At 40.8% G+C, this 142,965-nt stretch overlaps 7 protein-coding genes, 1 long non-coding RNA gene, 1 other non-coding gene and 1 pseudogene across 18 annotated transcripts; 9 read left to right on the forward strand and 1 right to left on the reverse strand.

Annotated features, from left to right (window-relative positions):
• Nucleotides 1–12,239: 12,239 nt before the first annotated feature.
• Nucleotides 12,240–13,181, forward strand: LOC129647466 (putative olfactory receptor 1F12P). Its single transcript, XM_055574553.1, has one exon. It carries the CDS (start codon nucleotides 12,240–12,242, stop codon nucleotides 13,179–13,181), a length of 942 nt encoding a protein of 313 aa, XP_055430528.1.
• A 4,980-nt stretch (nucleotides 13,182–18,161) lies between these two features.
• Nucleotides 18,162–20,186, reverse strand: LOC129645640 (uncharacterized). Its single transcript, XR_008711460.1, has 2 exons — nucleotides 20,049–20,186; nucleotides 18,162–18,612 (listed from the first exon to the last, which is right to left on the reverse strand). It is a non-coding gene; the product is annotated as an uncharacterized LOC129645640 (long non-coding RNA).
• A 3-nt stretch (nucleotides 20,187–20,189) lies between these two features.
• On the forward strand, nucleotides 20,190–30,443 carry ZNF165 (zinc finger protein 165). 2 transcript variants are annotated; one of them, XM_055570931.1, is made up of 4 exons: nucleotides 20,190–20,313; nucleotides 26,379–26,861; nucleotides 27,386–27,524; nucleotides 29,526–30,443. In XM_055570931.1, the coding sequence occupies exons 2-4, from the start codon at nucleotides 26,451–26,453 to the stop codon at nucleotides 30,431–30,433; spliced, it is 1,458 nt and encodes a 485-aa protein (XP_055426906.1). In that variant the 5' UTR covers nucleotides 20,190–20,313; nucleotides 26,379–26,450; the 3' UTR covers nucleotides 30,434–30,443. The 2 variants fall into 2 exon arrangements, with proteins under 2 accessions (XP_055426906.1, XP_055426905.1); XM_055570930.1 differs by lacking the exon at nucleotides 20,190–20,313 and adding an exon at nucleotides 20,845–21,020.
• An 8,252-nt stretch (nucleotides 30,444–38,695) lies between these two features.
• Nucleotides 38,696–48,937, forward strand: LOC129647167 (zinc finger protein 501-like). The gene is made up of 4 exons (XM_055574372.1): nucleotides 38,696–38,765; nucleotides 38,983–39,089; nucleotides 42,853–42,988; nucleotides 44,400–48,937. The coding sequence occupies exons 1-4, from the start codon at nucleotides 38,696–38,698 to the stop codon at nucleotides 45,422–45,424; spliced, it is 1,338 nt and encodes a 445-aa protein (XP_055430347.1). The 3' UTR covers nucleotides 45,425–48,937.
• ZSCAN16 (zinc finger and SCAN domain containing 16) lies at nucleotides 42,887–78,635 on the forward strand. Of its 4 annotated transcripts, none has more exons than XM_055570938.1 (6): nucleotides 49,156–49,810; nucleotides 52,391–52,597; nucleotides 53,366–53,835; nucleotides 55,317–55,455; nucleotides 62,843–62,962; nucleotides 78,621–78,635. In XM_055570938.1, the coding sequence occupies exons 3-5, from the start codon at nucleotides 53,449–53,451 to the stop codon at nucleotides 62,854–62,856; spliced, it is 540 nt and encodes a 179-aa protein (XP_055426913.1). In that variant the 5' UTR covers nucleotides 49,156–49,810; nucleotides 52,391–52,597; nucleotides 53,366–53,448; the 3' UTR covers nucleotides 62,857–62,962; nucleotides 78,621–78,635. The 4 variants fall into 4 exon arrangements, with proteins under 4 accessions (XP_055426911.1, XP_055426910.1, XP_055426913.1 ...); XM_055570937.1 differs by lacking the exon at nucleotides 78,621–78,635 and adding an exon at nucleotides 63,835–66,438; XM_055570936.1 differs by lacking the exons at nucleotides 49,156–49,810; nucleotides 62,843–62,962; nucleotides 78,621–78,635 and adding exons at nucleotides 42,887–42,988; nucleotides 59,237–59,893.
• On the forward strand, nucleotides 62,926–91,810 carry ZKSCAN8 (zinc finger with KRAB and SCAN domains 8). 5 transcript variants are annotated; one of them, XM_055570927.1, is made up of 7 exons: nucleotides 71,800–72,016; nucleotides 78,414–78,536; nucleotides 78,621–79,132; nucleotides 79,775–79,916; nucleotides 83,590–83,681; nucleotides 84,010–84,133; nucleotides 85,852–91,810. In XM_055570927.1, exons 3-7 carry the CDS (start codon nucleotides 78,716–78,718, stop codon nucleotides 86,811–86,813), a joined length of 1,737 nt encoding a protein of 578 aa, XP_055426902.1. In that variant the 5' UTR covers nucleotides 71,800–72,016; nucleotides 78,414–78,536; nucleotides 78,621–78,715; the 3' UTR covers nucleotides 86,814–91,810. The 5 variants fall into 5 exon arrangements, with proteins under 5 accessions (XP_055426903.1, XP_055426902.1, XP_055426900.1 ...); XM_055570925.1 differs by having other exon boundaries at nucleotides 78,433–78,536; XM_055570928.1 differs by lacking the exons at nucleotides 71,800–72,016; nucleotides 78,414–78,536 and adding an exon at nucleotides 62,926–62,962.
• Nucleotides 91,811–91,940: 130 nt separating this feature from the next.
• On the forward strand, nucleotides 91,941–100,622 carry LOC129645638 (zinc finger protein with KRAB and SCAN domains 8-like). 2 transcript variants are annotated; one of them, XM_055570939.1, is made up of 4 exons: nucleotides 91,941–93,841; nucleotides 94,479–94,690; nucleotides 96,428–96,566; nucleotides 99,393–100,622. In XM_055570939.1, exon 4 carries the CDS (start codon nucleotides 99,451–99,453, stop codon nucleotides 100,264–100,266), a length of 816 nt encoding a protein of 271 aa, XP_055426914.1. In that variant the 5' UTR covers nucleotides 91,941–93,841; nucleotides 94,479–94,690; nucleotides 96,428–96,566; nucleotides 99,393–99,450; the 3' UTR covers nucleotides 100,267–100,622. The 2 variants fall into 2 exon arrangements, with proteins under 2 accessions (XP_055426914.1, XP_055426915.1); XM_055570940.1 differs by lacking the exon at nucleotides 91,941–93,841 and having other exon boundaries at nucleotides 94,679–94,811.
• An 8,143-nt stretch (nucleotides 100,623–108,765) lies between these two features.
• LOC129647168 (zinc finger protein 397-like) lies at nucleotides 108,766–113,041 on the forward strand (annotated as a pseudogene).
• An 11,946-nt stretch (nucleotides 113,042–124,987) lies between these two features.
• Nucleotides 124,988–125,824, forward strand: LOC129645639 (gastrula zinc finger protein XlCGF49.1-like). The gene has a single exon (XM_055570941.1). It carries the CDS (start codon nucleotides 125,125–125,127, stop codon nucleotides 125,818–125,820), a length of 696 nt encoding a protein of 231 aa, XP_055426916.1. The 5' UTR covers nucleotides 124,988–125,124; the 3' UTR covers nucleotides 125,821–125,824.
• A 9,358-nt stretch (nucleotides 125,825–135,182) lies between these two features.
• TRNAS-GCU (transfer RNA serine (anticodon GCU)) lies at nucleotides 135,183–135,264 on the forward strand. The gene has a single exon. It is a non-coding gene; the product is annotated as a tRNA-Ser (tRNA).
• Nucleotides 135,265–142,965: the final 7,701 nt, after the last annotated feature.

The raw sequence follows: 142,965 nt of genomic DNA on the forward strand, positions 1-142,965 counted from the left end.
AAGTAATGGGACCAGATGCCATGATCTCAGTTCTTTCCGTTTCACTGTGTCCTTATTTGGAGTCCATGTGACTGGAGGAACCTAGTGCCATGTCCACCTGGAGAAATGTTTAGGAAAGAAGCTTTTCTCCTTCATAGAGATAGGTGATCTCAGACTCTGACCAAAATGTTTACATGTAAAATTCCCTTCAGTTGGGAAGTGGGTATAGATTTGAAGGTAGAGGTGAAGGTTTTCATTGTTTAATCTTCAAGTCAGGTCTGACTCTTTGTGACCCCATGGACTGTAGCCTGCCAGGCTCCTATGTCCATGGGATTTTCCAAGCAAGAATACTGGAGTGGGGACACCATTTCCTCCCCCCAGGGATCTTCCTTAGCCAGGGATTGAACTCAGGTCTCCTGCATTACAGATTATTTACCACTGAGCCACCGGGGAAGTCCCAGAGGAAAGGGTAAGGAATGGGGGAAAAGTGACAAATTTCAGTATTTGAACCAGTGATCTAGACCAGAACTTGATCTAGTACATTCTAGGGACTTGGGCATGGCTGGATGAATGAGTGACTACCATATGACATCTTTCACTTCTCTAATGTTCTGTGATGGGATCCAGCTTCTAGATAAGTGGAGTCCATTTTTGAATGATGAAATGATTACTCAAAATGTCCTTTCCTTGCCTTTGTCTCTTTCTAGGATTAAAAAGCCAACATCTATGGATCTTCATGGGTTATCTGCTAAGTCACTTCAGTCATGTCTGACTCTTGCAACCCTATGGACTGTTGCCTACCAGGCTCCTCTGTCCATGGGGTTCTCCAGGCAAGAATATTGGAATGGGTTGCCATGTCCTCCTCCAGGGGATCTTCTCAACACAGCGACCATACTCGCATCTCTTGCAGCTCCTGCACTGCAGGCAGTTTCTTTACTGCTGAGCCACCGGAAAAGCCTGTGTGCGTGTGTGTGTGCGTGTGTATACCGATATTTTATATTGCTTTATATTCCTTTGTACATGAACATCTTACTGGAGAAAATATCCATAATATTTATCAGTTTATCAGTTTGTGACCCCCATCAAAGTCTTAAAAAATTACTAGTTCAGATACCAAACTACTAATTTCACCAAACTACCACGTTTATATTTTGGCCAAAACAATTATTTCTTTTGTGTTGTACTTATGGAAACTTTGTACACTTTATTACTTTTATTTGTTTCCCTGGAAGAGGAAGCCTTAAAATCAAGCCTACCGTGTTACTGGAAATGGACTCTCCGTGACCTGTTTTTTCACTCCTGCTATTTTTCAGGTGCCTGAATATAAGTCTACCTGAACCATGGGGACTTGGTCCATGGAGAGCTAGTGATTCAACTATCTTAGCAAATCCAATTATATTTTTTCTTTTTTTTTTCATCCAACAAGAAGCCAAAATATTTTTGATAGAAACAGTACAAATTTCAAACCCAGCTGCAGTTACTCTTTTGAAACACCAAAAAAGGTCCTCTTTTCGGATGGTTAATTCCATATTAGCATTTACAATATCATTACTGTTGTTCCTCAGAGCTGGGACAACATTTGCTCTCAACACATTTGCTTGTGACATGACCAGTTCTACACCCTTCACTTCCACATCTGCCACATCTGTTTCAACAACCTCTTTCTGTTCACTCCCTTCTTGGAGTCTGTATGTTTTCTGGAATGGTTGAGACAGCTTCACCTTGAACTTTTCATTCTCAGCAGCTACTAACTGTGCTTGCTGAGATAAAGCCTCAATCTTGGCTTTAAAAAAACTGTGTCAGTATCTGATGCTGACAATTACCAGTGTGGATTGAAATAAGGTAGAAGTTTACTTGCTTACACTCACTTTCAATGCCTGTATGTTTCTTATTGTGACCTGATAGCAAATATCTCAGAAACGAGCACTGGCTCACAGAAGAGATAAAAATATCATTTGTTGAGGTGGACTTGTACGCAGGGACCTACCCTGGCACCAGAAAAATAGCAAGGGTGAAAAAATAGGTCATAGAGATTCCATTTCCAGTAAAATGGTGGGCTTGGTTTTAAGGCTGCCTCTTTCAGGGAAGAGTCTAGTCTAGTCTAGTCTAGTCAAGGCTATGGTTTTTCCAGTGGTCATGTATGGATGTGAGAGTTGGACTGTGAAGAAAGCTGAGCACTGAAGAATTGATGCTTTTGAACTGTGGTGTTGGAGAAGACTCTTGAGAGTCCCTTGGACTGCAAGGAGATCCAACCAGTCCACTCTAAAGGAGATCAGCCCTGGGATTTCTTTGGAAGGAATGATGCTAAAGCTGAAACTCCAGTACTTTGGCCACCTCATGCAAAGAGTTGACTCATTGGAAAAGACTCTGATGCTGCGAGGGATTGGGGGCAGGAGGAGAAGGGGACGACAGAGGATGAGATGGCTGGATGGCATCACTGACTTGATGGACGTGAGTCTGAGTGAACTCCAGGAGTTGGTGATGGACAGGGAGGCCTGGCGTGCTCCGATTCATGGGGTCGCAAAGAGTCGGACACAACTGAGCGACTGAACTGAACTTCCAGGGAAACAAAATAAAAGTAATAAAGTATAAAAAGTTTCCGTAACTACAATATGAAGGAAATAATTTTTTTAGGCCAAAATGTAAATGTGGGCAGTCTCCAGAGAGAAAATATGTTTTTATCCTTAGGGTGTTAGCCAAATCTGGAAAAACCTTACCTCTGATTTTCTCAAGTTTATGAGCTATAACAGGAAATATAAGCCAGAGCTTATTTGTGTGGGGAGCTAAGAGGCATCCCCTCCTTGAAAATCCAGAAACCAGGATTCATATCCTCAGGGAGGATGTAGAGATACATGCATGCATGCATGCTCTGTCACTTAGTAGTGTCCAACTCTTTGCCCCCCCATAAACTATAGCCCACCTGACTCCTCTGTCCATGGGATTATCCCGGCAAGAATATAGGAATGGGTAGACATGAGTTTGGGTGGGCTCTGGGAGTTGGTATTGGACAGGGAGGCCTGGCGTGCTGCAGCTCATGGGGCTGCAGAGTCGGACACGACTGAGCGACTGAACCAGACTGAACTGAACCATTTCCTCCTCCAGGTGTCGTCACAACCCATAGATCGAAACTGCATCTTCTGTTTTGGCAGGGGGATTCTTTACCACTGAGCCACCTGGAAACTGTAGAGATGTTGGAAGCATGAAACATGCTGATGGGAATATAAAATGGTGCTGCCACTTTGGAAAACGCTCTGGAAGTTTCTCAATGCTTGAACACAGATTTACTGTATCAGTTCTGCAGATTATCCTACTCAAGGTGGACCCACAGTGACAAAGATTGTTCAGTGACTGTGCAGCCCATGTGTGACCACGTCCAGGGCGTAGGGCTCACTACCTCGTGCTCCTGCTTCTCTCACCTGGAAAGTCCCTGTGCAGACAGACTCTGAGATGCACACAAGTGTCCCTGCCTCCTGGGTCCACACCTTGTAGACTCTCCTCCCCTGAGTGTGGATGGGAGCTGTGACCTGCTTCTGACCAGTAGAATATGGCAACAGGGACATCACTCCTGAGGTTAGATCACAGAAGAGCAAAACCCCATCTTGCTGGCTGACTTTCTACTTGTCTTCCCTGCTTGCAATCTCTGATGAAGGAAGCAGCTGGGTTGGAAACATCTTTGTTTCACGAAACAGAGGTCAGCCCCCTACCGCAGAATACTAAGGCCTCCAGTCTAACAGCTCACAGGAAGCCACTTAGTGTTCTCCCCTCAGGCAGCCCTTGCCTTTCTTAAAGATACACATTCTGCTTTCTCTTTACAGCACAATGTCAAGTTCTCTGGCTATCCTAGTTGCTTTCCTCTCGCTCCATCCAGGAGGCCCCAGAAGGGAGCAGCAGGCAGGGTGGGAGGAAGTGCTGGTGAGCAAGGGTGTGGCCAGACCCCTCCTTGGAGAGATGTTCCCAGGGAGTCAGTTGGAAGAAGAGCAGTCAGGGCAGTGAGATGGGAAGGAGAAGAGTGAACACCCCTGGGACCTCAGGTCCACAGGAAGCTGTGTTTCAGGCTGTGAAATATCACAGTGATGAGGAAACCCTGCACGGCGCCTGCTGGTCTTCCCCCTTCAGCATCTGGAGAGCCCAGCTCACACCCAGATGCAAACACCGCTGACGGCCCACAGCCCAGATGTGAGCCCCCCTTCCCCCACCTCCAGCGAACACACTCCATCAGCCAACATAGGCCCAACTCTCCTGTCACTTCAGACCCTGGGACCATCTGTAGTGAGTGTGGGAAACACAACAGACTCCCCACCAGCCTCAGAGCCCAGAGGAGGTGACCCTTAGTGAGGCAGGTGGACAGTCTATGGGAGTCAGCACAGCAGAGTAAGTACACACTCGGACTCAGTGGTCAGACTGTTTCATTAGAATCATGGCTCAACCAACTGACAGTAAGTCAAGCTCCCAGAGATCTGTTTCCTTGTCTGCAAAATGGGCTTAAGAGCTGTCCCTATCTCATGGACTCTTATGAGATTTAAATTAACTTATGTAAATACCTTAAAAGAGTACCTGACATGTTTATTAAGGGAGAATCCTGGGAAGGAAGAGAGCTCAGGCATGTGGCTCCTATTTCTTTCTCCCAAGAGGATGAGGATAACTTCTCCCAACACTCATTATCTCAGCCTCTTCTTACTTGTGTGCAGAGGGAGAACAGTCCTGTCTCTTATATCCCCTGAGGAGAAGGCCACCAGGAGAGGCCAGGGTGGGGCCAGGATGAGAAAGCATCAGAGCAATGGACACCCACATACATTACAGCAGTGGGAAAACACAGCTGTATATTGGTCATTTTTCAGTGCGTATACAGCTCTTGGAGTACAGCATCCACACATTTCTGGGTGTTACCTCTAAGCTCACACATTACCTGAGGCTTTAAGAGGTCCTTCCAGGGGCTTCCCTGGTGGTCCAGTACTTAGGAATCCATCTGCCAATGCAGGAGATACCAGTTCAGTCCCTGGTCTGGGAAGATCTCATATGCCACGGGGCAGCTAAGGCTGTGGCCACAACTGCTGAGCCTGCTTATTCTGGAGCCCTGTTCCGTGACAAGAGAAATGACTCCAGTGAGCAGCCCACATACCACTACTAGAGAGTAGCCCCTGCTCTCTGAAACTAGAGAAAGCCCACGTGCAGCAACAAAGACCCAGCACAGCCAAAAATAAACAAAATTAAAAAGAGAGAGAGACCATTCCACTGTTACATTAGCTGAGTTCGCAGGGATGGATATCTGATAAGACAAGTGAGTCCTGACCATGTGATGTCTCACCTCCTTTGCCCCCAAATGGGTCCTTTTTTATCTCAGGCAACATTGATAGATCATGAATTTTAAGTCCAAGGACAGTCAGTATTGCTGACAGAGTGCTGCAGGCAGGGAAGATAAAGCCTATATTTAGTGAATGTCTACTCATGCCAGAAAAGGTTATTTGTTATTCATGTAATAGTTGATATTTGCTGTCTCAGGGCCTCTTGGGGGAATGATGTGTTACAATCTTTCCTGAAAGGCTATTAACAACTTCCACATCTTATAATTCCCTGAATCTCCTGGAGAATTGTCTGTCAGGTACATTATCCCCAGGGTTGCCACTGGGAAACCCACAAGGGGATGAAGTAACTATTACTAGAGTGGAGGAAGCTTGTCAAGATTGGGTTCCCAGAGGCTACAAAGAGCTATAAATTTCAATGTAGGGAAGCCCACATTGTGGTCACTCCAATTCTTACTAAGCCAGACATACGTTCTGCAAGAACCATTCCATCTCTCATCCTTGTACATCTGGGGGGCGGGAAATGCAACATTCTCCTGTTTTTGTTTTTCCTATTAGCCTGGAGGCTGACTTGGAAGAAAAAGTCTCATCCCAGAAGGTTACTAATATGAGCATCTGGTAAGTGCAATAAACTTTAATTGGTCAAAGCCACTAAGAAATGAGTCAGACTTGAAAATGAGCACTATGTGACTCTATCTCTTTCTGCAAATCTACTTTTTCCTTCCCAAGCTGAAGATAGGTTTCCTTTGCTGTTCAGTCCACACAGCTTGAAGTGGAAATAGATTAAATTCTAAATTTTCATATCTTCTCTGCCCAAGAACTAACCCTACTTCACCTGGCCATCCCCCACCACCCCTCAAAGACCCCTGAGTGAAAGGGCAGGGACTTTGATGGAAGGATGGAGAAATCACAGGGCCATATTCTCTTGGAGATTTCTCTTTAAGCTGAAGAGAAGGATCTACACACTAGAAGTAGCTACTGTCAAGGTAGAGGCCTTCTACACTTCATGTGCAAAGTGGTGAAAGTCATTGGTGTTTTGGAACCCAGAGAACTCAGGGCTGCATCAACATTAGTCACATTGGCAGCTCTGAGAGCATTGGTGCCTGACATAGCATCATTTTTGTCAAAGCAGGAACTGGCAGAACAGTAGTGATGAGCGACTTAGATCAGAAGGGAAGGAAAATAGAGGGTTCTATCCACCAGGGTGAGGGAAAAGAGTTCATGTGAGAACTTTCTGGGGACTCTAAATATAAATGGTGGCGAATGATAAAAGCAGAGATTTCTTTTGTGCCAGCCAGATGTAGAGGTGAGGGAAATTACAGAGAGAAGAAACCTCCCAAGAAGGACTTTTAATAATTTTCTTCCTTCTGCTTCTTGCAAAGCTCAGAGCCTGCCTTCCCCTCCATCTTTGCCCACTTGATATTCCATGGTAAAATGCTGTAGTCTCCACAGATAGTAGAGAACACTTTTCCAGTGAACATTTTTGAATGCCCCCTATGTGGCAAGAGCAATGCCAAGTGATATGATACAACTCTATCCTGTGTTTCCTGAAACTGTATCAGCCTGAAGCCCAAGAGTGATAATAAACAACAGGTTGTTTTTTCATCTACTGTTACGATCCCTGCAGTCTAAGGAAAATTGCTTTAATTATTTCTGGCAATTCCCCAGAAGTTCTTGCATGAGCTCTGTGTTCTCTGGAGTCCAAAGCACCAATGCCTCTCTCCATTTTGCCTATCTGTATGTAGAACACCTCTGTCTTTCTATTCAATTTTATTAATCAATCATTAAAAAATTAGTTTAACAGAATCCCTCCATTTTCTTTAGTTTCTGCCACACACTCTCATCCTTTTGGCTAAGACATAAGACAATGGGGCAGGTTAAAAACCAATAGTAGAATCAGAGATGTGTTGTCTTGCATTCTCTGGCATGCAGCTCACTCTACCCCAAAATCAGTCTGTCTTCATAGGCAAGTATAAGTATTGGCTTATAAAACTGAGTTTCTCTATACAAATATAAAATCTGAATAAAATCCTGTCTACATGCTCTCCAAAGTATCTTACAAGTGAAAAAGAATCATGAAAACAAAAGAACAAATACATAATTATTTATATTTATAGATCTTCCCTGGTGGCTCAGACAGTAAAGAATCCACCTGCAATGTGGAAGATCTGGGTTCCATCCTTGGCTTGGGAAGATCCCCTGGAGGAGAGCATGGCAACTCACTCCAGTATTCTTACCTGGAGAATCCCCATGGATAGAGGAGTCTGATGGGCTACAGTCCATGAGGTTGCAAAGAGTCGGACATGACTGAACTAAGTACTACACATATATATTTACATGTGTGTGTCGGTCACTCATGTTCAACTCTTTGGGACCCCATGGACTGCAGCCCATCAGTCTTCTCTGTCCATGAGACTGTGCAGGCAAGGATACTGGAGTGGGTTGCCGTTTTCTCCTCCAGAGGATCTGACCGACCCAGGGATCTGACCCACATCTCCTGCATTGGCAGGCAGATTCTTTACTACTGAATCACCTTGGAAGCCCATATATATTTGAATACTGTATATTTTATATATTTATTATATATATTTTATATATAATCTCAATGGCTACTTAACTTAGAATACAAGTCACTATAAAATATGCATTGAGAACACATACTTCTATCTGATATAAGAAAGAACTTCCTAAGTCTTTAAGAAGTATATTCATTCATTTAACAAATACATGTTGATTGCCTCCAGTATGTCAGGAGGCATAGTGATTAAAAAAAAAAAAGACAAATTTCCTGATCTTATAAATCATCTATTTTATTGATGCAGATTAGAAAATAAATATGAAGTTATTTTTTAAGAAATAAGTAAATTCTTCATAATAACAAATGACATGAAGAAAAATGCAGGGCAATGCAATAGAGAATATCTTGAGGAAAATTTCAGTTGGGGCAGTCAGAGAATTTCAAGACAAGAAAAGCCAGATAGACATAAACTTTCACTGTATGTTAGGAAATTCTAAGGACGAGAAATTGAGCATGGTAAGAGAGAGTACTACAGAGGTAGGAAAAGGATTATGAAGAATCTTTTATGCCATAATGAGGAATTTGGAATTGGAGTTGAAGGCCATGGAAAACAACTAGAAGTTCTTAAGAAGGGAAAGTGAGGAAATTTTTGTTTTAGAAAGATAATTCTTTTGTTATTGTTCACTCAGTAAGTTGTTTCCAGCTCTTTGTGACCGCATGGACTTCTCTGTCCTCTGCTATCTCTGGAGTTTGCTCAAATTCATGTCCATTGAGTCAGTGATGCCATCCAACCATCTCATCCTCTTTCAATCCCTTCTCCTCCTGTCCTCAATCTTTTCCAAAATCATGGTCTTTTCCAGTGAGTTGGCTCTTTAAATCCGGTGGCCAAAAGTTTGGAGCTTCAGCTTCAGCACCAGTCCTTCCAATGAATATTGGGAGTTAATTTCCTTTAGGATTGACTGGTTGATCTCCTTGAAGTCCAAGGGACTCTAAAGAATATTCTCCAGCACCACAATTCAAAAGCATCAATTCTTTGGTGCTCAGCCTTCTTTATGATCCATTTCTCACATCTGTACATGACTACTGGAAAAACCATAGCTTTGACTATTTGGCCTTTGTCAGCAAAGTGAGGTCTCTGCTTTTTAATCCACCATCTAGGTTTGTCATAGCTTTCCTTCAAAGGAGCAACCATCTTTTAATTTCATGGCTGCAGTCACCATCCACAGTGACTTTGGGGCCCAAGAAAAGAAAATCTGTCACTATTTCAACTTTTCCCCTCCTGTTTGCCAAGAAGTGATGGGACTGGATGCCATGATCTTAATTTTTTCACTCTCCTCTTTTACCCTTATCAAGAGGCTCTTTAGTTCCTCTTCACTTTCTGCCATTAGAGTGATATTCATTAGGAAATATGAAAGAAAACTTGAAAGGAGGAAGACTACAGGAAGTAAAATGAATTTTAAGTTTATTACAAGAATTCAGATGAGAGATGATGAAAGTCTGACATAGGCAGTATAATTAGGAATGAAGAAAAGGAATATGAGTGTGCAAAAAGTGAGAATCAATGGAGCTTGGTCATGCGCTGGATGACTCAAGGATAATTCTAAATTTTCTGGCTTTTATTGAAAGCTCCTTAAGGGTAGAGACCATGCCTTTCTTGTCACCACTGTTTTTCAATGCCTAAAACAGTGTGTTAATTTGTGGTAGATGTAAAAATATATTTATTTAATAATAAGGTTCTTCTTCCCCAAAAGCAATAACAACAAGACTTAAGAATTGATTAGATGTACAGGTTAACGAAAGGTAGAAGTCCTGGGATGACTGCCAAGTTTTCTTTTCTTGAATAACTGGATACACTGTGGTGCTATTTATTGATAAAGGATACACAAAGAGAGGAACAGTCTTCAAGCAGGGAGGAGAATTTGATGGATTCAGTTTGGGAAATCTTAGATACAAGTGTCTATGATATCCAAGTTGACATTCAAAGAGCACTGGGAATATGAGCCTGAATATGAAAGAGAATTGCACTAGAGAAACAAATTTGGGAGAGATTGGCATACAGATAGTATGAAACCCATGGGAGTAAATAGACTCATCCACGAATATCTGTAGGATGAAAAGAAAACAAGGCATAAGATGAAAACCAAAGACATGCCAATATTTCAGGGATTGTCAAAAGAAGTAAATTCTGCAAAACAACTGGAAAGAAATAGCCAGAAATATTAGAGGAAATCTGAAAATAAATCCAAAGAGGAATAGAATTTCTCTAGGAGAGAATTCTAAGAGGTCTAAAAACACAAGGACTGAGAAGTGCCCACTGAATTCTTTCAAGAAGACTTGGCAGAGCAATTCATTGGAATTCCTGGGGCAGTAGACAGAATGACATGAGATGTGAAATAAGTAGGATGTGAGGAAGTCAGTTATGTGAGGGGTTGAGTCAGGGAAGAGAGAGTCAGGAAGAAGCCAGAAGTAGTCATGGATCTGGAAAGGGATGTAGAAGATGGAAGAGATTGAAGCTGAAAGTATGAGTCCAACAGAGCAGGAGAACATTCAAGCTATAGAAAAGAGAAGGAAGTTTTAAGAGAAGTGGGAAAGGCAGGGGGGGAGCATATGTGGAGGTGTCAATCTTTTCAGGAAAGAAAGATAATGCTTTTTTGTAAAAGGAGGGAAGGGGGAAAGGAAGGATAAATGAAGATGCAGACAAGTTTTCTGCATCATGTCAAGAAGTCAGGCACATCCATCTAGCAGTGGCTTCTATTTTCTGTGAAACTACCGTAAGTGAAGTAATTGATGTGAAGGGACGTGCTGGAGTAAAAAGTTTGAGAAGAAAGATTCAAAACAGCCATTGTGAAGACAAGAAAGAAACCTGCTTTACCCCTAGTCTGGCTTTGTCAACCATAGTTTGCATTTATTGAGTAATCACCATTTGCTAAAACCTTTGCATACACCAACTCATTTCATTTTCACAACAACCTTTAAGGTAGGTGCCATTATTATATATGAGAAAATTAAGATTTAGAGAAGTTACGTGACCTGGGGTCTCGTTTCACTGTGGCGAACCTCAGAGCCCACACTCTCCAGGATTTTTTCTTTTGGAGAGTAATCCATTCTTCTGAAATTATTCACATGTATATGTGAACATTTGTCCTCTGAATTATTTTCTATGATAATTATTTAATTTTCTTAATTATCTAATGACAGTATTTTCCGTCCACAAACTGATTTCAAGTTTCTTGGGTTAGGAGCTTTGTCTTCTATTATTTCATGTTTTCTGCAACTCCAAGAAATGCAGGAGCACAAGTATTAACAATACTTTATAAACATGAAGCCTTTTTTTTGTAATTATAGTTAAAATATTACAAAACTGTTAAAAGGGAATCTTTTAAATCAGCCACATTTGGGCATAACTTTTTCTGTGTTCCTCTTTAGCCTTACCTACTAAAGAAGAACAATGTATTCTATAACTGCATGTGTTATATAACTTTTAAAATTATTTATAAATATTTTCCTATGTTTCTCACAGTGTTCAGGTAAACTAATTTTTTGAGGTTTAACTTTTTACACTTGTCAAGCACATTACCATATTTTTTATTTTTATCTTAAAAAGATAAAATAGTTTGTTTACATCTTATGAATCTTAAATGGTAGATGTCTGACTTATTTCCAAGAACAATGGTTCATATGGGATTGGACAAAAAACTGTAAAATATTCATCATTTACATCTCCATGTTTGGCATGGAGTCCTTTACTGTGTCAGACTCACAGATGTGTTCTAACACACAGCTGACAGGCAGCCACACAAAATGGAGAATGTGCAACAGTTGGTATCAACATGGGAAGTAGGAAGAGAGTCTTTGCCTACTGTGGGGGATATACAGAGATCCTCAGAAACCTCAGAGGAGGAAACGTTCCAGTAAGTAAATCAACTGAAGAAATGGATGGTCATGCCTAAGGTCCACTGACCTCGGGCTTCCCTCGTGGCTCAGATGGTAAAGAATCTGCCTGCAATTCAAGAGACACGGGTTCAATCCCTGGATTGGGAGGATCCCCTGGAGAAGGGAATGGCAACCCACTCCAGTATTCTTGCCTGTAGAAATCCATGGACAAAGAAGCCTGGCAGGCCACAGTCCATGAGGTCACAAAGAGTCAGACATGACTGTGACTAACACACAAGGTCCACTGAGGCTTGGTAGAGAGCATCAGAGAGGAAATAGGATGGCCTAAAGAGAAAATATTTAGTAAATGAGACAAGACTAGGTGAGTATGTAAAAAATGAGAAGGGAACTTTTTTTTTTTCTGTCAGAAATATTTCATCCTCTAGGACTCCCCTGGTGGTCCAGTTGCAGGGGGCACGGGTTTGATCTCTGTCGGGGAAGTCCACATGCCGCAAGTTGCAGCCCAAAAAAAAGTCATCCTCTGGTCTTCATGCAGATACATTCAAGTAATGGAAAGGGAAAACCAAACCAGCATCTCTGAATTTCTCCTCCTGGGTTTCTCAAGTTGGCCAGAGCAACAAGAGCTGCTTTTTGCACTTTTCCTGTGTCTCTACTTAGCAGGGCTGTTTGGAAACATATTCATCTTGCTGGCCATTTCCTCAGACCATCGCCTCCACACTCCCATGTATTTCTTCCTCGCCAATTTGTCTGTGGTGGACCTCTGCCTTCCTTCATCTACAGTACCCAAGATGCTCCTGGACATCCAAACACAGACTCAGTCCATCTCCTATCCTGGCTGCCTGGTTCAGATGTATTTCTGTATGATGTTTGCCAACATGGACAATTTCCTTCTCACGGTGATGGCCTATGACCGTTATGTGGCCATCTGCCACCCTTTGCGTTACTCCACCATTATGACCCAGCACCTCTGCATCTCCCTCGTGGGTGGACCTTGGGTGATTGCCTTTTTGAACCCCCTCTTGCACACCCTTATGATGACCCATCTGCATTTCTGCTCCAACAATGTCATCCACCATTTCTTCTGTGATATCAATGCTCTCCTCACTCTATCCTGTTCTGACACCAGTCTTAATCAGTTCTTGGTTCTTGCTGTGGTGGGGCTAATCTTTGTGGTACCCTCAGTGTGTATCCTGGCATCCTACAGCCTCATTATCTCTGCTGTGATGAAAATTCCTTCTGTCAAAGGAAAATTCAAGGTGTTCTCCACCTGTGGATCTCACCTTGCCTTGGTCATTCTTTTCTATGGAGCAATCACAGGGGTCTATATGAGTTCCTCATCTAACAATTCAACTGAAAAAGACACAGCAGCATCAATAATCTTCATGGTCATAGTCCCTGTGGTCAATCCCTTCATTTACAGTCTAAGGAACAATGAGCTAAAGGGGGCTTTAAAGAAGATTTTAGGCCAGAGCAAAATCTTCTCCCAGTGATTCATTCTGGCTGAGTTCAACAGGTGGTAAATCCTAATGAGATCATTATTTTCATTCTCATCATAATTGAAAAGCTGTTACAAAATACTACTTTTGCTTTATTGACTACACCAAAGCCTTTGACTGTGTGGATCACAACAAACTGGGAAATTCTTCAAGAGATGAGAATACCAGACCACCTGATCTGCATCCTGAGAAATCTGTGTGCAGGTCAAGAAGCAACAGTTAGAACTGAACATGGAACAATAGACTGGTTCCAAATCAGGAAAGGAGTATGTCAAGGCTGTATATTGTCACCCTGCTTATTTAACTTATATGAAGAGTATATCATGCAAAATGCTGGGCTGGATGAAGCACAAGCTGGCATCAAGATTGCTGGGAGAAATACCAAAAACCTCAGATATGCAGCTGACACCACCCTTATGGCAGAAAGTGAAGAACTAAAGAGCCTCTTGATGAAAGTGGAAGAGAAGAGTGAAAAAGTTGGCTTAAAACCCAACATTTAGAAAACTAAGATCATGGCATCTGGTCCCATCACTTCATGGCAAATAGATGGGGAAAGAGTGGAAACAGTGACAGACTATTTTGGAGGGCTTCAAAATCACTGCAGATGGTGACTGCATCCATGAAATTAAAAGATGCTTGCTCCTTGGAAGAAAAGTTATGACCAACCTAGACGGCATATTAAAAAGCAGAGACATTTCTTTACCAACAAAGGTCCATCTAGTCAAAGCTATAGCTTTTCCAGTAGTCATGTATGGATGTGAGAGTTGGACTATAAAAAAAGCTGAGCACTGAAGAACTGATGCTTTTAAACTGTGGTGTTGGAGCAGACTCTTGAGGGTCACTTGGACTGCAAGGAGATCCAACCTGTAAATCCTAGAGGAAATCGGTCCTGAATATTCATTGGAAGGACTGATGCTGAAGCTGAAACTCCCAATACTTTGGCCACCTGATGCAAAGAACTGACTCATTTAAAAAGGCCCTGATGCTGGGGAAAATTGATGGCAGGAGGAGAAGGGGTCGACAGAGGATTAGATGTTTGGATGGCATCACCGATGCAATGGACATGAGTTTGAGGAGGATCCAGGAGTTGGTGATAGACAGAGAAGCCTGGTGCGCTGAAGTCCATGGGGTTGCAGAAAGTCAGACACAACTGAGCGACTGAACTGAACTGAACTACAGAATACCTAATTAAACTTGACACCTACCTCACTTTGCTACAAACTCTAGGAATGACATGATCATAGGACTTATCCACTTGAGTTCCCTAAGATATTAATAATGTGGGTAAATATTTAAATCTCTGAAAATCACAATACAAATATGCGATCAGCATTAAAATGCATCATTAAGACATCCCATATGTCTAGGATTAATGCAGGAATATACCATGGGGAAAACATAAAAGATAATTTCCCTAGGACTGCCCTAGAGTAGACAGGAATAGGTAATTACATTGTCATTCATGAAAAACAGTAGAGAACAAATGGGCTATGTAATGAAAGTTTCAAACCATGACTACAAGTTGAGGTAAGAAAAACAAAGACATTAATAAAGAGGTCAAGTAAGGCTTCAGTGAAAAGACAGTACTTTAATCTGGGTCTTAACCACAGATGAGTTTTACAAAGGAATAATGAAAATATTCAAAATATATGAGGAAGAACTTTAGGTAAGGAGGACCACGGTGTGTATGAGCAAATGTATTGAATAAATTAACCTTAATGCAGTGTAAGGTCCATATTGGGATTGGTGAGAATGGGGGATGGATTATTTCTCACCCCAATGTTTTATTCATGTTTTACAGCTATATTGCATGCATTTCCTATAATCAGTCCTTATTCCTTTGTGTTAAAAGTAAGATTTATATCTGTTGTCTATGTGTATACCTATATATCTTCATGATGCTCTACAAAAAATTACCTGGGTGGCTATTAATTACCAATTTAAATTTTAAAACTTTATGTGGTTATTAACTCTGAGATATGCATAGAGTTGCCTATATGAGTAGACCCTACCAGCAATAGAAAGCATATGCCCTTGTGAATTTTGATTTAAAAATCATATCTGATTTAACATTTTCTGTGTACATAATGTTCCCCAAAGCCCTGCAAAGAGCATTGTTCCATAGGCCATAAGTCCCATATTTTAAGTCATACCATCCAAAATATTTCCTCAAAGCTGGTTTTTAAAAATGTTCAATCATTTTTATGATGTGATCACTGAGAGACAGAAATAAAGATAAAAAGATAAAGATGAGCTAAAGATACAGGTTTTTTTCTTAAAAGACATCCTACTATAAACATGTATTTACTTATGATAAGAAGACCTTCTACAAATTACCTTTGTCATTTTTACTCCTTTATGATGAGAGATAGATCAGAAAAATTTGTTGGAGCATGTAAAGATCAATGCAAATAGCACTCGTGCAAAGACAGAAGCAACAGCAAAAATCAACCAGTTTACAATTCCCTGTCTCTTGAGAGATCTTTGTGGGTACCAGATATATTGGTTGCAAATAAGAAATTGATTATTCTTAATTAAACAGAAAGCTTAATGAAGAAGTACTGTTCATTATGAACTCAACAGGAATTCATAAAATTGCTGGAAGGGTTGGAGAAGCAGACTATCAATATAGGAAACTGAAAGAAATGGAAACATATGCTCTTGGCTTGGAAGAATTAATATTAAAATGGTCACACTACCCAAAGCAATCTACAGATTTAATGTGATCCCTATCAAATTACCCATGAAATTTTTCATATAAATAGAACAAATAATCCTAAAATGTATGTGGAGCCATAAAAGACCCATAAGTGCCAAAGCAATGCTGAGAAAAAGTACAAAGCTGGAGGCATAACCCTCTCAGACTTCAGAAAAAACTACAAAGCTGCAGAAATCAAAAGAGTGTGGTATTGCACAAAAACCATGAGGATGTGGAGAAAACAAAACCCTTGTACACTGTTGGTGGTGGAAATGTAAACTGGTGCAGGCACTGTGGGAAAGAGTATGGAGGCATCTCAAAAATCTAAAAATTGCCATATGACCCAGTAATTCCACTCCTGGATTTATATACAAACAAATAAAAAAAAAACACTAATTAGAAAAGATACATGCACCTCAATATTCACAGCAGCATTATTTATAATTGCCAAGATGTGGAATCAACCTAAGTGCACATCAATCAGATCAAATCAGTTGCTCAGTCGTGTCCGACTCTTTGCGACCCCATGAATCGCAGCACGCCAGGCCTCCCTGTCCATCACCATCTCCCGGAGTTCACTCAAACTCAAGTTCATCGAGTCGGTGATGCCATCCAGCCATCTCATCCTCTGTGGTCCCCTTCTCCTCCTGCCCCCAATCCCTCCCAGCATCAGAGTCTTTTCCAATGAGTCAACTCTTCGCATGAGGTGGCCAAAGTACTGGAGTTTCAGCTTTAGCATCATTCCTTCCAAAGAAATCCCAGGGCTGATCTCCTTCAGAATGGACTGGTTGGATCGCCTTACAGTCCAAGGGACTCTCAAGAGTCTTCTCCAACACCACAGTTCAAAAGCATCAATTCTTCGGCACTCAGCCTTCTTCACAGTCCAACTCTCACATCCATACATGACCACAGGAAAAACCATAGTCTTGACTAGACAAACCTTTGTTGGCAAAGTAATGTCTCTGCTTTTGAATATGCTATCTAGGTTTGTCATAACTTTCCTTCCAAAGAGTAAGCGTCTTTTAATTTCATGGCTGCAGTCACCATCTGCAGTGATTTTGGAGCCCAGAAAAATAGTCTGACACTGTTTCCACTGTTTCCCCATCTAGTTCCCATGAAGTGGTGGGACCGGATGCCATGATCTTCGTTTTCTGAATGTTGAGCTTTAAGCCAACTTTTTCACTCTCTACTTTCACTTTCATCAAGAGACTTTTGAGTTCCTCTTCACTTTCTGCTATAAGGGTGGTGTCATCTGCATATCTGAGGTTATTGATATTTCTCCCAGCAATCTTGATTCCAGCTTGTGTTTCTTCCAGCCCAGCGTTTCTCATGATGTACTCTGCATAGAAGTTAAATAAACAGGGTGACAATATACAGCCTTGACAAACTCCTTTTCCTATTTGGAACCAGTCTGTTGTTCCATGTCCAGTTCTAACTGTTGCTCCTGATCTGCATACAAATTTCTCAAGAGGCAGATCAGGTGGTCTGGTATTCCCATCTCTTTCAGAATTTTCCACAGTTTATTGTGATCCACACAGTTAAAGGCTTTGGCATAGTCAATAAAGCAGAAATAGATGTTTTTCTGGAACTCTCTTGCTAATTCGATGATCCAGCAGATGTTGGCAATTTGATCTCTGCTTCCTCTGCCTTTTCTAAAACCAGCTTGAACATCAGAAAGTTCACGGTTCACATATTGCTGAAGCCTGGCTTGGAGAATTTTGAGCATTACTTTACTAGTGTGTGAGATGAGTGCAATTGTGCGGTAGTTTGAGCATTCTTTGGCATTGCCTTTCTTTGGGATTAGAATGAAAACTGACCTTTTCCAGTCCTGTGGACACTGCTGAGTTTTCCAAATTTGCTGGCATATTGAGTGCAGCACTTTCACAGCATCATCTTTCAGGATCTGGAATAGTTCAACTGGAATGCCATCACCTCCACTAGCTTTGTTCGTAGTGATGCTTTCTAAGTGCACATCAATAGATAAATATATAAAGACTATATAAATACAATGGAATACTACTCAACCATAGAAAAGAATGAAATTTTTTTATCCTTTGCAGTAAGGTAGATAGACTTGGAGAGAACTATGCTAGCCAAATAAGTCAGACAGAGAAAGATAATATATATCTTTTATCAGAGAAAGATAATATATAATATGTATATGCAAAATATACATCTGTATATATCACATATGTAAAATCTAAAAAATAAAACAAACTTGTTACTATTGTAATAGCCACGCATTCCGGGAAACAAACTCACTCAGAAGGACAATGCAGATAGTAGAGTGCAGTTTATTACACCACCAGGCCCAAGGCAGAGTCTCCTCTTAGCCAAAGACCCTGATCAGCATTTGTGAAAATCTTTTATACCCCATGTGTACGTGTCCAAACCCACCACTCCAATTTCCTTGAGACTTACATAAAACAAAGGAAGGGTAAATACAATCACAATAACCCCGTCATTCATATGTTATGTGTTCAAACAGTTAATAATCAATAAGAATTTATGACCTGTCCAGAGGCAGGGGTGATTAGAGTAAGTTTCCTCTTAGGCGATGAGTAACCTGGATGTGATCTTCAAGATTCACCTGTCCAGAGGGGGTCTTATCCTTCTATTGTAGTTTCCATAGGCACTAAGCACAGAGTTCGGAGTCCTTTGGAGAGGTGGCCGAGCATGATCAGCATGAACAGGCCTAAGATGGAGTCCAGCTCTGTCTGTTTCCTCCTTCAGTATAACAAAAAGAAACAGACTCATAGATATAGAGAACAAACTAGTGATTACCAGTGGGGAGAAGGGAGGGAGAGGAGCAAGTTAGGGGTAGGGAACTAACAGGTAGATACTACTATATATAAAATAAATAAGCTATAAGGATATATTGTATAGAACAGGGAATATACTCATAACAACAGAATATTTTATAATAATTATAAATGGAGTATAACCTTTAAAAATTGTGAAATATGATGTTGTACACCTGAAACAAATTATATTGTAAATCAACCATATCTCAATTTAAAAATGTTTAATAAATAACTAAACAAGAGATGATAGTAGAAGGTCCACATTATGGAGAAATGATATTCTGATTTAAATATATATATATATATATATATATATATATATATATTACCCTGGCTGCTCTATTGAGAATGGACTATGGGTGACATAGGTACAAGCAGAGAGTTCACTTAACATGTTACTGTAGTAATCAGAAGAGATAATGGTGTATCAACCATTTTTAGGAGAAAACATGAACACAATGCTATCCTCACAACTGGAATATTATATAGTAATGAATATGACTTTAACTCAACAATATGGTTATATCTTAATAACATATTGAATGAAAAGAAACAAGTATCAGAATATCTTTGAGACAATGCCTTTTAGATCAAAACCAACTAAAATTAAAAGCATATACTTTTCGTTCATGAGTATGCACCAAACAGAACTATCTTTTCAATAAATCAGATCAGATCAGATCAGTCGCTCAGTCGTGTCCGACTCTTTGCGACCCCATGAATCGCAGCACGCCAGGCCTCCCTGTCCATCACCAACTCCCGGAGTTCACTGAGACTAGACACAAAATTTGTAATAGTGATTAACTCAGATTACAGGAGATACAGAAGGAAACAAGAGAAAGAGTTGTTGTAAAAGTTAAGTTACTGTCATATTCTAGTTCTTAGAGACTTGATGTATCTGCGTTGCACCCGGGGGGATAAAACAAGGATTCGGAAAAAAAGGTTTCCTGTAAATCCAAAGTTTGAACCGTTTGAACCGTTCCCCTGCTGCGTGAGCTTTCATTTCGGGGTCTAGACTGAAATGTCCTAAAGGAGATCAGTCCTGGGTATTCATTGGAAGGATTGATGCTAAAGCTGAAACTCCAATACTTTGGCCACTGATACGAAGAGCTGACTCATTTGAAAAGACCCTGATGCTGGGAAAGATTGAGGGCAGGAGGAGAAGGGGACGACAGAGGATGAGATGGTTGGATGGCATCACCGACTCAATGGACATGGGTTTGGGTATACTCCTTAGTTATGGACAGGGAGGCCTGGCGTGCTGCGGTTCATGGGGTCGCAAAGAGTCGGACACGACTGAGCGACTGATCTGAACTGAGACTGAAATGGGCCCATTAAAAAGTTAAGGATGAGGCTCACATGAGATGTAAAGGCAAGCTTACTGCTACAGAGAGGAGAAAAACCATCCCCTCCAAGCTCCGAGAGCTCCAAGACTGGCGAAGACGCCTGGGAAATGGAGTCCCAGACCCTGAGGATACCCGAAGGCTTCTGGGAAGTACAGTCCAAAGTCAGCCCGTCTCCTTCTGCGCAGCCTCAAAAGTCTCTGTGAAAGGAAGCCTTGAGAAGTCGTGCAGCGCCGTCCTTCCACCGGAAGTGTCCGATCGGAACCAGCCCTGTGGAAGAGGTGAGTCCGGGTCTGGGGACCCAGGTGTCCGGTCCTTTGTCTCCTTTAAACACCCAGTCCCTATCAAGTTCCCTTTGGGATTGCAACAGCCCTGTGACACTCTGGGCCTGGGACCTTAGAGGAATCCCGAGGAAATGTGGAACTAGGTTTGGCGTTGGGAAAGCGTTTGCGCCGGCCTATGTCTGGAATGGATAGGGGTTTCCATAGTTACCCCGCCGCGCGTGACGTCATCGTTGAGCGCTGCGAAGGCGTGGTCTGGCGGGCTGCGGGCCTTCCGGCTAGCTGAGATTTTGGGGTCACTGGGAAAAGAAGTGGCCTGACCCAGTTGGGCGAGGCGGGGAAGGGGTGGCATCTGTCTCGGGTCGACTGCGTTCTGCCAGAAGAAACTGTCCCAGGGTCCGCCCCAGACTCCTGCTCTCCTTCTGGGAGAAGTAACCCGCCTTTTTGTACGAAAAGTGGGACAGCTCCGGCATCCTCATGAAATTTATTCACACAGTAAATATTTAGTATTTCCTGTGTGCTGGGGATGCCTAGAAACTAATATTGAAACGAGTATCGCGTTTTCGAATGAGAGACCAAACAGCAAAGCAGGAAAGTTAGTTGGAAGACCGGAAATTGCCTCAGTGTGAGAAACATAAGGTGCTGTTGAGAGCCTTCGTCATCACGCACTGTGAATCCCCTGTTCCACTCTGTGACCGCTACTGGAGGTATAGCCCCCCACACCTCATACTTCTAACTCATCGTACACACCCGGAAGCTACCCATCCAACAAGAACCTACTACTCATCCAGCAGGAAACCTCCACTTTACCAGTTCTCCAACGTAACTAATTACTCCTTGAAGTAAAGTCTGTCAGTCGTGTCCGACTCTTTGCGACCCCATGGACTGTAGCGTACCAGGCTCCTCAGTTCACGGAATTTTCTAGGCAAGAGTACTGAAGTGGGTTGCCATTTCCTTCTCCAGGGGATCTTCCCAACTCAGGGAACGAACCCGGGTCTCCCGCAGTGCAGGCAGACACTTTACCGTCTGAGCCACCAGGAAAGCCTAAATTACTCCTTACTCTGTTGTAATATTTGTTTATATATTTACTTAGCTCCTCTAGGCTGCCGCCCCTGACCTCGGGCGTGGGGTAGCTCCCATCTATTTCTGCTTTATTGACTATGCCAAAGCCTTGAACTGTATGGATCACAATAAACTGTGGAAAATTCTGAAAGAGATGGAAATACCAGACCACCTGACCTGCCTCTTGAGAAACCTATATGCAGGTCAGGAAGCAACAGTTAGAACTGGACATGGAACAACAGGCTGGTTCCAAATAGAAAAAGGAGTACGTTAAGGCTATATATGGTCACCCTGCTTATTTAACTTCTATGCAGAGTACATCATGAGAAACGCTGGGCTGGAAGAAGCACAAGCTGGCATCAAGATTGCCGGGAGAAATATCAATAAACTCAGATATGCAGATGACACCACCCTTACAGCAGAAAGTGAAGAAGAACTAAAAAGCCTTTTGATGAAAGTGAAAGAGGAGAGTGAAAAAGTTGGCTTAAAGCTCAACATTCAGAAAAGGAAGATCATGGCATCTGGTCCCATCACTTCATGGGAAATAGATAGGGAAACAGTGGAAACAGTATCAGACTTTATTTTGGGGGGCTTCAAAATCACTGCAGATGGTGATTGCAGCCATGAAATTAAAAGATGCTTACTCCTTGGAAGGAACGTTAACAACCTAGATAGCATATTCAAAAGCAGAGACATTACTTTGCCAACAATGGTCCATCTAGTCAAGGCTATGGTTTTTCCAGTGGCCATGTATGGATGTGAGAGTTGGACTGTGAAGAAAGCTGAGGGCCGAAGAATTGATCCTTTTGAACTGTGGTGTTGGAGAAGACTCTTGAGAGTCCCTTGGACTGCAAGGAGATTCACCCAGTCCATCCTAAAGGAGATCAGTCCTGGGTGTTCTTTGGAAGGACTGATGCTAAGGCTGAAACTCCAATACTTTGGCCACCTCATGTGAAGAGTTGACTCATTGGAAAAGACTCTGATGCTGGGAGGGATTGGGGGCATGAGGAGAAGGGGATGACAGAGGATGAGATGGCTGGCTGGCATTACCAACTCGGTGGACATGAGTTTTGGTGAACTCCGGGAGTTCGTTATGGACAGGGAGGCCTGGTGTGCTGTGATTCATGGGGCCGCAAAGAGTCGGACAGGACTGAGCAACTGAACTGAACTGCACTTGCTTAGCTAGTCTTGTAATGCTCCTAGTGATTGTAAAGCACTAGATGCTCAAAAAATGTTTACTAGTTTGAGGTTATTAAGACATTTGAAACCCAGCTTTAGGGAGAATATATCAAATCCTTGCAAATTAGATCATTTTTATCTAGAGTTGTGGGCTGTTTTAAGTGGATAAGAAGTGATTAAACATCTGAAGACAAAACTTTCAGCTATCTGAGGGGGTAACATATGTTGTAGAATGAGATAATGCCCATAAAGTATTAGGCCAGTTCAGTTCAGTTCAGTTGATCCGTTGTGTCCGATTCTTTGCAACCCCATGAATCGCAGCATGCCAGGCCTCCCTGTCCATCACCAACTCCCAGAGTTCACTCAAACTCATGTCCATCAAGTCGGTGATGCCAGCCAGCCATCTCATCTTCTGTCATCCCCTTCTCCTCCTGCCCCTAATCCCTCCCAGCATCAGGGTCTTTTCCAATGAGTCAACTTTTTGCATGAGGTGGCCAAAGTATTGGAGTTTCAGCTTTAGCATCAGTCCTTCCAGTGAACACCCAGGACTGATCTCCTTTAGGATGGACTGGTTGGACCTCCTTGCAGTCCAAGGGACTCTCAAGAGTCTTCTCCAACACCACAGTTCAAAAGCATCAATTCTTTGGCCCTCAGCTTTCTTCACAGTCCAACTCTCACATCCATACATGGCCACTGGAAAAACCATAGCCTTGACTAGATGGACCATTGTTGGCAAAGTAATGTCTCTGCTTTTGAATATGCTATCTAGGTTGGTCATAACTTTCCTTCCAAGGAATAAGCATCTTTTAATTTCATGGCTGCAATCACCATCTGCAGTGATTTTGGAGCCCAAAAAAATAAAGTCTGACACTGTTTCCACTGTTTCCCTATCTGTTTCCCAAGAAGTGATGGGACCAGATGCCATGATCTTCGTTTTCTGAATATTGAGCTTTAAGCCAACTTTTTCACTCTCCTCTTTCACTTTCATCAAGAGGCTTTTTAGTTCTTCTTCACTTTGCCATAAGGGTGGTGTCATCTGCATATCTGAGGTTATTGATATTTCTCCCAGCAATCTTGATTCCAGCTTGTGCTTCTTCCAGCCCAGCGTTTCTCATGATGTACTCTGCATAGAAGTTAAATAAGCAGGGTGACCATATACAGCCTTGATGTACTTCTTTTCCTATTTGGAACCAGCCTGTTGTTCCATGTCCAATTCTAACTGTTGCTTCCTGACCTGCATATAGGTTTCTCAAGAGGCAGGTCAGGTGGCCTAGTATTTCCATCTCTTTCAGAATTTTCCACAGTTTATTGTGATCCATACAGTTAAAGGCTTTGGCATAGTCAATAAAGCAGAAATAGATGTTTTTCTGGAACTCGCTTCCTTTTTTGATGAGCCAGCACTACCTGGTAAACAGTTAACACGTCTAGAAAACATAAGTTAAATTATCTCTCTATATCAAAAGAATGTCCCAATAAATTAGTAAGAAATGAGACATACATCATAGCTCCAAACCCCCCTCCCACTTTCCTCCTCTGTCATTGCTAAATTTTTACCTCGTTTACACCCACTCAGACTCTTGTTTTCCAAGATTCAGTCTGAGCCTGTGAGCTTCATTTCATACTCTCGGAGAATTATCCTCAATATTTATGTTTAACTTCCCTTTCCATGGATCTTATCTAAACTTATATTTCCATTCCTAACTTCTTTCCATTAAAATCTCTTAGTATCTTTTGGAAATGTTTTTCTAAGTGAACGTCTCATTAGCATCTAAAATATGCAATATACAAAGCAATAGGAAACTCAAACTTAATTTCCCCTTTTATCCAATAAATCAACAAAAGTGAGAACTTAAGAATAAATATTAATAATGCATGGTCCTTAACCTCATGGGGCTCCAATCCATAAAAAAAAAACATTGAAAATAATACAAGATGATATGTGTTTTATCCACAGATGTTATGTGTTAGGAACCTAGAACTCAAAGTCAAGTTAAGGAATTCTTTCTCAGAGGTATTAGAATTCTTAGTCACTCCAGTTACACCCTGTAAGCTGGTCTCACCATCAATCTGCTGTTCATTCACATGTTCTCAACTCTTTACTCTCCCTTCCTTTTTGCCTTTCTGGATCTTTCTTATCCTTTATTGTTACAGGTTAAGCCCCACTACCTGTAGGAAATATTTGCACACATACACACACATTCTCCCCCTACCTCAGAACTATTAAGCTATTCAGTATCTCTACCATACAATCTGTTCAGTACTTCAGCTTTCAACATTTATCAAACATTTTCAGTGTGTGTCATGTGAGGCAGGTTTTATTATTTAAATGTTCAGTATCCATGTGTGTTTTATGTCATTTCTTTCCAACTCTTTTGCAAACTCCTTGGAAACTCAACACTATTTTTTAAAATTCTTTATATCTGTACATCAGAATACAGAAAATCCATATCGCATATTAACCAGATCAGCATCACCATAGGCAGAAGGCCAAGGAATCTGTTTCTAACAAAGTTCTCACATGACAGTGAGCCCAGTTCTGAATTCAGACTTTCTTAGAAATCACTGCCATATAACTTCTAGCCCAATGCTTTGCCATGTTAAGGTCTTAATAAAGTATATGTTTGTGCAACAATCAGTAGTCAGCTTGGTGAAACGTTTAGTAGAAGGACCTGAAAGATGGATATTTGCCTTTCGGTAGGGCTTCACTTCTGAATTACTTTATTCAGTTTTTCAGTTCAGATGCCAAACAGACCATTCCCAAGTGCTGCTAGGGCTTGAGGAACTGATATCTAATGATAAGAGTCACAAAAGATTGATAAGCAGGTCTTGGTGCAGTTTATTATGCTTTATTGGTAATCTCATAGGCCTCAATATCTAGGACATGGACTGAGCCATTAAATTCAGAAGGCAGAGAGAATTGTTGAGACAAAAGGAAACAGATTTATCCAAGATTTTGAGAGAAGAAGCTCATTACACTGAAATTGTTAACCTCGGCCTTTAAGGAAAGTTGCCTGATTTTTATTATTTAAGAAATGTCTTAATAATCCTAGTTCAATGTTCTGAATAATTATAACATTCTAAGCCTGTGTTTTCCCCACACTTTGAGGACAGTTGCCTCTTTATACCTCTGTCCTATTATGGTCCATCCTAGAGATGAACAATATATTTATCTCCACAAACAGTATTTATCAGGCCATTCTGCTCAGACGCTTTCACTGGCTCCCCAGTGCCTAAAATATAAACTCTGAATTCATGAGCATGACATTTGAAGCTTCCTTCAACAGAACCTTTGTCTCTATAATTTATTTATGCTAACCTACTGATATTTTGCCTTCCCACTTGTGTTCCTACTATTAACCAGTTGTTCAAGGTGTTCCTTGCTTGTAATTTCCTGTTTCTCTCTCCCAACATCCTAGTCAAATTCTATCCATTCATCAGAAGTTAGTTTTTTAATTAAGCTTTTCCTGACCATTGAAGCCTACTGTGCTCTTTTCCATCTCCAACTTATTGAGCACTTCTGTCATTTTTCTCTTTTTTGATGGTTTTTTTCTTTATGAGTAATATATAATTTAATTGCATGTGAAAAAGTTGCCTTATATTTATACTGTCTTATATTTAATGTCTGTAATTTAAATTATCTTATTTTTAAAATTAAATTTTAAGCTGGTTTTAGGTGGAAATTATCTAACAGTTGTAAGTCCACAAAACAGGTATTTCAGTGCTTTTAAATGCCCAGCCAATTTTTGTATAATGGAGAATGACTGTTTCTATGATGTGATCTTTTGTCTTCCTGAACAGTAATAGTAATCTTTTTAATCCCTCAGGAGAGTTCTTAAAACTAAAAAAGGCTCTTCACAGAGCAGAAGTGGGATTCTGATAATACAGTTTATTTCAAGATGGCAACTGAATCAAAGAAAGCTGCAGCTCAGAACCTTCAGGAGGATGAAGGACTTCTGATAGTGAAGATGGAAGAGGAAGATTTTGTCCGGAAGCAGGGTGCTTGCTTACAGAGGAATGACCCCCTCAGGCAGGAGCTCTGCCGGCGGCTGTTCCGGCAGTTCTGCTACCAGGATTCTCCTGGGCCGCGAGACGCACTGAGCCAGCTCCGGGAGCTCTGCTGTCAGTGGCTGAAGCCAGAAACCCAGACCAAGGAGCAGATCCTGGAGCTGCTAATTCTGGAACAGTTCCTGGCTATCCTGCCAGGGGATCTGCAGGCTTGGGTGCGTGAACATTACCCGGAGAGTGGAGAGGAAGCAGTGACTCTACTGGAAGATTTAGAAAGAAGCACTGATGAAGCTGTACTCCAGGTACAAAGGGGTTGGGAATCTAAGACCTCCAGGATGGATGGAGTCCCACATAGGGAGAAAAGGACCTGAGATTGAATATCTAGTGAGCTTTATGAAAAAGAAGTGAAAGTGAAGTCGCTCAGTTGTGTCCGACTCTTTGCGACCCCACGAACTGTAGCCTATCAGGCTCCTCTGTCCATGGGGTTTTTCAGGCAAGGGTACTGGAGTGGGTTGCCATTTCCTTCTCCAGGGGATCTTTCCAACCCAGGGATTGAACCCGGGTCTCCTGCATTGCAGGCAGACCGTTTACCATCTGAGGCACCAGGCTCCCAAAGTGAGCTTTGCAGGAACTCTTATTTAGTCCAGTGTTTATTTATGGCTCCTTCCCTCTCTGCTAGGTACTATGCTACCTTTTACAATTGAGGCAGACTTAATTCTTCCTTCCCCAGTTCTGTATATCTCTGCAAGATTCTCTTTGGTTTGGGAAGATGTTTAATTCCAACTGGGATTCTCTCATAAGCCCAAATGTACTTTGTTTTTCTCAGATTCCAGTCTGTGGACATGGACAAGAACCATTCAGGAGAAAAGTGGCACCTCTTGGGCCAGCACTTAGTGTCCCGTTCCAGCCAATGGACACCATGGCCCTTCGTGGTTCTTCAGAACCCCAGCTCCTACTGGACTGTGGTAAGGAGCAATGCTCTATGTGGTGCATGTCCCTGAAGTGCTGGGACAGTGAACCTCCCTTCTCAGACTATTCTTAGTAACTGCAGATGGTCCTTTCCTTTATTACTTAATAAGAAATAGAGAGCTCTTTTCCTTTTGTGTCATTGGCCATCCAAAAATAAGAGAGAGAGAACTTTGTTTTTTATCCAGAATGTCTCCTTTTTCATTTGTTCTTTTAGAATATTTCTAAAACATGAGATGTTTTCATGTTATGAGCTAATTAAAGGAAAGAAAATGAATGGGTTGAGAAAATGTCAGAAAATGAAAAAAGAAGCAAAAGTGAAAGAAACACATGCATAGAAATAAGACATGTTAATAGGGAAGCAGATATAATGATAGGAAAAAAGAGACAAATATGTGATGATACACTCAGAAATAGAATATAATTCACAGATACATAGAACAAGATCCATTTTATTGCCTTTTTATTTTACTTTTGGTTTCACAAAGCCCTCATGCTTTTATAGAAAGTTGGCCATACTTGTGCTGACTACCTCCATAGACTCCTCTTTGCTGTTCTAAAACTCATTGTTTAAAAGGTTCAAGGACTCAGTATCACTTTAGGTGTATATGGTCCCAAAAATAAACCCAAGAATAAATTACAGTAATTTTTAAGATTACCCAATTTCTGCTTTCAACTTTGTTCTGGAAACATTTCCATCCATCTCATCTAAAACTGTAAATTTTCCCATCCTAAGACCAGTACTGCCTAACCCCTTCTCCTATCCTAGCTTATTCTAGACAAAGTAAACCCTATGAAAAGAGGGGCAGCTTGAATTCCAGTTTAATATAGTTTAATATAGAGTCATGAGCACAGTATAGATTGATGAGCTAGAAGGTAGGATTTGTGAGGACTAGATCATAAATGAGTCTGAAGAGCTCAGATGTGTTGTAGAAGAGATTAGAATTTCTAAGTAGGGTGTAAGAATGACAAGGTTTAGTGATGATTAGTCTGGTGAGGGTATTTAGGATGACTGGGAAGAATAGCCGGAGAAGGCAATGGCACCCCACTCCAGTACTTTTGCCTGGAAAATCCCATGGATGGAGGAGCCTGGTAGGCTGCGGTCCATGGGGTTGCTAGAGTCGGACACGACTGAGCAACTTCACTTTCACTTTTCACTTTCATGCATTGGAGAAGGAAATGGCAACCCACTTCAGTGTTCTTGCCTGGAGAATCCCAGGGATGGGGGAGCCTGGTGGGCTGCCGTCTATGGGGTCGTACAGAGTCGGACACGATTGAAGCGACTTAGCGATTGTGAGGAAGAATAGCTCTGAGTGAAACAACAGGAGGCTGTTACAGTTACCTGAACAGGAAGTGGTGAGGTTCTAGGGTAACAGAAATGTAAAGAAAGGGAGGTATATAGTGGACATTTAGCAGAAATGAAAGAATTTTATTATCCATGAATGATAAAGAAGAAATGGAAAGATGGATTGGATAATAGATGGATGGAGGTTTTCCCCACCACATACACATACCTCAGAGTCCTTATAATTTTACTTGTCTCTCTGCATCTATGTCCTCATATACTTTCTTTAAAACAGTGCCTCCCTTTCACCCTGTAACAGTAGAAATATAGACCTAAAGTTCCCCAAGATCCTTCTCAATCACATTTCATAGTTCTCTCTTCTTACTTTGTTCCCCCCACCTCCATTCTTGCTGGTGATGATCCTCTTCCTAGTCTTCTCTACTGTTGTCTGCTCATCTCATATGTCTGTTTCCTCTCTCTGCCAACTACTGCATACATATGCTTTTACCAATTATTCTTTCTCTTCTATCCTCATCCATCACTCCTCTCATTTGAAAGGTCACGTTTTTAGAGTAGCCAAATAATGGCTACTGTGTAACTATGATTATTTGGCTCCTATGATTATTGTTACTATCTTGGGTGTATCTCAAAGTTTTACCTTCTTTTAGTTCAGCAAACAGGTATTTTCCTCTTTATTTTTTCATCATTTTTTTAGATAACACGAGTGAAAACAGTGAATCCATGCCAAAGCTGGACATTTATGAGAAAATGGAATCGCAGAGAATTGTATCAGGAAGAATTTCAGAATTTGTGTCAGAAGGATCTGCTGAGCCTCAAGACATCTGTAAGTCTGCAGGCAAGATAAAGAGGCAGCAGGAAAAAGACTCAGGGGAGTCTCGGAAATCATCATCTGCTCAGGATGCAGCTTTCAGTAAAATCCTCACCCACAAAAATACACTTACAGGCGAAATAATAAGCCATGATGGCTGTGAGAGAAACTTAAATCTGAACTCAAATGAATTTACACACCAAAAATCTTGTAAACACAGTACCTGTGACCAAAGTTTCAAATGGAATTCAGATTTTATTAAGCATCAGAGAATTTATGCTGGAGAAAAAATTCACCCATATGGGAAATCTCTCAAGAACCCAAACCTTATTAAACATGCAGCAGTTTTCACTGGCGAGAAGACCCATCAGTGTAATGAGTGTGGAAAAGCTTTCAGACATAGCTCAAAGCTTATTAGGCATCAGAGAATCCACACTGGAGAGAGACCCTATGAATGTAATGAGTGTGGAAAAGGCTTTGGGGGGAGCTCAGATCTTATTAGACACCAGAGGATTCACACTGGGGAGAGACCCTTTGAATGCAAAGAATGTGGGAGAGCATTCAGCCTAAACTCACATCTTATCCTGCATCAGAGAATTCACACCAGGGAGAAACCCTATGAATGTAGTGAATGTGGGAAAACCTTCAGAGTGAGCTCACACCTTATTCGACACTTGAGAATCCACACTGGAGAGAAACCCTATGAGTGCAGTGAGTGTGGAAGAGCCTTCAGTCAGAGCTCACACCTTAGTCAACATCAGAGAATTCACAAGAGGGAAAACCTATTCATGTAAAGAACTTAAATTCATAAGGAAATAGAACAGGAAAAATATTGAGTAAATAATAAATATCGGTTGAGATGAATGACTGAAAGACTAGAATCTCTTTATTTTGTCTCTCATTTTCAGTTTGCTGTTCTGCATATAATCTTTACTGCCATGTGTCTGCTTGCTAAAGTCAAACCAGAAGAGAAAAATTTTGGGGAGACTAATAAATGAGTCAGGCTTCCCTGGTGGCTCAGTGATAAAGAATCTTTCTGCCAGTGCAGGAGACACAGGTTCAATCTCTGGGTCAGGAAGATCCCCTGGAGAAGAAAATGGCAACCCATTCCAGTATTCTTACCTGGGAAATCCCATGGACAGAGGTGTGTGGTGGACTAGTGTACATGGGGTCACAAAAGGGTCAAACACAACTTAGAGACAAAACAATAACAAATAAATAAGTTAGTCTATGGCAATGAAAATAGAAAAAGAGGCCTCTTGGGAAATAACCAGAATTACAGTGTGGGGGAAAGAAGATTCAGGTAGAGAGAGCCAGATCATTATCATTAACTCTAGTTAATGATTCTCCATAAGAAGAGGTAGGCCAAGCCTCAAAATGGAATATGCAGACTCAAAAGGTAATGCAGAACAGTGCTTTTAAAGTATTCCTTTAAAAAATGAAGATACAACAAAACTAAATTAGTCATGTCAAAAACAAGGAGGTATGCAATGGTGGCATTCCAATATGTAAGCCCAACTCTAGCGGTCATGCCAGGAAGTACACAACCAGAAGAGCACTTAAAGCAAGAGGCCATAATCCTGAGACTAAAGGAAGACAGGGAGGGAGTAGAAGCAAATTAGGCAAGAGCTGGGGTTAGAGGTAAGGAAAAGTGTTCAAATTGAACTAAACCTTCGAATTTGGAGGACATACACAGTAGCATAACCAGGACTTTACTGCCATGCTCTGGGGGTTTGGGGCACCTTCCTGGGGTGGGAGGATAGTGTAGTTCTGGGGAGCTGTCTTGGCAGAAATAGGGTTCTCTAGCTACTAAAAACTGTGGAAGAGGGCTGAGGAAGTTAGTACTACAAAACTAGGTCCTGAAACTATTTCATTGCTGCTGGCTGCTCTCTCCAGAAAATCCCGGGAGGAGAGTATAGAAAGGGTTGGTATCTGAGAAAAGAGTGGAGAGGAATCTGCAACAAGTTGGAGCTCTACCAATGATTTCAGGATATAAAGGTGAATGAATCCTGCTTTACTTATTTTACCTGTTTGATGAGGTACCTTTTCACTAATGTGAGAAATAAAAACATTTAAGGTCTAAATATTAAATTTCATATTTTTATATGAAAACTAACTAGAAACAGAACCTTTACATTAGAAGTATGATAATCTAATGAACAAAATTTTCCATGAAGAGGCTTTATAAGAATAGCAATTGTGTTTCAATGACCTTGAACTATAGGATCTAGATAACCCAGTATTTGCTTTAAAGTAATGTTGAATTCATAATTTCTTTTTACAGGCACTAGGCTGATGCATCCTATCACATGACTGTACATGTGCTGTTATCTTTTCCATTTTATTTCCCATTTTATAGTTGAGAAACTGAGCTGTAAAGTAGCAGGCACAGGAATACGTAGTAAACAGTGGAAGCAGGATATAAACATATATATTATTTCAGAGCCAAACATATATATTATTTCAGAGCCCTAGTTCTTAACCTTGACTATGTCAATGACAATATGACTATGGATATAAAACCAGAAAATACTGTACTGGGGGATTGCCTGGCTGTCTAGTGGTTAGGACTGGGTGCTTTCACTTGGGGCAACCACATTCAGTCACTGGTCAGGGAACTATGATCCCACAAGTCTTGCCGCATAGCAACACAACTTCAAAGCTGGGGGAAGGGGGTTTCTATATCATCCTTTTAGAAGACTAATTGGTGATACATTTCAAAATCATGGTGTCAGTGGAGACCTGGTAGGCTGGGCTGACTTTGCCCTGGAGGCCCCAGGAAACAACCACCAAGAGCTTCTTCCTACAGAGGCCAGGCAGTAGCCACTGTGCCCAGGGTTAGCGGGCTTCTGGCGGGCTTGCCAGGCCCAGGCCTGGAAAGGGGTAAGAGCCTGTTTCCCAAGGTTTAACTTCCCTCAGGGCTGCTATAAGATGCTATGAGATGAGGCCAGCAGCTGTAGGCAGGGGCTGAAATTTCAAATACACAGCTGCTTTCCCACCCACCACCCCAAATCATGCACACATACACACACACGCACACACGCACACATGCACACACGGACACGTGCAGAGGCTCCTGGGAGAGGAAGGAAAGAAGACCCTCCTCCTTTGCCTCTGTCCTCCTCTCCTCCAGCAACAGCAATAGGAAGCTCTGTCTTCCAGAGACGTTGGCAGAGGCACCTTGTCAGTGGGGAGTGTGTATTCACACACAAGCATGCAGACCTGTCTGTTTATGTTGCTAGCAAACATCTGGACATAATTTGATCACTTACTGATCATGATCAGAAATCTTATCTGTAGATTTATTTGTAGTGGAGAACATCAACATGCTTGGTTTGGTATTTTTAATCTCATCACTTGTGGCCAAGCTTCACATTGTTTCCATATTACAAGTTGTAGTGTCTGTCTTACCTAGTTTATGCTTTCTGTCACATGTGACAATTCACCAGAATTGTCAGTTTTCCTTTTGAATTTACATTTTAATGGTTCATTGAATTAACATTTTAGTGGTTCATTCAGTGGTTTTCAAGATGACTAATCTTTCACCTCAGCTAAAGATTTCAGTAGGCATTTCTCTAAATTAATAATGATGTATTTCACCTTAGAAATGGCGCCAGGGCTTCCCTGGTGGTCCTGTGGTTAAGAATCCATGTTGCAATGCGAGAGACACCAGTTTAATCCCTGGTCTGGGAAGGTCCCACATGCCACGGAACAGCTAAGCCTGTGCCCCACAACTACCAATCCTACATGCTACAGCTACTGAAGCCTGTGTGCCCTAGAGCCTGTGCAATAAAAGAAGCTGCATTGGCTGCAGTCTTCTCTATTGAATATCAAAGGGAACATAAAAGTCTCCGACAGTGAAAGAAGAGGGCAACACTCGGGGCCATGAATATAGGCAACATGGGAGGAAATGTAACAACCAGGAGGTAGCTGCTAGTCAGAACTTTAGGCATTTCTGTTACCTGGAGGCACCTTGACACTGTGAGGCTCTGAACCAACTCTGGAAACTTTGCCATCAATGAATGATGCCACACCAGGGAACAGATCCTGGAGCTGCTAGTGCTGGAGCAGTTCCTGATCAGCCTGCCCCAGGAGCGCCAGGCCTGGATGTCAGAACACCAGCCAAAGGATGACAAGGAGCCAGTGATCATGTTGGAGGATTTAGAGAAAGAACTTGATGAAACAGGACCGCAAGTGTGATTAAATAGGGGAACATCGGGGAATGAAAGTCCTAGCCAGAGAGACAAGCATCCATACTACCATGGAAGCAGGTTGCAGAATGAAAATCTCTACTCACCCTGACTGGATATGATAGTCACTGTGTTTTTACTTCCTCTTGAGGATGGAATAAGACTGTGTTCACTCTTTCTCTATTCTGTGCCCTGGGAATTGTTCTCTAAGATGTCTTTCAATGGTATTAACTCTAGTTCATTCATTAAGTCTATCACAATCCTACCATATCTTGTTTCCAGGCTGTAAGAACCTGTGAATTCCAGGTGAAATTTTTCCCACATTTGTCACCCATCTCTTTGAAGCCTGCTCCACAATTTTCTCCCTTGTAAGGTTCCCCACTGTGTCTGCTAGATGTGTGGTACTAGCTTCAAAGCTGACTTATGCAGTCACACAGTGCCTTAGAGCTCAGAAATATCCTGCTTTCAGAAAGTCATGAGCTTGGTTTAATGCCCTGTTGTCACAGTCTTGAAATTCTTAACATAAAGTTAAACTTTTAACTTGTAGGACAACAGAGCATGTGCCTGAGCAGAGGATTTGCCCCCATTCATGTGTAGCATTTATAATCCCCCATGAGCACAGAATTCCAGTGGACCCATAATTTGTGGGAATTCAGCAAGACTCAAAAGTGAGTATGAACGAGAGAACAAGACTACTCTGAAATGTGCCACTTTGCTGCTGCTGCTGCTAAGTCGCTTCAGTTGTGTCCAACTCTGTGTGACCCCATAGACGGCAGCCCACCAGGCTCCCCTGTCCCTGGGATTCCCCAGGCAAGAACACTGGAGTGGGTTTCCATTTCCTTCTCCAATGCATGAAAGTGAAAAGTGAAAGTGAAGTCGCTCAGTCGTGTCTGACTCTTAGCGACCCCATGGACTGTAGCCTACCAGGCTCCTCTGTCCATGGGATTCTCTAGGCAAGAGTACTGGAGTGGGTTGCCATTGCCTTCTCCTGTGCCACTTTGGAATGAGAATTATTTTGAGTTGAAATCTATCAACCTGGAAGACTGAGGAAATACTTTTACCTCTCCCTTAACTACTTGAAAGAATTTAGATAGGGAGCTTATGCTAAAAAAAAAAAAAAAAAAAGAGTTATTACCAGAGATGACTTTTTAAATCTGAAAGATCTATATATATACGGCACAGCAAACACCAAGTTACCAAACATCTGCTCTCCTTATCCTGTAAATTACCCTCCTGCCCTTTGAAGCCCAGACCCCTATTCCATTCATTAAGTCAGGATGGCATATAAACCCCTCTTATTTTCAGGGCTCCTATCCATACAAAATTTGATTTTTCTCCTGAGAATGTTTTATGTCAACTATAAGACCAACCAAAGAACTTAGAAATGTACAAAGAAAAAATTTCCCCCCAACACCTATTTCCTACTCCATTTACCAACTGAAAAAGCCTGCAGAGTGGAAGCATTCTGTACAAGTTACAGCCCATCAGCTGTTGGATTTTTCCAGAAGATTATGTTCTCTCCCTGGGATCCTAATTTTCTTAAAGAAACCTTTTGTGGTGTCTACCAAAGAAGTTTTGAGGCACTCATTCTCTGTGCCACTCGCAACAATTAAACTTTATTATGCAACAAATGAATTGCCACTCTGTTTAAGACAAAGGTGCAGGAATAACAAAAATGAAGAGTCTGACTTTTTTCCAGTAGTTTCAAGAAGTTCACTCACTCGCTGCCTAGAATAAAATAATAAGAATTCTTGCCTAAAGGTAAGAAATCGAATTACTAAATGGTTTTTATTGTAATTCTTATGAAAACAGGATGTTACTACGTGTTGCATTGTAACATTGCAGTGTAATATTTCCTAATTCCTGACAGGAGGGTTGCCCTTGCTGAAAAGGATACAAACTAGTATCCTGTTCAGTTCAGTTCAGTATCCTGTAGAGACCTCTAAACCTCTTCCCAGACACACTCGGGAGAGCTCCAGATATGCTACAAAATAACCACAGAGATTTTTCCAATTCCTGAACAGGAGCCTTAGGTATACAGTGGATACAAGCTAACTACAAGGAATTCCTTGAGTAACTTTATGCAGTTAGGAGCCCATTCAGTTCAGTTCAGTTCAGTGGCTCAGTCCTGTCCGACTCTTTCCGACCCCATGAATCGCAGCATGCCAGGCCTCCCTGTCCATCACCAACTCCCAGAGTTCACTCAAACTCATGCCCATCGAGTCGGTGATGCCATCCAGCCATCTCATCCTCTGTCATCCCCTTCTCCTCCCGCCTTCATTCCTTTCCAGCATCAGGGTCTTTTCCAATGAGTCAACCCTTCGCCTGAGGTAGCCAAAGTATTGGAGTTTCAGCTTCAATATCAGTCCTTCCAATGAACACCCAGGACTGATCTCCTTTAGGATGGACTGGTTGGATCTCCTTGCAGTTCAAGGGACTCTCAAGAGTCTTCTCCAACACCACAGTTCAAAAGCATCAATTCTTTGGCCCTCAGCTTTCTTCACAGTCCAACTCTCACATCCATACATGACCACTGGAAAAACCATAGCCTTGACTAGACGGACCTTTGTTAGCAAAGTAATGTCTCTGCTTTTGAATATGCTATCTAGGTTGGTCATAACGTTCCTTCCAAGGAGTAAGCGTCTTTTAATTTCCTGGCTGCAGTCACCATCTGCAGTGATTTTGGAGCCCCAAAAAATAAAGTCTGACACTGTTTCCACTGTTTCCCCATCTATTTGCCATGAAGTGATGGGACCAGATGCCATGATCTTCATTTTCTGAATGTTGAGCTTTAAGCCAATTTTTTCACTCTCCTCTTTCATCAAAAGGCTTTTTAGTTCCTCTTCATTTTCTGCCATAAGGGTGGTGTCATCTGCATATCTGAGGTTATTGATATTTCTCCCAGCAATCTTGATTCCAGCTTGTGTTTCTTCCAGCCCAGCGTTTCTCATGATGTACTCTACATAGAAGTTCAATAAGCAGGGTGACAATATACAGCCCATTAAGGGTTCATAAATATTCTACACATATATACATCTGATTATAATAGACTGAATTATGGGAAGACAGATAAAACAGATGTGCTGTTATATAACTTGCAAATGTCAATTGACCTTGAGCATATGCCTATTTGCATTCCTTTTCATTGATTGGTGGCAGGTACAAGCCCTGCAAGGAGATCCAACCAGTCCATTCTGAAGGAGATCAGCCCTGGGATTTCTTTGGAAGGAATAATGCTAAAGCTGAAACTCCAGTACTTTGGCCACCTCATGCGAAGAGTTGACTCATTGGAAAAGACTCTGATGCTGGGAGGGATTGAGGGCAAGAAGAGAAGGGGACAACAGAGGATGAGATGGCTGGATGGCATCACTGACTTGATGGACGTGAGTCTCAGTGAACTCCAGGAGTTGGTGATGGACAGGGAGGCCTGGCGTGCTGCGATTCATGGGGTCGCAAAGAGTCAGACACGACTGAGCGACTGATCTGATCTGATCTGATCTCTGACAAGCCCTATTTTGCACAGGGCATAACCAAAAGAAGAGACAGGAAGTACAAAAGAGGGGAAGCCAAGGAATATGCACTTCCTTGATGGCACAGATGGTAAAGAATCTACCTGCCGTGCAGATTCCTGAGTTAGATCCTTGGGTCTGGGAGATCTCCTGGAGAAGGGAGTGGCAACTCACTCCATTATTTTTTCCTGGAGAATTCCATAGACAGAGGAGCCTGTCAGGGACAGTCCATGGAGTCGCAAAGAGTCAGACATGACTGAACAGGTAATACATAAGGAGTATGTGGAGGCGACCTGCTCCTGTGTTTTGAGAGTTTGAGTCTAATAAAACATCTATCTGCTTGAGCTGAACTGAGCTGTAACTTGCCTGTTGCTTTGAACTCTTTAGTCCGTCCAGAGAAAGAAATAAACCAACCTGACAACAGTACTCCTGCGAATTACTAGTATCTCTAATTTGTAGAAGAAATGGGTTTATTAAAGTTTAGCTCATACTCCGGAGAACTCAGGATTCCAATACAACTTATGCTATGCTATGCTATGCTAAGTCACTTCAGTCGTGTCCAACTCTGTGTGACCCCATAGACGGTAGCCTACGAGGCTCCCCCGTCCCTGGGATTCTCCAGGCAAGAACACTGGAGTGGGTTGCCATTTCCTTCTCCAATGCATGAAAGTGAAAAGTGAAAGTGAAGTCCCTCAGTCGTGTCCGACTCTTAGCAACCCCATGGACTGCAGCCTACCAGGCTCCTCCGTCCATGGGATTTTACAGGCAAGAATACTGGAGTGGGGTTCCATTGCCTTCTCAGCCAATACAACTTGCCCAACTCCATATCAGAAGTTTCTAAGCACTATCTAGTCCGTGTCCTCAGCTGGACTGTAAGCTTCTTAGGCCAAGAACCATCTCCTTCCTATACTTTCGCTGTACTCCTGGCACGTGTTATAGTACTGAACAGCTCCTAAGCAACATTACATTGCATACAGCTGAAAAAGGTCTGTAACAGTTTCCTGTTTAAATGTCACACATTAAGCCTGAAAACTGTCATTTTAATTTGAGCAGCAGTGGTCTCTGGCTTTGCAGCCGTCACTGTGGCCACGTTGTAGGGATCCCAGGACAGGTCTGGGTCACGCATGCGTGGTGCGCATCCTGTCCCTGGCTGTGCAAACTTGGGCAGATCACTTTGCTCTTTGCTTGTTTCCGGGTTGTAAATTGAACGAACAACACCGTTCTCATCAATGAGCCTTAATCCTTCTCCTTTCCTTTCCTCTCCTTGCGGATCAAGACTCAGCGATTGTGCTGATGGCAATGCTGCGGACACATTCTGGTTGAGTGATGTGTCTGCCTGGTAAATATATTCAAGTTGATGGAGGTCGGGACGGAGTGGCGGATGCTGTCCAGAGAGGTAGGCTGGCAGGGAGGACGCGAGTACTCGGGTCAGTGAATAGGAACGGGGGAGTGGTGGTCGGAGGGGAAGCACGCCTGGGAATGTCCCCGCCCGCCGCCCCGAACAGGACAGGGCCTAGGAACTCAAAGCCGCGGAACTGGCGTTCAGATCCTCTTTTTAAGAGGAGGAGAGTTATGAATCAAAAAGCCACAGACATAGGTGTCCCCATGTGCAGACCTCGCGGGGGTCTCGGCCACACTAAACAGCTCGGACCTTTCCTCCGAAGCCGCCGGAAGCGGGGGCGCACGGCCGGGCAGGGTTCGCGGACGCACTTCCGCTGGCGGCAGGTCTGAGGCTCCGAGGTGCTGGATCGGTAAGTGCGGCCGCCTCCCTTGGGCCGGGATAAGACTGGCGGAAAGACAGCCGGACGTCGCGGCGGGACACCCAGGTCGGTCGGGCGCGGGTCGGGGGAGTCACTGCCTTGCTCTGCCGGCGCTGGAAGCGCCGGCGGAGACTCCACAGGAGCCCGCCCCTATGCCGGCCGGCGCTCCAGAAAGTTTGTAAGACTCGGACTCCTGGCTCACTGATGTTAACACGAGTTCTATGGGGGCCATCCGTTTGTCCTACTCGGCCGCCTACTCCCGGAAGCCTTTTATGATCAGCCAGGTCCTTGTGGCTTAAAGGATACACAGACAGTCAACATTTTCCAAGGCTGGGGCACCGTGATTTGCCGGTGCGGTAAACTGGAAAGGGGTTTGTAGTCTGGCTGGTTAACTTACTATATTGTCTTATTCGCTCGAAGATTTAAACTAGTAGAAGCCAAACGTGTAAGCGGGCTCCATATCCTTTATCTTGAGTTATTCCTGAAACAGTCTTTCTCCTACGGCTGGGAAAGTGGAGGTGTTTACCAAAGCTGCCCAGTGAGTAAAAGATGCTAGGTGCAGAGAAGGCACTAGAGGGCCTCCTTACGTGGTCCTCTGTTCTGTGTCCGGAACCCTAGAAGTGTACCTGAGCTCGAGGCGTCATGCCTGGAGCCAGCGGCTGGGTGACCAAGTCACAGTGGTAACTGCAGCACTCTAAACTGAGGTCTTACTAAGTGCCAGACACTGAATTTAATTTATTCTCAAAAAGACGCTATATAATAAGGTCTGCTGTTCAGTTAATCGCATTGTAACATTTTTCTGGTTTTGGAATTGTGCTGTGGTTATATAAGATGTTAATATTAGGGGAAGCTGAGTGAAGGTTATAGGGACTGTTGTGTACCTTTTTTGAAAAATTTTTAGTAAGTTTAACATTATTTCAAAATAAAACATTGTTTAAAAGCTTCTAAGGTGCCGGGGTCCAGCCCCGGCTGATCCAGGGTATTCGAAGGAGAGACGGCATAGGCGAGGGTCAGGAAACAACTGCTTAATTACACATTAATTAAGGATACAAAGAGTAATAGAATGAGGATAGCTCAGTAGGAAAATTCAGTGGAGAAAAGAGGCTGAGTAGCTTGGTTTACGCGGGAGACCAATAAAACTTCAAGACAAGAAGTTTGCACCACTTAGGTAGGCCACAGGCGTCCTTCCGTTCTCCCGAAGGAGAGGAGACACTGAGGCCTCCCCGGTCGGATCTTAGAAGCCCCCCCGGTCGGATCTTAGAAGCCCAGGCATAATTAGCAAGCATGGTGGGTTCCGCGCTCCAGATGGAGACTCAGCCAGAATTTGGGAGAGAGAGTGACATGGGGAGACCAAGTTTCAGTGAACAAGGCCCGCACTTTATTTTCCAAAGTAGTTTTTATACCTTAAGTTATGCATAGAGGATAATGGGGGAAGGGGTGGAGTCATGCAAGGACAGCAGTTCCTGGTTCTAATCTAAGCCAGGCTTTCAAACTTATCATATGCAAAACTTCAGGTGATTGACATCATCTTCTGGCCCGGAGGCCTGTTAACATTTTAAGAAACTTATTTTTCTCTAAAGGTGATTATTCCAAAGTCAGGCACCAGCCTCCAAAAAAGCATTGGACAAAGCTGCATTTTACATTTCTATACACCCATTATATCAATCAATACACTGCCAAGGACACAGTAGGTAAGGAGTATGGAGACTTAGCAGCAAACATTGGCCCAACAAGTGAAAAACCCTTCACCAATACAATTTCTAATCAGTCTTTTAACTACTCAAAGGAATCTGTGTTTAGGCAGTTTAGAACATCTCCTGCCTCTCACAGTTGGGAGGCTCTGAACAATCACATGTGGCCTGAAAAACCTATTCAGGCAGGCTAGAGGATTTCCAAAGGAGTTTGTAGGTTGAAACACTGTCACACCCAGGAATTATTAACTGGAGCTGTAAGCTAACTCTTTTTTCAGAGATAGGTAGTGGGGGACAGCCCCCCCCCCCCCCCCGTAAAGTCAGAGGTGTAGGTGAAAGCAGAAAGTAGGCAGACTCTGGTTTGGGGGGTAGATGCTCGAGAATTTCCAGGGGGACTCCTGAGGCTCGATCCTGCCTTTGCGTCTGCCGAGCCTCCTTCCTCATGACCTTTGTCATGGGCGGAGTTCCTCACGCTGGCTCCCGGCAGTGATAGAATTCCAGTTGAGCTATTTCAGATCCTGAAAGATGATGCTGTGGAAAGTGCTGCACTCAATATGCAATATGCCGGCTCCTGGCACTAAGGTATTTTTACAGAGGGGAAAAATTTGGAGATGTTAAGCTACCACATATTCATATTAGAAAACATGACAGGATTCAAGCCGAGGTCTTTTGGAATCCAAAGCCTATGCTCTTAATCACTGCCCACCATGCTAATCGATTGTTAGTCCACATTTCCCTAAACCCATAGGCCCTGCTTAAGTCTATTACATGAAAAACTGAAAGCATCTACACCCACACAGCCTGCTACCTACACTAAAATAATTTTAGTATTCAACTGTCTTCCCTAAGTGTGACTTCACTATTCTGTTTCTTTATCAACATAACTTTACTTGCCCGAAAAGAGTTGCTGATAATTATGTGTTTTAACAACTTGCCCCTCAGTCCATTTATGTGAACATCAAACACTTCAACTTTCAATATATAGGATTTAGACTTTTCAAAACCTTCAACTGAAAATCTTCACCTATACTACTGTATTACTATCCTTGCCCAATCCTTATCCTGCCTTGAAAGATCTGCTGTAAGCCCCCCAAACCTCATAAATATTCTGCATTACCTTCTCCCCTAGGAGGTACTAGCAAGACTATCAAAGTGCTCTCCATCTCTCATAAGAATAAACTTAGCTTGGTCATATCAACTAATTGTTTTGCTGTTATTTGGAGGATATAAGGCATCCAACAATATTCCCAGTATTGTCAAAAATGCTGTCTCTTGACAAACATTCCTTTTCCTATTTAGAAAAAGGTATGAATTGCCTTAAACTTTTATTTTTTACATTTTCTTTATTGAATTCTCTTTAATTTGGGGTTGAGCTTCCTTTTTCTTCTAGAACAGAAAGATTAAACTTAGTGTGTGAGCTCAAATGTTGAATCAGCCTTCCTATCTTTTTAATTGTGGTTTCTGTAACCCCAGGAGTGTGCCCTAAAGGATAACACTTGTAGCAACAATCCTCCTCTTGGCCCATTGGAGCAAGAATGGCCACTGTTTTCCTTCTAGAGGTTCCTGAAGAGTCAGTAAGGGCTCTTTGAAGTAACTAATAAAAAAGGGCATGCTGGGAATAAGAGATCTGGCCCAAAAGAGAGCAGCCAAAACAACCAGGAGTTATTCCACCACCGCTTCCCATAGTTCTGCTACCAAGAGACTCCTTGGCCCTTTGCAGTCTTGTGCCAGCTCTGGGTATTCTGCTATGAGCGGTTAAGGCCTGAGATACCCACCAAGGAGCAGACGTTGGACTTGGTGGTGCTGGCACAGCTCAACCATACTGCCTGAGGAACTGCAGGACTGGATACAGAAGCAGTCCAGAGAGTGGGGAGGAGACAGTTGCTATGCTGGAAAATCTGGAAAGGAAGTTAGATTAATCAGGCCAGCAGATAGGAAAGGGCCCTATGCTCAGTGGGGACAGAGTTGGGAAGTGGGCATCCAGGCTGGTCCCTTTTGGGATCTCTGGGGATCATTTACTCTTTGGGCCCTTCAGTTGCCTAAATGAGCTTGTTTATCCTCAGGTTTCAACCCACGCCTGGACACAGGAAGTGCTTTCTGAGACATCGGTACCTCTGGATCCAGCTAAGAAAGCAGCATATCTCCAGCCTCACACCATGGAAATCCAGCTTCAGGACCCTCAACACCAACAGGATTGTGGTTAGTGTTGACACGTAGGTCATATAGCTCCCCTGAAGACCATAGAATTATTCATTATTCAGCAGATGTATATTAAATACCTGTTATATTCCAGGCACTGTGCAAAGCACTGGGTGTAATAAACAAAGTGGGCATGATCTGTTTTCGTGGAGCTTACAACAATCTGATGACAGAGGCATTAAAAAATAACCACACAAATAAATATGCTGTGATAGACTGTATATGGGGAGAGAGGTCAGAGGTCAGAGAGTATGTCAGAGGTCTCTTTAAGAAAATAACACAGTAACTAATCCTAAAAGTAGAATAGGAATCAACCAAGTGAATAGTAGAGGTAAAAAGCATTATAGGCCAGAAGAGCATGTGCAGAATCAAGTGGGAAGGAAATTGGTGAGTTTGAAAGATGGCCAGTGTGACTGTCTCCAAGCTGTCTTTTCCTCCATTTAACACCTTTGTCACACAAAGCAAACCACTTTTCCCTGCATCATTTCTACATGGTTATAAATTCTGCCCTTTACTCTGGGCCCTAAAAATGTGATTACTGCAGGGAGAACATGGCTTGAATGGAATAATCTCTCACCTATTTTTCAGAAACTATTGATCATTGAGGAAGTGGCCACATCTCTCACCCTGAAAGAGTGGGGTTTGTTGGGACTCTACTCAGAGGAACTTCTGTAGTAAAGACAGGCAAAGGAATTATGGGATCATGCTTTCCTTGGATAAGGTCAGATGGGAGGCTAGGGTCTGCTAAAGAACCTTCTCTGTGTTAGTGCTGTTTTCTTGAGAATCTCAGTCTCAAATGACCCACAGAGTGTAGTTTCAGGTTTGACAGATTCCCAGTATTCTTTGTAAGAAGAGTAATAATGTCTCTGGGAGCTAAAGCAATTTCTGTCTCTTTTACCCTGTGTGTCTAAAGTCTAATCTCCTTGTTCTGCATGTCTGGACGTGTGATACTTCTCTTTGGCTGATCTCTCGTGTTTTAATTTTCCTAAAGGTCTTCCCATTATTCCTCAGCACACTCTGCACAAAGTTGTTTCATGGTTTCATCTTGATACCTGCCACTGCTGGCTTCCTGTCTTGTTTTGTTACTGCCACAGTTTCTGCTCTTTCATCCCTCTCTACCCAACTTGTGGCCTCCCTGATGAACCCACTCTTATCTGAGATCTTCTTCTACTGTTTACAGTGATTATTCATTGGATCCCTCTTCATCCTCCCTGATTTTTCTCCACTCTTTTCTTGAATCACTCCCTCCCCATCCAGTGGCTGCTAATCTTCCTTTGCCATCTCCCAATTTCCTCTTCAAATGTTGTGAAATCATTTTGTTAGTATATTGAAGCTGTGTATGTCTAATAAATGTTTCATTTTATTTCCTATATATTTCAGTGACATTTGAATACCGTGTTTTTTACTTCAGGTAATGTGATAAGAATAAAGAAAGAAGAACTGGATATAAAGCAGGAACTTACTGTAGATATGGAATCCCAAGAAAAGTTATCAGACCAAATCAATGGAGAGGCTTTTGAATGTGGAGAAACCCAAGAACATAAAGGATGGATGGAAAGATATCAGAGAAACACTTCAAATGAGAGGAGATACAAGTGTGATGAATGTGGGAAAAGATTCACTCTAAAGTCAAGCCTCATTAGACATAAAAGAATCCACCCTGGAGAGAGATCCTATTCATGTAATGTATGTGGCAAAACTTTCATTCAGAGCTCACAGCTTACTGACCATCAGAGAATACATAGCCAGTTAAAACCACATCAGTGTAATGAGTGTGAGAAAGGCTTTTATTACAGGGCACATCTTGTTCAGCATCAAAGGATCCACTCTGGAGAAAAACCTTTCCAATGTAATGAGTGTGGGAAAGCTTTTCATTACAGCGCAGGCCTTATTCGACACCAGAGGACCCACACAGAAGAGAAACCATACCAGTGTAATGACTGTGGGAAAGCTTTTCATTACAACTCGGGCCTTATTCGACACCAGAGGACCCACACAGGAGAGAAGCCATACCAGTGCAACGACTGTGGGAAAGCTTTCTGTCTGAGCTCACATCTGATACAACATCAGAGAGTTCATACTGGAGAGAAGCCATACCAGTGTAGTGAGTGTGGGAAAAGCTTCAGCCAGAGCTCAGGCCTCTTCCATCACCAGAGAAGCCACAGTGGGGAGAAACCATATGAATGTGATGAGTGTGGAAAGGCTTTCAGTCATAGTTCAGCTCTTGTTGGACACCAGAGAATGCACAGTGGAGAGAGGCCCTATGAGTGTGATGTGTGTGGGAAAGCTTTCGGCTATAGCTCGCATCTTCTGGGACACCGAAGAATCCACACTGGAGAGAAGCCATATGAATGCCATGTGTGTGGAAAAGCTTTCCGGCAGAGCTCACACCTCATTGTACATCAGCAAATCCACACTGAAGAGAAGCCCTGGTAATGTCCAGAGTTATGTAGAATTTTCCATCTACGCTCATTCCTGTGGGACATCAAAAAAGCACAGCTAGATGTAGGGAACTCTGTGATCACTATTGCAATTTCAGCAGTCACTCGGAAATACTTAAAAAAGCTGCAATAGACAAGCACCTGACGGTTTACCAAACAAGACACTGATGTTCTGCCACTAAGCACATCATGTGATGAACTAGGACATTGGAAGGGTTCATTTCATTATTCTGAAACTTTTCTTCTCTGAAGCAAGTGGCTCCAGCAATCTAAATGTTCTGTTAGACATATAACGAGATTTTAGAGATTACTACTGTTTCTTTTCTCCTTCCCTTTCCATTCTTCCCCCCTTTTTTTTTTTGGCTAAAGTATGAATTTAGAATTAATAGCTGATCTACACTTTAAAAAAATGAGTTTTTGGTTAGCTTGATAAAATACATTAGCCTATGAATTATATACACTAAAAATATTGTGTACTACAAAAGCCATTTTGTGATATTGGAATGAACTATGACTTGCATGGGTAGGATAGGTTAGGGGTGGTGGAGCAAGATTTATCTTGCAATTTCCCAATGACCTTTCACAACTTAAACCAGAGAGAGCAAACAGGCCAATGAGTTCTATTTAGCCTGTGCATGGATTTTTCTCACAAAGTATGATTATCTCTTGGTAATATAAAATTATTGCCACTACTTAAAGAGATTTTACATAAAATCTGACTTTCCAGATTCTCTTAGAAAAATGCATGATGTGGCAACACAGGCACCACATTCCCATGTGGGAACAATTGACTAAAGCTGACTATTGTCTAGCGAGACGTGGTCCCCACTGCCGCACAGCTTCCTATTGTCTTACATACCTCCCTTCATTCATTTTGCCTGTGTGACCCCTACCACTGCCTTAAGGGTTTCTCAAGGAGGCTTCAGGGCTCTAGGTCCCTTACCAACAAAACAGCTTCACTTTAATTAGTTTTATATATTGGCCTCCCAAATAAGATTTCTCTGAAGATTTTCTGCTAACAGTTTGAAGATTTAGATTAAATGATAAATTGTAAAATGTAACTTTTGAGCACCTGAAGGTAGAGGAAAGCCACTTTAAATTTTTCTTTAGATAGAATTTATAGGTAATCTCGGAGAAGGCAATGGCAACCCACTCCAGTACTCTTGCCTAGAAAATGGATGGAGGAAATGAAAATGCTTCTGCCATGAACGGAGGAGCCTGGTAGGCTGCAGTCCATGGGGGTCACTAAGAGTCAAACACGACTGAGTGACTTCACTTTCACTTTTCACTTTCATGCATTGGAGGAGGAAATGGCAACCCACTCCAGCATTCTTGCCTGGAGAATCCCAGGGACGGCGAGGCCTGGTGGGCTGCCGTCTATGGGGTCGCACAGAGTTGGACACAACTGAAGCGACTTAGCAGCAGCATAGGTAATCTATTGAAAGTCAATAATAATAGCTTCTAAAGAAAAGCTATGACAAACCTAGACAGCATATAAAAAAGCAGAGACATTACTTTGCTGACAAAGGTCCGTCTAGTCAAAGCTATGGTTTTTCCAGTAGTCATGTATGGATGTGAGAGTTGGACCATAAGGAAAGCTGAGTGCCGAAGAACTGATGATGCTTTTGAACTGTGGTGTTGGAGAAGACTCTTGTAAGAGTCCCTTGGACTGCAAGGAGATCAAACCAGTCAATCCTAAAGGAAATCACCCCTGAATATTCATTGGAAGGACTGATACTGAAGCTCCAATATTTTGGCCACCTGATGCAAAGAGCTGACTCATTAGAAAAGACCCTGATGCTGGGAAAGATTGAAGGCAGGAGGAGAAGGGGATGACAGAGGATGAGATGATTGGATGTCTTCACCAACTCAATGGACATGAGTTTGAGCAAGCTCCAGGAGATGGTGAAAGACAGAGAGGCCTTGTGTGCTGCAGCCCATGGGGTCGCAGAGTCAGGCACAAGTGAGCGACTGAACAACAAAAACAACAAACCAAATTCTTAGAGACCAGTTAATCAGGTGAGATGAAAAACATAAAAACACATGAAGAGAATCAACATTTAAGTGAAAAATTGAAAAAATGCAGGTCCAAAAGTAGAGATCATTTGGAGAAGAGAACTGTTGAAGTGTGAAGCATTCAGTAATAGAAGCAGCTGTGGGAAAGCAGTGGGTTAAGGTCTGAATGGGCAAGTGGGGAGGAGTGAAAAGAAAAAGTTAAGAAAGGAAAAGACGGGGATAAACTGAGAGAAGGAAAGCAGCAGAGAGAAGTTACGGGAAAAGGGGAAAGATCAGAGACTTTACAAAAATTTCAAACAGGAAATGGAAGCAATGAAAACATAAGTGAAAAAGCAATCTGTAAAGAAACATGAAGGGGAGATTGAGGATTTGCAGAGGCTGGTGTACTTGCTTTGATCATGGATCTCCCAGTGACTTTAGAGTAATAATCAGTCCTTTATTTCCATGCCATGTAGGCCAAATCCCTCATATGAAAGAACTGAACCTGCATTCACTAATGTCTTTACAAATCACTCAGGATCCTGGCCCTGTGTGGGTCTCTGAGATATGAGACACGGGACACTTCTCTTTTCTTTACCACACTCTAAGCCCCAACTTGTTGAACTCTGCTCAGCCTGGACTGTACTTTCTTAGCAAAACCAACAAAGCAGAAGGATTCTCTTGAAGACCAATAATATATTCTTGGCCTCTCTGGGATGCATTGTTGTTCAGTCACTAAGTCGTATCCAACTCTTTGGGACCCCATGGACTGTAGCCTGCCAGGCTGCTCTCGTCTGTGGGGTTTTTCCAGGCAGTAATTCTGGAGTGGATTGCCATTTCTCCAGAGGATCTTCGCAGTTCAGGGGTCAAACCTGCATCTCCTGCATTGGCAGGCTGATTCTTTAGCTCTGAGCCACCAGGGGAGCCCCTCTCCCTCACCTAACCAACCACAAATCATTATCTTGACTCTATTTTCAGACAATATCCAGGATCTTGCCACTTAACACTCCTACTGCCTCCAGGCTTGCCTATTCCATTAAGGAGGAAAAAGCATGTTGAGAGACAGTAATACCCATTATGAATTAAATAATATCTGGAAAAGGAAAAGCCCTTCACAAACTATAACGATAGTAGCTACCATTTGTTGAACGCCAGTGTCCCAGACACTGTACCAGGCACCTTATTATATATCTCATGTAAACTTTCCATCTCTTCTATAAGCACTATTATATCTCAAACAATGTCTACATATAATTTTTTAAATGAAAAGTTTTATTATATTACAGTTAAGCAGCCTACTAAAATGTTTATAGAAAAAGATCACACAACTATTTTAAACATTTAAAATAGCAAAAATTGGAAGTAAATGACAACAAAATGTCAACAGTAACTGCATATAGGTGATGAAAATAGATTCCTTTTCTTTCTATTTCTTTTATATTCCAAATGGAAAAGTTAGAATTCATCTATACATGTAAACTTTTAAAAAATTAAAGTGCTACAGAATATCTGAGCCTTCCTGGAGATGATTCTTTAATAGTTTTGTGTTTGGGTTTTTTGTTTTGTTTTGTTTTTTTCCAGTTATTTAATATTGACTTAGATTTATAAATTTCTTGAATGAATTTTGGAACTAATGGTTTTTCATTAAGATTTTTTAAAATTTCGGTAGCATACTTATTTCCTCACCTACTATTATTTGATGAGGAGATACTGATATTATCTGATGAGGAAACATTGATAATTTTTCTCTCAGTTGGATTTACCATGGGTTTGTTGTTTTTATGGGCTTGTTTACAATGATTTCATTCTTAGATTTATTTATTAACATGACTTTTTTCTATTTTCTAATTCATTTACTTCTCCATTTATCTTGATTTCTTCTCTAACCTTTTCCTTGGGGGTTTCTTCCTCATTCTTTTTCTGATTTCTTGAGTTGAATTCTTAGTTCATTTTGTTTCTGTTTAAACAGTGAAAGCAAGTGAGTGTATATATCTACCAAGTACTGATTTTTTTTTAGTTGTCAACTATTGTTTTTTCTGGGTTTTTATTTTGCTTTGTTTTGTTTGTTAGTCTTTCTGGGAGATAAACTAGAGGGGGAAGAGGGAAGGCTCTCCTTGTCATACACAAACTGTCTGCTTATGTCTTGGTAAAGAGGTCAGAGAGGCTTTATCCCAATAGAGGAAGGACATACCTAAACCAACAGCAGAGACAGGATTTTAACAGGATATTGGTGACAATGGATGGAAGCCTCATTTTGGTGTTCAACCACTCAACCACAGCCAGTGCTCCAAAGGACTGGTGAGTTGATTCTCTGAAGCTGACGAGTGACTGAAGCCAGGGGTATCTGAAGAATATTCAGACCTACTCAGGAAGTTCATGGCCTGAGGTGAGGTTTGTGTTTGAAAACCTGGTAAAAGAATTTGATAGAACAAACATTAAATAAGGAAGGAGAGACATGCTAATAGTCCGTCATGCACTGAAGGGGAAACAATAATACTTAAGCATTTTCTAGGTTTTCTACTTGCTCAGTTGGCTATGTGAGACATATTATGCAGAGCAGGGGTTATCCTTTGTCTAAATTTTATAAAGCTTACCTGATAGTTCATTTCTACACCCTTTCTAAATGTTCCACCTAGGTTTACTTGATTACTTATATTTACCCTTCAGAAGCACAGGGAAGTTGGATCTGATTTTCATCTTAAAGGAGTTACGTTCTTTTACAGAATAACTTATCAGACAAAGAGTCAGAGAAAAGAGATTGCAAACAGGAAAATTATTTGTAAGTTGTGAAAAATAAACAATGTTTTAAAAAATTATCTTTTTCTGTTTAGTATTAGGCTTTTATAAAAAAAATTTAAATATAGTGTATAAAAAAAAAGTGCTGGTTCTCTGTAAGTTTATCCCAAGTGATAATCATTGAGAACACATTTAAGATGATTATTTTACAAAAATGATCAAATCATATACTGTTTATTTGTTTACTCATATGCCTTTAGCATCTTGTAGTTTTTACTTTTAAAAATGATTGGGCATGTAGAAATTAAAATTCCCAAATGTTAGATGTTTGGGTTTTCCAATATAAAAAATGTTTGTGTACATGTTCAAACATTTGTAAAACTATTTTATATGGATAATTCAAAGCTAAGTTGCTGGATCAAGAGGTATGGACATACTAATTTTAACAGCTCTTGCCTTCCAAAAATATACAACTAACAGTGCCTCTATTTCCACATACTTTTCAATATTGAATATTATCAATCTTTGTCTTTCATAATCTTCAGGATTTTAGAAATCTCATTGTTCTAATTAAATTCTTTTATCAATTTTGAATACGTTTTAATAGTCATTGTTGTCTATCAAAAACTGTTCTAAAAATGCTGACTTATGTCCTTTGCCAATTTTTCTATTGGCTTGTTCATGTTCTTTTCTTTTTCAGGGATCTTTGCTTATTAGGAAAATCAGCCCTGTGTCTTTGAGATGTGTGGCATATTATATATATATATGTGTGTGTGTGTGTGTGTGTGTGTGTACACACACACACTGAGCTTATATTTTAGGGGGTTTTTTTTTCCCCCATTCAAAAATTCTAAATTTTTACATCACCAGTTCTATTTATCTTTCTCTTCGTGACTTTTCAGTTATGTCTTTAGGGTCTTTATGCCACACTTCCCCACTCCAAGGTAGCAGTAGTTTCACACTTACAAGTTCATCTTTAAGACAGGCAGAGAAATCTTTTTAATGCCAAAGTCTGATCATGCTACTCCTCTGCTCAGAAATTCTGAATGGCTTCTCCTTTTGGAGTACAAAGTAATACCCTTACACTCACCGACAATCACATTTCTCTCTCTTTACTCCCAACACCCTTTTGCTCCTTCAGCTCCAGACACAGAAATCTTTATGTTCTTAGATTATTTCAAACACAGTTCACTCTCGGCCTTTGCATTTTCTAACCATCTCCCAGAAACACCTTTGCCTCTGATGGCTCATTTACTCATCTTCCTGAGTCTTTGCTCAGAAGTCAGTGTACTGGTGAGGTCCTTGGTGACCACCCTATTAGAATTGCATTACTACTTCATTCTCATCCAAAACTCCATATTTTCTTTATTTTCTCCTGAGTACTAACATCTACTACCTAACAATATATTTTTCTTGTTTGTTTATTGCCTGCCTCACTCCCCATCCTTTCTGCCGCCCACCCCCTGAATTATAAATTCCATGAAGTCAAAGGCATTGTTCTGCTTTAAACTAAAGTTCCAGCTTGCAGAACATTGCCTGGCATGGTAGGTAAATAAGCAATATTTGTGAAAGAAAGAGAAGAAGGAAAAAAAACCACCTAAGTTTTCTTACCCATCATATTGGTAAAGATCAAAATATTTTGTAACATTATGTTGACAAGTATAGGTTAACATCACAAGTGGGTTCCAAGATTAGTAATTTGGCAATAACAAAAATACAAATGCTCCAACTCTGTGCTCTAGTAAATCTTTAGCTCTAGAAATATATACTATGGATATACCCTTATACACAAGAAGTTATGTGCAGAGTAATTTATTGAAAAAGAAAACAACCTACATAACCACCAACAGGGTCATTATTAATAAATTATGGCATAGTTGAACCCTATGTGACTATTTTTCTTTAAAAGAAAAAAGAGCAAAATGAAAGAAGTCTTTTATGTACAAATTACAGAATCAATTAGTAGAAGGAAAAAAAGTTGCAGAACTGCTACTCTGTGTGTGTGTGTGTGTGTGTGTGTAATTTACAATGTATTAGTTTTAGGTGTATAGCAGTGATTCAGTTATTTACATATATATATATATATACATACACACACACATATTATTTTTCAGATTCGTTTCCACTATAGGTCATAATTCTTTATAAATATTGTGAATGCATTACATATTCATATTGTTTAATAATTGAGTCAAAAAATTTGAGAGGGAATTTTTTTTTTTTTTTAAAGCAAAGAAAACTTCAGCCAGCGCTGAAGTCCCATAAATCAAATGTTCACAAGTGGGGTCCTCCGCGAGCTAGAACTGACTAGCTCTACCGAGGCGAGGCTTCCTAGAGCGGCCCGGAAGTGCCTGGCTGAAAGCAGCGGAGCGTCGATTGGTCAGTCAGTGTTTGTTCGGGCCGCCCCAAAGGTCGCTAGCTGTTCTCCGGGCGTGAGGTGAGTCTCTCCCGGCTCCTAAGTGGAGGAGGGGACAGGGCACAGTTGTAAGCAGCAACCCCCTCCCCACACCTCCCCCTTCCAGGCTGCCTCTTCAAACAGCTACGAGGGAGGACTAGGGCTTACATGCCCGGAGGACGGAGCTAAAGGGGAACACTGATTGTGAGCTGCTCTGCGAGGGTACTCTTATAACCCTCTTCCTAAATTGGAGCATGTACCCCCACAACCACTGAATCCTACTGACCGGTCCACCTCAGGTTGTGGAATGAAAAAGCCTCTTAACAAAGTTATTAATACTCAGCGTTTACTCAATGCTTGCTGCCAGGCCAAGGGCTTTGCCTACTTATTTACACATCAACCCTATGAGAAACCTGAGAATTTTTACAGATGAGGATCTAGTAATTTGCTTTAAATTACACAACAGCCCAGATTCAAATTCATCTTCCTGCTTCAGTGTTCTTATTTACAGCCTCGTATCAGACTGTTTGGGCTTCTCTGGTGGCTCAGACGGTAAAGAATTTGCCTGCAATGCAGGAGACCCAGGTTCAATCCCTTGGTAGGGAAGATCCCCTGGAGAAGGGAATGGCAACCCACTCCAGTATTCTTGCCTGGAGAATCTCATGGACAGAAGAGCCTGGTGGGCTACAGTCCATGGGGTTGAAGAGAGTCTGACATGACTGAGCAACAGATTGTTTACTCAGTTCTGGTAGCTTCCTTTTATTAGTGTTTGTGTTCACAGCAGTTATTGTCATTTCTCTATGGCAATAGGTTTTTCTCTGAGACAAGATTCTGAGAGATTCCCCTTGACTCAGTCCCAGATAGAGGATTCATCTCCTGAAAAACAGCCCAGAATGACCACATTTCTGGAACTTGAAGAACAAAAAGGACTTCTAATAGTTAAAGCAGAAGACCATTACAGGGGACAGGACTCCATCTCACAAAAGTCCAGTCCTCACAGAAGGGAACTCTTCAGGCAGCACTTCAGGAAGCTCTGCTATCAGGACGCACCTGGACCCCGTGAAGCTCTTACCCAGCTCTGGGACCTTTGCCGCCAGTGGCTGAGGCCAGAATGCCACACAAAAGAGCAGATTTTAGACTTGCTGGTGCTTGAACAATTCCTGAGCATTCTCCCCAGGGACCTGCAAGCATGGGTGCAGGCACACCATCCAGAGACTGGAGAGGAGGCGGTGACTGTGCTGGAGGATCTGGAGAGAGAGCTTGATGAACCTCGAAAGCAGGTAGGAAGGCGGTAATCATTTGGCTGTGAGTTTTCAGGGTATATGCACCCAGCCAAGGCAAAAGGCATATGCAAGAATACCTGAAAATATTTTAATATGTTACCCTAGAGAAGAATAAGGCTTAGGGACTGGCACTACCCGTGTCAAATAACTGAAGTGTGACTGAGTTAAAAGAGACACTAGGCCAATTCTATGTCAGCTTGGAAGGCTAGGATCAGTGAGAAGCTATAGGAAGGCAAATAGGTGTCAGAGGAAAACAAAGAATTTTCTAACATTCATGGTTACCTATACACAAAATGCTTCCCTGGTGGCTCAGATGGTAAAGAATCCGCCTGCAATGCAGGAGACCTGGGTTCAGTCCCTGAATTGGGAAGATTCCCTGGAGGATGGCATGGCAACCCACTCCAATATTCTTGCCTGGAGAATCCCCATGGACAGAGATGCCTGGTGGGCTACAGTCCACAGGGTAGCAAAAAATGGGACACGACTGAGCAACTAAGCACAGCACATACATAAAATAGGCTACCTTGTAATAAAAAACTCCCCTTCAAGGAGGGGTTCAAGTAGATAACAAGGATATTGCAGAACAGCACTGTCTGTGACCCATTCACATTTAATACCTATAATTAAATATACATTTAATATATGGTAATTAAATATAATGTGAACCATATATATAAATTTTTAGTAGCCACATTTGCAAAATATATTTATCCAAAATATGTAATCATGCAATCAATATTAAACCAGGTATTTTACATTCTTTTTCTTCAGTTTTCAAAATTTGTATGTATTTTACATATCTCAATTTGTATTAGCTATATTTCAGGTGCTCAGTAACCACATTTGACTCGTGGCTATCATATTGGACCACACAGTTATAGAAGCTGCTGCTGCTGCTAAGTCACTTCAGTCGTGTCCAATCCTGTGGAACCCCATAGACAGCAGCCCACCAGGTTCCTCTCTCCCTGGGATTCTCCAGGCAAGAACACTGGAGTGGGTTGCCATTTCCTTCTCCAATGCATGAGAGTGAAAAGTGAAAGTGAAGTCACTCAGTCATGTCCGACTCTTTGCAACCCCATGGACTGTAGCCTACCAGGCTCCTCCATCCATGGGATTTTCCAGGCAAGAGTACTGGAGTGGGTTGCCATTTCCTTCTCCTAGTTATAGGAGAAATGCCCCCATTTGGTGGAAGTTGAGTTCAATGATATTTAAGGTATCTCAAGTCCCAAGACTATGATTTTGGGCCTCTGCAGATCACTGTTAGAGACACTGAATTTTACTCTCCAGTGTCCTGAAGTGTAGATTAGCTTCTGTCCCTTCATTTTTAGTCATTATTGCCATTTGCAGTTAAATGATAATTTGTCCTCTTTTCTGTGGCCCTGGTTCCTGGCGCATGCTTCTTCTGATCTAGCTCTGAAGTTCTTTCTGTTCTTTCACAAAATCTACCTTACACATCAAACATACTTCATTTTTCCCAGGTTCCAGGCAATTCAGAAAGACAGGACGCACTTTTGGACAAGTTGGCCCCCTTGAGAAGGCCACATGAGTCATTAACTATCCAGCTTCATCCCAAGAAGACCTGGCAAGAGCAGAAATCTGGGGAGGCCCAAAGGAATGGTAAGGTATAGGCGTTTGTGTATATGAAGGAAGAGCTGGTTCCTTAGATTAGAGATGAGATTCCTCATTTTCTTCTTCTTTTTAAGTTTTTCTGCTTGTCCTTCACTTCATTGTGGAAGATTTTATCTCCCTTCCTCCCTTGACCTTATCATTAGACTTAGGTGCTATTTTTTAATGAGTCTTATGGGCAGGAGTTTCAGGAGGTAGAAGCTGAAAGATATAGACCATTTTAATAAGCTTTAGTAAGCTTAACTGTGTGGAATCTTCACTTATGTTCTGTAAGAAGCCATATAATAAGTTTCTCTCACCTTTGGGAAACACAGGACATGCACTTATAAAATAGTGCACAATAATAATTAACATGTCAACATGCTAAATTATATTGTGTATAACACAGAGGTTATTATTATAATGATTAATGGTTTGTCTGTGCAAAACTTTAAATTCTAGATGGTCTTTCCTTATGTTTTTATACAAATACTTCTGGACAGTTTCACTCTGCTTCTCATTAGTATAAGTCCAGAAAAATACACACTTTCTATACCTAAAATTGTAGAGGTTTACGTATGTGCTGCTACCAAAATAACATTTCACGGGAATACTATGCAGTTAAAATATGAATTGTATTTTCTAATTCTAATCAACTGAAAGATGCCTCATGAAATCTAGCTATCCTGTGAGGCCTGTGGATTCTTAGGGAAGTCCATTTTGTCTGCATTGAACAGTGTGAATATGACTTTTTTCTAAAGTACCACCCTGGCAACTTTTTTAATCTATATACCCCCCAACCAGGCTCCCCACCAAAAAACAGACAAGGAAAAAACAAAACAACTACCACACACACACACAAAACCTTGTAGAAATCACAAGAAATACATTTGAAGAAATGCCTCTCAATTTTATTAAAATAATATACTATCTGGTCCAAATCCTCATTTTACAGTTGAACAGATATACCCACAGTGGCTGTGACTTTTCCAGGTTTCCATAGGACTTAGAGGGAGAGCTGGGGCTCCTGCCTACTAGTCCAGAACAATATTTTAAAACCGTCATGGTAATAACCCAATAAAGCCAGTGTCTTTTAAAATAAATTTATTATTAAATAGACTTTTTTATGCAGGATCTTGTTTTAAAATTTTCATTCTATCCATATCAGCAAGATTATGAATATTATCTCTTGGCTAGGATAATGAAACTCACCTCTGTAAACATAACTTGGAATTATAATTGAGGTCATTTAATACAGAATTATCTTCATATATTAGAGAACTTGGAGAACTGAGTGTCTTGAAGTTCTTTCTAACACATTGTCAGGTATTTCAAAGGAAACTTTTTGGATATGCTATTAACCCACAACACTGACTCTCTGGTAGCAGTAAGTGATAGTCTCCCTAACTTTGTTCCTGTTTCACTTCACTCAGCATTTAACCTTGTCCTTTCCCTCTAGACTGTCAAGCAAGTTGTACATATGGTAATCAGATGATTTTTATGGACATATCCTCATCCCAGTGACCAGCAGGACTGGGCTTATCTGGAATGATAAGGCAATTCATGGATGTGCCAAAATAAAATTGGAAGAATGGCCCTGGCAGAAGATGCAGAAACGAAATAGTCCTAATCTTGTCTCTGAAACAGGATCTCCTAATATCATATTAGCCTGGGATTAGCTGGCAATTGGAAAAGATACATCAACAGAGCCCTGAAACTCCAGTTGGCCAAGTAAACTGCAGGTCCCTGAGATGAGAAAAGTTCACATTTGACAGTTTCCATACAATTTTATTTACATTGTTCAATTGCAGATATAATGGAGAGGGTTATAATTTGAATTGCTAACCCTGTATATTTTTTTATAATTCTTTTGAAGTCTTGGTGAGGGATTTTCTCCAGACTTTTCTTGAAGTCATGGGAGAGAGATTCATCCTAAAGACTGGTAGATTCCTCTGAAGGTAGTAACTGACCACAGGTGCCAACTCTTTGTGTTCTTAAAAAAAAAAAAACTCATCTTCATCAGTAAGCCACCAAAAACCAACTGTCAGTGCCTCCAGAATGTAAAAGCAGCAGCTAAGCCAAGGTGTTGATGTTTGAAAACACTTTCTTAATGGTATGGTGGTATCTCTAATTTCCATGATTTGCTTAATGATCATTAAACTACTAATACTAACTTAGCAATAGTTCTGCCACACATTATAATTTTCCACATGCTTTATCATACATTTCCTCATCTGATCAACAAGAGGTAAGGAGGAGGGTACAGAGGTGATATGGAACCAAATGGTTATGATCTGCCAACATTTAAACAGTTATCAGTAGAGCCAGGGCTGAAATCTTGACGTTCTGGCTCTAATCCAGTCCTTTTATTCTAACCAGAGATAAAATGGTATTTAGATTCCAAAACAATATCATTTTAGAGCAAATAACCAAACTTTTAAAAAAAAATCTATTGCCTGATTAAAAATATGTATTGTAAAGAGGAAGGTAAAATTTGAGGAAGATTTGGTAGCTTGGATATTGTGATGACAGTGAAAAGTGGAGTTCACTCAGTCCAGAGCCAGTGTTTTCCATACCCAGCCCAGGCACTGAAATGTTCTGGTAGCTCTTGCTGTTTCTCCCGTCATGCTGTGTGGACCACTGAAAACCATGTGATTAAATGATTGTTGCACAGTTGGGATTCCTAGACCTGTTGAGATGGAGGTTTCAGCATAACCAAACAGGTGACATCCAACATTAGACCACATAGGATTACCCTCTCCAAATCATTAAAACACCTACTTCCTTATAAAATTTATTGAGTACTTGCTGTGTGTCAAGTTCCATGCTAAGCTTGGGATTGAGGATATGGGATCAGGAAGAGGGAAAAGAGCACATCCAATTTAGGAGGTTAGGGAAGACTTCCTGGAGGAGACAGCATTTGAGATGGACCTTGAATAATAGGTAGGTCAGTGGCTCTCAAAGTGTGGTCTCTAGACCAGCAGTATCTATCATACCAAGAACTGCAAATTCCTGGGCTGCACTCCAGCCTTATCAGATCAGATGCTCTGGTGGTAGGGAGTCCAGCAATCTGTTTTGTTAAGCCATCCAGATGATTCTGATGCACAATAAAGTTTGAGAACCACCAAGCTAGGATTTAGACGAGATGATAGCGAGGACATCAGTTTCAGAAGAAAGGATTCAACCCAGAACATATGCCAGACCATCTACTGTCACTTCCTGCTTATCTTCCTCCCTCTATTTATCCTGACCTGCATGCTTTCTCTCCACTTTTGGCTATTATTTATACACACTTAGCTCCCTCAATGGTTCCTACTCAGTATATTCCTCTCAAATCCCTCATCCCATTACCCTCTCCAATCACTTTTACTTGGTTTTACTCCCACTTACTACCTATGTTTCAGACCCCTTAAATTTCTCCCAAAGTACCTCCCTCGCCTTCTTTGTTTTCTAATCTCTCTTTATCCTTCTTAATTATCTTTGGTATATCTGGAGTTCCCATTTACCACTCTGCGTTTGCACATGATTGCCTTGTCCACATTTTTGCTTTTTCTTCTCCTCCTAGTTTATTCCCAAATAATAATTCTGATGTCATTCTTAGTGGCCTCTTTGTAAATTTCTTCCCTTTATTGCCAATATATGTTTTGATGGTGCCAGTTATCTAATTTGTGCATTGTATGTGATTTTTCATTTTTATAACATATTTTTAACATTTACATGTTCTTTATTCCATGAGTTTCTTGCTTCTCAAACCTAGAATAGGACCTATTTGTATACTGTACATTTGTTACAGGTGATGAAACCAAGACTAAAACTGAAGAGTTGTCCCAGAAGGAAGATAAATCCAAAGACATGGAATTCTTTGGGAAGATAAATGACAGACTTAACAAAGATATTCTTCAATATCCTGAATCCAAAGATGCTTTTGAAAGTGAGGGCATTTTCGAGTGGAAACAGAGGAAAAGAAGATGCTATAAATGTGATGACTGTGGAAAAAGTTTCAGTCATAGCTCAGACCTTAGTAAACACAGGAGAACGCACACTGGAGAAAAGCCCTATAAATGTGATGAATGTGGAAAATCTTTCATTCAACGATCGCATCTCATTGGACATCATAGAGTACACACTGGGGTGAAACCCTATAAATGTAAAGAATGTGGGAAAGATTTCAGTGGGCGCACAGGTCTCATTCAGCATCAGAGAATCCACACAGGTGAAAAACCCTATGAATGTGATGAGTGTGGGAGGCCCTTCCGTGTAAGTTCAGCCCTTATTAGACATCAAAGAATTCATACAGCAAATAAGCTCTACTAATATGGTGTAAGTAACAAAAGTTCTTTAGCCATTCAGGCCAAATTAGTTATCAGAGAAATCTACCTTGGAGACCTTGAGTATCCTAAATGTAGGCAAAGCTTCAATCATCATTAAAAATTTCTCTGGCACCAAAGAATCTACCTGAGTAAAATTTCCTTTTATTTCTAAATTTGTCTTAAGAGTTGTACACCCTCGAAGTCTTAATGTGAAAAGTAGTTTGGAGCATTGAGACCATGTTACCCTTTTTTAGTCTGATGCTGATTCCAGATTGTTACCACAGTGTCTACATCTGATCTTGACCAGAGGGCAAGGATAAGAGTCAGGGAGGTACAGAAAGATTTAAGGGCAGAGACAGCCTGGAGTGATAGTGGCAATAAAAGAAAGTCCAGTGGGACCTGGGATAACTGCTGCCATAAGGCAAAGGAGGCATGATGTTAAAGGAGATCTAAGTTGTTAGTACCATGTAGGATTAGTCAGTGCCCTAGTAAGTCTGTAGAAACCCACAAAAAATTGATGAGGAAACAACCAGTTGGAAAGAAGATCTCTACAACCAGTTGGAAAGAAGAGCTCTGAGTCCAATCACAGCCACAGTTTCTGGAAATGAAGATGTTATATGTTAGACACTGTAATCCAGAATCACTGGGTTCTAGCAGAAAGCCATCGTGGAATGATGGCACCTGTTCTAAAAGAACCCTAAACATGGAAGGCAGTTTCTCAAATTGTTGTGAAACATGTATCACCTCTCCCATCATTTTTGGAGGGAGGCAAGAACTTGTAGTTTTCATGAACTAGTAGAAAAGACAGTGACAGTTAAGAGGCACCTAAAGGGAGTATGGGGACAGTTCTTTCAGACACAGGTGGACAGTTCTTTCAGACACAGGTTGGGGTGGTGGTTAAACTGGTGATTCTGAATGGGGAAGCAATAGCTATGAAGGTAAGAAATGGTTGACGGTTGGGGAGGAGGAGATGTCAGAGGTATGCACAGGCATTGGTAAAGAGAGAGGAAACAAGATAGAACAGAAAGGGATGGAATGAAAAGAGAATGATAAAAAAGGAATAAGGGTATAGGGAAAGGAACAAAGATAAGAGATGGTGATGGGGAAGAGAAAAGGGTGACAATTCTAATATTGACATCAATTATATTTGAAACAGTGGGGCACATGTCACAAGTCATGCAAAGGTGAACAGATAGCTTATCCCAAGGTCATTGAGTCATACATGCACATGTTATTTATGTTATCTTTATTGAGTCTACAGTCTCATCCTGTGCATGAAATTACAGTCTAACCAAAAAGTCCATCAACAGTGAAAACCTACTAGAAACTTTGAAATGCTTCAAAACAACCTGTTCTACCCTTAGTAATATCGCAAGAGAGATTAAGGTTCTAAAAGAATAGATCTCTCAGTCTTTCTTACTCAAATCCTCTAGAGCACAGTTTCTCAACCTTGGTTTTACTGACATTTTCACCCAGACGATTCCTTGTGAATTTGTCTCTGCACTATGGGATGTTTAGCAGTTTGCCTGGCCTCTACCCCTAGAGGCCACCAGCAGCCCCAACTTGTGACAAGCAAAAATTTCTTAAGAGATGCAAATATTCCCTGAAAGGCAAAACCTTTCCTCTACCCCACCAGCCTAGTTGAAGAATCACTGCTGTGTAGGAAAATAATCTGATTTCCATAACTGTTCCACATCATATAAGATTCAATTTAGAAATATATATGACCAGCACTGCTAGACCATTTTTCTACCCCACAAAATGATTCCCAGAATACCTAAAATCTATGCAGCACACATGCTAAAGTAGTCTACTTTAGGAAGCCATACCTCACTTAGTTTTGAGCACCAGAGGAATCTGTCCTCAAATATGACCTGTATAAAGAGCTTACAATTGCATTTTTCTAGACCTTCTTCCCTCTACCATACTTCTGATACTACCCTCTCCTTTGCCCCTTTTGACCCAACGATGAACAGACATTTTATCCTTTAACTATCTGTGCTGTCCAATACATTAGCCACTACGTACATGTGGCTATTTAGCGCTTGAAAGATGGCTATGCAACTGAGGAACTAAATTTTTTTTCACTTTATTTTAAACTTAAAAACTGATACTCGATTCAGTTATTGGAAAACCTTTAAGTATGTTTAGAGTAATTTGTATATATAGGAATCTATTTTTTCCACTGAATTTTATGCAATCTCAATATAGATCAAGTAGTTCCAATGAAAATTTAATAACAATTGAGATGTATAGTAAGTGTATAAACACTGGCTTTCAAAGACTTAGAATGAAAAAAGGTATTAACTTTCATTTATAAGTTTAGATTTTAAAATAATATTTTGGACATACTGGTTTAAATAAAATATAAAATTAATTTCATCTGTCTTTTAACATTTTTAATGTGGCTACTAGAAAACTTAAAATTACATAGGTGGATCACATTACATTCCTATTTATTGGAAAACACTGATTAAGATCTCATTCTCAGGGCAGGTCCAATTCACTACTATATTCCAAACCACCTCAATTCTGTACAGCTAAGTTCTGCTGTGCCAAAGACTATACCTATTTCTTTTTATTCGTTAATCTAATAAGTATTTGCTTAGTGCATGCTGTGTTCCAACCCTCTCTTCTAGGTATTGGGGCTATAGCAAGATAAGATCCCTACTTATATAAGCCTACATTACAGTAAAGGGAGACAAGACATATCAAAGAGGATTAATGGTATGTGGAATATAAACAATGAATTGAAACACAGTGACTGACTACTACAAGTAATCAGAAAAGGCTTTTCTGGACAGCTGACATTTTAACTGAAATATAAATGTCCAGCCTTGGGAAGTTCTGCAGAAGACCATACCAGGCAAAGGGAATGACTAATACAGCCTGTATGGTAGGAATGAATCTGATGTGTTTACAGGAAATGAAAGAAAGTCACTGGGTCTAAAGCACTGGCTTAAAAGAAATGTGGTATAAAGTTAGGCTAAAGAGGTGAGCAGGGGATATGTATTCTAAGCATGGGGCACCACTGGAAGGAAAAGACATGATCTGATTTATCTTTTTAAAAAACCCTTCTGGCCCCTTAGGGAACCAAGAGTGAGAAAAGAGAAGAAGAAAACCAGTCAAGAGCCTACTGCAGTAACCCAGATGAGAGAAGGCAGTGGCACTGACCAAAGTGGACATGAAGAGAAATAAACAGATTCAAGGTATATTTTGGAGATAAAGCCAGAACAATTTGCTAAAAGAAAAGAATGGTATACACCCCCTAAATTCACACACGAAAAGATGTTTAAATACTGGGTTAAACATTTGAAATTCCACTTTTGTACAGTCAAATAGCAATTTCAAATGATTTAACTTAGTAGAAACAAAATAAGAACAGAGAAGAATCTAGAGAGAAATGGAACAGGAAAAAGGACTCTGAAATTGTGTGGGGGCCTAATTAATTTGTGAAATGAAGATCTGTATACTTTTCTCCTTAAAACTCTCTGTGGAAGGCACCCTTTGTTAAGCTCTTTGTCTAGACAGAAATTGCCAACAAACCTGATTCAGAACACGGCTATAATAACATGTCTCAGTACAAACTTTCTTCTGGATTGCACATTTCCTAAACTGGTAAAATCGGGTTATCAGTGAAAGGCAGTAGAGCAGAGGTTAAGAGAAGACTGCCTGGGTATGAATCTTTGCTTTTCCTGTTTCTAATTATATGACCTTGGCATATCCATTTTCTGTGCCTTATATCCCCCATCTGTAAAACAGTGGTAACATGCTGTCTACTTCAAAAAGTCGGAATTACACAAGGGACCAAATGTCTTGGGTTTAGAACAGTGCCTGCACATAGTAAATACTGTTAGTATTAGGCTAGGCCAATAATACTTAAGTATTCTTAACTATTGTTAAGTCTTTTTGTTCATCAAAATGCATCATGTTCAGCATTTCTTCCCCTCAAAGCTGCTTAAACTTGTTGAGTGGTGTTTTATCTTCATGAATTCACTGCAGCAACTGTTGCTGTTATGTATGTGTTTTCCCGTAATGCTAACAATTACCCTAATTCTGAACTGTTCCTTAAATACCTAAGCCAATTCCAGCCCGGACGGTCCCACCCGACGGAGAACACCATCCGCGTCGCCCTCACTTGGGCTCTCACCCGCCAGCCCTCGTCTCCCGGCGGTTTCCAGCCCCTGGCTCTGGGCCCAGCTCACAGTGTCGTTTACCCGGCCGCAGAGGCCGGCCCCGGGAGCTCTGGAACCGTTAGCTACCGGAAGTGGCCGGGACGCGCGAGAGCGCTAGGAAAGGGGCCGGTCTTTCCCCGATCCAGAAGCACTGAGGGTGGCGCCTGGGAAGGAGCTCAGGACCCCGGGTGGAGGAAGCGGAGAACCGTCTGAGGGATCCGAGAACTCCGTCATTTAAGTGGGTTCTTGGGAGGGAAAGGAAGTAGGTCATCTTTCCAACATGAACTTGAAATAAGTAATGTTCTTCTATACCGTCCCTTCTCTCATTTTCGGTGTTTTACACACCTCATTTTTGGATTCCTAGAGAAGGCTTTCTGATTAAAGTGAAATCTGAGCCAAACCTTGAAGGATGGACAGAGTTAAGTGCAGAGTAGTAGGAAGTGTACTTCTACCAGAAGGGTCAGTATGAGCAAAAGTGTGATACTGAGTGAAATAGCAGAATCAAGCCACCTTCTATTAAGTCAGACATTAAAGAGATTTGCAGAAATATCAAATGATTCCACCCCTTATACTTTTTTTGAAAATACAGATAAATTTCATAAAATATTAAAGTAACATAAAATATGTTACCTAACATATAATGGGTACCTTACTGTTACTTTAAAGAAAAACTTTAATTCCTCAGCTTTAATTTCCAACACAGCAAATCTTGTTTTATATGACCCATGTAAACAAACTCTTTGGAGTCCTCACTAGTTTTTAAGAATATAAAAGGAGTCATGAGACCAAAATATTTGAGAATATGCTATTCCATACACTATATGAAGTGATGCTTCTGAAACTAAAATGTAGAGCAACTATGGAAAATGCAGGAACACCTTGAGGCCCTAGGTGTGGAAAATGTTTGGAGTCTTATTAGAAACATGTCATCTGCTTATACAAACAGGGAAAGTATGAGTGACCAGAGTCTTAACATTTTTTTGTGTTCTGGTGGGTCTTTCATTGCTGTTGGACCTAGTGACTCAGGAAGTTTAAAATATGTTCTAAACCCTGGTGTGGCTAATTCTAGTAGTGATTTAAAAGGGTTAAAAGTTTATTTTTCATAGTAGGAAGTCAATAGATAATATATCTGTACCTGAAAAATTCAAGAAATGGTAGTGTTATATTATTTTTAAATGTGGAGGTTAATAAAAAAGCAAACGGAAAGAGTTAAAGTGGTTGCCTCTGGGGACTAGATGTTGATAACAAAAGGAAAGAGTGAGGCCTGGTGTTTATCACACCATAAGCCTCAGAGTACTATTAATTTTATTTACTTTTTTAAAATGTCTTTATTAGTAAAATCCACAAATCAGATGTGCAACTCAATGAATTTTTATAATATGTGCAACCATGTAACTACAACGCCAACCCATAATAAACATTTTTTTATCTTCTGTCACCACAGATATTAATCTTGATATTAATTTTACTTAAATGCTCACACAAGGCTACTTTTATTCAACGTGATAGGTAGGAAGTTAGACACGAGTAACTGGAGGGGAGGCCTGGCTGAAAGGGATGCAATCTGATCTCTAAACTCCATCCCAGACACACCCAGGAGAGTTCACAGATATGCTACAAAATAACCACAGAGACATTTCGTCTCCTATACATGGGTCCTAAGCACAGAGTGGATACAAAATGACCAGAGACTTCCCCAAGTAACCTTAGGCCATTCAGTTCAGTTCAGTCTCTCAGTCAGGTCCGGCTCTTTGCGACCCCATGAATCGCAGAACGCCAGACCTCCCTGTCCATCACCAACTCCCAGAGTTCACTCAAACTCACATCCATCAAGTCGGTGATGCCATCCAGCCATCTCATCCTCTGTCGTCCCCTTTTCCTCCTGCCCCCAATCCCTCCCAGCATCAGAGTCTTTTCCAATGAGTCAGCTCTTCGCATGAGATGGCCAAAGTACTGGAGTTTCAGCTTTAGCATCATTCCTTCCAAAGAAATCCCAGGGCTGATCTCCTTTAGAAAGGACTGGTTGGATCTCCTTGCAGTTCAAGGGACTCTCAAGAGTCTTCTCCAACACCACAGTTCAAAAGCATCAATTCTTCGGTGCTCAGCTTTCTTCACAGTCCAACTCTCACATCCATACATGACCACTGGAAAAACCATAGCCTTGACTAGACGGACCTTTGTTGGCAAAGTAATGTCTCTGCTTTTGAATATGCTGTCTAGGTTGGTCATAATTTTCCTTCTAAGGAGTAAGCGTCTTTTAATTTCATGGCTGCAATCACCATCTGCAGTGATTTTGGAGCCCCCCAAAATAAAGTCAGCCACTGTTTCCACTGTTTCCCCATCGATTTCCCATGAAGTGATGGGACCAGATGCCATGATCTTAGTTTTCTGAATGTTGAGCTTTAAGCCAACTTTTTCACTCTCTTCTTTCACTTTCATCAAGAGGCTTTTGAGTTCCTCTTCACTTTCTGCCATAAGGGTGGTGTCATCTGCATATCTGAGGTTATTGCTATTTCTCCCGGCAATCTTGATGCCAGCTTGTGCTTCTTCCAGCCCAGTGTTTCTCATGATGTACTCTGCACAGAAGTTAAATAAGCAGGGTGACAATATACAGCCTTGACGTACTCCTTTTCCTATTTGGAACCAGTCTGTTGTTCCATGTCCAGTTCTGTCACGACCAAGATAATCATGATGGTGTGATCACTCACCTAGAGCCAGACGTTCTGGAATGTGAAGTCAAGTGGGCCTTAGAAAGTATCTCTACAAACAAAGCTAGTGGAGGTGATGGAATTCCAGTTGATCTATTTCAAATCCTGAAAGATGATGCTGTGAAAGTGCTGCACTCAATATGTCAGCAAATTTGGAAAACTCAGCAGTGGCCACAGGACTGGAAAAGGTCAGTTTTCATTCCAATCCCAAAGAAAGGCAATGCCAAAGAATGCTCAAACTACCGCACAATTGCACTCATCTCACACGCTAGTAAAGTAATGCTCAAAATTCTCCAAGCCAGGCTTCAGCAATACGTGAACCTTGAACTTTCTGATGTTCAAGCTGGTTTGAGAAAAGGCAGAGGAACCAGAGATCAAATTGCCAACATCCGCTGGATCGTGGAAAAAGCAAGAGAGTTCCAGAAAAACATATATTTCTGCTTTATTGACTATGCCAAAGCCTTTGACTGTGTGGATCACAATAAACTGTGGAAAATTCTGAAAGAGATGGGAATACCAGACCACCTGACCTGCCTCTTGAGAAACCTTAGGACATTCAGATCAGATCAGATCAATCTCTCAGTCAGGTGCTACTCTTTTCGACCCCATGAATCGCAGCACGCCAGGCCTCCCTGTCCATCACCAACTCCCAGAGTTCACTGAGACTCACGTCCATTGAGTCAGTGATGCCATCCATCCATCTCATCCTCTGTTGTTCCCTTCTCCTCCTGCCCCCAATCCCTCCCAGCATCAGAGTCTTTTCCAATGAGTCAACTCTTTGCATGAGGTGGCCAAAGTACTGGAGTTTCGGCTTCAGCATCATTCCTTCCAAAGAAACCCCAGGGCTGATCTCCTTCAGAATGGACTGGTTGGATCTCCTTTAGGACATTAGGAGCCTATTAAGGATTCATGAATATTCTGCATCTGATTATAACAGATAGAATTATGGGAAGACATAAACAAGACAACTTGCTGTTATATAACATAATTGTCACTCAGCCTTGAGTATATGCCCATTTACATTCCCTTTCATTTATTGGTGGTGGGTGCAAGCCCTACTTTGCACTGGGTATAACCAAAAGGAGGAACCTGGAAGTATAAAATAGGGAAGCCAGATCAGATCAGATCAGATCAGTCGCTCAGCTGTGTCCGACTCTTTTCGACCCCATGAATCGCAGCACGCCAGGCCTCCCTGTCCATCACCAACTCCCGGAGTTCACTGAGACTCACATCCATCGAGTCAGTGATGCCATCCATCCATCTCATCCTCTGTCGTCCCCTTCTCCTCTTGCCCCCAATCCCTCACAGCATCAGTCTTTTCCAATGAGTCAACTCTTCGCATGAGGTGGCCAAGTACTGGAGTTTCAGCTTTAGCATCATTCCTTCCAAAGAAATCCCAGGGCTGATCTCCTTCAGAATGGACCAAGAGGTCTCAAAAGGAAGGATGAGAAGGGTTCCTTTAGGAGTGTTGGACTAATGGAAGATCTATCTGCCTTTGTCTGTTGTTCTACTTTTTTTGGTCCATTGCTCCAAAAAAAGAAATAAACCAACATAACAAATTTTTTTGGATTTATCCAGAAATGGCAACCCACTCCAGTGTTCTTGCCTGGAGAATCCCAGGGATGGGGGAGCCTGGTGGGCTGCAGTCTATGGGGTCGCACAGAGTCGGACACAACTGAAGTGACTTAGCAGCAGCAGCAGCAGCATGTTGTTCATCTATCAGTGTTGTACTTAGTTGCTGAGTTGTGTCTGACTCTTTGTGACCCCATGGACTATATAGCCCACCAGGCTCCTCTGTCCATGGGGATTGTCCAGACAAGAATACTGGAGTGGGTTGCTATGCCCTCCTCCAAGGGATCTTCCCAACCCAGGGATTGAACCCAGGTCTCCCTCATTGCAGGCAGATTTTTTACCATCTGAGCCACCAGGAAAGCCTTATCTATCAGTAGCTGCTTTTAGTTTCTGACTGTATGATCAGTTTAGTTTCTGTTGTATCATCATAACAGTATTTGATTTTCTGTTCTTTTGATGAACTAATTTGGGCCTATTATGAATAATTAGGAATTATGAATAAAGCTGATATGGACTTATGGTTTTATGTCTTAGGTAAAAATACCTAGGGGTGAAATTACTGGGCTATAATGTAGGCATTATTTAACTTTATTAAAAATTGCTATTTTTCAAACTAGTTGTACCATTTTACACTCTCACTAGCAGTGTATAAGAGTTCAGTTGCTTCATATCCTCACTTCAGTTTAGTTGCTCAGTCGTGTCTGACTCTTTGCGACCCCATGGACTGCAGCATGCCAGCCCTCCCTGTCCATCACCAACTCCCGGAGTTTACTCAAACTCATGTCCATTGAGTCAGTGATGCCATCCAACCATCTCATCCTCTGTTGTCCCCTTCTCCTACCTTCAATCTTTCTTCAGTGTCTTTTTCCAATGACTCAGTTCTTCGCATCAGGTGGCCAAAGTATTGGAGTTTCAGCTTCAGCATCAGTCCTTCCAATGAATATTCAGGACTGATTTCCTTTAGGATGGACTGCTTGGATTTCCTTGCTGTCCTATATCCTTTCTAGCACTCAGTATTGTCAGTCATTTTCATTTTAGCCATTCTAATGGATGTTGACTCATCGGAAAAGACTCTGATGCTGGGAGGGATTGGGGGCAGGAGGAGAAGGGGACGACAGAGAATGAGATGGCTGAATGGCATCACTGACTCGATGGACATGAGTCTGAGTGAACTCCGGGAGTTGGTGATGGACAGGGAGGCCTGGCGTGCTGCGATTCATGGGGTTGCAAAGAGTCGGACACGACTAAGCAACTGAACTGAACTGAATGGATGTGTGGTGGTCTTAATTTTATATTCCCTTGATGAATAATGATTTTGAGTACCTTTTCATGAACTTATTGATAATTCATATATCTTCTTTGGTAAAGTGTGTGTCTATAACTTTTGCCTATTTACATTTATTTTCTTATGATTGAGCTGTAAGAGTTCTTTATATATTCTGAATACCAGTTGTCAGAAATATGCATTGAAAAAATATTTTCCATTCTAAATGGAATATTTCCATCCTAAATATTTTCCATTCCATTTTTCATTTCTAAATGGTGCTTTTTGCTGAGCAGAAAATTTAAATTTTGATGAAGTCAAATTTAGCAATTTTATCTGTTATTATTAGTGCCTTATGAGAAATCTTTGCTTAGGTTACAACACTATTTCATTTCTACTACCTATGTGTACAACTTTTATTTTTAAAAATTGTTTTTTAATGTAAAAGTGAAACAGCATAGTTCTAATCTGTTGACAGTTATTTTCAGTTTTCATCTCTGGTGGGAAGCAAAAACTATGAAATAACCAAAGTGTTTTGAAGGAGTTGAAACACTGTAACTTCTGTGTTTATTGTTATTTGTTTTATTGTGATGATTAGCTGACAAAACTCTTACAAGCAAATCAAAACTACTAAGGCTTAGTCTTGAGGACAGACAAGATATTTTTAAGTTAAGGTTGGGGACTGGATAGAAACATTGGTGGTGGTGGCTATCAGCAGGATCAGATAAGGAGGGAAAATTAAGATGAAGATTGGAGGGGCACCTGAAAACCCAGCATAAATGGATAGTTAGAAAAAAATGTTAAAGGAATAAAAATGGGGGGCCAAAACAGCAACAAAAGTAAGACATTTTTCATGTGAAAATAAATCAAGGAAAACCTCCTTTAAAATGGAGTCAGGAAGCCCTGAAGGAGAGCTCTCATGCATGTACTAGTATTACAGCCTGCATAACCAGTAAGAATAAGGAAAATAAATATTTAACAAGGTCCGTTTCCGCTTTTATGGAATTCTTTGTATAAAAGTCTGTCTGTTACAACTTCTTATTCATGATAAGAATATAACTTTAATTCTGATACAAGAGAGGGCATTTTTCACAAGGGAATTTCATCACCTGCTTTTAAGAAGAGCCCTCCCTGCTCAGCAGCAATGCACTGACCACTGCTTGAAGCTAATATGAAACGGCCATAACCTCCTTCTTCTCCAGCGAACTTTTATTCAAGACAGCCCTCCCCCAAACTAATAAAGTTGATCTTCCCTTTGTTTCTTGATCTTGCCTCTGAAACACCACGCCTTGCGTGACCCAAATAGCAATTCTCTGCTTTTCTTGCACAAACCCATTTTGCTGTTAAAATAATTGGCTGTTTGATTTTTTAGGCCACCATCCACAACCACCGCCCCCAAATCCTATGTAGTCTAAAAAGTTAAAATTGTAAGGGTGTATAAGGAAAGAACATGGATTTGAATTTGGGTTTTTCTAAATTTATGGTATTGGAAATAGGGTCTACCACTTAAGTTTATGTCATAGATTACATCATAATCCTAAACTTAAGTGAAGTCGCTCAGTCGTGTCCGACTCTTTGCAACCCCATGGGCTGTAGCCTGCCAGGCTCCTCCTTCCATGGAATTTTCCAGGCAAGAATACTGGAATGGGTTGCCATTTCCTTCTCCAGGTGATCTTCCCAACCCAGGGACTGAACCCAGGTATCCCGCATTGTAGGCAGATGCTTTTACCGTCTGAGCCACCAGGAAAGTCCCCTAAAGTTAATCCTAAACTTAACTCAGTACTAAAAAAGCTAAACTGCAAAGCAGGTTTTTGTAAGAAAACTGCAGTTCATTAAAATAGGAAAGGGTGGAACATATGTAAAGACTCGAAAGAATTCATATTTTCTATGAACCATGATAAACTGGAATTCCTCAAGAAATTTGCAGTCTACGTGGGAGGGTTGGATATGTTTATGGAGCGAGGACAATAAAGTCCAGGGATATCTAACCCGGCCAAACGCAAGTCTAGTTAGTTAGCATCATAAGGATCCTTAACGTGCATCCTTCACCGCTACCCCAGCTACCGCCTGCTCCCAGTCCTGGCCTCCGCAAGCCCTCGGATCAGCTCTCCGGGGGACCTTTACGTCCCCAGCAAGCGTTCGGAGCGGGGTCGTTGGGCCAAGTGAGCGAGGCGGAAGTGACACCACACTCCGTTATTCCTCACAACTTTCCCGGCGCCTTAGAGCCGCGTGCAACCCTGCGACGCGTAGACGCAAGAAGACAGCGAGGCCTAGCGTTCGGTCGTGAGGGGCGTGGTGGCCCAGTTGGCTCATTGGTCCGACCATAGAGCTTTCAGACCTCCAGGATTCCTAGAGAGCTCCGGAAGTGGCTTGGGGGCAAGATGCATGTTGGCCGGCGGTGTGCCTCTTCACGCCTGGAAATTAGAGGCTGGAGGGTCCTGGGCCGGCTGCTGCTTTCGCACCTCTCTTCTTGCAGCCGTTCCTGTGGGTCTGTCCACCGTTTGTAGCATCCTTCCCCACTGCGGGCCGCCCCTGGAACTCACGGTGAGTACAGTCCGGCCTTGGGCCGGAGGAAACAGGAACGCTTTGTGGCCAGACCAGGCCGCAGCTAAGGACAAGCCTGAGGGGTCTGGAGAGGGGCCCTGAGCCGAGGTCTGCGCCCCGGGGTGATTCGGTCGGTTAAGGGTCGCTTTGGTTGCCAGCGCAGGCCGAGTGCGCGTTCCCAAACTTTTTGCTAAGGAACCTTCAGTGAAGATACGCTTTCTTCATCGCTAATCGTTTGTGGTGTTATTTGCAGTCAGTCTTATTTGTCTTAAAGTATAAAACTGTCCCTTTGTTATCTTTTATTGACCACTGTCCACTATTTGGATTGTTTTTATTTAACAGTTTTGCATTTCCGTCACAATTGTCATTAAAATACATATATATAGTTTTTGGAAACCCCAGTTGTCCTTGGAAACCTGTTTTTCCTGCTTAGTTTCTTTTGCTCTCTGTAGTGTATTCAGAAAATGACAGTGTGTTGACTGGATAATGTACAACGAAACAGTTTTTGACGACTTTCCGGTAATATAAAATTCAACCTTATTCAGAATACTTTATTAAAGCTAGTTGAAGCAGATGCCTGAAAACTCTTTAGGAGGGGCCCCATTTCTGAAATTCAGGTGACTCATGAATAACTTTTGTCACTACCACCTCTAAAAAATACATATTTCTGTTTGATTAGTTCAGTTAAGTATACTTATGCAGTAATCACAGTTTTAGCAAATGCGTACATATTTTGAATTTCTGCTGTAGTTAAGTGTAAAATGTGGATGTTAAAATATTCAACTTACACAGCTTGAGATACTTATAAAACACGGTGTTTGCTTCACCTTGATTTTTAAAGCCTAGAAAATACCTTTGCTTGGTTTTATTTCAGCTCCCAAACATCCCAAATTAGACAAATTAGTCTAAAGGAAGAAAGCATTCTTTCTTCATCTATTAAAAAGGTAATGGTGTTAAAACATGTCTTCAGTAGTTCACAATATTATTGCATTAAAAATGAGAAGAAGCTTTAAAGATTTTTTTAATTTCCTAAATCAATAAAGTTGATGAAGTATCTTAGAAGAGGATGTAAGAAGCAGTCTTTATCCACACCGTGCTTACCAACTTAATTTAAATACAGGGGCATATACACAAAACTGAGAGGAAGGTGTTATATTTATAGTGGACTAATTTTGTAGTACATATCTTTGTACTTGGTTATAGGCTGTAACTTTCAAAAACTGTCTGATTGAAGAGGGACGAGACCAAAACAGGAAAATTAGCTACTAAAAAGAATAATGAAATGGATAATGGACAAGATTTGTTGGTTGATGTGGTTTGAAATATGAACAAACCTAACAGTTAGATGACTCCCATCAGTTTCACTGTTGAGACTTTTTAAAATATCGTTTAGTACTATACTACTATTTTAACATCAACAATGTAAAGTTCTTGAATGATGCACACTTAACATTGAAACTTTTTATAGCTAATATTGATGACTATTGATTATAAGGTGGAAGGTGGCCAGTAGTTCAGTAGTTAAAGATGAGCCTTGACTTTAGGAAATTTGTCTAAATTTCCTAAAACTATGACTATGGTAAAACTATGACTATGCATTCAAAACAATTAGAGCTTAGAATTCATGTCCCATAGTAATGGATTTATTAAATTTTTATTGACTTTTCAAATGAATTATTTTAAAAACCATGGATGTTGGTCCTGTGTGTTCAAAACAAAAGTGTCTCTCTTTACCCCTTGTCTCAAACCCTCCACAAAATCTCAGCCTTTTGCTAAGACAGAGATTTCATTCTTCCCTCAAATCTCTATACCAGGAAATTCCTCTACTTCTCTGTAAAGTTATTATCTATGAATTAAACCCTTTGTTGTTAATCACCATATTTAATTTTATCTCTTGCTCCCTGGTTTCTCCATCTGTACTTTGCTCGCCAAACTGTTGTTACCAGTCTGTCTTGATTTTAAAGATAACTTTTCAAAGTCTCTTCCTTTTCTGTCCACACTCTGTAAGTAGGGGTTCTTAACCTTCCTGGAGTTCTTTGGAGGATGTTTGATGTACGAACACTGAAAATGTAAACTTTTGTGTGTATGGGCTTTTTTATGGAAAGAAGTGCTGTGTTTCATTAGTTTGAGAGACTTTGAGCCAACCCTACCTTACTCTCTTGGCCTCAGATGCCTGAAAGATAGAGACACTGACTTGAAGACTCATGTCAGTAACAACATGTAATCTGATTTCTAAGTGCCGACCTCTTCTTTCCCTAGGTGGACTACAGGTCTGTGAATTTATCTTGATATTAGCATTTCTTGCCAATTGCTTTTGGATATGCCTCCTTTAGTTATACTATTCTCTATTCTCTACAGTGCTGCCTTCAGTTACATTTTCTCCAGGCCCTTGTCCACAATGTTGCCATTGTGATCTTTCTGGCCTACAAATATGTAATATAAGTTATAAAGAGATACAAAGAAAAAGATCACTGTCACAAAAACCATGACCATGGGCAGACATTTGCAGTACATACTCTATACAATGTGATAAATCCTGTCCCCACACCTTGCAAAAAATAACTTGGCAAAAAATGAGCACCTTAATCGTCCAGAGTGGGGGATATTGGCAGCTGAGGAGTGGGGGCAACAGGGAAGACCTGATTTAAAAGGTAACAGATAAGCTGAGACTTTTAAGTTAGAGTTCAGTGATTTATGCAACACTAGGGTTTATCAGCCATAACACTGACACTTTTAACCAGATCATTCTTTCTGTGGAGAATTATGTTATACATTGTAGGATGTTTAATCACATCTCTGGCCTCTACCTACTAGCTACTAGTAGCATCCCTTCCCAAATGTTTCCAGACATTGCTAAATATCTGGGATATGGGAGGAATTGAGAACCACTGAGCTAAAGAGCTCTACAGCAGAATGGGGATAGGAGAAAGCCACATTTGGAAAGGCTGTATGAAGGAGAAAGAAAAAAAAGTGCAAGTGAAGTAGCTCGGTCATATCCGACTCTTTGCGACCCCATGAACTGTAGCCTACCAGTCTCCTCTGTCCATGGGATTTTCCAGGCGAGAGTACTGGAATGGGTTGCCATTTCCTTCTGCAGGGGATCTTCCCAACCCAGGGATCGAACCCAGGTCTCCCGCATTGTAGGCAGATGCTTTTACCCTCTGAGCCACCTGGGAAGCCCTGTAAAGGAAAGTTTATAGCAGATAAAGCAAGACAGTTTTACGTATCATAAAGGGCCTTGCATTCCGTGCTGAAGAGTTAAGTTCCTTATTGAAAGATTTTAAGGAGGTGAGTTGTATTACATATGTGTTAAGACAGTCTCTCTAGTAGTGTATTTAGTTTGATAGGGCTGCCGTAACATAGTACCACAAACTGGATGGCTTCCACAGAAATTTATTCTCCCATAGTTACGATGGCCAAAAGTCTAAGGTCAATGTGATAGCAGGGTCATACTCTCCTAACTTCTGATTGTTACTGACAATCCTTGGCGTTCCTTGACTTGAAACTGCATAACTCCATCTCTACCGCCCTAGTTACATGACTGTCTTCTGTCTTCACATGGCCTTCTCTTTGTATGTGTCAATCTCCATGTCTCTTCTCTTATTATAAATATACTAGTCATATTGGCTTAAAGGGCCACCCTATTCCAATATATAAAAGCATCTGCCTACAATGCTGGAGACCCGGGTTTGATCCCTGGGTCAGGAAAATCCCCTGGAGAAGGAAATGGCAACCCACTCCAGTACTCTTGCCTGGAAAATCCCATGGACAGAAGAGCCTGGTAGGCTACAGTCCATGGGGTCGCAAAGAGTCGGATATGACTGAGCAACTTCACTTTCACTTTCACTCCAATATAACTTCATCTTAATTTGATTAAAACTGCAAAGACTCTATTTCCAAATAAGGTCAAATTCACAAGTACCAAGGGTTAGTACCTCAACATATTTTTTTTTGGAGGGACACAATTCAACCCACAATAAGCAGCTTTATGGAACATGAAGAAAAGCATAACAGGGCAGAAAGATCACTTACCACTGCTACTGCAGGCAAGAGTGATGCCAGATACCAAAGGTGAAAGCCATAGACATATATCCCACAAAGAAACAGGCCTCTGTCATTGAATAAGTGTAAAGACTCAGGCATTATATGTAAAACTTAACTGCTCAACAAATACTAATACAGTCTGTGTTGAGTATTATAAATAATAGTCCTCTAATCTTCTTCCATTCTATCAATAAAATAAAAGATAAATATCTCTACTCATAGGAAATATAGAATTAAGTTAGAAAGTCAAAACTCCTTTGCAACTAATAATACACAATTATGGCAAAAATAACATTGAAGTGATACTTGTGTAACAGATATGTAGACTAAGAGGGAAATCATTTCCAATTGGAATCATTAGGAAAGGATTTTAAAGAAGAAAGCATTTTATCCAGTCCTTTGAGAATAGGTAGTTTGAGTACTAATGAAAGAAATTAGAAAACTTAAATAAATAGACAGACAGACCATGTTTATGATTTGGGAAACAATACTGTTTAGATGTCACTTGTCTCTCAACTGAACTATAGAATCAACACAAATCCTATTCCAAGAGTTTTGTTTTTTGTTTTTTAGAAGACAGTTATAAAATTTATACCAAAAGGCAACAGAACTAGAAAAACTAAAATAATTCTGAAAATGAACAACAAAGTTAGAGGACTCTTAGTAATTTATTTCAAGATTTAAAAAGCCACAACTGTCAAAACAGTTCATATTGGCGAAAGGAATAACATATACGTCAGTGGAACAAAATCAAGATTCCAGAAGGAGATCCACACATACAGTCCATTGATTTTTGACAAAGACACTTCAATACGTAAAGTTTAATCTTTTCTGCAAATAATGTTGCAACAATTTGATACCTGTATGAACCTCCATCCATACTTCAAACTCTGAACAAAAACTAACTTAAAAGCGATTATAAAGCTAAAAGTAAAAATTTAAACTATAATCTTTGTGTCCTTGGATTAAGCAAAAACTTCTTAGATATGACAATAGTACAATCCCTAAAAGTTGACAAATTAAATTTCAAAAAATTATGAATTTCTGTTCTTAAAAAGGCACTGTTAAAAGAATGGAAAGGAGGAGATATTTGCAAGTCACATGTTTCGTAAAGGACTTGTATCCAAAATATGTAAAGAATTCTCAAAAGTCAATTATTTTAAAAAATCGAATTCTAAATATAGGAAAAAGTCAAAGAAGATGCAGTTGTCTCTTGGTATCCATGGGGAATTGGGTCCAGGACCCTCTTGGATACTAAAATTTGTTGATGCTCAAGTCTTACGTAAAATATAATAGTCTTTGCATATAACCTATGCACATCCTCCTGTATATTTTAAATCATCTCTAGATTACTTACAATCCCTAATAAAATATAAATGCTTTGTAAATAGTTGGTGATGTGTGGCAAATTCATGTTTTACCTTTTGGAACTTTCTGGAATTTTTTCCCCCCAAATATCTTTGATCCATGATTGATTGAATCCAGGAATGTGGAACCCATGGATTTGAAGGACCAATTATATGAATGGCAAATAAGCACAGGAAAGGATGCTCAGCATTATTAGTCAGTAGAGAAATGCAAATTAAAACCTTATGAAATTCCACTATGTCTTTTAGAATACCAAAATCTATGTGTATGTGTGTATCTATATGTGTATGTGTGTGTTTCAAATGCTGGTCAGAATGTAGAACAGTTGCAGTTCTCACATATTGCTAGTAGAATGCAAAGTATTATAGCCACTTTGGGAAACAGTCTGGCAGTCTCTCATAAAGTTATCCATATACTTACCTTATGACCCAGCAGTTTTTTTTCTGGATATTTACCCAGGAGAAATGTTCACACAAATGAATCAAGTACAATATGCTAGAAGATATGCCAGACTCAAAAGGCTACATACTGTATAATTTTATTTCTAAAACATTCTGTGTCATTAGTTTGTGGGACTAGGTTTGAGGGTTGCAAGTGTTGATAGGGCATCGGTTCCTTAGAGGTGCAGGACCTGTGCCCTAGAGAAGACTTTACAGAGCTTGAAATAAAGTCCATAGTAGAGGTTAGTGTGGAGACCAGGGGGTTGGTAGTGGGGTGGGGGGGTGGAGTACATGTGGGATAAGGAATGTTAAGTGGAGAAGAGGAAAGTGTTAGGACCTTTCTTGACAATACCGTTAGCTGTATTATGTGGAAATTAGTCTCATGTTGAGAGTGAGGGGCAGGTTAAGAGCTGCAGTGTGTCAAAACGGTATAGCTGGTATAGCAAATGCTGAAAGGAATCGAATCAGTAGCACTGAGTGTCAGATGAGATTAAATATGGAATTTCAATTAGACCCAGTCTACATGGTTTCCTGACTTTGTTTAGCCATGTTCCACATCCCCAGGAGAGAAAGCAGAAGGAATTCCCAGATGGAATTGGCATGGCAGAAGGCTAAGAAGGCAAGGAGTTATTTCTGGAGAGGATCACTTAAATGACATCCATGTCATGGTAGGGAACTTGTTAAGATATCTCAGTAAATTATTGTGACCTTTGGCTTGCCTTTACACTATTTGTCATTTTCTGTCCCCAAAGAAGTACCCTTAAAGAAGAGGCCCTCAGAAGGTTCTTCTCTTAAGAAGATAAAGAAACATAGTAGAAACGAGTCTCCTGAGCTTTTCTGGCCCTAAATGGCAGCAGAATCAAGAAAGTCTTTAGCCCCATCCCCACCAGACCAGGTTCCTGAAGAGGACCTTGTAATTGTCAAGGTAGAGGAAGATCATGGTTGGGACCAGGAATCAAGTCTACATGAAAATAACCCTCCTGGCCAAGAGCTGTTCCGCCTACGCTTCAGGAAGTTATGCTACCAAGAGACACTAGGACCCCGAGAAGCTCTGATCCAACTCCGCGCACTTTGCCATCAGTGGCTGAGGCCAGATTTGAACACCAAGGAGCAGATCCTGGAGCTGCTGGTGCTAGAGCAGTTCTTGACCATCCTGCCTGAGGAGCTCCAGACTCTGGTGAAGGAACATCAGCTAGAGAATGGAGAGGAAGTGGTGACCCTACTGGAGGATTTGGAAAGGCAAATTGATATATTGGGACGGCCGGTACGTAGAAGGAGGTGGGCATGCTGTGACTGTGAGAGTCCAGGGAGCTGGGTGGAGGGACATTGATACAAAGTGGGAGAATAAATGCTGAGCATGAGTTTTGTTATAGGAGAATGAAAATAGTTATATTGTGGCGTGGCTTCTATCTATAGAGTTCTTTTTATTCTTGGATATAAATCCATTTTTTTTTAATCCTCATAACATCCTTGCAGTTGTATTATTGTTCTGTTTGCCAGATGGGAAACTGATGCATAGAGAACTTATTTTCTAGGGGCAACCAAATAACTAAAGATAGATCTGAGGCCAGAACTCAGATTTCCTAGTTTCTTATCAAAAATTTTTTCCGCTGAAGAGTACTGCTTTAAGTTGCTGTTTATCATTCTTCTCCTTTCTTGAGAGTACAAAGTATCAGCATTTTGTGTATCAAGGAGGGCATCAGCAGAAATCTTTTTCTTAAGTGCTAAGCATAAATGATGCCTTTCTGTGCGAATCAGCATGTTTGTGTTCCTTACTGCCCCTTGGAAGTAATTAAGATTCTGCTTTTTCCTTCCCCCATATGTATTCCTTTAGATGTGCTTTTTCTTACATTGTTCACTTCATTTCTCAGAGGGATTCCTTGTAATGCAACTGTCGTGTTTCCAGGTCCCAGCTCGTCCACATGGACATAGGGTACTCTGGGAGGAGTTGATGCATTCAGAATCTGCACCAGAGCCTCCAGATACTCAGCTCCAACCTGTGGCAATGCAGCACAAATCTGCAGTTCTCCAAGAGCCACACGATAGAGGTGAGGAGCCAGATTTCACTGCTGAGGAGTGAGGAAGTGAAAAGGAAAGAAAGTACATTCAGGATACCTATCTAGTTCCTTGAACCAAGAACTAGAATCTGCTGTTTGCAGACTGGTCATAAGATCTGATTTAAATTTCACCTAGGCTTCAAATACAGACTGTCAGTCCCAGTGGTAAATTCAAGAACAAATGAAAGAATTTGGGGATTTTATAGCTTCATATGTTTCTGTTACCACAGTGTATTTACTGCATAGACATAGGCATTTTTAGATTTTGTTGGTATCACATGCCATTTTATTTGTATTTCAGTATGTCTTTTCTTAAACAAGAGCATTTTCATAGATACCACAATGAATTGATCACAGTTAGAAAATATTCATATTTTGCCAGCTGTCCCAAAGTTTTTCCAGAGTCTAGTCCAGGATCACACTTTGCAAATAGTTGTCCTGTCTCTTTACTCACCTTTTACTTGGAATAGTTCCTCAGCCTTTTTTTGCCTTCCATAATCTTGAATTTGTGAAGAGTACAAGTCAATTATTTTGTAGAATGACAACAATTTGAGTTTGTGTGATGTTTTCTCTTATTTAGATTCAAATTGTGTCTATTTGGCAGGAACACCTCACAACTGATTTTGTATCCTTCTCAGGAATATGACAGGAATTTGTCTATTGTTGGTAGTGTTTTTTTCAATGACTTTTTTAAGGTTGTCCTTGCTAGGTTTTTGTTACTGTTTTTCCCTTTGTAATTAGTAAGTAATTTCTGGGGATATACTCTTGAGTCTGTGTATCAGTAAATACCCTGGTCTTCATCAAACTTGTGTTGCTGAAACACTAGTTTTAGTATTTGTTGATGCTCCTTCATTGAATCAATGATTGCTAAAGTGATTATTTTCTATCATTGTTGTTCAGTCGCTAAGTCATGTCCAACTCTTTGTGACCCCATAGAGTTCAGCATGCCAGGCTTCCCTGTCCTTCAGTATCTCCTGGAGTTTGCTCAAATTCATCTCCATTGAGTCAGTGATGCCATCTAACCCTCTCATCCTCTATTGCCCCTTCTCCTCCTTTTGCCTTCAGTCTTTCCCAGCATCAGGGTCTTTTCCAGTGAGTTGGCTTTTCACATCAGGTGGCCAAAGTATTAGAGTTTCAGCTTCAGCATCAGTCCTTCCAATGAATGTTCAGGGTTGATCTCCTTTAGAATTGACTGGTTTGATCTCCATGCAGTCCAGGGGACTTTGAAGAGTCTTCTCCAGCACCATAATTTGAAATCATCAATTCTTTGGCGCTCAGCCTTCCTTATGGTCCACCTTTCACATCCATACATGACTACTGGAAAAACCATAGCTTTGACTATACAGACCATTGTCAATAAAGTGGTCTTTGCTTTTTAATATGTTGTTTAGGTTTGTCATAGCTTTCCTTCCAAGGAGCAAGCATCTTTTAATTTCATGGCTGCAGTTACCATCTGCAGTGATTTTTGGAGCCCAAGAAAAGAAAATCACTGCTTCTACTTTTTTCCCTTCCATTTGCCATGAAGTGATGGGACTGGATGCCATGATCTTCGTTTTCTGAATGTTGAGCTTTAAGCCAACTTTTTCACTCTCCACTTTCACTTTCATCAAGAGGCTTTTTAGTTCCTCTTCACTTTGTGCCATAAGGGTGGTGTTGTCTGCATATCTGAGGTTGTCGATATTTCTCCCAGCAATCCTGATTCCAACTTGTGATTCATCCAGCCTGGCATTTCAGATGATGTGCTCTGCATATAAGTTAAATAAACAGTGACAATATACAGCCTTGTTATACTCCTTTCCCAATTTTGAACCAGTCAGTTGTTCCATGTAAGATTGTAACTGTTGCTTCTTGACCCATATACAGGTTTCTGAGAAGACAGGTGAGATAGTCTGGTATTCCCATGTCTTTAAGAATTTTCCACAGCTTGCCAGTACACACAGTCCAAGGTTTTCACATAGTCAAGGAAGCAGAAATAGGTGTTTTTCTGGAATTCCTGTGCTTTCTGTATGATCCAGTGAATGTTGGCAATTTGATATCTGGTTCCTCTGCCTTTTCTAAGTCCGACTTGTATATCTATAAGTTCTCGGTTCACATACTGCTGAAGCCTAGTTTGAAGGATTTTGAGCATTACTTACTAGCATGCGAAATAAGCACAATTGTCCAGTAATTTGAACATTCTCTGGCATTGCTCTTCTTGGGGATTGGAATGAAAACTGACCTTTTCCAGTCCTGTGGCCACTGCTGAGTTTTCCAAATTTTCTGACATACTGAGTGTAACACTTTAACAGCATCATCTTTTAGGATTTTAAATAGCTCAGCTAGAATTCCATCACCCCCACTAGCTTTGTTTGTAGTAATGCTACCTAAGGCCCACCTGACTTCACACTCCAGGTTGTCAGGTCTAGGTAAATGACCACACAACCATGGTTATCTGAGTCATTAAGATCTTTTTTATATAGTTCTTCTGTGCATTCTTCCTTTCTCTTAATCTCCTCTGCCGCTATTAGTTTCTGTCCTTTATCCTGCCCATCCTTGTATGAAATGTTCCCTTGATATCTCCAGTTTTATTAAAGAAATCTCTAGTCTCCCATTCTGTTGTTTCCTCTACTTCTTTGCATTATTCATCGAAGAAGGCCTTCTTACCTCTCCTTGGTATTCTCTGGAACTCTGCATTCTGTTGGGTATATCGTTCCCTTTCTCCCTTGCTTTTCACTTTGTTCTTTTCTCAGCTATTTGTAAAGCCTCCTCAGACAACCATTTTGCCTTCTTGCATTTCTTTTTCTTTGGGATGGTTTTGGTCACTACCTCCTGGACAATGTTTTTATATTTATTTGTTTACTGTAATGGAGAGTGTTCCCTCCTTCCCCCATTTTATTTTATTCATTTTTTATTTATCAATATGTACTCATAAATTCATTTTTTTTCTTTCTGTTATTCTCTTTATTTTGATGCTTAAATTGTCTCAGAGTTGGCCATAGGAGGCCTCTTCGATCTGACTCCTGCGTCCTATTGACTTTTCTCCATAATTTTTGTGATTTTTCTTACTTTTTTATAGAACAAGATGTTCTGGTCTCATATCATACTTGCACTATGTTTCTTATTTTTTTATTTATGTGGTTTCATAGTTTGTTTTAAATTACTAGATTTTTAATGTTTCTAAAACAATTCTTATGTAAAATTCTAATACCTGTTGTGCAAGACACAGTAGTCCATTTTGATTTTTTTATTACCCTGTCTGATATCTATAGGAAGCAGATACTGGCAGTCATAGTAGACATTTCAAAAAAGTGATAGAGTTAGTAGAGATAGATTGGTTCCCATATTCAGTTTGACAAAAGATTAGGACCTAAAGAAATACTGTGTTCAAGCACAAGAATGGACTATAGCTTTGATGGTAGAGAAGAAATTGTAAAGCAATTCCTGTTAGGAAACCAGTAAACATTCTATTTTTGACAGGTAGCTTCAAGCTGAGTGGACCATCAAAGTACAGGTGTTTTGTGGGCAACCATAGGTATGGACACATAGTCCAAGACTAACAATTTCATATGCAAAATCTCTGGCATGCATATCTGCTGAAATATACAAAATTTTGGAATGTGTTAGTGCTGGTTCCTATAACCATAGGACAAGGCTGGTCTCATTCATATCTCCTTTCTCCTCTCAGCCATATCAGTTTCACAGAGTCCTACCCCTTCCCAGAAAGGAAGTCCTCGAGACCAGGAGATGACAGCTACACTGCTTACAGCAGGGTTCCAGGTGAGTGTGCTTCTTCTCATTGAAACCTCACAGCTCTACTCAGAGTGTTTGTGGCATCTACCCCATGTCTAGACTGTCTGTAGCAGTACTCACTTAAGAAATTGCTCCACATTCTAATGCATAGAGACAGATTGATCCTTGATTCTACCCCCCCACCCCCAGTAAATCTGATGCATTTTCCTGCTCTTCCCAGCCAACTTCGCAGATCCCTTTACATGGTACTTTCTCATGTCATGATCCTCTCCACCCCTGATGGGTCTCTCTGATACTCTGGGTTTAAGCTGTGGAATAGTCCCAGTCCCCAAATGAGCATCTTGTTTTGTTTCAGACTTTAGAGAAGATTGAAGACATGGCTGTGTCCCTAATTCGAGAAGAATGGCTTCTTGATTCATCCCAGAAAGATCCGAGTAGAGATAACAGGCCAGAGAATTATAGAAACATGTTCTCCCTGGGTAAGGAGAGCTCTGGTTGTTATTGTTAAAGATCTTTTGTTTATGTGTACAGTAGATTTGAGCTTTCTGAAACACATCAGATCAGATCAGATCAGTCGCTCAGTCGTGTCTGACTCTTTGGGACCCCATGAATCGCAGCACGCCAGGCCTCCCTGTCCATCACCAACTCCCGGAGTTCATTGAGACTCACGTCCATTGAGTCAGTGATGCCATCCAGCCATCTTATCCTCTGTTGTCCCCTTCTCCTCTTGCCTCCAATCCCTCCCAGCATCAGAATCTTTTCCAATGAGTCAACTCTTCACATGAGGTGGCCAAAGTACTGGAGTTTCAGCTTTAGCATCATTCCATTGAGTTTAAACTCAGGATCCAACAGAAAGAGAAAATATTGAGACTTCTGCATTCTGAAAGGAAACTTTTGTGGCCACTATGGAAAATAGTATGGGGTTCATTAAAAAACTAAAGATAGAGTTACCATATGATCCAGCAATCCCACTCCTGGATGTATATCCAGAGAAGACAGATGCTTTAATTTAAAAAGAAATGTACCGCCATGTTCAGTGCAACATTATTAACAATAGCCAAGACTTAAAAGCAACCTAAGTGTCCATCAGCAGATGAATGAATAAAGATGTGGAGGTTGGGTAGGTGAGTATGTGTGTGTGTATAATGGAATATTACTCAACTGTAAAAAGAATTAAATAATACCGTTTACAGCAACATGGATGGACTTAGAGATCATCACACTAAGTGAAGTAAGTCAGAGAATCTAAAAATAGTGAAATCCAAAAAATAGTACAAATGAACTTATTTACAAAACAGAAACAAACTTATGCTTATCAAGGAGGAATGTGGGAGGAGGGATAAATTAGGAACATGGGATATATGGGTTTAAGATACACACTACCATATATATAATAGATAAACAACAATATTCAGAAACTATATTCAGTATCTTATAATAAGCTATAATGAAAAAGAATTTTAAAAAGAGTATATATATACACATATATGTGTAACTTAATTTACCCTACACCTGAAGCAAACAATATTATGAATTTCCTGTACGTCAATAAAAAAATAACCAGAAAAAATTAATTTTAAAAAATAAAAGGAAACTTTTTTACTCTCTTATCTAGGACTTATCTTACAGTTTGTAACTGAGTATTTGTCTCCTGTCCAAGTACTAACCAGGCCCAACCCTGCTTAGCTTCCAAGATCAGACGAGATTGGGCGCATTCAGGGTAGTATGGCCATAGACTGGGTATTGGTCTCTTTGCCAGTTGGATACTGAAATCTTTTGGTGCTCTCTGCATTCATGTAGATCTCCCATATCATACTTAGACCCACTGTGCTCCTCCCTTTTAATGACTGGGGCGTTTTTCATTCCTACTCCACTCATTAGATCTTTTTGGAGTTCCATATTCCTTCTCACTCCCCAATTTCTGCTTCTCCTCAGGGGACCCCCTTCTCTACTTTAGTCCTCCTTCCAACAACCCTGTTTCTTGATGGCAGTTATTCCGTAGTTGGCGTATGTGGTACTTCAGTTTGTCCCTGCTCCTTTCTCCCCATATTAATGAAGGCATTTTGGAGACAGATGGAAGCTTTCCATTTACTCTTAACCTCCATGTGTATTTTTCTTTCCTCTATTTGATTTCTTTTTCCTAACATAAAGACTAGGAAGTGACATTCACTTGATGTTTATTACATTTTTATTCCAGGTGGTGAGACCAGGAATGAGAACAGGGAATTAACTTCAAAACAGGTAATATCTACTGGAATCCAGCCACATGGAGAGACAGCTGCCAAATGCAACGGGGATGTTATCGGGGGTCTTGAGCCTGGAGAAGCCCGAGACCTTCTGGGCTCATTAGAGAGGCAGCGGGGAAACCCCACCCAAGAGAGACGACATAAATGTGATGAATGTGGGAAGAGCTTTGCTCAGAGTTCAGGCCTTGTTCGTCACTGGAGAATCCACACTGGGGAGAAACCCTATCAGTGTAATGTATGTGGTAAAGCCTTCAGTTACAGGTCAGCCCTTCTTTCCCACCAGGATATCCACAACAAAGTAAAACGCTACCACTGTAAGGAGTGTGGTAAAGCCTTCAGTCAAAACACAGGCCTGATCCTGCACCAGAGAATCCATACTGGGGAGAAGCCATATCAGTGCAATCAGTGTGGGAAAGCTTTCAGTCAGAGTGCAGGCCTTATTCTGCACCAGAGAATCCACAGTGGGGAGAGACCCTATGAATGTAATGAGTGTGGGAAAGCTTTCAGTCATAGCTCACACCTCATTGGACATCAGAGAATCCACACTGGGGAGAAGCCCTATGAGTGTGATGAGTGTGGGAAAACTTTCAGGAGGAGCTCACATCTTATTGGCCATCAGAGAAGCCACACTGGGGAGAAACCCTACAAATGCAATGAGTGTGGGAGGGCCTTCAGTCAAAAGTCAGGCCTTATTGAACATCAGAGAATCCACACTGGAGAAAGACCCTATAAATGTAAAGAATGTGGGAAAGCTTTCAATGGGAACACTGGCCTCATTCAGCATCTGAGAATTCACACAGGGGAGAAACCCTATCAATGTAATGAGTGTGGGAAAGCCTTTATTCAGAGGTCAAGTCTTATTCGACATCAAAGAATCCACAGTGGAGAAAAATCTGAATCCACAGGAGTTTAGGGAAAAACTTGAGTCATAGATTGGGCGTTAATTCAACATTAGAGGAACCATGTGCTGGTGAGAGGTCTTGCACTGTAAAAAAAAAAAGGGCAGAAAGTTCAACATCATTACAATCTTATCTAGGGTCAGATTGATAGGGGTGGCAAAGTTAGAATAGCTCTTCAGTAGTTTGGGTCCAGTGCCTTGATACAAATTAATTAGCTTGACTATCTTAGGAGGTGTCTGATAGAATGGAGCTCCTGATGGTCTGATCCTTTAGAAGCTTAAAATAGCATTAGAGAAAACTGCTTGTGTGGCTTGAGGCACTTAACTTTGTCTTTTTGGTGAGTAGCTGTAGGTTTGAGAGTAGCTACTCCTAGTTCCTCTGCTTCTTCCGATCTCCTGTGATCCCTGTCTCCCATTTATTCCCCTAAAGGTGCATTTTGTGCTCCTAATCTGATCTAAGAAGCTGTTTTAGAGTTTGAAGCAGCCTCTGTATGAGACTTACACTTATATTTAACTTTCTGAGCTCCTAGTTCTAGGGAAATTTTTATAAACACTTAATGTATTTATGCTTAAGTGTACATTTTATTTTATTCTAATGCTCCTGATAGTGGAAATCCATATTCCCATGCAAACTCAGAATGCTATATTTTTAACAGCACTCCAGCATTTTTCTTCATATATCACCTTCACTGACTCCCCTGAGTCACTGAGCATCCATACGTATCCTTCACCACCCCCAGCCCCAGTACCTGTGTCAGCAAAGGAAGTGGACGCATTAGTGATGGTTGTGGGAATGATGCAGAGAAAGAGGTGAGTGGAGACTCAGCAGCAGCAGCTCGGCTGCTCTTGAGCATGGATGGCTATACCTTTTGGTAATTTGACTCTCCTTTCCACCTTCCCACTGTACACTGTGGTACAAATAGGTATTTATACTATCCTCAATAAGACATCACATGGGGGAAAAAGACAGGTGCTTGAAGAAGTCTTAAAAATCCTGCAAAGAATGTACACTCATCTCTTTTGGTCCATCACAGTACTGTTCTCTCAGGTTCCTGTCAGTCTGTACAAACCCCCTGACTGGATGGTCTGCCACTCTTGCTTGACCTTGAACCCACCTCCTTAGATGGCCTCAGCACCTCACTCACTCACTATCTGTTTCTTGCCATTAGCTTTACATATCTTCAGTGTTCATCGGTTGAGTACTTCACCTAACAATTCCTCTTTCTTCTGAATTCTGGTGCATTCCCTCTATAATCCAGCAAAGACATAATATTAAACTCATCATCACCAGGCACTATATTTCATATATGAAGCTTTCAGTATACCAAGGGATATTGTATAAAGTAATGAGGCTGGTTTAAAATTACCACCAAGAACTTAAAGAAGAATCCAAATTTGGGTTGTCTTTTTAAATTGGGCAGTTCTAGCTATTCTAGTAGTACTGTTATTCCAAGTACTACCACTCCTCTAGATATCTGGAACACACTCAAGATTCCCATTTAATACACCATTCAAGAAAAACACTCTATTACTCTTCAAATTTCATCTCATCTTTGACCATCTGGTTATGCACTTACTCACCATATTTGGAATTGAGTAACTTTTAGCTATTTCCAAAGTCACCTTTCAGAATGAGAATTGATTCCATTAATCTTATTCAGAAGAATATGACATATATTGTAATGAAAGTTCCAAGAGAAATTATACATTTTCACACTGTGACTATCCTGAACAAGGACTGTACTTACTAATAATGTTTTATGATTGATGTTTTTAAAAGTCAGTCATAAAATAATACATCATAGAGGTTTGCCTTTTGGATCATAAATTCCTTCTCTATAACATCCCTTCTGTACCCCACTGTGGCACATATCGATTACTAATCACATCAGAGTTATCTACACCTATTTCATTGAACCATTGATATCCACTTGTCATTTGTCATCCTAGTTTCCTTGGTTAACTTTTTCAAAACAATGCTTTTCTTATCTTTTATTTTCTTCTCTTCTCTTTTCCCTCTGCTTGTCCCTCTTTTTAGCCTATAGATTACTATTCCTAACTCCTTTGTACTTGAAATTACAAGAAACCAGAAACAAATCTAGTTGTCTCTAGATCTTTGCTCTCTGCTTCAGTTGTGCCTTACTTTCCGTAAAATACTAATTCTGCCTGAGGCCAATGTTACCTGTGTATAAATATTATACAAGATGGGTACGTTGTCAGAGGGAGAGGGTGTGTATGCATGTGCATGTATGCACACACTCCTCGCAAATAGTTCAGAGGAACAGTAGTCTTCCAGTGAAAGCTGTTAGCAGAGCACCGTGGTATTGAAATGACTGTAGATGTACCAGCTAACATCTCTTTACATTACTCAAAGTAATGTAATTACTCAAAGTAAAGTAAAGCCAGATTACTTAACTCTTAGAATTACTGAGCATCTGGCAGAAATTTAGAGAAAAGAAAATATGACCAGAAAGATGAGTATTATACTGGAATGCATGTGAGAAAAGACTATGGCTTGACAGAACAATATATGTCAAGGCTGATTCAGCACACCTATAGATGTAGCCAAATAGTTTAAGACAGCAGAAAAGGGCTGTTGTTTCTTTGTGGGCATAAGTAGAAGTCCTTTCTTGGTCTACAGTTTTCACTCTTAGCATTGATCTGTCTGTATGACCTTACTTTGAGCTCCTAATTATGAGTGACAGCACTAAATTCCTTTATCCTGCAGATTCTATTTTTATACTTGTAATCTGAAATTAACTGTTCACCAGTACTTTCTTCTCCCATCCTCAACTTTTTAAGACCTGGCATAATAAAGTGGTTCTTCTGTAACAGTTGCCATCCAACATGGTCCTAGAAGAGACATCTTAGGTTTCAAAGACTTTCTGCATTGAGTAAGGTGGTCGTGGTTGATTCCCATATAGAACAGTTAGTTTTATTCTTGGTTCTGAGGGTCTAGCTGTTGCTTTTATTTATTGAGCACTTACTGTGTACCAACCCTAAGTTATGTATTTCTTGTGCTTATGATAGATATTTTGATATCTTATGATATCCTCCATTTTATAGATGAGGAAACTGAGGCTTAGCTGAAAAGTTACTGGGGAAGGAAATATGCAGTATAGTGCAAATCCATTACAATTACTGGAAAATTGGTTGAAAATGTCATTTTGGTTTATTATTATATCATCTTTAAATGTTGATAATTTTGGTGCTTTGTAGTATTAGAAAGCTAAATTCTACAAGTAAAACATGTTTAAAACTTCGGAGGAAAAGCAGTAACTTATAACTCAAAATACACTTCTCCTTAAACTGCCCCAGGGAAAGTGGCATTATGGGGGAAAATGAAATATCCTTGTCTTAGCCCAAGCAAATGGACATTTAGGATTACAACAGTAAGTTCACCTACAGCATAAGATGTGTAAAAGCTTCAATTTTAGTGCTCATTTCCAACTACCATTTTCTTCTTATTCTATCATTCATGGTTTTTCAAACATGTCGTCTGTTGTTAAACCCCATTTCCTTATTAATGCATTCTTAAAACTCGTTTTTGGCTGTTGTACTCACTCCACTGAAATGTCCTCAGAATCACCAGTGGATAAATATTAATGCCTTTTCTTAGCTCTTATCCTTTTTTTTTTTTTGGGTCAACCCAGGTAACATGTGGGACCTTAGTTCCCTAACCAGTGGTTGAACCTGTGCCCCCTGGGATGCAGAGTGGATACAGAGTCTTAACCATTGGATTGCCAGAAATGCCGCAGTTCTTGTCCTTCTTATATTTCATAATTTTTGAATTGACCCTGCATCTCAGGAATTCTCCTTTGAGAATTGGTCGCTTTTCTTCACTTTTAGCTTTTCTCTATGCCTCTTTTTTTTCCTCCTGTCCACTGAAAAAAATATCCTTGTCTTAATTTTATTCACTACTTTTTCTATACTCCTCTTTATCCTTTTGGATTATTTATACTTCTATATTTCAGTAACTTAATATTTTCTACCCTATGGGTTGTCTCTTTAACTTGTGAACTTTTCCACGGGTACTTATATAACTTGGTATTTGGAGACAGAACTCATTACTGTATCCCCATTTTCCTTTTAAATAGGCATCTTTGGTTAACATCTTTATCCTTAACAGACTTACCACCCTTCCTATTTCTTATCCCAGAGTTGGAGTGGTCTTTTAGTCTTTTTCTGGTTTTCACTGTTCATGTCCAATATCTTGTTAAGTTGTTCCAATTCTTAGTTTTCTCCTTGAGGCTGGATTTTTTTTTTTTTTCCTTCCCTTGTTTCTGCCATTTCTTCGTATCCTTCTCTGCAGATCCATATCATCTGAGGCCCAGGTTATTGTAATTCTTGCTTTTCAGTTTCCTTGCTCCCAAGATCCCCACCTTGTTTGCTTCCAAGATTGTCCTCCTCAAACTCCATTTTTCTGATGTCTCATTTCACAAGATAATCAAGATAATTTTCACATCAGGTAATTCCTATCAGAGCAGTGATAGAACCTTGTCCTCTATTACCTTGTCCTCATGTTTAATCCGCCTGAGCCTCATTTCTTTCTAGCATATTCACCTTGATTCATCATACTCACACTTCTGTGACCTTCCACTGATGTCTCTTATAAAGCCCTTGCCTCTGTGCCTTTTTCATGCTGTTCCTTTTGCTTAGATTTCTCTTTGGCCCCAGCTCATGTTCATTACTCCCTTCAAAGCCTAGCTTCCATTATATCTTCTGAGTGAGCTCTCCCTAATGATTTCACCTCACTGAGACCTCCCTTACTCTGTGCTGCCTCAGCACTGATCCTTTAAGTTTGTAGTGTGGTCCATGCACTTACTAATATGTTGTTTTGTAATTATTTTCTAGCACTCTGTATTGTAGTTTCATGTTTGTATTTATTTCCAAAATTAAATTGTAAGCTCCTTGAGGGCAGGAATAATAACTTTTACATTTGTATCTCTGCACCCCTTAGTGCCTAGTACAGTGCTGAGCACATAGTAGGCGTTTAATAAATGCTTGTCAAATTATTGTGTGCATTATTTATGGTGTTCTATCTACAGAAATATTTACACTGCTTCCAAGGACATATGTCTCTTCATTTTATGCACAGACCCATTTCCATTATACATCAATAACTGTGTTCAAGATGGAAGACAAAAAAATTTAATGTTAGGGTATGTGTGAAAAGTTGAAATGTGAAACTTTTCATTTGTTCAGATTTGTTTGTTGGTTAAGAAGGAAAATAGGAAACTCTAAAGATTACTGCTTATCATTGCAAAAGTGCTTGAAAATAGGCTTTTTGTGTCTCAGGTAGACCATTGGTTCCTAACTGGAGAAATTTAACAATGTCTGGAGACAGTTTTGGTTGTACTATCAACGGATGGCTGGGATACCACTGGCATCTTATGGATAGAGGCTAGAGATGTTGCTAAACATTCTGTGTGCACAAGACAGCCCCCACAAAAGAAAACATTCCCAAGTTCTATATGTTTGATAGTGCCTGAGAAACCCTGGTCTAGGTATATTTAAGGTATATAGCAAAAGAAGAGAGAGAAAATACTAGATTTTTTTTTACAATTAGAAAAATCAGCTATGCCAAGCTTTATGAGAATCTGTTTATATATTTTATAATCTGTAATATTATGAAAGCCTTAATGTTTGGAGTTCACAGCAACATACATGTATGTTTTAAGGTTGCTCTCAGCATCAAATCTGCCTTCCAAAGTGGAAGGTGTTGTAGGAGTACAAGTCTAGTTTTAGCCTTCTGTATCTTGTTTTTTCCCATAAAATGAAAGATAAAACACTGGGGCCTATCTCTTTAGCAGGGAGCCTACAAATCAAAGATTTAGCTTTGGGGACAACACGTGACCCTTAACCACCCCTTGGGCAGCCACTAGACAGGAATGACTGCTAACTTCCCAAGGAAACCCCGAGCAGACCCACATAAAGTTTTTAACATACTCTCTTAATTCTGCTTAAGAAGACACATGTAGGGGGAAATATGGCTAGTCAGAAATACAATTAAGAAATTAGTGTAAAAGACAACTTTTTAAAAACTAGTCTCTTTTTGCAACTCAATGGTACTTTTGACAGATTTTATAAGGATCAATCCCAGAGTTAGAAAAGTATGTAATAAATCAAAGAAATAATTGTGCTCTGATGTGTTTAATTAGTCTGTAGAATGCTAGGTTTGGAAGTGACTTGAAAACATTTTCCAGTCCATTATTCTGTAAGGGACGGTCCTGTGGCTTGCACCAGGTGATGCATTAAATTAATGGTACAGGTGGAAACAGAATCCAGGCTTCCGGAGGCTTTGCTTCTTTGACTAGTTATGACCCTTGTTTTATGTTCTTGATTCATACAGTGCCATAGAATGTATTCATACTTAGTGCCGCCTCTTGTAGTGTTTTTATCAGCTTGTATGTCCAAACCAGTACACTGGTGTCCTGAGTTCTTTAATGAGCGCCTGAGTAGTCCAAGGGATTTTGCATTATTGCAGCCCCTTTTTGAAGGTCTTGCTCGCTCAGGTCGGCCCGTAATCTTGGAGAAAGCACATAGGATGTGCAGCATTGGCATTCAGAACATTAACGATGAAAACCGGAGCTCCTGCCGTCCAGTGTGTCGGTTTTAGGAATCCTGTAACACTGGAGATGTCCTTTCCCAGCTGCAGTCTTTAAATTCCAATATTCAAGGGTGGTCCTACCCTGGGTAAAATCAGGAAGTAAAAAATCACCTTTGTGACGGGTGAGGCAGGGATTGCGAATCTTGGTAAAACTCGGGTTAGGTGCTCTCACAAAAAGAAGCAGGAACGAAACCTGCAGCCAGCCCCCGAACCCACGACTGGCAGTCAGGATGCAAGTGAGGCCCCGCCCCGGAAATGATGAGAGACTTCCGCCCACGAGGGATTCTCGGAGCTGGTTGCTTCTCTGGCTGCAGTAGGGTCCTTTGCTCTTGGACGGTAGTGTGGTGGGCACTGCTCAGGTGCAATCCTTTGGATTCCCTCTCCCTGGGCGGGCCGGGGTGGATCGTGGGCGTGAACCTCGAGAGGCGGGACGGTGAGCAATAACCCCAGATGCAAACTCCCAGGGAAGGGTTTTTCTTAACGATTTACTGCTGCTGGAGTACACATTTGGAACTACTCTTGGGATTAAACCCCAATCTTTCCTGAGGTCTTCAGAGTTTTATTGAATCACATTAACAACGTGTACAGCTGGTACATTTGGAATCAATGACCACGAAATCCCTCAGCTTGCCATCCCAAACAAAAGGGAGAAACAGCAAATGATTGGAAATAAGTACTAGGAGATCTGAATTTAGAAGGTTTCCTCGTCCACAACTGCCTTCTGTGTCCATATTTCCCTTAGAATGCAGAATACATCTTTATTTCAGCTTGGCTTTCCTCTTTAGCAGTAATTTTTCCGTCCACACCTGGGCAGACCCGCCTTCCATCAAGGGCGGTGCTGTTCTCTCCTGACACACCTCTTCATCTGCTCTCCCAGTAGTGCTCCCAAGGAGATTCCTGTGGCACAGGGCCGCGCATGCTAATCCCAGTCTGTGATCAGATAGCCCTTTGCAAGTTAGCCCCTTATTTGACATGGCTTTTTAACCCTCTTCCATAACCCTCAGTAATTAACAGCGTAACAGCTATGGCAGTCTGCTTTCTCTTTGAGTAAATTAATGTTTCTTTTACAGAAGTATTGCAGAAAAGGGAGGCCCTCGCGAAGAATCTTACTGAATTGCAGACTGTCCAGTTACAAGAAAGCTGCCTGTCTGAATTTTTAGAAGAGCTGCTTTTGTTGGTTCCAAGGATTCTGTTACTAGAAAACTCTGCTCTGAGCTGGCTCCTGCAGCTCCTTTGACAATGACTGAGGCCAGTTCCTGACTCTTCTGCTGAGTAATTCCAGGTCTGGGAATGGGAGCCACATTGTGGGAAGCGGGTGGTGGGAGAGGGTTGGGAAGGTGGCTAATTTGGAGGACCTCAAGAGGGAGTTGGATAAACCTAGAAGATAGAGCAGCAAAGGAGAGGTATTTATTGTTATCTTAAAACTTTTAGCCTGTTAGTGATTCATATTTTTCCCTACGTTTTAGGCATGCAAGTCTAAAGTTGGACTGTCTATGCTTCCATTTCCGCATCTGTAAATGAGGATGATAAAAGCACCTGCCTTTTACATTGCATGAACATTATGTAGTACATAAGAAGTGCTATCTAGATATTTGTTGTACTTATTTCTTCCTCTCCTTACTTTCCTGGAACTTGCCCTCTCTGCTGATTTATTTGCTTATACAGTGATTCTCTCATAATTTCACGTGTATTTTTCTAGGTCCCACGTCTTGCACACAGTAAAGAAGTGATCTATTAGTAAACGTAAACTCTGGCAACAGAAGGAGAACCACTGTCTCTCCAGATCCTAGCCAGGAATATACCATTGAAATATTAATTATAGGGACCCTTCTTCCTATAGTAATCTCCCTACTGGAGAATCATCAAGTGTTAAACTTTGACATTCTGTAGTTTTCTGAAGATCTGGATGTAAGATCTCCCTTGCATCTATCTCGCTCACCAGTGCCACACTGTTTAATTACTGAGGCTTTGTAATACATGTTTAAAATTCTTTAGAGCAACTGCTGATAGGGCCCACATAGGGTCTCATTATTAAGGTGGCTCATTATGTTGACCTCGCAAACAAAGAATAAAATCACAGTGATCCTTGAGACTGACCAAATTGCCCAAACAACATACAGATTTCTCACTGGCGCCTACTTTCTCAAAGCTATGAGACCACCAGATTCCAGACCTCTGGCTATGTGACCACAGGACTCAACTACAGGCTAAAAATTAACCATCCCTTCAGAGAATTTTTCATTGGCAGGATATAAGAGAGACCCTGTCAGAAAGGGAGGACACTGGTTCTCTTTAAGGGCCAGTCACTCTGTCATTTCCCTCTAATAAATTTCCCTCTTCTTGCCTGACTTCCCAGCTTACTCTCTTTTTCTCTGCACTTGCCTTACAACTGCCCCTTCATTGCCCTTCTTCTTCAGCTTTTCCATGCAGAGTCTTGCTTGTTTCGTTTTCTATATTAACTTTAAAATCTACTTATTAAAAAGTTCATATTTTATTGGAATAGTGTTAAATTTACAAACCAATGTAAGAGTTACTTTCTGAGACCTAAGCCTTGAAGATCCATTCACTGATTGCCCTGGGTGGCAAGTGAAAAGAGTAGAGACTAAACAGATCTAGGTTCAAATTTCATCTCTGCTGTCTTATTAGTTGCCCAACCTCAGAAAATTTATCTGTTTCTCAGATTTCTTATACATGAGAGGATGACTGTAATGTCTGCCCTGCAAGTTTGTGTCTGTGTGTGCACAGTAGCTCAGGTTTGTCCCACTCTTTGCGAGCCCATGGATTGTAGCCCACCAAGCTCCTCTGTCCATCGTATTCTCCAGGCAAGAATACAGGAGCAGGTTGCCCTTTCCTCCTCCAGAGGACCTTACCCACCCAGGGATTGAACCCAGTCTCTTGCGTCTCTTACATTGGCAGGCAGTTCTTTACCACTGTGCTACCCAGGATTAAAAGAGCTAAAAAGCCTAAAATGCTTTTTTTTCTATATAAACAGAATCGTTTCCTCTCTTGCTCCTTTCAGAGATTCCTCTCACGAACCACTGAGAGGGAAGCCTCCAGGATCCTAGAGCGGACGACTTGGTGTCTGGGGCAGAAGTCGACCTCTGGAGGCCACTGCAGGCATCAAAGGCCCCTTGGTTCGTCAAACTACGGTTTTCCGGGTGAGACTTCTTCGACTTTTTCCTGGGTGTGGAGTAAGCTCTTGGGCGAAGGGCCCCCTAGGTGGGTGGTTACTAAGCTCTCCACCTGGTTGCCTCAGACCTGCCCCTCACTCTGCCGACCCTCCTCTCTCTGCCTCTTCTTCGCACACACCTCCCTTTTTTTCTCCCTTTTCCTTTCCCTCGTCCTTTTTTTCTGTCCTTTCCCTCCGACGCCTTCTTTTCCTGTCCTTTCCCTCCTCCCTGTCCTCTGGGTCGTTGCCATACTGGCACTGGAAATTCCCCTACAGCGTTTCGGAGTCCCGGAGGATTGACATTCGCTGGAGTGCCCCTCCTCGCTTTTCTGGCAAAGCCCTATTTTGGGGTGCGAGGAAGGGGAGTCGGAGAATGGAGACCTTTTCTCTTGACCCTGTGTCCCCAGCTCTGCTTTGTTGTGATAACTTCAGTAGCTCACCGACACTCGACAGTTTTATTTGGATATTCTTGAAATATTTTCATTTGCCTCAAAGAAAAAAACTCAGTTTAGCTGAACATTCATGAAAGTTCCTTTCTTTTGATATCTACATTGCGTTTCTCTTCCGCCTCCAGCCGTTTTCTTCTGTTTAAAAGATGAGAACAAATGTTCTTTTTTCTTGATACCTTTTCTTTGACGTTAAAAATGTTTAACTGATAACAACACCAGAGAGGTACTTTATACATATTATAGCCTTAAGATAATTCAGAAAAATATTGTATATATTGTCCTTTATAGTTGCTTAAGTCAATGTCAGCAATTTGGGGCTCAGAGGAAAAAAGACAGCGCACTGAAGCAGCCACAGGAAAGGCTAATTCAGGTGTGAGCAAGCTACAGACCAAAGGGGCTTTGGGTAGGACTAGGTGTTCTCCATGTTTTGCTAAGGACAAAGCAGCTTGCACCATATGCTCCATGGTAACCACATTTCTGGACTTTGGGCAAGGGTTCATTTGTTTGTGAACTGTGCACCAAGTGAGCCTTTTTCAGTATTGCCAAAGAGCTACTTACTGTTCAGAGAAACTTGATAAAACAGCATCACTTAGAAATAAATGGCACAGTTCCTAAGCCATGTGGAATGTAGTGTCCATGTGACAATAAACTTGTGACTGGTTTGTAGGTCTTGAATCTGAATTAAGGAAGTTAGAGGCTTAAAATATACATGTTTGTGTAAAGAAACATTAGAAAGATGCAGGAAACTAATAAAATTGGCTACCTGTGGAGGTGGCAAACAGGGGGAATCAAGGTGGAAACAAGTTTTCTCTGTACTTTTTAGATCATTTTAACTTTTGAATTGTATATTACCTGTTCAAAAACATAGACAAATTTTTTAATAAAACTTTTGGAGTAGATTCTGAGATCTGGTCATTTTAGATTTACAGAAAAATTGTGAAAGTAGTACAGAGAGTTCTTATATCCCCCCACATTTAGTTTCCCTATAGTTAACATCTTACCTTATGTAATATATTTAACACAACTCTTGAGTTACTATTGCATATTATTATTATTAAAGTCCATACTTTATTCACACCTCCTTAGTTTTTACCTAATGTCCTTTCTCTATTCTAGGATCCCATCCAGCATACCATGTTACATTTAATTGTCATGTCTCCATATGTTCCTCTTGGCTGTGACACTTTCTCACACTTCCCTTGGTTCTGATGACCTTGACATTTTTGAGGCATACTTGTCAGGTTTTTTGTAGGATGCTACTCAATTGAAATTTGACTGATGTTTTTCTCATTACTATACTGAGGTTAGAGATTTGGGGGAGGAAGACCACAGAGGTGAAATGCCATTCTTATCAAGGGTTCACACTGTCAACTTATGACATTGACACATAAAACAACTTGTAAAATGGAAAAAGGCAGAGGGTGATAATTTGTGGAATTTGAGTTTGAAGCAAAAGTTTTATTAAGTTTGGAGATAGAATTGATGAAGTATTGTTGTTAGGGTATAAGAGAGAGGGAACAATACAACAAGTTATCCACACATTGGTCTAAATTACAAAGATGGAATGGACCCTTCTTTGGAGAGATGGAGGATCAATTCTGTCACAATTCCAGAGGAGACAAAACATCCCTGTTTGCTAAAATACTGTCTGCCGTAGCCTCATCAGCTGCAGCAGTAATAGTGGTAGCAGTAGACAGAGCTTATTTAATCTCCATATCTCTCTTCCAACACAAATAGTGTGGACTTGTGAGTGGTAAAACAATGATGATGTTATTGTTGTTTTCCCAAATTAATTCAATATCAGTTGAATTTCTAACTTTTTGCCTTCTCTATTCCTGTGCTCCTTCATCTGTTCTACTATCTGCAAATCTCTTCAACTCCTATCTTGTTTCCCAATTTAATTAAATGTGACACAAAGTCTTTTTAAGTAGAAACTATGTTATTTTATATACTCACTTATAGCCCAGATTTCGTGTTTGAGTTGCCTTTTTAAAGTATATATTTAAATAGTATATTAGTCAGGTGTTCATTCCAGGAGTTTTGTGGTAGTACCAAATAATTAAACATTTGATTTGACCACATTTGATCAGTGTGTCCTAGGTTTGTGGAACATGTTTGAGAGTCCTAGTTAAGTCTTTATCACATCATATTGCTTTTTTAAGTTGCTCAGACATATCTGACTCTTCCAAACCCGTGAACTGTAGCCAACCGGGCTCCTCTGTCCATGGAATTCTCCAGGCAAGAATACTGGAGTGGGTAGCCATTCCCTTCTCCAGGGCATCTTCCCACCCAGGAATCAAACCCAAGTCATATTGCTTTAGCTGCAGGGAATAAATCGCATTTGAAAGGTGTGTTTATTGTTTCAGGAATCAAGGCCAAAGGTATGAACAAGGTGTTAATTCTGAAGGGAAGATTTTTGTAAGGATGGATCCACACCAGAAGGTCCCCAGCACATATAATGGGTATACTTTACAGATTCCTGAGAATGAAAAAGCTTCCTATAACTGGTATGAGGACCAGTTAGAAAGTCATGAGGCGAGGTCTGCAGAAGAAAGACGGTATACATGCAGTGAATGTGGAAAGAAGTTTGCTCAGAGCTCAGGCCTTGTTCGACATCAGAGAATCCACACTGGAGAGAAACCCTATGAGTGTGATCACTGTGGAAAAGCCTTCAGTGTACGCTCAACTCTCACTGTGCATGAAAGAATCCACACTGGTGAGAAACCCTATACTTGTAATGAGTGTAGGAAAGCTTTCAGTGTGAGGGCACACCTGATTATACATCAGAGAATCCACAATGGAGAGAAGCCCTATGAATGTAATGAATGTGGCAAAGCATTTAGTGTGAGTTCAGACCTCATCAAACATCAGAGAATCCACTCTGGTGAGAAACCTTATGAGTGTGATGAGTGTGGGAAGGGCTTCAGTGTGAGTTCAGCCCTTATCAAACATCAGAGAATCCACACAGGAGAGAAGCCATATGAGTGTAAGGAGTGTGGAAAGGCCTTCTATGTGAACTCAGCCCTTATTAATCATCAGAGGATTCATTCTGGAGAAAAGCCCTATAAGTGTGGAGAATGCAGAAAAGCATTCAGCCAAATCTCAACGCTTATTCATCACCAGAGAATCCATACTGGAGAGAAACCATATGAGTGTGATGAGTGTGGGAAAGCATTCCGTGGGAGCTCTAATCTTACTAAACACCAGAAAATACACGCTAAAGGAAAGTGTGATCAATGACTTACATGGTGAAGACATTACAAAGGCCTTTTTTTTTTTTCAAGTCAGAAGTTGTCACCAGAAGAAGGGTATGACAAAAGTTAATGCTTTAGTTGACACTTCAATTTCTTGGAATATCAGAGAAATGAGAAGTCAGTGAAAAATGACTTCACCATTATAATGATCGACTCAGTCTCTAAAATCATACCCACTTCTGAGAATGCAGCTTTACAAATCATAAGGTAAATAATGTAGTTTGTTGTGTTTTAGTGCAACCTCAGTATTTCCAACATAATTTTTACTTTTTTTATGTGCAAACATTTTGTTGTTATTGTTGGTACCAGTTTATAGATGAAACATTAAATTTTGAAATTGGAAGTGATGTTGGTTGGTGGAGACTAACATATCCTCTTTGAATCTGGAAATACTGGAGTCTTTTTTTGGTGCTGTCTTGGCAGTGAGACAATCCCCACACCTGTCCTGATTTCACATGACCCTTGCCTGCCGCTGTTCCATGGATGAGAATAAAAAGCACTGCAGGAGCCAGCAGTTTTTTCTTGTTGGGCCTCTTGCTAATGCTATTGCAGTAAGTAATTAAAGGCTTGACTGTGTTTCATTTTTCCTTGTGTTATAATGCAACACATTCTCACTGCTCTAGGATCCAGGCCAAAAGAGAGTATTTCTGCCTTGAATATGCTACACTTTTTGGCAAAAGAAAAACAGGTAGGACCACATGATGACTTTTAAACATCTACTCAAGAGGAGCATATATCATTCCCCTTAGGTTTTGTTAGGCAAAGCAAGTCAGCTAATCAAGCTTTTTTCCCCATCCATATGGTCAAAAAAAAGTAAAGCTTATATAGAGGACAGTGAATAACTAAGGAAAGTAATATAATCTATCATTGAAATAGTGTATCCACCATATTGGCCAATGTTTATGCAATGTTTTCTGTGCCCGGGCTTTCTCTGAGTGCCTTATATGTGTATTTTTCTCAATAAAAAAATGATATGACATACTACTATACAGTAAGTCCCCTACACATGAACCTTCACGTTGTGAACTTTCAAAGATTCGAACATGCATGCACATGTCCAGTTGATAGCTTACAGTGAATGGTGTTGGATTCGTGATCTCTGAAGAAGAAAATTTAGCTTCAGGATCAGGGACCAGGTTTGACCACTCAGGGCTTTTGTGTGGCAGAAGTTTTATTACAGAGAAAAAGGACAGAGACAGCTTCTGACATAGACATCAGAAGCGGGCAGAGAGTGCCCCCTCACTAGTCTTAGCAAGGGAGGTATATACTTTTTCAGTTGTTATTACAGTAAATCAAAAGAATGTCTCCAAAATTGTAAAGGTCATTCCCACAACTTACATTTTAAGATGACAGGATTAGAACTAACAATAGAAAGGTCTTACTAGACCCACTCCCACAATTTACATTTTAAGATTACAGTATTAGTCAGAAGGTTCTCAAGAAGGAGAAACATGACTCCTCAAGAACTCCAGACCCCTTTCTCCTCCTCCCCCTCCTCCTCCTCCTCTTCCTCCTCCTCCTCCTCCTCCTCTGGGAGCCTGGGCTTCTTACCAACCTACCTAAGCATTGACTTTCTCCCAGTCATGTAAGTTAGTTCACCTGTCTGATGTACATTGTCATGTATGTGCATCCTCTACAAGTGGTTATGCTTTTATGTACTTTACTGTATAGAGTACAGTAATATAGTATCTTTATTTCAAGCCCAAAATGTCCAGAAGCAAGCATAAAAGCAGCAGTGATGTAACTGTTGCTGTACTGTACTTTTCAAGATACTGTACTATAATATTAAAATGTTCTATTTTTTGTGTTTGTTTTTTATGTATTATTTGTGTGGAAGGTATTATAAACCTATTACACTACAGTATTATATAGCCGACTGTTAGTCGGATACCTAGGCTAACTTTGTTGGACTTAAGAACAAACTGGACTTGTAAACACACTCTTAGAATGGAACTCATTTGTATGTAGGGGACTTAACTATACTCCCATTTTACAGCTAAAGAAATTGAGAAACAGACATATTAAGTAATTTGTCCAAGGTCATGCAGCTAGAAATGCGAGCAGGGAACTGAAACCAGAAGTTTCTCTTAACCGCTGTGCTACAACCTTAATCTGAAGGTTGTTTACATACTACAGTGGGCCTTAAAAGGTTGGGAACATCCCCTGGAGAAGCAAATGGCAACCCACTCCAGTATTCTTTCCTGGAGAATTGCATGGACAGCAAAACCTGGCAGGCTGCAGTTCATGGGGTTGCTAGGAGTCAGACACGACTGAGCGACTTCACTTTCACTTTTCACTTTCATGCACTGGAGAAGGAAATGGCAACCCACTCCACTGTTCTTGCCTGGAGAATCCCAGGGACGGGGGAGCCTGGTGGGCTGCCGTCCATGGGGTCGCACAGAGTTGGACACGACTGAAGCGACTTAGCAGCAGCAGCAGCAGCAGGCTAATCCACCTGGCTGGGTCTCAGTTTTACATCCTTAAAAATAAGGAGAGAGGCCAGGTATTCTCTGATATCCCCTACAGCTTTGAGATTTTTATAATCTCTCCAAATAGATTATAAAATGCTTTGTTATGTGATGACTTCTTTTTTAATCTACTACTTTATGTATTGTTATGTTCATAAGAGCTCTTGAATAAATGAGTCTCTGCACCAGTTCCTCATTTCTGCTTTACATTAGTGATAATACTAATAATGAGTAGTTTGCATTTATCTAATCTGTTGCAAGTACTTTTTCAGGCTCCTTAGGTTAAATTATGGAGAAGGCAATGGCACCCCACTCTAGTACTCTTGGCTGGAAAATCCCATGGATGGAAGAGCCTGGTAGGCTGCAGTCCATGGGGTCGCAGAGTCGGATACGACTGAGCGACTTCACTTTCACTTTTCACTTTCATGCATTGGAGAAGGAAATGGCAACCCACTCCAGTGTTCTTGCCTTGAGAATCCCAGGGACGGGGGAGCCTGGTGGGCTGCCATCTATGGGGTCGCACAGAGTCGGACACGACTGAAGTGACTTAGCAGCAGGTTAAATTATTTCATTTAAAAGATTAGATGCTATATTTAGAGTAAAAGCAAAGCTGAAAAAAAGAAAATTGCTCTAAACATCCCTTTTGAGATCTTAGAGCACAGTAAAATAAACCCAAGAAACAGAAGAAAATACTGAAAAGCTGCAATTAAAGAATAGCAAGTGTATTTTCTTACTTAGAACTTAAGCACAGAAAGAGTTTTGTTTTTTGTAACTTCTCTCTGTAGGCTACTCTCATATATGTTACATTTGACACTTTTTCTGCCTCTGGGAAAAGGTGCTAATATCATGATCAACCTGTTCTTTCAGATGGTAACTCCTGGCCTTAAACAAGGAGTCTGTTTCAAAGCAGAATTTTCCAGAAGTCTAACACAGAAGGAGATGTTCAGAAGATCAAATGGGAGCATCATCAGGGGCTCCACATTGGACAAGTTCATAAACTTCTGAATAATTTACCCAAGTGAGGGAGGAGCCCCTTTGTGGACACACAATTTACTTTGCCTCAAACCAGGGAGAATAGTACTCAGATAAAAAGGCCTAAGAACACCTGGGAGAATTTACCCTGAATTTCAGTCCCTTGTGGCTCAGCTGGTAAAGAATCTGCCCACAATGCGGGAAACAGGTTCAATCCCTGGGTTGGGACAGTCCCCTGGAGAAGGGAAAGGCTACTGACTCCAGTATTCTGGCCTGGAGAATTCCACAGACTGTATAGTCAAAGAGTCAGACATGACTGAGCGACTTTAGCTTCACTCAGTCTTGTCAATGCTCCGGGTGTGGGAAATTCTCCGTTCAGCTTGTGTAGAGTTTCCAACTTCAACTGTAATAAAAGTAGCAGCCACTCATTGTAAAGGGAGTGGAAATCAGTCATTCAAAAATACCCCCTCCCTAATAAAATGAACCCTGGCACCCCAGCAGCCCTGACCAAGCACCAGCATGTCCAAAGTTAAAAAAAGCCTTATAGATCCTCAACTTGGAATGACCTTTGTGTAATCCAAGTTTCATGAAACAACAGAGAAGCCATCCTGAGAAGAGTTTCATGAGAATAAAGAATGTGGCAAAATCTTCAGACACTGGAATGATATTGTCAGACAAGAGAAACTTTAGGGATATCTTCAGTGTCAGAAGCCTTCTGTATGAGCTGCTGCTGCTGCTGCTGCTGCTAAGGCACTTCAGTCGTGTCCAACTCTGTGTGACCCCATAGACGGCAGCCCACCAGGCTCCCCCGTCCCTGGGATTCTCCAGGCAAGAATACTGGAGTGGGTTGCCATTTCCTTCTCCAATGCATGAAAGTGAAAAGTGAAAGTGAAGTCACTCAGTCGTATCCGACTCTTAGCGACCCCATGGACTGCAGCCTCCCAGGCTCCTCCGTCCATGGGATTTTCCAGGCAAGAGTACTGGAGTGGGGTGCCATTGCCTTCTCCGTGTATGAGCTTATACCTCATTAAACGTAAGCAAATTCATTTTGGACAGGAGCCTTATTTGTGTCATGAGTGTGGCAAAGCCTTTCAAGTTCTGTGATAGCCTTGCTAAACATCAGAGAATCCACACTGAAGAGAAAACTTAGCAGTGTAAAGACTATATGGATTCATTGTGTTTTAAGTCTGGTCACTCACCAAAGAACCCACAGTGGAGAACACCATTATGAATATAGTGAGTGGGGGAATGCCTTCATTTGGAAGCCAGAATTTATTACCAGAAAACCCATAAATATTAAAATGTGAGAAGACCTTCACTTAAAAACTTTATCTTATACACTGGAAAATCCATACTGGAACAAAACCCTATGTATATCATATATACATTATTTTGTATGGATATGTATATAACTGAATCATTGTGCTGTACACCTGAAACTAAATATGGCTTTGTAAATCAACTATAATAAAATAGATTTTTTTTTTAAATGGAGGACTTAGCTTGTGGTCAATGGTTAGGATTCCACCCTTCCAACACAGTGGGCATGAGTTTGATCCCTGGTCCAGTAACTAAGATCCCACATGCCATGCAGTACAGCCAAAAGGAAAAAGAAAAGAAAAGATACTGGCATCTGAAATATATAAAGAACTCCTAAAACTGAACAATAAGAATATAATTCAGTTTTTTAAATGGGCAAAAGATCTGAACAGACACTTTACCAGAGAAGATACACAAATGGCAAATAATCATGAATAGATGCTCCAAATCATATGTCATTAGGAAATTGCAGGTTAGGATACCACCACATACCTATTAGAATAGCTAAAGTGCTGCTGCTGCTGCTAAGTCACTTCAGTTGTGTCTGACTCTGTGTGACCCCATAGATGGCAGCCCGCCAGGCTCCCCCGTCCCTGGGATTCTCCAGGCAAGAACACTGGAGTGGGTTGCCATTTCCTTCTCCAGTGCATGAAAAGTGAAAGTGAAGTCGCTCAGTCGTGTCCAACTCTTTGCGACCCCATGGACTGCAGCCTACCAGGCTCCTCCATCCATGGGATTTTCCAGGCAAGAGTACTGGAGTGGGGTGCCATGGCCTTCTCCGAGCTGAAGTGCTGAACAGTGACAACTCCAAATGCTGATGAGGATGTGGAGCAACAAATACTCATACATTCCTGGTGGGAATCCAAAATGGTAGTCACTTCAGCAAACAGTTCAGCAGTGTCTTACAAAAGTAAACATACTCTTTTACTCAGCAGTTTTCACTCCTTGGTATTTACCCCAATGAACAAAAAACATGTCCACAAAAGAACCTGCACAAGGGTGTTCTTAGAAGCTTTATTCATAATTGTTAAAACGTGGAAGCAAGCAAGGTTTCCTTTAGTAGTTTCATGAATTAACAAACTGGTACGTCTAGATAATAGAATATTCATCAGTAAAAAGAAAGAAACTATCATGCCATGAAAGTCCATGGTGGGAGACTTCCTTCCCTGGTCGTTCAGTGGTAAAGACTCTGTGTTCCCAGTGCAAGGATCCTGAGTTTGATCCCTGGTCAGGGAACTAAAATCCCACATATTGCATGGTGTGGCCAGAAAAAAGAAAACTCATGGAAAAATGTTATATACATTTTGCTAAAGGAAGGGACCAGTCTGAAAAGGCTACAAGCTGATTCCTACTATTAATACATGACATTGTAGAATAGGCAAAAGTATGGAGACAGTGAAGATCAGGGGCTGTTGGGGTTGGGGAGTGTGGGAAAGATGAATGTGTGGAGCATAGGGAAATTTTAGGACAATGAAACTGTTTAGTATGATACTTGTAACTGTTGATGCATGTTGTATATTTTCCAAAACCCATAGAATGGACTACACAGTTTATATTAAACTTAATATTAACTATGGACTTGAGTTAATAATACTTTATCAATATTGGCTCACTAACTGTAACAAAGATACCTCACTAATGCAAGATGTTAATAATAGGGTTTGTATGTAGCCAGGAAAGGGGTTTGGAGGGGACATATGGGAAGCTTTTTCTATAAACCTAAAAGTACTCTTTAAAAACTATAACGTTTTTTAAAGCTAATTTTCAGCAAAAAGACATAACTGGGAATAAAAAGGGAAGTGGGAGCCAGTATCTGGTGTTCATATAACAGCTCATACCCAGAATGTAAAAAGAACTTTTCACTCATCAATAATAAATACACTACAAAAAGGGCTCGTAGCTAACTCGCAGCAACGTTGTGGGTGATTTAACCTTTATGGATCGGCTAGGATTTCTTCAGGAGGCAGCGGGAGACAGAAGGGAGTAAAAATTCAAACTGCCAGAGTCAAGTGCTGCCCCCACCTTGGCCAAACCAGGAGAAGGTAGCAAAACTCGCAATCAAGAAGATCACAGAGAGGACCACGCCTCCGTATTCCTAGGCGGGCACCGGAAGCGGCCTCGTGGTCCTGGGCGCCTTTTGCTCTGTGGTTCTGGTTCCTGGTTGGTCCTGCGAGATGGTGATTACAGTTTTCTCTCTTTTTTTTTTTTTTTTAATTTTTTTATTTTGTATTGGGGTTAACAAACAATGTTCTTTTTTTTTTTATTATTTTTTATTTTTAAACTTTACATAATTGTATTAGTTTTGCCAAATATCAAAATGAATCCACCACAGGTATACATGTGTTCCCCATCCTGAACCCTCCTCCCTCCTCCCTCCCCATACCATCCCTCTGGGTCGTCCCAGTGCACCAGCCCCAAGCATCCGGTATAGTGCATCGAACCTGGACTGGCAACTACAGTTTTCTCTTAACTACTTGCCAGGGCTAGTCTCTGGGGAGCGCCAGCCATCCCCAGAGCTGCGGGTGAGCGGTCGTACTTCTCCCCAGCCAAGCTGAAGAATTTCCAATCTCTGTTGTCCCGAGGGGCAGAAGTGGGACGGGGAGGGCTCTTTGCAGCGTGGGTGTCCTCTTCTCCACCCAACAAGTGCACACGGTGCTTGGTAATGAGCTTCAGTGACGATTTGTCTCTATCGTTAGATATGGATTTGTAGCTGGTTTTTTTGTTTGTTTTTTTTTTTAACTTTATAGTGTAGCACAAACGACTCAGATTTTGCTTGCTAATTCTCATTATGTCATACACTATGGATGCTGGGGGTGTCTCATCCGACGGCGAGGTGCTTATTGCTTTACTCCCTGAACGAAGACTATAACCAGTTTATGGAACTTGTGTTTTACTCCTCTGTATAAGTAACTTGATTCCTCTAAAGATGATAAAGGTTTTACCGGAAAAATAACTTTGGCTCTGCTCATGTGCTTTGACTCTACAGGAGTGTCCCAAAATCCATCCCTTCCTGCTGAAGCAGTTCTAGGAAGGGATGGTAGGTTATGAATATTCATGGAAGAAAGCCTTGGCAAATGGACTATGGTGATCCCACAGCCTCTGGCTCATGTGCTTTTCTTCCTGTAATGTAGTTTTTATAAACTAAAAAGTCTTTAAATTCTAAGAATGTGGCCTTATTTCCCATAATAGAAGTTCTGATACTAATATTTATGTCGCATTTTGTATATCAGCAGCAAAGTGCACTTTCTCAATAATTATCTGTTTTTGTGGGTCTCAGGAATACTGTCTTACAATATTTCACTACTCAGGAATATCACCTTGGCGGTGAGTCTGCATTACTAATAACATAGGTTCTTGACTGCTCTGGTTATTTTGCTGTTTTAATAGTGGGTTCTTCTCCCACAGGAGTTCTCTGATTCTAAGGTTCTTCCTGATTCCTGGGATGTAAGCCAAGTGAATCCTATCCTGAGCCGTTGCAGTCTCAGATGTCTACCAAGTTGAGAGAAGATCCAGTCTTGACTCCTGTGGTCCACACTCCAGAGGAACAGGAGGGTCTGAGAATAGTGAAGGTAGAGGAAGAGGAGAACCATACTTGGGAGCAGAAGCCTAGACAACTAGGGAATGTGCACACTTATGAGGAGCTTCTCTGTCAGCGCTTCAGACAGTTCTGCTATCAAGAGGCCCCTGGACCTCGAGAGGCACTGAGACGGCTCCAGGAACTCTGACAAAAGTGGCTGCAGCCTGAGAGGCACAGCAAGGAGCAGATCCTGGAGCGGCTGGTATTGGAGCAGCTCCTGAGCATCCTGCCAGAGGTGGTTCAGGCCAGGGTATGGGAGTATCATCCAAGGAGTAGAGAGGAAGTGGTGACTGTGCTGGAAAATCTGGAGACAGAACTTGAAGGCAAAGGACAACAGGTGGGAAAAGGGTAATCCATTGTTCATTTGTGAGCTCACCAGGGGTCTACCAGCAAAGACAGGGGCCATGAGTAAGCAAGAGGAGAGGGACTTATGACCATTATTTTCTGGGCTGAAGCATTATCTTTCTGTTTTCCCTTTAAAACCCTGCTGATTAAGACACTGGTTTCTTTATTCTACTTTCTATACCTGTATGAAATTGTATTTCTAATCAAACTCTGAGGTTTAGTTAGCTATTGCCATCTTTCTAGTCCTTTCATAAAACCAGCTCTACTGGTATGTCCTTAGGTCCAAGCCAGTGCATGTTACAAACAAGAAGCACTCTGGAAGGAAGTGAGACCTGCAAGCCTTACAAATCAGTCACTGATCATCCAGCTAAAGTGTGATCCTTGGGAGCACTTTCCTCTGCAAGAGAATGGTAAGCTTTACAGCATGAATCTTTGTGATCTTTTAGAAGCACTGAGCATAGTATCATCTGCTAAAAGTAGTATTTCTGGGGGAAAAAAAGTGGTATCTAGAAATAGCAGAATAAATTTAACACCAAAAGGTTATTTACAAAGTGAGCATATCTAGAGTTGATTTCACTTTGAATTGGGCTATGTGGTATTTTTTAACTGGGCTGTTATAGTGGTTTACAATTCTGTGAATCCAAATCATTATAGAACTGCCTTATGATCCAGCAATCCCACTGCTGGGCATACACACTGAGGAAACCAGAAGGGAAAGAGACACGTATACCCCAATGTTCATCGCAGCACTGTTTATAATAGCCAGGACATGGAAGCAACCTAGATGTCCATCAGCAGATGAATGGATAAGAAAGCTATGGTACATATACACAATGGAGTATTACTCAGCCATTAAAAAGAATACATTTGAATCAGTTCTAATGAGGTGGATGAAACTGGAGCCTATTATACAGAGTGAAGTAAGCCAGAAAGAAAAACACCAATATAGTATACTAACACATATATATGGAATTTAGAAAGATGGTAACAATAACCCTGTGTACGAGACAGCAAAAGAGACACTGATGAATAGAACAGTCTTATGGACTCTGTGGGAGAGGGAGAGGGTGGGAAGATTTGGGAGAATGGCATTGAAACATGTAAAATATCATGTATGAAACGAGTTGCCAGTCCAGGTTGGATGCACGATACTGGATGCTTGGGGCTGGTGCACTGGGACGACCCAGAGGGATGGTATGGGGAGGGAGGAGGGAGGAGGGTTCAGGATGGGGAACACATGTATACCTGTGGTGGATTCATTTTGATATTTGGCAAAACTAATACAATTTTGTAAAGTTTAAAAATAAAATAAAATTTAAAAAAAAAAAAAGAAAGAAATACTGATGCCCAGATCTACCATAGATTTACCACAGTGGGCCCTAGTATTATATGTTTTAATTAACTATTATAGAACAATAATGGTAGTTTATATTTTAAAAAGTCAAGTATTGTAGAAAGATATAAAATGAAAATAAAAGTTCCATTCCTAAGAATTAACAACTGTGGGCCTTTCATATACAATCCAGCCAATCCAGAGCCCAGTCCCCTAACTATCTCCTTTATCAAGCTTTCATACACCAGTCTTATCAGTAGAGTTATTTTATTCTTTTTAATGTTTAGTTTTCTGTTGCATACATGTATTGTAATTAATTTAATTGTCTCCTACTGATGTACATTTAGACTTTTTCCAGTATTTTTGTTATTTTAAACAATGATCAGTGGATGTCTTTATGTAAAAATCTTTTGGCCATTGTGTGAAAATATTGAAGGAAAAATATTTCTATAAATGCAGTAAGAAATTAACAGTCACTAGATTAAAATAGGCTATTTATTACATAGGCAACAAGGTTATAGTGATTACACAAGGTGATGGAGAAGGAATTGTGATTTGGGCTTTCTACTTGTATGCCTTTTACACTGTTGAAATTTTTACCTTGAGTATCTATTCTTTTTGTAATAAAAATAAAGAGCACAGTCTTTAGATTCAGATTAACTCCAGGCCAGGCTAGTCATGTGATCACAGACCAGTTATTTAATTTCTGTGTTTCAGTTTCTGTTTCTATTACCTAGCTTACTGTGTTGCTGTGAGCATCACCACAAACTGACTGATCACTTGGTGTTTTAGCTGTCTATTTCCATGGAACAAACCACTCCAGAACTTAGTGGCTAAAAGGAATGACCATTATGTTATCTCTTACAAGTCTGTGGATTGATTGGGATTAAGAGGGTGGTTCTGCTGCTGTATGTGATATCAAATGAAGCTGTAGGTATTGAGGACTTGCCTGGATTGTGATGCTCGAGATACTTCACTCACATCTCATAGCTTATCAGGAGATAGCTAGAAAACTGGGCTTAGCAAGATTATGAGATGGATGGGCCTCAGGTTATCTCATTCTCTCAGTCTCCATGTATCTCTTTAGTGGAGTAACTAGACTTCTTAACATGGTAACTCAGGGATCTCAAAAGCATCTTTTAGAATCTTAGTCCTTGAACTGATATATCATCACTTTCACCATATTCTGTTGAATAAAGCAAGTCACAGGGCAGTCTAGATCCTATGTGGGAAGGGGTTGGACTACACAAGGGATGAATACAAGAGGGTATGTTCATTAGGGGCCCTTTGAAGACTCTTGGGAAATTTACATTTCATTCCTGCCATTCTGAGTTTTTAGATCTGGACTGAGGCCCAAAAGCCTTTTATTTATTTATTTTTATTCTCTAAGACTCATAAGTACAGTAACTGTCAAACCCTTAGGATGATAGTTCTTGATTATTTAGCACAATCCTTGATGTTAATAAGCATTTAGTAATGTTATCAATTATTATTACTAACCTTACTTCCAAACCCTTATGTGGGATATGCAACTCTTAAATAATCGACTTGCTCTTTCAGCCGATAAGGCCAGGAATACAACTGGTGAATTTGCCCCAAAGCAGATTTCTGCAGAAAGGAATTCACTGGATGCTTTCCAGGATCCAAAGTGTGGAGAAACTTTTCAATATGGGGGTAAATCAGAACACCAAAAGGTCAACCCCACAAGAGTAAAACGACACGAGTGTAAGGAATGTGGCAAGGCCTTTTCTCAGAGCTCAGGGCTTGTTCAACACTGGAGAATTCACACTGGAGAGAAACCTTATAAATGCAATCAATGTGGAAAAGCCATCAGTTATAAATCAGCCCTTCTTTCACATTAGGAAATTCATAATAAAATAAAATGCTATCAGTGTAATGAATGTGGGAAAGCCTTTAGTCAAAACACAAGTCTGGTTCTTCATCAGAGGATCCATACTGGAAAGAGACCTTATGGGTGTAAAGAGTGCGGAAAATGCTTTAGTCAAAGTTCACACCTTATTGGACATCTGAGGATCAACACTGGAGAGAAACCCTTCAAATGTAATGAGTGTGAGAGGGCCTTCACTCAGACGTCAGGACTCATGGAACATCAGAGAAGTCACACTGGAGAAAAACCCTACATGTGTAAGGAATGTGGGAAAGCTATCCGAGGGAGCACCAGTCTTACTCAGCACCAGAGGATCCACACTGGGGAGAAGCCCTACCAGTGTGAGGAGTGTGGCTGAGCCTTCATTCAGAGGTCAAACCTTGTTTGTCATCAGAGGATCCACAGAGGGCAGAAGTCTGTGTCTATATCCTAAGCATAAGAAAGCCTTCAGTCAGGCCTTACTGAACACTTTAGAAAGCTATGCTGAATACAGACCTAATCATTTTGTAATAAATTGAAGAAACTGGGGATGTGGTGTCTTCATTATCATTGTTATTCTAGGTAGTCAAACTAGAAGACATTTTGGTATCATCCATCAGATTGAAAGAAGCTGGTAGCTTGCCACTGGAGCAGACCACATTTTGGGCTGAGTCTTTTATGGATGCTGCTATTTCTTTCTCCCATTCTTCTGATCCTTCTCCTTTGTGGTCCTTCAGCACTTTTGTTCCTTGAAGTCACTATCATCACATACCCTGAATATCCTGATGACACAGTGGCTCTCATATTTTGCACAGAGGACCACTGAGACTGTTAAGTGTGTATACAGTGCAAAGGAGAACTTTAGCAGGATGAGTGAGGAAAGTGACATTGTTTTTAAAGTTACCTAAATGAGGGGTAAGCTAGGTACTTATTTAACTAGGTAAGTTAAGTTTAAAAGCAACTACTCAATGACATAGCTTGCTGTTTTGTTTGCCTCCTCTTCACCCTATTGGTGAGAGAGGAAGTCCCACCCTAAGACTCTGGGGATGGCCAAACACCTGACTCTGAACAGATGGGATTGACAAGAGTTTTTTAGTCATGTGTACTCACAGCCTAGGGGAGGAGGGCCACTTGGGAGCAGAATAAACAAACAGGAGCTTTGCGATACAGGCTTCATAGTAATAAGATGAGGTGATGCCTGGTTTCCTTGGAAGGATGTGGTTGGCTTGTTTGAATAATTTCACTGGGGGTGGGGGGCAAGGTGGTGAAACCCAGTAGGTTGAGGACCAAGTAGAGTGTAGCTAGTCCAGCTGATGGGGAACTAGCCAAGTGGGGTTACTTCCTGCTGGGTGGGAGGCATATACAGCAAGAGTGGAGGAATTGATGGTTAGGCTTTTGGTCCCTTTGATGCTCAGAGGGCTACGTGGCTCAGTGGGAAAGAATCCACCTGACAATGCAGGAAATGCAGGTTTGATCTTTGTGTTGAAAGATCTCCTGGAGGAGGAAATGGCAACCCACTCCAGTATACTTGCCTGGAAAATCCATGGACAGAGGAGCCTGGTGGGCTACAGTCCGTGGGTCACAAAGATTTGGACACGACCGAGTACACATGCATGAGGCTCAAAGATGTCAAGGCAGCATATGAAATTTTAGGCCTTGCTGCTCCCTTTGTCAACTTAGAAAAAAGGCATAGTGTTTAGGAAAGAGTTAAAATGTGTATCTGTGCCCTCAAATTCTACTCTTTATTGATATGTCCTCTTTTTTCTCCCTTTCTTTCTTTCTGAATCCCAGTGATACCCACTCCTCCAGTTACCTCTAGGAAAAAATCTCAGAAATACCTTTGAGCATCCAGCATGACAGTTGGACTTGATTCTATGTTGGTAGTAGGATTGAAGAGACATCAGGGAGTATCTTTACTGCTTTTCCTACATCTTTCTGACTTTATGCTAAAAACCAGTAGTTATCTCAAGCTCAGCTCCATCACTGTCCTTCACACATAATCATCTGGATGTTTATGTCCTCACTATGCTTTGGTTTATCTTTGCAACCTTTGGAACAGGCAGTCTAAAAAACATTCGTATTGTCTTCTTTGAATGAAATATACTTTCCACTGTTGTGAGGACTTGAGAAACTGGAAAGTTTATAAGGTAGAAAGTGTATAAACGTGAGATATTTACTATATTCATATTTTTATGAGGATGGTATAAGTAAATAGCCACCCAAGAAAAACTCTGGAGGTGCTAGTTGTTCATTCTTACTACCATCATACCACTTCTATTTTATTCTGCCTTGTTTCGCGGCTCAAGTAGGAAATAACCTGAGAGCTATGAAATTTTTCATAAGCTGAAATGGCATAAAGCAGAGGGAGTTACCTTAGGACACATCTTGCTAACAAATGGACAGAATCGAGGTAAGGCACAGACACAGTTCAAAGCTATAGTGGCTTAATGCTGAGATGCTGAGTATAGTTCCCAGAGAAGGAGCCAGTGACATCACTCTTGCTGCTTGAGGTGCATGATGCCTTTCTACAAGGATGGGCAGCAACACAAATGCTCAACATTGTTTTCACTTTTCACCTTTTTTTGGTAAAATCCTCTTCAGCTTTATTTAGCAAAAGCAGATACTAATGTAGGTCTTTATTTGTAAAGGCAAAGTGGCATAATGCAGATTTTCAAAAGGCAGGGGATACTTGTATTTCTTGATTTAGTTTAAATACGAATACTAAAAACGTACTTTAAATGTCAGTAATTTGACCTTTGTGGCCTTCCTAACCTTAGAGTTAGGGACATGTTTACAAAAGATGTGTTATATTTATAACACATCTCTCCACAGTGACTTGGCTAGTACACATTTCTGAAGATACTGTGTTTAAAGAATGGTTATTGCCTACAAATGTGTCATGCATTTTAAGCATATATACAAGAAAAAAAATTATAATACAAAACAAAAAGGACAGATAAAGACAAATCAAAAACAATTCTGCCTGGGAGAATTAGGAAAGTATATAAAGGTGGACATTTGTTGGACATTAAGGATTAGTAGGATTTTGGTATTTTAGTCAATATTCTCAGAAAAAAAAAAAATATATATATATATATAGACTCAGACAATAACAATTGTCTGAGTCAATTCTTAAATATTTTTTTTTCTTTCTTTTTTAAGAATTGACTCAGACAATTGTTCAGTTCAGTTCAGTTGCTCAGGTGTGTCTGACTCTTTGCGACCCCATGAACCACAGCACGCCGTGCCTCACTGTCCATCACCAACTCCCAGAATCTATCCAAACCCATGTCCATTGAGTCAGTGATGCCAGCCAACCATCTCATCCTCTGTCATCCCCTTCTCTTCCTGCCCTCAATCTTTCCCAGCATCAGGGTCTTTTCAAATGAGTCAGCTCTTCCCATTATATGGCCAAAATATTGTAGTTTCAGCTTCAACATCAGTCTTTCTGATGAACACCCAGGACTGATCTCCTTTAGGATGGACTGGTTGGATCTCCTTGCAGTCCAAGGGACTCTCAAGGGATTCTCCAATACCACAGTTCAAAAGCATCAGTTCTTCGGCACTCAGCTTGCTTTATAGTCCAACTCTAACATTCATACATGACTACTGGAAAAACCATAGCCTTGACTAGACAGACCTTTATTGGCAAAGTAATGTCTCTGCTTTGGCTCAGACTGTTAAGCGTCTGTCTACAATGTGGGAGACCCAGGTCCGATCCCTGGGTTGGGAAGATCCCCTGGAGAAGGAAATGGCAATCCACTCCAGTACTATTGCCTGGAAAATCCCCATGGACAGAGGAGCCTGGTAGTCTACAGTCCATGGGGTCGCAAAGAGTCAGACACAACTGAGCGACCACTTTTCTAGGTTGGTTATAACTTTCCTTCCAAGGAGTAAGTGTCTTTTAGTTTCATGGCTGCAATCACCATCTGCAGTGATTCTGGAGCCCCAAAAAATAAAGTCAACCATTGTTTCCCCATCTATTTCCCATGAAGTGATGGGACCGGATGCCATGATCTTAGTTTTCTGAATGTTGAGCTTTAAGCCAACTATTTCACTCTCCTCTTTCACTTTCATCAAGAGGCTCTTTAGTTCCTCTTCACTTTCTGCCATAAGGGTGGTGTCATCTGCATATATGAGGTTATTGATATTTCTCCTGGCAATCTTGATTCCAGCTTGTGCTTCTTCCAGCCCAGCATTTCTCATAATGTACTCTGCATAGAAGTTAAATAAGCAGGGTGACAATATACAGCCTTGACGTACTCCTTTTCCTATTTGGAACCAGTCTGTTGTTCTATATCCAGATCTAACTGTTGCTTCCTGACCTGCATACAGGTTTCTCAAGAGGCAGGTCAGGTGGTCTGGTATTCCCATCTCTTTCAGAATTTTCCACAGTTTATTGTGATCCACACAGTCAAAGGCTTTGACACAGTCAATAAAGCAGAAATAGATGTTTTTCTGGAACTCTCTTGCTTTTTCCATGATCCAGCGGATGTTGGCAATTTGATCTCTGGTTCCTCTGCCTTTTCTAAAACCAGCTTGAACATCTGGAAGTTCATGGTTCACATATTGCTGAAGCCTGGCTTGGAGAATTTTGAGCATTATTTTACTAGCGTGTGAGATGAGTGCAATTGTGCAGTAGTGTGAGCATTCTTTGGCATTGGCTTTTTTGGGATTGGAATGAAAACTGACCTTTTCCAGTTCTGTGGCCACTGCTGAGTTTTCCAAATTTGCTGACATATTGAGTGTAGCACTTTCACAGCATCATCTTTTAGGATTTCAAATAGCTCAGCTAGAATTCCATCACCTCCACTAGCTTTGTTCGTAGTGATGCTTCCTACGGCCCACTTGACTTCACATTCCAGAATGTCTGGCTCTAGGTGAGTGTGAGTGATCACACCATCGTGATTATCTGGGTCGTGAATATCTTTTTTGTACAGTTCTTCTGTGTATTCTTGCCACCTCTTCTTAACATCTTCTGCTTTTGTTAGGTCCATACTATTTCTGTCCTTCATTGAGCCCATCTTTGCATGAAATGTTCCCTTGGTATCTCTAATTTTCTTGAAGAGATCTCTAGTCTTTCCCATTCTGTTGTTTTCCTCTATTTCTTTGCATTGATCGCTGAGGAAGGCTTTCTTATCTCTCCTTACTATTCTTTGGAACTCTGTATTCAAATGAGTATATCTTTCCTTTTCTCCTTTGCTTTTCGCTTCTCTTCACAGCTTTTTGTAAGGCCTCCTCAGACAGCCATTTTGCTTTTTTGCATTTCTTTTTCAGACAACTGGGGAACTACTAATTCCAAAATATATAAGGCAGGCTGGCAGGGAATGCAAGCAGGATTCCTATGTTACAGTTTTAAGGCAAAATTCCCTCTTGAGGATATCTCAGTTTTGTCTCAAGGACTTCAGCTGATTGGATGAGGCCCACCCATTATGGAAGGTAATATCCTTTGCTTAAAGTCAACAGCTTGATGATGGGAAGTCCCAGAGCAGACCTTTGATAGCCTTTTTGCAGACTGTGCCCTGCTGGTGATCTCCTCCATCTGGATGGCCTCTGGCCAACTGCTGTTTTGACAGCCTCCTCACAATAAACTGAGCAAAATTCCGAAAGAGATGGGAATACCAGACCACCTGAACTGACTCTTAAGAAACCTATATGCAGGTCAGGAAGCAGCAGTTAGAACTGGACGTGTAACAACAGACTGGTTCCAAATTGGGAAAGGAGTACATCAAGGCTGTATATTGTCTCCCTGCTTATTTAACTTACATACAGAGTACATCATGAGAAATGCTGGGCTGGAAGAAGCACAAGCTGGAATCAAGATTGCCGGGAGAAATATCAATAACCTCAGATATGCAGATGACACCACCCTTATGGCAGAAAGAGGAACTAAAAAGCCTCTTGATGAAAGTGAAAGAAGAGAGTGGAAAAGTTGGCTTAAAGCTCAACATTCAAAAAACTAAGATCATGGCATCCAGTCCCATCACGTCATGGGAAATAGATGGGGAAACAGTGTCAGACTTAATTTTGGGGGGCTCCAGAATCACTGCAGATGGTGATAGCAGCCATGAAATTAAAAGACGCTTACTCCTTTGAAGAAAAGTTATGACCAATCTAGATAGCATATTCAAAAGCAGAGACATTACTTTGCCAACAAAGGTCCGTCTAGTCAAGGCTATGGTTTTTCCAGTGGTCATGTATGGATGTGAGAGTTGGACTGTGAAGAAAGCTGAGGGCCGAAGAATTGATGCTTTTGAACTGTGGTGTTGGAGAAGACTCTTGAGAGTCCCTTGGACTGCAAGGAAATCCAACCAGTCCATCCTAAAGATCAGTTCTGGGTGTTCATTGGAAGGACTGATGCTGAAGCTGAAACTCCAGTACTCTGGCCACCTCATGCGAAGAGTTGACTCATTGGAAAAGACCCTGATGCTGGGAGGGATTGGGGGCAGGAGGAGAACAGGACAACAGAGGATGAGATGGTTGGATGGCATCACCGACTCGATGGACATGAGTTTAAGTAAACTCCGGGAGTTGGTGATGGACAGGGAGGCCTGGCGTGCTGTGATTCATGGGGTCGCAAAGAGTCGGACACGACTGAGCAACTGAACTGAACTAGTTCAATTCACTAACCTCTTTTCCATTTCTTGTCCTAGGATGGTTTCCCCAACTCCTGAACTTCCCACTGCCTTCTGAAATTTCAATTGCTTTCTGGCCCAAGCTCTTTCCCACATCTGTACTTATTTCTTCTCTACCATCTCTATTTTCTTAGTGTTTCTTCTTGGTTTCAGCATATTCACGAAGTCCTAAAGGATAGCCATCATGTTCCTTCCTTAGAGGGAAGGCCCGGTTCCCTCTTTGAGGGAAGCCCTGTTCTGGGCGCAGGACAGAGGAGATGAAAACACCCAGGAAAAGGCAGAGGGGAGAGAAACTGGTAGCGATGCCGACAGCCAACGGTCTACCTCCATTAAGGAAGAGGGCAATCATTTTTTTCTATGTCATCACCAAGCACTCCTCCCATACACTTTCAGTTAAGAAACGTATCCTGCCAGGTTCAAAAGAGCGAGTGTCCAAAACTATTTTTTTTTTTAACTCTCAGAGATTCTGTAACTGCTAAGCTGCTAAGTCGCTTCAGTCGTGTCCAACTCTGTGTGACCCCATAGATGGCAGCCCACCAGGCTCCGCCGTCCCTGGGATTCTCCAGGCAAGAATACTGGAGTGGGTTGCCATTTCCTTCTCCAATGCATGAAACTGAAAAGTGAAAGTGAAGTCGCTCAGTCGTGTCCGACTCCTAGCGACCCCATGGACTGCAGCCCACCAGCCTCCTCCATCCATGGGATTTTCCAGGCAAGAGTACTGGAGTGGGGTGCCATTGCCTTCTCCTCCAGTAACTGGGTTTAGTGGTATTCGTCAACGCCTTTAGTCCTGAACCGCTAGAAACGAACATGTAGCTTCCTTGCACTGCAAGGTAACCGGGAGACGCCGGGCACGTGCGCGGAGGCGGGACACGGGGGCACGCTCAGAGACGTGACCTCCTGGAGACGCCGGAAGCCGGGCGCGTCTGAGCGTCCAGTTCCGGGAGCCGAGTTCCAGCACTGCTGGCTGGTGAGTGTCTTGTGGCTTCCCTCCGCCTTGTTCTCGGGTTCAGCCCTGCGAGACCCCAGACTTACTGGGCCGCATGGAACAGCCAGCACCGGCCCTGGTTCCAGCCCGGGGACACCCGGTGCCTGGAGAGGCTGGCAGCAGGCATCTGTCTGAGAGACTTTGGAAAGGCTGGCCCCAAGCCCCTCATACAGGACCCTGTCCTGGGTTTGGGGGGGGTCCCCTTTTTGGCAACCGTGCTTCCCACGCTCTGACAAAACCAGGGCCACCACTACTGTATGAACGAAGTAGAATTTTGCTCTCTATTTTGCAAGATTAGCACGAAAACATTAGTAATTTTCTGGCTGTGATTCGTAACTTTTCCTTTCCCACAGGTTGGATCGTATGTACTCAAATGTGGAGAAACTGTGCCAAGTGATTAGAAATTTTTGTTTTAGGCTGGGGCCACATCCATGTACTTAACGCCGAATTTTGGAGAAATGTTCCATTAAGTGCAAGTCTTCATTCCACTCTACCCCCGGCAATTATATATTTTTACTTATCTCCTTCACATATTATACACTTTTCATATTGGTTGTGTTTATTTTACTGTTTCAACTAGAATGGACTCTCTGCTAATGCATTTCAAATACCTTGAACAGTTTCTGTGCAAGGTACGCTTCTAAAAAATATTTGTGGATTTAGTGAATTAATAAAACTAGTTATCTTGGTTACAGGTCGTCTTCTTTCTTGTGTGGGTTCTTCAAAGCATTTGCCATGTATCACTTTATCACTTAATTCTTATTACCCAGGGTGCCCTCAGAAGCCTTCAGTTGAAACTCCAGGCATGATGGCTGTGGACACAAGAAAGTCTGCTGGTCAGCTGTTCCAAGCCCCATGGGGTCAGCAGGGCCGTATGATGGTGACAGTGAAGCTGGAGGAAGACCACCCCTGGAATCAGGGTCTCAGCCTTCCAGAGACCCAGCCTCCTGCCTGGGAGATCTTCAGGCAGCAGTTTAGGCACTTCTGCTACCAGGATTCCCCTGGACCCCGGCTGGCCCTGAGCCAGCTCCATCCAGCTCTGCCATCAGTGGCTCAGACCAGAGACACACACCAAGGAGATCCTGGACTTGCTGGTGCTGGAGCAGTTCCTGTCCATCCTGCCCCAGGAGTTCCAGGTCCCAGTTCGGGAGCATCATCCAGAGAGTGGGGAAGAGGCAGTGACCATACTGGAGAATCTGGAAAGAAAGAGAAATGTACATATAGGAAGAGACAAGTGTGATGTGGTTGTGGGAAACTGGGAGCAAAACTTTCTCAAGTGTGGAAGCTCTGAGAACAGTGGGAAAACCTAGCATTCAGGAGGGAACTGAGCTTCTTCCTAAGCCAGTCCTGTAAGGAGGGGAAGGGTGGGAAACAGGAGATTCGGGGATGGAGTAAAGATGCTGAAGGCATTCTGTAAGTATCATGCTGTGTACTCTACTGGTCATTTCAACATTCAAAGCAACAAAGAACTAGGTGGTATCACACATGGAAACTAAGTTCAGAGAGGTTGTGTAACTTAGAGGAGACATAGCCAATAAATGAAGTGATAGAGACAGGATTTGATCAGACTTTCTGATCAAAAGGTAAGCATCACTTACCTTTCTGGCTACCCTTTAGCACCCTAATGCCCTGGTTTCTCTTCTAGTCTCTCCAGGGATGTTTCTTAGAAACTCCTCTCTGAGGTTTAGTTCCTCTTAAACTCAGGCCTAATGAATGCCACTTGTCTCTAGGTTTCAGCTTGTTCTCTGGAACAGAAGATACTTTTGCAGACAATGACCCTTCAAACACTAGATGAAGAATCTTCATATACCCGAGCTCAGCCCCAGCAGTCCAGTTCAAGGGCGAAAGACCTGAGCCCCAACCATCAGAGGAAACAGATGAGGCAAGAATTTCTCTAGGAAATTTGGAGTGAAATGATTTTTTGGTGAAGTATAACATGTTAATTCCTTGTAATGAGAGTTGTTGAAGGACATGACAAAGATGACATTTTAGGTAATAATGATTAAAAGGTGATAAGTCATCTCAGAACAGCTTCTGTAGTATGTTAATTTTAAATATCTGTAGTTGAATTTTCTGCAGATCGTCTGTAGCAAGTGTTACTTTCAAGTATTTTGATGCTTACATCCTTAAGTAGACTTTGATATGACATTAACATTGTAAAACTATATTGACTTTTTTGAAAGTTACCTCTTATTATTACCAGAGAAGTATATATGCATTGTAGAAAGTTAGAAAATACAGTTGCACAATAAGAAAACAAGCATAATATTCTATCATCCAGAGATTACAGTGACTTTTTATTATATATTTGAATATCTTTTATGTGCATGTATGTGTATACACGCATTCCTTTCACTGAAAAGAGATCATTTCTATGTGCTATTTTGTAATCTATTTTGTTCAGTTAATAATCTTCCCTTTTCCCTGGCAATACATTTTAATGTTATCTAAACTCAATACAAATTCAGATTGGTCCATTTTTTCCAAAATGTTTTTAAAGCTGATTTGTGCAAACCAGGATAGAATCCATGGCTGTGTGAGACATCTGGTTGTTGTGCCTTTTAATTCTCTTTTACTTTAGAACAGTTTCTCTTTCCCATTTTCCCTTTCATGGCCCAGACATTTTCATGACCCTGGGCAAATTTCTTACTCTGTGAAGCTTTCTGGTTGCTTCTTCATGGAATCATTTATTTTGCTGCCCATGTATGCTGTATTTCCTTAAAATGGAAAAAAGATTGAAAGACATGGCAATATGATCCCTCCATTGAACAGCTAATTTTTCCCCTTTATAACTGTGTGGTGTCACTTTGGCAGTATGTGATTGGCTCATTTCCCAGCAACAAAATACAAAATGTTTGAGAATTCTTCTATGGGTCAATCATTTTATTAAGTGTTGCAGAATGATTTTGTGACTGTTTCATTCCTTCTATGTTATTAACTGTTAGTCTTCTTTATAGTGAAGAAATCATCAACTCGTCTGTTTGATCACTTCATATTAGACAGACAAGATTGATGCTTAGTTTCCCCTCTGTATTTACCAATTTTCAAATTCAAACAATAGTTTAATAGGCACCTCAAACGACAACATGGGATTTTAGGACTTTCTTTGTGTTAATATCATTATGGGTTTAGTAATTTTCATTGAGTCAGTGTGTTTCAGTCTACCACAGTTATTACTTATTTTAAAGCTCAGATTGATACATCTTTGCCTAGTTTGGATGTCTTCCACCCTGTTCCTTACTCTTTTTGCCATGACCCTATGAATTTTGAATCCTTGCTTTCTGAACAAAATTAATTATTCCATGCTTACCGTGTACTTTCCCTAGACCCAGATTTGGTATCAACCCTTTCTGAAGGAGCTTTAGTTCTTCGTAATGGAGAACGCTATTGAAGTACAAAATCTGGATGCTGGGAGTGTTCTTTTTCCCTCGGGTAACAATACTTCTAGCACATTTTATGGGTGGAGCTAGATGTACTTTTTTTTTTTTTCCTAAAAATTATGAGTTCATATTGGTGTATTCAATTTTGTTTTACCACTACAATGTTCCATTATTTTTCTATATCATGTTTTGTCCCTGCATTTACTTTTGTGAATTCCATCCTTATGTTCTCCCTTGTTTTTAAAATTTATTTATTTTAGATTGTAGTAGTTTGTATCAGAAGTGTTCCCAGGAAGCATAAGCAGGGGAATGAGACAGAAGAGAGAAAAGTGTTCCTAAATGAGCAGATTCTCTTGGTTAATTAGTTGTCCTTTTTATTTTTTAATTTTTGAGCTGGCTGTATCGATCTGTGTATCTATTACTAATATAAATATTTGATGCTACAAATATTTCATTGAACACTGGTTTTGATGAATCCCAAATGTTTTGAAATGTAGCATTTTAGTTATTTTCTAGAAAATCTGAAACGTATTTTTCCTTTGAACCAACAATTGAAAGTTTTAAAATTTTCAGATCGGAGGGCTTATTTTCTGATTTTGTTACTAATTCTAGATTTATTGTTATCAGAGAATGTTTGTGTTGTTTATACCTTTTGGAGTTTATTATGGTTTTCCTATGACCCCAAAATTAGTTTTCATTAAAGGTCACTGCACATCTGAGAAGATGTTCTATTTTCCAGATACAGAAGTTCATATACATGTTTATCCATAGATTTAATAATCTTGTAAATCTTCTGAATGTTTATTTTTTGGTCCGTTTGGTGGTTTTTTTCTAGACAGGAAGAATGATTAAAGTCTCTTATTTGTTTTGTCTCTATCTCATCTATAATTTCTGCTCTGGAAAATTTGTTCCTTTGTTATTTTCTATATAATTATTCATGTCTGATCCATGATCACTATAAATTGTAATGTTTATTTATCGTGATATTTTTCTTTGTCTCATTTCATGCTCTTGGCTTGAATCTCACCTTTTTTCTGAAATTGAGATCATGATGCCTTTCTTGTTTGCATTTGCTCAGTTTTCTCTTGCTCATCCTTTATTCATAACTTTACCCAATCATTTTATCTTAGATGTGTCTCTTGTATATTTAGTGTAGTTGAATTTTTCTCTGCTCAATTAATGACCACAAAGTTAGCAATTAAACCACACACATTTATTATCTCATAGTTTCTATGGGTCAAGAGTCTGGGTATGTGGCTTAGCTGGATCCTCCACTTCTGGGTCTCCTACAAGGTTGCAGCCAAAGATAGGTTCTCACCTGAGTTGTGACTGAGGAAGGATCCACTTCCAACCTCACATGGATGTTGGCAGAACTCAGTTCTTTGTCAGTCACACAGACAGAGGGCCTTCCTTACTTCCTGGTTGCTGACCAGAACCCAGCTTCAGTTCCTTGCCACGTGGGCCTCTCTGTATGGTGGCATTCTTAATCAAAGCCAGCAAACCAGGAAGGAAGGGTGTCAATAGAGAAAGTCTTATGGTAGGTAGAAATTATAGTCTTGGGTAATCACAGAAGTGACATCCTATCAATTTTACCATACTGTATTGGTAAATCAGCCATGCTTTATTCTATCTCACTCCCACACCTCTATTACTCCCATTCCTTTTACTTGGCCTATTTCTCTGAATCCCTGACACTAAATAAAGATAGAAAGTGCCCTGTTAAATCTGAAATAAACATTAACCCTCCTAGCTCTCTGTCTGTTAAATCATTTTTGAGTTGCCTTTTCTCCTCAAATTGTGTGGTATGTTGTTTCAGATGGTGAGATGAGGACTGAGAATTTGACATTAGAAGTGAAACAGGAACCTTGTGAAGAAACAGAATGGTGTAGGGATGGACATCATGAAACTATATGTCAGCATGCCATACAGAGAGGAGACAATGAGCCTAGTGAAAGTTTGGAAATGCAGAATGGGGATGCCACAGGTGAGAAAATACATGAATGTGATGAATGTAAGAAAATCTTCACCTGGATGAGAGGCCTTTATATGCACAAGAGGATCCACAATGGAAAGAAACCATACTCTAGTACAGAATTTGGGCTTCATAGCAAGGAAAAGCCTTATCAGTGTAAAGAGTGTGGCAAAGACTTCAGTCAGAAAGCAGGCCTCTCTCAACATCTCAAAATCCACATTGTAGAAAAGGCTCATCAGTGTAATAAATGTGGCAGATGTTTTAGTCAAAGATCAATTCTTTCAAAACATCAAAGTCTCCACACTGAAAAGAAGCCTTTTGAATGTATATACTGTGGGAAAACCTTCTGCCATGGTGCAGACCTCACTGAACATAAACAGTTGCACAACAGAGAGAAGCCTTATGAATGTAGTGAATGTGGGAAAACCTTCAGGCAGCGTTCAAATCTTAGTGAGCAGCGAAATCACAGTGAAGAAAAACTTTATGAATGTAAAGTATGTGGAAAAGCCTTCACTCAGTATGCAGGACTTAACCAACACCAGAGAATCCATTCTGAGAGAAACCTTTTGAATGTCTTGTATGTGGTCAAGCTTTTAGCCGAAGCTCAGAACTTACAATACATCACAGAATTCACTCAGGGGAAAAACCTTATGAATGTGCTGAGTGTGGAAAAACCTTTAGAGTGAACTCAACCCTCATCATACATCAGAGAAGTCACACTGGGGAGAAGCCCTATAAATGTGATGAATGTGGTGAAGCCTTCAGTCAACACTCAGGCCTTAACAAACACAAGTTAGGAGGAAAGCACAGAAACTCTCCTAAACTAAGGAAATACACATGTGATGAGTGTGGGAAGACCTTCACACAGTTAACTGGCCTGAGAAACCACAAAAGAATCCATACTGGGGATAAGACTTACCAATGTTCTGAGTGTGGCAAGGCCTTTACAAGGGGAGAGCATCTTATTGAACATCAGGGGATTCACAACAAGAAGCCTTATCAATGTAAAGAGTGTGCCTTCAGTCAGAAGACAGGTCTTAATCATCATATCAAAATCCACACAGGAGAGAAACCTTTTGAATGTTCTGAATGTGGGCGAGACTTCAGCTGTAAATCAAATCTCAAGAAATATAAGATAGTCCACTCTGAGGAAAAATCCTATACATATAAATAGTGTAGGAAGGCCTATTAGGCAGAGAGCATTGCTAAATCCAACATCAGAGAGGCCACATCCTGCTAAGCCTCAGCAGTGGCGTGAATGAGGTAAAGCCTAGAAGCTCAGCTCTGATTAGTCACCAGAGAATCCACTAAAATGACTCCTTGCCAAGATGTCTGGTGACAACTTCAAGTAGAATTCAGAATTTTTTTCAATTGAGATGAAATGTTTCTTAAACTTCATTACTTAAAGAATGTCAGAGATACTGTGTTGAAAAGTTGTTTAAAAGTCATAAATGCTGGAAAAGTTGAGAATTTGGGAAAATTAACATCAGCAAGAAATTTACCTGTTATTACCTTTGTTAAATGCAGTGAAGTGTCAGTTAATACAATGAAAAGGTAAATAAGGGCTTCTGTTAAAAAATTATTTTTTATACTGAATTCATGAGTTTTTATGTTTTGCTTTTTGAAATCATTTTGATTTCTGAGTAGCCTTAGCCTAGTCTAATGTTGAAATTGCTTTTCACGGTACCAGTTGCAGTCACTGGAGTATCCAAGAGCTTGGAATGTGTGAGATCAGCTGTCTGTTTCTCTACTACCTTGTCTTCCTAACCAAGCCTCTGACCAGAATTGAGTGACCTGCAGACCCTTCCCGATCGTGACCTCTCCCCCGCAACCCGCACCCCCCCCCAAACTAGCATTTCCTGGTGAAAAAAGATGTGTTACATTCTAAGTGATGTGGAGGGCATAAAAGTTTGGGCCCACAGTACATCAAAATCTAGTGTGGCCATCATGGCTAAAGCCCAGAGCACACATTTTTTATTGTGAACACAGCTCCTTGAGCTCAAACAGACAACAAAAGAGAAGAGGATAAAGTAAGCCTTTCATTCCAGCATTTTCCATCTCCTACAAATTACATTAACACAACTGAAATCTCCTTCAGCTTCAGCACTGCCTATCTCCCTCAGTCAATGTAGTGAGGGACTTTGCTGAAGCTGGTAATAGCTTTCAAGCACTGGAAGAATATTTCCTCAGTTTTGTGACTGCACTTGACTTCTGTTGGATTTTATTATATTTTTAGGGCAATAGAATTCCCTGTCAAAAGCAAGAAAATCTGGCCCAACCATGGTAAAAATACTGGTTTATTTAAGTCCCTCTTAAGCTACCGAGTCTGCTGATTTGTCATTCTGTCGCTTTTTCACTCTACTGCCTTTAATCCTCTGAAAATAAGACTCAAAACTTTCCTGTTCACAGAGAATGTTTCCCCTTGTCTCTTTTTGTATTACTACCTCTCACTTCCAAGGTGAATAAAACTGTCATTTCTCTTTTAGGCCAATGATATTTAACTATCTTCAGGCTCCAGCCTATTCATATAAATACAGTGTTTTCTTAAATGGCAAATATGGAGCATTAAAAGTTATTAAATGTTGTGTCAGTCCTTGAAGCCCAAGTCAAGTGTGACTCATTAGTCCAACACTTTTTTTAGGTGTAATTTGCATATTCAGATCTACAACAAAATGATTCAATATTCATATATTATGAAATAATCACCACAAAAATGTCTAGTCAATATCCATTAATATCCATCAACATGGATAACATTTAATATCCATCAACACAGATAACAAAATTTTCTTCTTTTGATGAGAACAGTTAAGATCAACCCTCTTAGCAACTTTCAAGTATGCAATACAGTATTAACTATAGCCACCATGTTGTATATTACATCCTGATGACTTTATTTTATAACTGTAAGGTTGGGCCTTTGACCGCCTTCACCCGTTTCACCCCTACCCTCTCCCCCAACTCTGGCAACCACCTACCTCTTCTCTGTGAATTTTATTTTTTTCCTGTTGTTTTAGATTGCATGTATAAGTGAGATCATATGGTATTTGTCTTTCTCTGACTTACTTCACTCAGCATAATGTCCTCAAGTTGTTGGAAATGGCAAGATTTCCTTTTTCTTGGCTGAACTGTATACACACCCACATTTTCTTTATCCATTTATCTGTCGATGGGCACTTAGGTTGCTTTCATGTGTTGGTTATTGTAAGTAATGTTGTAGTGAACAGGGGGGTACAGGTATCTTTTTGAGTTGGTGTTTTTGTTCATTTGGGTAAATACCAAGGAGTAGAATTGCTGGATCATGTTGATGAATCTCCATACTGTTTCCCATAGTGACAGTACCTATTTACATTCCCACCAGCAGTGTACAAGCACTCTCTTTTCACCACATCCTCACCAACATTTATTTCTTGCCTTTTGGTAATTGCCACTCAAACAGGTTTGAGGTGGTATCATTGTGGTTTCAATTTGCATTTTCTTAATGATTGGTGATACAGAGCACCTTTTCATGTTACCTATCAGCCATCTGTATGTCTTCTTTGCAAAAATGTCTATTCAGATCCTCTGCCCATTTTTTTAATTGTTTTTTTTTTCTATTGAGTTGTATAAGTTCTTTATACTTTTGAATACTAACTCCCCCATCAGCCATGTGGTTTTGCAAATATTTTCTCCCATTTTGTAGGTTGGTTGTCTTTTCATTTTGTTGATGGTTTTCTTTGCTCAGTTCTCAGTTCAGTTCAGTCGCTCAGTCGTGTCCAATTCTTTGCAACCCCATGAATTCCAGCACGTCAGGCCTTTGCTGAGCAAAAGCTTTTTTAATGTAATGTGGTCTTTTTTTTTTTTTTTTTTTTTGCATTTTTCATCACTAAGACCAATATCAAGTAGATTACCCCTCATGTTTTCTTCTAGAAGTTTTATGTTTCAGGTCTTACATTCAACTCTTTAATCCATTTTGACAATTTTTGTGTATGGTGTAAGAGAGTGGCCCAGTTTCATTCTTTTGCTTGTGTTCCAGTTTCCTTAACACTGTTCATTGAAGGGACTGTCCTTTCCCCATTGTATACTCTTGGTTCCTTTGTTGTAAATAAATTGACCATATATGTATGGGTTTATTTTTGGGCTCTGTTCCATTGATCTGTATGTCTGTTATATGCAAATAACATACTGTTTTGATTATTATGGTTTTGTAATATAGTTTAAAATCAGAAAGTGTGATGCTTCCAGCTTCATTCTTCTTTCTCAACTTCACTTTGGCTATTTGGGGTCTATTTTGGTTCCATATGAATTTTAGGATTGTTCTATCTCTGTGAAAAATATCATTGGAATTTTGGTAGGGATTGCACTGAATCTCCAGATTGCTTTGAATTGTATAGTACAGTGTCAAAATCTAAAGTAGCTTCTCAAAAGATCTTCTTACCTCAGTGAAAATATTGGTTCCCAGCCTTCAGCACTGGGTTATCAACCAACACAAACCCTTGATAGGCACAGCCTGACCCATGGACAGTAAAATCTTTTAAGGATTCTGAAGACCCTCAATAAGGATCACTAGTCACTTCCAGAAAATGGAAAAAAGGATTTGAGGGGGATTCTGTTTTTTAACCCTTGGAAGGTGAGCTTATATTCTCTTTAAAGTGATGATAAAGATAAGTTTCAGGAATGTTTGTAATTTGTTTTAAAAATAAATGTAGGGAAGAAAACAAGTACTGTATTGGTTCATGAGACTCTGAGAAAGCAAGGCTACCATATGACCCAGCAATTCCACTCCTGCATATATACCTGAAAAAAGTTAAAACACTAAGTCAAAAAAATAACATGCACCCCAGTGTTCATATTTACAGTTGCTCAGATATGAAAGCAACCTAAGCATCAACAGATACATGCTTGCAGCAACATGGACCTGAAGGATATTAAGCTCAGTGAAATCAGAGAAAGACTATGATATTACTTACATGTGAAATCTAAAAAAGTAATGAATAATAAAAGGAACACAGAAATAGAGAACAAACTAGCTGTTACCAGTGGGGAGAGGGAAGCACAGAGGAGTAATATAGGGATAGAGGATTAAGCGGTACAAAGGTACAAACTATGGTGTATAAAATAAGTTACAAGGATATATTGTACTTATAAGTATCGTGTATAAAATAAGTTACTTATTTTATGATACTTATAAAATTAAGTAACAAGTAACATAACTTATAAATAAGTTACTTATGTTACTTATAAAATAAGATACTTATTAGTATCATGTATAAAATAAGTTACAAGGATATATATTTCTATAAGATTATATCAATATCTTACAGTAACTATAAATGGAATTTAACCTTTAAAACTTTTAAATTGCTGTATCATTCACCTGTAACAACATTGTACATCAACTGTACTTCAATTATGAAAATAACCTTTTTTTAAAAGATTGATTCATCAGAGCATTGATTCATTAGAGACTCTAGGAAAGCAATTCCTTCAACCACAAAGGTCTCCCTTGGCAGAGGGATAGGGGTCTTAATCTCAAGGTCCAAGCAATACCCAGGCAGTGTTCCAGCACTAGACCAGTTTCCATGAAACTCTTTCTTCATCCAGCTTCTTAGGATTCCCCGGTAAGAGGAAAAGTCAGCCACACTCCCCACCAGATTTTCCCAATATCTGGTCTGGAAACAGGAGGGGTGCAATCTGAAAGAAAGGTCTGGGGCCTTGGGAATGGCTGAAAGCTACTTGGATGGGTGAAAATTATGACCCTGCTAGGATCCAGATCTTAACATGGGAAAACGTTGGAACCTCTTCCTGTCATTATCCACCCTAATACCCCAACTTTGAGTTTGTCATCCCAGTATTGTCTAACACCTTGTTTATGTGGCTTGTTTACCTACTGACAGAAAGGGAGGGTATACAGCCAAAGAAAGGCTGCTTTCCTGGAATTTCTATAGACTATTTCAGAAACTCAAGCGTGCATCCCAGTGGGAGCGGAAAAGGTTGCAACCGTGTTACCACAGCCTAAATTTGCTACAATTCACACCGCCTTGCCTTTTCTTCTCCGTGCGCCTGGGGACACACAGTTCTCCGAGGAGGTGAACAGTTCCTGGTCCCCTCATTCCTCCAGGATGCAGAGAGGGCAGTTTTGAAATATTAGCTAAGATTCTCTTTCAGATGGGAAAGGTTCAACTCTGGGCAGCTGATTTGAATGGACGTGGGGATTGTGAGCAGGGATAGAAGAGCCAAGAGAAGCGCGTCATAGAGCTAGTTGTAATCACGGCTTTCCCCATCTAGAGAACCGAAGTCCAGAGCAACATCCTTCAAAAGCCTCCAGAAAAATCGAGGGAAGCCTTCACCTGCGCACTGAGCAGATTTTGTTTCCCGGCTTTTGGTTTGGTATTTGGCAATTTAGGTCCTAAGAATGGCTTCTGGTTTTCCCAGCGTTCTGTTTCTTTTTAAGACTTTTGACACCACTGGTTTCCCCTTCTCCCTTGCTTGTCAAGCCTAAAACAAACCAGTCAATGAAACTTGATCACGTCTCCACTGGATAATTTAAAGGGAAATAATTTGCAACCTCGTTTAAAATACTGCGTGAGAGGTAACAGCATTGGGCTGTGGAGACAAGAGTGCTCCGTTTAAACCTCAGCTGGGCAACTCTGCGTGGGACCCTGGGCAGGCACCCATCTTGAAAGGGCGGTACTGGGATTGCCTTAATTTTTTTTTAAAATTTATTTTACTTAAGTAAGGTTGATAGTGGCTCAGCTGGCAAAGACTCAGCCTGCAATGCGGGAGACCTGGGTTCGATCCTTGGGTTGGGAAGATCCCCTGGAGAAGGGAAAGGCTACCCACTCCAGTATTCTGGCCTGGAGAATTCCATAAACTGTATAGTCCATGGGGTCTCAAGGAGCCGAACACGACTGAGTGACTTTCACATTCACGATTGATTTACCACGTTGCATTAATTTCTGCTGTACTGCAAAGTAATGCAGTTAGTTACACACACACATATATATTCTTTTCTTTTATGCCCTATCACAGGATATTGAATATAGTTCCCTGTGCTGTACAGTAAGACTGTTGTTTATACATTCTATTTATAGCTTTGCATCTGCTAGGAATTCTCTTATTTAATAATGCGTGTAAAGCACTTAGGCTAGTGCTCCGCAGAGTAGGAGCTGTGTAGGAGTTTGCCATTATTATCATTACGCAGCTATAAAGACTTTAGAAGGTGGAAACCAAAATTTTTTAAACCTAGAGAGAGGTCCCCACCTCCCCCAATAAGAAGCATGACAGGTTTAATGCCACCAACTTGTGCTCCATGACCAACCGTCTGCACTTCCAGGGAATAAAGTAAAAGCTGAAGCTTAGAGCGCGGGTTGGAGGGTGGGGCGGGGAAGGAGTAGGGGTTGTTGCTGGCGTGGAGTCTACACTGTCGTTGGATGGAAAGGTTTGGGGAATGCGGGCGGGTGAGTACTTCTCACGGAGCTGTCAGCCTGTGGACCACAGATGTTTTTCAATTTCGCACTTTTACCTATATGCCTTTAAATTGTGGATAAGGAATTTCCTACAAATAGAGTATTAACCCCTACCTCATCTTTTCTTGTCAACACAGTTATATGTGACTTTGCTTATTTACTTATACGCTCCCTGACTGTTGGATGGCATGGTCATCCCTGATGGCATGGTTGAATGGCATCACCGATTTGATGGACATGAGTTTGAGCAAGCTCCGGGAGTTGGTGATGGACAGGGAAGCCTGGTGTACTGCAGTCCATGGGGTCGCAGAGTCAGACACGACTGAGCGACTAAACTGACTGACTCTGACTCCCTGACCGTTGCATTAATTCTTCCTTGTTTATTCAATAAAGTGAGGTTAAATATATTATAACTTTTATAATGGACATTTAAAAACACAAAGAAAATATAACGTAGTCTAATGTGTTCATCACCCAACTGTAAAAATTAGTATTTTTGCCAATCTCTCTCTCTAAATATATATGTATATGTATATACATATATGTATTTCCCAACCTTTTTCCTCCTGTATTTTAAAGAAAATCAAGGCATAATATCATTTTACCCATCAAGACTTCAATACATAAAGGAGACAGAATTTTAAAATATATGCCCTGCTCATTTATTTATGGACATGTCTAGTAGGGGGAAGATGGTTTCTTCAGATTTTTTTTTTTTGCTTCATCTCATTTTATTTTCATCAGTGTGTTAATTTTCTTACAATGATCATTTTGTTTTCTCCACTAGACTGCCAAGGAATTCCATCATGAATGTTTTTGGGGGTTTTCCCCCCACTGGGTTTTATTTTCTACTTGAATACAATTTAATGTAATTATTAGTTTATTGTTTATTTTGCTAGTATTACAACTACCATAATATCAAATGATTTACACGGCAATAACTATTTGTAAAACAAGTTTCTAAGCATTTCACTGATGTTAACTAATTTAATGTTAACTAATTTGATGTTTCACTAATTTAATACTCACCATAACTTTATGGTTTAAAAAAACTAAGATTATCAACCCAAAAGTTTTAATTAATTAAAAATATGCTTTCTAGTTACCTTAATTCTAATGCTTAGATTTGTTATTAAATTTATTAACAATAGTTATTGTTTTCTTACACTGACATTGGTGTAATAAGACCAAAACAAATACATTCCTTGACCTCTTGCTGTAGGGAGAGTGGTTTAAGTTAAACTTCAGTGAAACTCTTAGTTAACAGCAGAAATCCACCCTCACCCCTGAGCTTCCACTAGGAATAGTTCTGAAGTCACTGGTGTGAAATAAGGTTGCCTTTGAGTCTCTGAAAGGTAGGTGTGAGTGGTAGCAGATGACGCAAAGGGTAACAATTTACTCGCTCCACTCAAAGGAACAAATAAGATGGTTTTATTCGGTATTTTAGATGAAGTACCTCTAAGGGTTTTGTGCCCATCAATGGTATTTGGAAATTCAGTGAATCAGTTGAGAGAGGAGTTCCTCCCAACAAAGTTAAGGGCTGAGCTAAGAGATTTCATAGAGAGGAAAAAGGGACCAACATTTTTAGTAAAAAAGAACGTTTCAACCTTCAAACTTCCGCACTACATTTTGTTTTTCGTTGTGTAGTGTCTGACTTTTGAGACCCCAAGGCTTGTAGCCTGCCACGCTCCTCTATCAGTGGGATTTCTCAGGCAAGAGTGGGTTTGCCGTTTCGTTCTCCAGGGCATCTTCTTGACTCAGGAATCGAGCCTGCATCTCCCGCATTGCGGGCGGATTCTTTACCGTTAAGCCACCTTTAAAAGTACACGAACTCTTATGAGTGGAAAACGTTTCTTGATTGTCATTTTATCTCAGAGGTTGTCAGAGCCAGAAGGGACATTAGGGGTTACTCCATCCGGCCCGCACAGTGGGGTTTAGGAAAGAGCCACAACCAGGACCTGCACCTTGACTCCCGCATCTGGGATTATCTACCCACCCCACCGTTGGTTTTAGGAGTCAGGCTAAACCAATCTTGTGCTACGATGCAAACGAGTTCCCATTAGGACTCTCGCTCTTTTCTACTTTTTTTTTTTTTCCAAAACATGTTCTCCTGCGTTGCTGATTTTTCAGACTGATCAATGCCAAGAGAGGAAAACAAGACAAATGAGGGCATCTCCTGGCTGGCGAGCATATCACAAAAGTAAATAGAAAGGAATCGGGATTCTGGTACCACGTAGAAAACGGGAATCCTGGGAGTTCTGATCAAGAGGTGGGGAAATCGGTCCCTTCAATGCGAAATGCAGCGGTCGAGGGACCTTGTGAAAGTCGGTTGAGTATTTCCCGGGGACGCAGAGCTGAGTTGACAAGACAGTGTTGGCCTGCGTCCAACAACGTGTATTATGCTTGGTTTTACCTGTTATCAGGTATTTGCCAAGTAACTTCACCACTCCAAGCGCTGTCAATTACTGTCCGTTGTGAAATTTACTTTAAGACACCTAACTTACACTGTGGTTGTGACGATTAAGCCGGGAAAAGAACGATTAGATGCATTACTATAAAACGCCTGCCAGAAGATGTTGAAGAAGGAAGGCTTAACATGCGACGAGGTGGCCGAGTGGTTAAGGCGATGGACTGCTAATCCATTGTGCTCTGCACGCGTGGGTTCGAATCCCATCCTCGTCGACTGGCTGAGTTTGTGAGGGGTGGTTATTTGTTTTGGCGAGGTAATTCGTAACTGAGTTACTCATTCAGTTGAGTGAAGTAAATTAATTCCTTCTATTCCACCCACCCCACCCCCCGCCCCGCCCCGTTCCCGACTTCCTTAGTAGCATTTTGTCATAGCTGTGAACTTTGTTAAATGATACATTTGATTAGTGTTTCATTCTCCCATTCTCCCGTGAAATTTTCATTCCAAGTTTTGCTTAGCAGAGAGGAAATCACTGAAGAATTAATTGAAGACCATAGATAAGCATTGCCTAATAAATTTAGAGGAGCGTATAAAGTTGTTGATAGAGAAGTGTACACAAAATTATGGGTTATTTAAGGCATTATCAGGTTAATTTTATCTTTAGAGAATTTTTGTCTATTATCTTTTAACTTTAAAAGCAACCATTTCTAAGGATCCCTATCATTGACAAGGAAGAAGAATATGTATCTCTTAGAGATATGACAAAACTAAAAAGTACACACTACAATATTCTCAGTTAAAGCTAAGTATTTCTCCCTGAGAAAAGGTCATAAAAATCTGGGACTTCCCTGTTGGCCCAGCAGTTAAGACTCTTCACTTCCACTGCAGAGGGCACAGGTTTGATCCCTGGTCAAAGCACTAAGATCCCCGCATGCCCTGTGATGCACTCCCCCCAAAAGTAACATGCAGTTTCTACCTGCGACTTCCATCTTGACAGACTTTGGGAGGAAAAAATATAATGTATTTTTTCATTTTATTACTTATTTTATTTATTGCCATTTTGGAGTAAGTATTATGTTCATATGATTCCAAAACTATAAAAATCTATACAGCAAATTTTGTCACCAATTACCCTTCCCACCAGTAGGACATTATTGGCCCCAATGTGTCATTCCAGAAACACAGTATGCATATATAGTACTAAGCTCTCCAAGATACATTTTTATTGAAGTATAGTTAATTTAAAATGTTGTATTAATTTCTACTGTACAGCAAAGTGATACAGTTACATATCTATATTCTTTTATTCATATATTCTTTTCCATTATGGTGTATCACAATATCGTTCCCTGTGCTGTACAGTAGGACCTTGTTGTTAACCCTTCTATATATAATAGTTTGCCTCTGCTAACCCCAAACTCCCAGTCCTTCCCTCCCCAATCCCCTGCCCTTGGCAACCACAAGTCTGTTCTCTATGTCTTTGAGTCCATTTCTATTTTGTAAATGAATTCATTTGTATCATATTTTAGAGTCCACATGTAAGTGATGTCATATAGCATTTGTCTTTCTCTTTCTGACTTACTTCACTTATGATAATCTCTAGTTCCAGCTATGTTGATCCAATGGCATTATTTTATTCTTTTTATGGCTGAGTAGTATTCCATAGTATATATGTACCACATCTTCTTTAGCAATTCATCTGTTGGACATTTAGGTTGTTTCCATGTCTTGGCTATTGTGAATAGTGCTGCTTTGAACATATGGGTGCATGTATCCAAAATATAATGTTCAATGAAAAAGAGCATAGTGCAAGACAATGTATATAATGCTACTTATTTTAAAAGGTAAATATATCTGCATCTAAATATATACACCATTTTGCATATGTGTGTCTATAGCTATAATATAAATGTCTAGGAGATAAGCTGTTCTAGGGTGTAGTCATTTGTAAGATATTTTCCAATTTCCTCCATAGGGATTATATTAATTTATGCATGTGTGCCATCTATGGGGTTGCACAGAGTCGGACACAACTGAAGCAACTTAGTAGCAGCAGCAGTGCCTGCTAAGTCACTTCAGTTATGTCTGACTCTGTGTGACCCTATGCACTATAGCCTGTCAGGCTCCTGTATCCATGGGATTCTCAAGGCAAGAATACTGGAGTGGGTTGCCATGCCCTCCTCCAGGGGATCTTGCCAACATGGGGATGGGGAACGTGTCTCTTACATTTCCTGCATTGGGAAGCAGGTTCTTTACCACTAGCCCCACCTGGGAAGCCCCCCAACCAAATAAGTAGAAAGGAGACCAGACCACATCTGCTCCTGCAGCCCTATAAGAGGAATTTTTATTTCAACTAGCATTGTCACAGATCATCTAAATGGAAGCACAAGCACCCTCAGTGAGAAGGAAATAGGAGTCCTGATTTCTCATAAGCTTGGTGGCTTTTGTTTATTACAGATTTTCTGGGTATCCAATGGCAGTTTATAAATTGGACTGATTAATGATTTAATGGATTTTAGGGACTGTCGGTGAAATTGACCTTCTGTGGTTTTAGGGTGGAATTCATTCGATTGTTTTATTAGAATGAAAATTTTAAATGTCTGAATCAGAGGTCTCATGTTGGATCACTGGATTAGTTCCTATGCAATCCAAGAGATTACTCTAGTTCAGCAGTTCTCAAAAGTGTGTTTCTCCCAAGCAACACCAGCATCATCGTCACCTGGAAACTTGTTAGAAATACAAACTCCAGGACTGGGGCCCAACAATTTGTGCTTGAACAAATTCTGGGGTAATCCTGATAAATGCTGAAGTTTGAAACTCTAGTTTTATTCTGTTTTGTTTTGTTTTAAAACATGGTTATCCTAGTTGCTGTCCATCTTGGTAAAATCTTTTTTCCTCAAGACCCACATTTCTCCTGTCATTCCAGCATCAACATGAGTGTCTATCCTGATTTTTTCCCTGCTCTGCCAGGATTAATTGTTCTAACCCCTCCTCTACCCACACAGCTAGGACTCACAGAGCAAGCTAAGGTGGTGTTAAAGACACCGGCCAAAGACCACCAGGAACAAACCTGACAAAATCAGTGTAATTAATACAGCGACAGGATACTCCGGGAAACACCGCTCAACAAGAGAAGTGAGAGAAAACCTCCTTTATTAAGAACCTAGTTACTTTCAGTTCAGTTCACTTCAGTTCAGTCGCTCAGTCGTGTCCGACTCTTTGCGACCCCATGAATCGCAGCACGCCAGGCCTCCCTGTCCATCACCAACTCCCGGATGACTCTAAAGAGGCTCTAAAGGGAGCGAGAAGCGGGTCTGGGTTGATAGCAATTTCTGAGGAGGAATTAGAAGAAGCGCAGATTATCTGGGGATTAGGTATAGTCTTGAAAAGAGGGTGGTTTTAGGTATTCCAGTAATAGATGGGACGTAGCCGAGTGGGTCTGGGACATCGTAAGAAGGCAGTAATCACTCAAAGAGCGGACCGTGGTGGCTTTTCACAGTTGCTGCTTGATCTTGGGGAAAACACTGATTCTTGTTTACTTTGTAGCTGGGATTACCTGTATCTTTCCTCCCAGCCTGATAACAGCAGCCATCCCCACCCCCCTTCTTTTTTTTGTTGTTCTTTTTCAATCGTAGTAGGTTTTCTTCCTTTCCATCTAGACAGGATTTTACTCTTTCAGGGGAGGTTGCTTTGACTGTGGACTTTCAGGAGACTTCGGAGAGGAAGCAGGCCGAGATTTCCTCCTTTTAACCCCAGTCCAAAGCACCTAAGAGAGGAGGCGCGGGAGAACGGTCTGCAGAGGGGGACGAACTTGCGCTCCCGCCTTCTCTGCCTGCTGCTGCTTTGAGGCCTTTCCAGGCTAGGGTTGGCCTGGGGGTCGGTAAGGAAAGCAGAACCGAAGGCCGCCTCTCGAGAATTATCCCAGCGAACAGGGAGGTCGCTTCCCGCAGATGCCCCGCGGCGAAGAAAGCGCCCCCCGCTGGAGGTAGGCGATAGGGTGCCAGATGAAACACAACGCCCAGCTATATGTGACTTTCAGATAATGAGCAATTTTTTGTATACAAGTGTGGAAAACCTAGATAGTGGTTGCACATCTGTGAGCAGCCCTCAGGGCACGGCGGGCGGCGAGGAGGGTTCTTGACGATTCTGAGGCCAGAGAGCGTCTTCATCTCAAGAAATCTCACTCTCCCTTCCTTTTCACCGGTTCCCCAGGAATTTGTAAACTTCCAAAAGAAAATGCCCGTTTCTGACTTCTCCAGGGCTCGGGCCACTTGGGAATCACAAAGAGGCATTAAATGATGACTTGAGAACTCCTTCGCTTTGAAATATAACTCTCTCGTTGAAGCTAAACGTATTGTTATGTCGGAACGGGGTGTTACTCAAAAAGGGGGAAAAAATAAAAAGCGGGGTGGGGGGGGAGTGAGGGGTCAGAAACGAGCTCGTCCTAGTCACTTACCCGAGAGCCAAAGCTAAACTGGACCCAGAGGTCGCTTCGAGATATGATATGAAGGATATGAACTCCGATCGTCAGATTCAAAGACCAGAACGCTGTTACACAGTAGGACAGTTATCAGGTGGTGTTTGTGATGTTTAAGTGTAAAGGACTGGCAGCCTTGGCTGCGGCTCCTGCTCTCCCACTGCCTTGGAGGAATCCCCCGACCTGCGCCGTCTGCTCTCTCAGTCCCCCTTACTTGCTCCAGTTCTTTGGGTTCTTCATTCTCTTGCATCTCCAGCTCCCGCGGACCTTCAAATAACCTGGCTAGAACGGCGCGGGCATTGAAACGGTGTGAGTCTAGAGGAGATGGGTTGCCCCTTCCACTCCAGTTTCATTTAGTCCAGAGGTTCGCTTTCTCTTTGGGGAGAGTTTCTGCAACTCTCTTGGTCTCAGGGCACAGTCCAGTATGGAAAGAATGTTCATAATTTCAAGTTCAGGTAAAACTAAAAGATACTACCCTAATCAACGCTATGCAGAATAATTTTAAGAATCTGGATATGTGTATTTCTAGAAAATATAACATACGGAAATGACCCTAGGAGAAATAAAAAATCCGAACAGACCAGTTACAATTGAAGACATAAAGCTGTCAACAAACTACCCTGAAAAAATATCAGACGTAAGTTTCACAGATGAATTTTAATGAACTATTACAGAACAGGTAATTCTAATGCATTTAAAACTGTTAGAATATAGAAAAAGAAGAGAATATTCGATCTTGAATGGGGATGGGGAACAAATAATGATCTTTAAACTAAAATTGATTACCAATAAGAAAACCCACCTAGTTCTTCCCTGGTGGTGCAGTGGATAAGAATCCACCTGCCAATGTGGGGACACAGTCTTGGGAAGATTCCACATGCCAAAGAGCAAAGGCCCCATGGACCACAACTATTGAGCAGAGACAAGACCCATGCAACCAAAAAGCAATTAATTAAAAAAAAAAAACCACATATTTTTATTTATGCTGAATCCTAAATAAAATAAGAGTAAACAGAATCTAGCAGCACACAGAGGAGTAAAAATTTTTCTATGTTGAGATGGAGATGAGCATTAAAATTGCTTAAAATTTTAAAACTTTTAAACACAATTCTCCATATTAGCATATCTCACTAGAAACATCTACATTTAGTAGATATGGAAAAGGCATTTTATTATGTTAACATCCATTTTGATAGATTAAACATTTAAATAAAAGAATAGATATTTCCTTACTTAACCATGATAAACATATCTAACTTACATCAATACCATCCTGCTTTCAGAGGAAACATCTTATGCCTTCTCTTTGAAGTTAGCAACATGTTAGAAAAATGTCCATTCTGATTACTATTATTTTATATTGCTCTGCAGGAACTAGACAATGCATTTAACAAGAAATAAGTTAGAAAAGAGTTAAAATTATATGAAGGTATCCAAGGATTTGTTTATAAAACTAAATATACTTATAAAAATAAACAAGAGAAATCAATTGCCTTCACACACACAGAATGAAAGAAAAGATCTCCGTTTTCAACAGCAACAAAAGAGAGAAAACAGAAATAAATTTTGTCTGTTATATTCATTTGGTTTCTTTTTAAGTTTCCATATATAAGTGATAATATAAAGTATTTATCTTTCTCTGTCTAACTTATTTCACTAAGCATAGTAGCATCTAGGTCCATCCACATTTTTAAAATAGCAGAATTTCATTCTTTTTATGGCTAAATAATATTCCATTGTGTATATATACCACATCTTCTTTATTCATTCACCTGTTAATTGACACTTAGGCTGCTTCCACATCTTGACTATTATAAATAATGCTGCTATGAACATTTGTGTGCATGTATATTTTTGAATTAGTGTTTTTATTTTGTTTGGGTATATATCTAGGAATGGAATTGCTGGATCACATGGTAGTTCTTGTAGAAGGAAATGGCAGCCCACTCCCAGTATTCTTGCCTGGATAATCTCATGGACAGAGGAGCCTGGCAGGCTACAATCCATGGGGTCACAAGAGTCAGACATGACTTGGTGACTAAACCACCACCACCATGGTAGTTCTATTTTTAGTTTTTGAGGCACCTCCATATTGTTTTTCATAGTGGGTTCACCAATTTACATTCCCACCAACTGTGAAAAGGGTTCCTTTCCTCCATATTTTCTCCAGGTGTTATTTGTACACTTTTTGAGGATAACCATTCTGACAGGTGTGAGATATCTCATTGTGGTTTTCATTAACAATTCCTTGATGATTAGCAAGGTTGAGCATCTTTTCAGGTGCCTGTTGACCATCTGTATGTCTTCTTTGGAAAAATGTCTCTTCTGGTCTCCTGCTCATCTTTTAATCAGGTTGGGTTTTTTTGGTTTCTTTAGTTTTGCTTTGAGTTAAATGAGCTACTTATATATTTGGGCACTGACCAGTTATCAATCACATCACAGGCAAATGTTTTCTCTCATTCAGTAGGTTGTCTTTTTGTTTTGTTGAGAAATAAATTTAAGAGGAAAATACCAGGTCAATAATAAGAAAACTTTATATCTTGTTTACTGAAGCCAGATACGGAGAGAAAGTCATACCAATTTTCTCTACATGTTAGTGAAAGGGTTAACAGCTAGGCAGGTCTGCCTAGGGAGCCTGTGGTCCCCAAGCCCCAGGAGGAGACAAACTGGCAAGCTGCCAAAGTTTTTTACCCTGCATTCCTTTGCTCCCACTTTAACCACTTAGCAGGCCCCTTTAGTTTTGTGTTGCTATAAGGACAATGGGTTCTGCCTGAAAGTAACTTTTTTCCAACCTTGATCTGCCAATTGCCCAACAAAATAGTACATCTTGCTCATGGAAAAGTTTTTCTTAAGTTCTATTAATGAAACTATGTATCTTGTTTAGAAGTCTGTTTTCCTTCAAGACTTATACAATGTATCTCACCCATAGAGGACTCCCCTGTGCAGATATGTATATTGTGAGAGAGAGCCTGCACCTGGTGCAACTCTGTCAGCCTTGAGGTGTTTATCGATGATCAACAGCTCGCTAATGAGTATAAGATGCCTTGCAAAAACTGGCAAGGAGGGTACTCTCCTGCCCCCTTCCAGTGCCTATTGTTGGAAGCTTTCTCTATCCCTGTTGCTTTAATAAAATCTACCCAAAGCTCTCAGTGACAGAGACTATCTTTGGCGCCAGAGTTAAATCCTCTTCTAAGGTCACAAATCCAGCAGCACCATTCACCGTAAGCTATCATCTTGGGGGCTCATCCAGGATCCCAAGACAAAATGTCAGCTTTCATCTATCATTAGTCTAGGTGTTACTATTACGCCAATAAATATTAACATAAAATTTTGTTTTCAAACTGGATAAATACCTTCAAAAGTTTGTGTGAAAAGTAAACAAGCATTAGTAGCCAGGAAAATTCAGAAAAGAATAACAAGGAAGAACAAGCCTTTTGGGTTTTAAAACAAACTTCAATGAAAAAAACATTATAGTATGAACAGGCTAGAAAACCCAGAA

This window comes from Bubalus kerabau, chromosome 3 (genome assembly GCF_029407905.1).
Source record: "Bubalus kerabau isolate K-KA32 ecotype Philippines breed swamp buffalo chromosome 3, PCC_UOA_SB_1v2, whole genome shotgun sequence".
Lineage (NCBI taxonomy): Eukaryota > Metazoa > Chordata > Mammalia > Artiodactyla > Bovidae > Bubalus > Bubalus kerabau.

Bases quoted from the DNA above. Each gene is read 5' to 3' on its own strand.
- LOC129647466 (XM_055574553.1), top strand. From the start codon at position 12,240: ATGGAAAGGGAAAACCAAACCAGCATCTCTGAATTTCTCCTCCTGGGT.
- ZNF165 (XM_055570931.1), top strand. From the start codon at position 26,451: ATGGCAACTGAATCAAAGAAAGCTGCAGCTCAGAACCTTCAGGAGGAT. The intron at 26,862-27,385 runs GTACAAAGGGGT...TGTTTTTCTCAG, and splicing joins CTGATGAAGCTGTACTCCAG to ATTCCAGTCTGTGGACATGG. The intron at 27,525-29,525 runs GTAAGGAGCAAT...TCATTTTTTTAG, and splicing joins CCAGCTCCTACTGGACTGTG to ATAACACGAGTGAAAACAGT.
- LOC129647167 (XM_055574372.1), top strand. From the start codon at position 38,696: ATGGAGGTCGGGACGGAGTGGCGGATGCTGTCCAGAGAGGTAGGCTGG. The intron at 38,766-38,982 runs GTCAGTGAATAG...CACACTAAACAG, and splicing joins GGGAGGACGCGAGTACTCGG to CTCGGACCTTTCCTCCGAAG. The intron at 42,989-44,399 runs GTTAGTGTTGAC...TTTTTACTTCAG, and splicing joins TCAACACCAACAGGATTGTG to GTAATGTGATAAGAATAAAG.
- ZSCAN16 (XM_055570936.1), top strand. From the start codon at position 53,449: ATGACCACATTTCTGGAACTTGAAGAACAAAAAGGACTTCTAATAGTT. The intron at 53,836-55,316 runs GTAGGAAGGCGG...CATTTTTCCCAG, and splicing joins TTGATGAACCTCGAAAGCAG to GTTCCAGGCAATTCAGAAAG. The intron at 55,456-59,236 runs GTAAGGTATAGG...CATTTGTTACAG, and splicing joins TGGGGAGGCCCAAAGGAATG to GTGATGAAACCAAGACTAAA.
- ZKSCAN8 (XM_055570928.1), top strand. From the start codon at position 78,716: ATGGCAGCAGAATCAAGAAAGTCTTTAGCCCCATCCCCACCAGACCAG. The intron at 83,682-84,009 runs GTGAGTGTGCTT...GTTTTGTTTCAG, and splicing joins TGCTTACAGCAGGGTTCCAG to ACTTTAGAGAAGATTGAAGA. The intron at 84,134-85,851 runs GTAAGGAGAGCT...TTTTTATTCCAG, and splicing joins TAGAAACATGTTCTCCCTGG to GTGGTGAGACCAGGAATGAG.
- LOC129645638 (XM_055570939.1), top strand. From the start codon at position 99,451: ATGGATCCACACCAGAAGGTCCCCAGCACATATAATGGGTATACTTTA.
- LOC129645639 (XM_055570941.1), top strand. From the start codon at position 125,125: ATGCAGAATGGGGATGCCACAGGTGAGAAAATACATGAATGTGATGAA.